The sequence below is a fragment of the Cynocephalus volans genome, chromosome 4 (genome assembly GCF_027409185.1).
Source record: "Cynocephalus volans isolate mCynVol1 chromosome 4, mCynVol1.pri, whole genome shotgun sequence".
Lineage (NCBI taxonomy): Eukaryota > Metazoa > Chordata > Mammalia > Dermoptera > Cynocephalidae > Cynocephalus > Cynocephalus volans.
Window position 1 is genome coordinate 109,638,392 of NC_084463.1, and position 144,179 is coordinate 109,782,570.

General features: G+C 40.3%; 1 protein-coding gene and 1 pseudogene across 5 annotated transcripts; both read right to left on the minus strand.

The window, feature by feature from the left end:
* Nucleotides 1–20,156: 20,156 nt before the first annotated feature.
* Nucleotides 20,157–119,626, minus strand: DENND5A (DENN domain containing 5A). Of its 5 annotated transcripts, none has more exons than XM_063092787.1 (23): nt 119,467–119,626; nt 80,502–80,573; nt 79,644–79,753; nt 77,233–77,890; nt 70,304–70,380; nt 54,918–55,235; nt 53,541–53,756; nt 52,718–52,952; nt 44,044–44,194; nt 43,273–43,366; nt 41,047–41,178; nt 38,546–38,698; nt 33,749–33,833; nt 32,136–32,220; nt 31,545–31,673; nt 27,319–27,440; nt 26,035–26,180; nt 25,276–25,394; nt 24,735–24,916; nt 24,103–24,185; nt 23,443–23,566; nt 22,650–22,818; nt 20,157–21,188 (listed from the first exon to the last, which is right to left on the minus strand). In XM_063092787.1, the coding sequence occupies exons 1-23, from the start codon at nt 119,579–119,581 to the stop codon at nt 21,005–21,007; spliced, it is 3,759 nt and encodes a 1,252-aa protein (XP_062948857.1). In that variant the 5' UTR covers nt 119,582–119,626; the 3' UTR covers nt 20,157–21,004. The 5 variants fall into 5 exon arrangements, with proteins under 5 accessions (XP_062948857.1, XP_062948855.1, XP_062948856.1 ...); XM_063092785.1 differs by having other exon boundaries at nt 70,304–70,491; XM_063092789.1 differs by having other exon boundaries at nt 21,109–21,188; nt 22,684–22,818; nt 70,304–70,491.
* On the minus strand, nt 85,350–87,329 carry LOC134375017 (large ribosomal subunit protein eL34-like; annotated as a pseudogene).
* Nucleotides 119,627–144,179: the final 24,553 nt, after the last annotated feature.

Here is a 144,179-nt window from a genome sequence, read left to right on the forward strand (position 1 = left end):
AGAGACTGGCTCAGAGGCAGGCAAAGAGAAGGTAAGCTGAAGAACCCCAGCTGTTTCCACTGCCACCACAAATGCCAGGAATCTCTGCCACAAGAGGGTCCCCCAGCACTCTCAGGCCCCAAACCCTGTGTGCAGAGCAGGTGGGAGTTTGTGCAGCTGCGTGTCCTCATAGTAGAAGCCCAGGTAAAGCAACCCCCAGCCTCCTGTCCTAAGTGGCTATGGCATAGTGCCATGTTGAAACTAAACCCACTGCCAGAGTGCGTCCTACCCTGGGAACCATTGAAAACTGACTGGAGCCTAGGCCAGACAGAAAGACCAAGACCACAGCATCTGAACCCACATGGCTCCCACTCTCTCCCTGGAGAATAGGCGTACCTGCTCGGTGGGGAAGCCACCAATAAGTGGCAGTCTACCACATTCATGTGCATCTGCCCTGCACAACTTGCTGGCCCACTGTGCCCACAGGTGCCCATGCCAGCCCAACAGCCAGTCCAGCAGTAGCTCTGCTTCCTCGTGTGGCCTTCTGTAGAGATGGTGTGCCCTGCTGCACCAGTGTACATATGCTTCCTGACTGATAGCAATCAGGCAGCAGTTTGCCTCCTCATGACGGGCCTCTACAGAGCTGCTGGTCCTGGATGCACCCTTATAGGCTTGCTCCAGGCTCAGCAGCTGATCTGGTGGCCCTTCACATAGCTCCTGGGCCCTCCTGAACTAGTGTACACTCACTTTCTGACAGCAATTGGGCAGCAGCTTTGCCTCCCCATGGCAGACCTCTATAGAGCTGCTTGGCCTGGCTACACCTTTGCAGGCTTGCTCCAGGCTCAACAGCTGATCTAGTGGTCCTTCAAAGATCTGCGAGGTCCTGCTGAGCCAGTGCACACCTACCCCTTGCCTGACAGTGGACCAGGCAGTAGTGTTGCCTCAACCTGGCAAGCCTCTATGGAGCTCCTGGGCCCTGATGCACCCTTGCAGGCCTGCTCCAGACCAGACAGCTGATCCAGCGGCCCTCCATGGAGCTTCCAGGCCCTGATGCACTGGTGCCAAGAATACTTTATCCAGCAAAGGTATCCTTCAGAAGCACAGGAGAAATAAAAACCTACCTGGATGAGCAAAAGTTGAGGGAATTCATCACTACCCAACCAGGCTTACAAGAAATGCTTAGGAGAGTGCTAGAACTGGAAATGAAAAACTAATTACTATCATAAAAACATGAAAAAGTACAAAACTCACTGGTAAAGGTAATTTCTTAATTCAAACTCAGAACATCCCAGCGAGGTAATGTAAATCCTTCAGTCCTCTAGTATGAATCCTCTAGTATGAGGTTAAAATGGTCAAAAAACAACAGCTATAATTAACATACTAATTAACATACTAAGAAGCATACAATAGATACAAATGTAAATTAAGGCAACAAAAATATAATTGGGTGGGAGGGTGTCTAGTATTTTCATGAGAACAAAGCTAAGTTGCTATCAGCTGAAAACAGTTTATTTTAACTACAAGACTATGTTAGCCCCAAGGTAACCATGAAAAAGAAATTACAACAGACACACAAATGAGAAAGAGGAAGAAAACAAAACTTAGCACCACAGAAAACCACCAACCCATAGAGGTAAATAACCAGAGAAAAAGAAAGGAACTAAAGATCTACAAGACAACCAGAAAACAATTAACAAAATGGTAGGAATAAGTTCTCACATATCAGTAATAACCTCAAACATAAATGGATTAAACTCTCCAATTAAAAGACGCAAGGTGGCTGGATGGATAAAATATAAGACCTAATGATATGCTGTCTACAAAAGACTCTACTAACTATTAAAGACAAACATAGACTGAAAGTGAAGGGCTGGAAAAAGATATTCCATGCAAACAGAAACCAAAAGCAAGTGGGAATAGCCATAGTTATATCAGGTAAAATAGATTTTAAATCAAAAACTGTAAAAAGAGACAAAGAAGGTCATTATATAATGATAAAGGAATCAATTCAACAAGAGGATATAACAATGGCTAATGTATATATTCAACCCTGAGTACCCAGATATATAAAGCAAACATTATTAGACCTAAGGGGAGAGATAGATTACAATTCAGTAATAGTAGGGAACTTTAACACTGAGCTTTCAACAACGGACTGATCATTTAGACAAAAAATAAACAGAAACATCTGAATTAAACTGCCCCATAGACCAAATGGACCTTACAGACATTTATAGACCATTCTATCCAACAGCTGTAGAATACACATTCTTCTAAACTGCACATGCAACATTCTCCAGGACAGGTCATATGTCCACAGGTCATTCTCCACAAAACAGGTCAATGCAAATTTTAAGAGATAAAGATCATATGAAGTATCTTTTCTGACAACAATGGTATAAAACTAGAAATCAACAGAAAAAAAATAACTTTGGAAACTTTACAAATACATGGAAATTAAACAACATGCTCCTAAACAACCAGTGGGTTAATGAGGAAATGAAAAGGGAAATAAAAAGTTCCTCAAGATAAACGAGAATGGAAACACATCACACTAAAATCTATGGGATATGGAAAAAGCAGTTCTAAGAGGAAAGTTTACAGCAATAAACATTTACATCAAAAAAGAAGAAAGACTTCTAATAAACAACCTAATGATGACCTAAAGGAAGAAGAAAAACTACAACAAATTAAAACTAAAATTGTCAGAAGAAAAGAAATAATAAAGCTCAGAGCAGAAATAAATGAAACAGAAACTAAAAAAACAATTGAAAATATTGGTGAAATAAATAGTTGTTTTTTTGAAAAGATAAACAAAATTGACAAATATTTAGCTAGACTAGCCAAGAAAATAAGAGAGAAGACTGAAATAAATAAAATCAGAAGTGAAAAAGGAGACATTACAACTGATACCACAGAAATATAGAGGATTGTAAGAGACTATTATGAACAACTATATGCGAATAAATTTGGTAACATAGAAGAAATGGACAAATTCCTGGACAGATACAATCCATCAAGATTAAATTATGAAGAAACAGAAAATCTTAACAGAACAATAACAAGTAAGGAAGTTGAATCAGCTCTGCAAAGTCTTCCATTAAAGAGCCCAGGACCTGATGGCTTCACTGCTGAATTCTACCAAACATTTAAGGAAGAACTAATACCAATTCCTTTCAGATTATCTCAAAAAATTTAGGAGGAGGGAATACTTTACAACTCATTTTATGAGGCCAGTACTACTCTGATTCCAAAACCAGGCAAGGATACAATAAATAAATTAATTAAATAAAATAAATTACAGGCCAATATCACTGATGAACATAGATGCAAAAATTTTCAACAAGATAGTAGCAAAGTGAATCCAACAACACATTTAAAAGATCATTCAGGCTGGCTGGTTAGCCTGAGTGTAGCCTTGTAACATCAAGATCAAGGGTTCAGATCCCTGTACTGACCAGCTGCCAAAAAAAAAAAAGATCATTCACATCATTCACTGTGACCAAGTGGGATTTATCCCAGGGATCCAAGATCCAAGGATGATTTCACATATGCAAAATCAGTAAATGTGATACATCACATTAACAGAAAGACAAAAAACATCATCATCTCAATTGATGCAGAAAAAGCATCTAACAAAATTCAACATTTCTTCATGATAAGAACTCTTAACAAACTAGGTATTGAAGGTATATACTGCAATACAATAAAGTCTGTATATAACAAACCCACAGGTAACATTGTATTGAATGTGGAAAAGCTGAAAGCTTTCCCTCTTAGATCAGTAACAAGTCAAGGATGCCCATTTTCACCACTTCTATTCAACATAGTACTGGAAGTCCTAGCCAGAGCAATTAGACAAGAGAAAGAAAGAAAAGGCATCCAAATTAGAAAGGAGGAAGTCAAATTGTCCCTGTTTGCATACAGCATGACCTTATACATTGAAAACACTAAAGACTCCTCCAAAAATTATGGGAATTAATAGATGAATTCAGTAAAGTGGCAGGATACAAAATTAACACACAAAAATCAATAGTGTTCCTATATGTCAATAATGAAATACCTGAAGAAGAAATCAAGAAAGTAATTCCGTTCACAACAGCTACCAAAAAATGAAATTTACTGGGAGTAAATGTAACCAAGGAGGTGAAAGAACTTTACAATGAAAGTTATAAAACAATGGTGAAAGAGATTGAACAAGACACAAGTAAGTGGAAAGATATCCCCTGTTCAAGGATTGGAAGAATTAATATCATCAAAAGGCCCCTATTATTCAATGCAATGTATACATTCGATGCAATTCCTATCAAAATACCAATGACATTCTTCACTGAAATAGGAAAAACAATCCTAAAATTCATATGGAACCAAAAAAGACCCCAAACAGCCAAAGACATCCTGAAAAAAAAAAGAACAAAGCTGGAGGCATCACATTACCTAACTTCAAATTATACTACAAAGCTATAGTAACCAAAACTGCATGGTACTGGCATAAAAACAGACAGAGAGACCAATGGGACAGAATAGAGAGCCCAGAAATAAATTCATCTACCTACAGCCAACCAATCTTTGACAAAGGTGCCAAGAATACATATTGGGGGAAAGACAGTCTCTTCAGTAAATGTGCTAGGAAGACTAGATATCCACATGCAGAAGAATGAGACTAGACCCCTATCTCTCACCATATACAAAAATCAACCCAAAATGGATTAAAGATTTGAATGTGAAACCCAAAATTATTAAACTACTAGAAGAAAAAAGGGGAAATGATCCACAACATCGGACTGGGCAAGAATTTTTAAAACAAGACTTCAAAAGCACAAGCAATAAAAGCAAAAATAGACAAGTAGGATTACATCAAACTAAAAAACTTTTGCATATCAAACAAAACTGTTGACAGAGTGAAGAGACAACATACAGAATGGGAGAAAATATTTGCAAACTATACATCTGACAAGGGGTTAATATCAAGAATATGTAAGGAACTCAAACAACTCAACAGCAAAAAACCAAATAACCCAGTAGAGAAATGAATGGGCAAAGGATCTTAACAGACATTTTGCAAAACAAGACATTTAAATGGCCAACAAGCATATGAAAAAATACTCAATATCACTAATCATCAGGAAAATGCAAATCAGAACAATAATAAGATACCCTCCACTCCAGTTAGAATAGACATTATCAAAGAGACAAAAGAAAACAAGTGTAGGTGAGGATGTGGAGAAAAGGGAATGCTTGCACACTGCTGGTGGGAGTGTAAACTAGTAAAGCCATTACAGAAAACAGTATGGAGTTTCCTCAAAAAATTAAAAATAGAACTATCATATGATCCAGCAATCCCATTACTGGGTATATAGCCAAAAGAAATGAAGTCAGTATGTCGAAGAGTAATCTGCACTCTCATGTTTATTGCAGCACAATTTACAATAGCCAAGATGTGGAATCAACCAGTATCCAACAATGGATGAATGGTAAGAAAATGTGGTACATATACACGATGGAATAGTATTCAGCCATGAAAAAGAATGAATCCTGTCATTTGTGGCGACATGGATGGACTTAGAGGTCATTATGTTAAGTGAAGTAAGCCAAGCTCAGAAACACAAATACCACATGATCTCACTCATACGAAGAATCTTAAAAAAAAAAAAAAAAAGTTGATATTATACAGACAGAGAGTAGAACAGTGGTCACCAGACACTGGGAGAGGAAGGGGAAAGGGAAAACAGGGAGAGGTTGGCCAACAAGTACAAAATTATAATTAGATAGAAGGAATAAGTTCTGATGTTCTATTGTACAGTAAGGTGACTATGGTTAACAGTTTTGTATATTACATAATACCTAGAGGAGTATCTTTCGAATGTTTTGCCACAAAGAAATGATAAATGCATGAGGTGATGATTACATTAACTACCGTGACCTGATCATTATACAACATATAGATGTACCAAAACATCAGATTGTACCCCATAAGCATGTGCAATTACAATGTGTCAGTTAAAATAAATAAATAAAATGCAAATTTAAACCACAACAGGAAACCACTGCACTCCCACCAGAATAGCTAAAAATAAAAAAAATCAATGATGCCAAGTGTGGTCTAAGAACAAGAAGAGCGATCATGTCATGCTGGTGGAAATGAAAATTGATAAAACCACTTTGGAAAAGAGTCTGACATATGCTATCTGAGGCACTTTCTCTCCTACGTATATTACACCCAGCAGAAATGTATGCATGTTTGCACAAAAGACCCCAAAGGAATGTTCTTAGCACTGTTATTTATAAAAACCCCAATACCCACCAACAGCAGAATGGATAAATATCCTTATATGACATGGTATATTTATGCTATTCTGCAATTAAAATGAACTTCAGCTACATTTTTTTTTAAAAAAAGATGAATCTCACAAAGTTAATGTTGAGCAAAAGACTACATACCATATGATTCCTTTTATAATGAGAATAGGCCAGTAGTTCTTAAAGTGTTGTCCTGGGCCAGCAGCATCAGCATCACCTGGAAACATGTTAGAAATGAAAATTCTTAGGCTCTACCCTAGATCTACCCAGTCAGAAGCTCTGTGGGTGAGTCTCAGAAATCTGTTTCAACAAATCTTCCAGTTGATTCTGATATACACTAAGGTTTGAAAACCAGTGGAAACAGCAAAATTAATATATGGTGGTAGAAGTTAGAATAGTGATTGTTAGGGGGTTGTAGGGGAGATGAGGGGTAGTGGAGGTCGGGGCATGAGAGGGTTGTAAGGTTCTAGCAATGTCCTCCTCCCTGGCTGGGATGGGAGATATGCAAGTGTTTTCAGCGTGTGACAATTCACTGAACTAGATATATACTTGTGACTTGTGCACTTTCCTGTTTATATGTTTCATTTTAAAAACCTAAAAACCTAGAAAAGAACTGGATGAGAAAACTGAAGAAATCTTCCAAAAACCAAGCCAAACACACACACACACACACACACACACACACACACACACACACACACAACAAAGAGATGGAAAAAATGAGTGAGTGATGAGGTCAAGAACATACAGTATCTCAATGTTTCAGAAAGAGAAAACAGAGAGAAAGAATAGTAGAACATCCAAGGAATAATTTAAGAAAATTTCCCAGACTAAAGCCCATGAATTTCCAAACAAACTAAAAGGGCCCGCAAGTGCCTGCAATGTACACATATCCCTAGACAAATTCCATCATCAGAAACAAAAAGATCCTACAAGCTTCCAAAAGGAAAAAACAGGTCTCATACCAAGGGCAAGACATTGGAATGGCTTTGGATTCCTCACTAGTGACGCCAGAAAGCTTGAAGCAAAGCATGTAAAATTGGGGGAAAGTATTTCCAACCTAGAAGTCTATATTTTTCTAAACTAGAAATCTGTAAGGACAAAATAACATTTTCATATATGCGAGATCTCGAAATAATTATATCCCACTACTTTCTGAGGATGTTACTGGAAGAAATGCTCCACTAAAACACGGAGTAAACTAAGAAAGAGGAAAGCATCAGATCCAGGAAAAAGAATATCCAATACAGGAGAGTGCAGTGACTGGAATCTCTATGTGCTGGGCTGTCCCAAAGCTCAAGATGACAGTGAAAAGACAGCCCGGGATGGCAGTGGGTGCCGGGCAGCTGCCAGTGTAGCTGGAGCAGGTCTGAGGGTTCAGGAGACACTTCTTTATGAAGACAGGAATGTGGAATGTCTGATGCAAAGTAATGTACTGATAGGCAATTTTGACAACGAGCCAAGAGTTTGGGGTTAAATTAGTGACTACCACAAGGAACTAAACACACGAACGTTGAAGGGACCGCTCCGAAGGGCCACTCTAGCTCCAGAACTGTGCAAGGCCTGCACAGTGGCCTGACTTCTCCCTCTCCCAGTCCTGTCTTCTTCCCCTCTGTCCACAGGTGTTGATCTAAGGGCACTGCCTAGTAAACATCCTGCTCACTAAACTCTACCTCAGACTTTGCTTTCCAGAAACCCCAAACTACAACACAAGACAACCCCAGAGAAAGAAAATCTGTGGAAGAAAGGACAATGAATCATATTTTACTCTACCGCACAGCTAGCAACGGCGCTTGCGTTGTCATAATAATGTAAACTCTACATACTGATCAACCAAAACTACCATATTATTTTTAAACAGGAGGTCGGGAGAATGGGAAGATATATATGTGTCTGAGGGTGAAGAAGGAAAGTGAGATAAAGCCTCAATTTCCATAGCAAGAAATCAGGAAGTATCTAAAGATGCTCAATCAACAAGTAACAATTCTAGCCAGTTATTTAGAGACAGGGTTAAATACCAAAATAATCAGCTAAAAAGGAGGTGAAAGTGGTCACCTCCGGCGAGGCAGAAAGAATGAGTAAGGGATTGCTATTTTTCATAGCAACTTTTATAGAATTGACTAAATGATGAGCATGTGCAACTTTCATAACAAGACAGCTAAAACCAAAACACGAAGCTCTGGCTGTGTGACCAGTGGGGTCAATTACGGCATCTCCACTCAGAATGCTACGCAGCCCCTAGAAATGACGCCACACACGAACAATTATGGAAATGGAAGGATGCTCACAATATGTTAAATGGAAAAAGCAGACTACGAAATGATGTGCACATTAAATCCCACTTTAAAAATTAGATATAGAAGTGTATGTGTGTATAGAAAAAAGTCTGAAGAAGATAAACCAAAATGTCTGAAGTTACTCTCTCTTCATGATGGGAGTGGAGGGATTTTTATTTCCTTCCATTTGTATATGTTTGTAGCCCATATGTCTGCCATTCTGTATCCCCAAATCTTCCAGCCTTGAAGGACTTCCCTTTCCTTTAACATTTGAGTGAGAATGGCTGAAATCTTCCCCCATGCACTGTGCCAATTCCAGTGCCCTCCCCCAACACTGCTGCGAATTTCCAGGTGCTTAGTGCTCATGTTCCCCACGATTTCCTCCTCCTGCTGTTCTCGATTTCCCTGGCATCCTGCTTTCCGCAGCTGTTCCCTTCTCTCTGTCCCTAGTTAACCCAAATGTGGAAACTTTTCCTTAATTTCCCCCAAAGAATGTCTTACACGAGGCACTGCTGAGGGGTCTACAGCTCTACATGGTACGTAGACAACTTAAAATCGACAGGAGCATCCCTGCTCCTACGTGTCCTGGCTGACTCTACTTCTGGGAGATTCTCACTGGACATTCTTCTCAGACCCTGCCTCTCACCAGAGAGGATGATGTCCTCACTTCTGCCCCAGGCCCCATTCTGAGTCCCCTGGGTTCTCACGTGCCAGCAAACTTCCAAATCCTTCGTTCTCTTAAGCAGAGTATAAGGTCTCCCTTGTGGAACCTGCTTTTTCCAGCAGGAAAATCTTGACCTTTCATACCCAAAAGATTATCAAGAAGCCTTTTAAAAGCCATCTCCTCCAACTTGAACAAGCAGCTGGAGTCAATTCTGTTTGTCTTCCCATCACACGCGTGATGACTGTGCATTTTCTACAGTGACCAGGCATTGCTTTTGTAATTCAATTATGTTCAGTGAGAGGCACTGTGGAAATCAGGAGTGGGCTGTTTAAGCAGCATCAGCGGTGGGCAAGTGTAAACATCAAGTCCTATGACCCCAGCAACTGCTTCGCACTGGGCGAAGGGAAGGATCACTAGGGCGGTATGAGGTATGGAGGCCAGGGCAGGCCCAGAGTTCCATGGGGCTGCTGAGCCCAGCGTGGGGCAGGCCAGCCACAGGACTCCAGGGAGATGCATGGCCTCGGCTGACCATGATGCTTTCCCCTGTCCACCCTATTGCTAGCACCTGCCCAGGCCTGGCACAGGTGCAGCCCCCACTCCCAGAAGCCTTCCCTGAGAGCCATCTCACTCACCAGCTCTATTATTTATCTGCTATGTGGCAAGTTAGTTGGCCTCCCAATGCCTCAGTTTCCCCACCTACAAAATCGGGATAATAATACTTGTAAGAATTGAACGAGTAATACTTGTAAAGTACTTGGAATGGTGCTAGGCTCAGAGCTGGTACTCTATCCATCATGTTAGTAATCTCACCATCATCATCATCCTGATTGTCTGTAGGGGTAGGGAACGTATTGCCTGCCTCCAGGGCCAGCACTAACCAAGGATGGAGAAGAAAATTAGGAGCCAAGACAGAAAGTAATGCATAGTTTGGTCCAGGGATGCTCTTGGCCCAGCTCTGGGGTCAAGAGGAGCCTCAGGATCTGGCCGAGAAATTCAAGCAATGGAAACCAAGCTCTAGGCAATTAATCCTACAGTTCCGAGGTTGCTGCAACTTTCCAGCCTGCACAGCTTGAGTTAAAGGTCAGACCCTATAATAAACCTGCTTTCGGAAGTAGAGATCACTGCAACCCCCGCTTAAGGGCCGGGGCAGAAGTGTTCAGGTCTTTCCCCACCCTGGAGGAAACAGCAGTCTTTATTATCAGGGTCAGCGAAAAGCAGTAGGAACCTCGATTTCCGGGGCTTCTTGTGAGTGTGCCAGCCAGCCCCACCTCCCTCAGATATAGTGTGAGAAAAGGAAGTTCATTAGTGTGAGAAAAAGGTGCACCCATAGGTGAGTGTGAACCCGTGAGCATGGAGCACACCATCCCACACATTTTAGCTTGATTAGAAACACAAGCCTATGTCATGAACTAAAGTGGAGACTATGTGCCCCTAAGACCTAGCAGACATTCTTAACAACTATTTTTCCTCACCCCATATCCAATCCATCACCAGATCCTGCCAGTCTTGCCTCTGAAGCAACTCTAGAATCCATTCTCTTCCCTCCAACCCCACCACCACCCCTAGTCCAAGCTGCGCTCCTCTCCCCTTTGGCCCCTAGCTGGGATGCTCAAATCCCTTCCTCAAAATGTAAGTCTGAACATGTCACCCACCTCCAGGAAACCTGTCCATGACTTCTCAGGCTCCAGTGGTAATGATAAAACTCCCTTAGGTGGTCTCCATGGTCCTGCACAGTTGGTTTCCAGAAGTAGCAGGTCCCTGAGTTTTCACAGGGTTTATCATCCACTTTCTGGAGCACACATGTCTTACCAAGGTCTCTGATAAACTAGCTACCTCTTGCCTATCCCACCCAATTACTATAATGTAATCCATGTAATGGATCTGTGGGATGTGTGATATTCTGTGGAATATCCAGACAGTCCATGTCTCCAGACTATGAGTGAAGGCAAGAGAGTTAACATGGCTCTGGGGAAGAACTGTAGATGAATATTGTTTTCTGTTGTACCTGAATGCCAACTGTTTCTCATCCTCTTGTTCCATTGGAATAAAGGAGAACACACGTGAAGTTTTTGGGTATGCAGCGGTCATGGTATGCCAGAATATCTCCTTCAGAGTAAAAGACAAATTGATGCCTCTTGCATCCTCTGCCACAAAGAAGGAAGCACAACACCTGGGAATTCTTCTTTGGTGACTCAGGAAGTTGCCAGCTCTGAGTGGGACCTAGAGCAGAAAAGGGCTCTCTGGAAAGTCCAGGCAGCAGCAAAGAGTCTGTTATTTGGACCATATGATCCAAGCAGACCCAACAGTGTTAGAAATGTCAGTGGTGGATAAAGACGTAATGTGGACTTCTTTGGAAGCCCCAGTGAAAAAAATCACAAAGCAGAGCCCTGGGATTCTGGAGCAAAGCCATGCCATCTGCAACACAGAATTATACACCTTTTGAGAAATAGCTCCTGGCATATGATTAGGCTCTGGTGTAGATGAAATGCTTGACCATCAAAGTGTCAATACATCTAGAAGTGCCCATTACAAACTGGGTTCTGTAAGACCTGCCAACCCATAAAATCAGGTGGGGCCAGGTAGTTCATTGTAAGATGAAAATGATAACCAAGCCTGGTTTACTGATGGGGCAGCTTGGTATGCAGGTGGAAGCCAAAAATGGACAGTGGCTGCATGACAGCCATATTCATAGGTTTCTTTGAAAGACAGTGGCAAGGGAAAATCTTCCCAATAAGCAGAGCTGCAAGTGGTGCACCTGCTTATGGAAGGAGAACTATACATAGGAGACCATATATACATCCCTGGGCAGTAGCCAATGATCTAGCTGGCTAGTCAGGAGCCTTTCTGAAGGAAAAGATCCAGCAGACTGGGGACAAGGAGATCTGGAATAGAGGCGTGAGGGTGGAAATTTAGGAGTAAACACCAGTATAGTTTGAATGTGTCCCTCAAAAGGTATGTGTTGGTGGGGACCTAAGGCATGGAGAAGGGGACCACACCGCCCTCCCTCAACCAGGCACACCACGCCAGTGTCTCGGAGCCTGCCCAAGGACCTGGGGCACGAAGAAGGGGACCGGACCCCTCTCCCACAACCAGGCACACCAAGCCAGCTCCTTGGGTCTTGCCCAGTGACCCGAGGCATGGAGAAGGGGACCGGCCACCCCTCCCACAACCAGGCACATGGTGCCAGCACCTTGGGGCCTGCCCAGGGACCAGAGGCATGGGGAAGGGGACCAAGCACACCCCACAACCAGGCACACCACCAGTGCCAAGGAGCATACTGAAAACAGCACCTCCACTTGGGTGGCCCACCGCAGCCACCACAATAACCCTGGCTGCTGCAAAAGTGGCTAGACGCCACAGCCACCATGCAGATGGTCCGCCAACCACTGGAGTGCATTCACACAAGAAAAGTCACCAGCAGAGACAAAGAAAAGAGGATGTCTCTCTCCACAAAGCCCACCTCAGAGTGACAGAAGAAGCATCTGCCCTATGATAATATTGGGGGACCTGATCACACCTCTCAGCATTGCACAGATCATCTAGGCAACAAATCAACAGAGTTACCATTATTCTTTCAGAATGAGAGAAGAAATTGAGGGTAATTAGAGGGGGGAGGGAATGGGAGAAGGGGAGAGGTTGGACAAGGGGCATAAAGAATAATTACGATTTGTAACAATATATATGCTAGTAATATTGATTTAATCAATATATCTCAATGTTCAACTCCCAAAATACGTATAATCGATTTTGATTCAATAAATAAAATTAATTTTTTTTAAAAAAAGGTATGTGTTGGGAACTTAATCCCCAATGCAACAGTATTGGGAGGTGGGGCCTAACAGGACATGTTTATAATCAGATTCATGCTGATTATAAAAGCGCTTGAGGTTGTGGGTTCAATCTCTCCCTCTCTCACACACTCTCTCATCATGTGATGCCTTCTGCCATGTTATGATGCAGCAAGAAGGCCCTCACCAAATGAGGCCCCCTCAATCTTGGACTGCCCAGCCTCCAAAACTATGGGCCAAATAAAACTTTTATGGTTTATATATTACCAAGTCTGTGGTATTCTGTTACATCAGTACAAAACAGACTAAGACAGGCACAAAATGTGAAGATTTTTGCATCTCACATTAATACCTACCAGAAAGCATTGAGCATAGAAGAGAACTGAACAACTGAGTAGATGAAATGACTCAGCCACTTCATCCTTGGCCATCCTGGAACTGGCACGATAGGCACAGGAATGGAATTGATCACGGTGGCAGAGATGAGGCTATGTGTGGCCCCGACAGCACAAACTCCCATGTACCAAAGCTGATCTGGCTACTACTGCCTTTGAATGTCTAATCTCCCAGTAGCAGAGACCAACACTGAGTCCCAGATATGATACTATTCCTTAAGGACACCAGACAGCCACTTGGTAGCAAGTCAACTATATCAGGCCCTTTTCACCCTGGAATGGCCAGCAGTTCATCCTCACAAGGATAGAGACATATTCTGGAAATAGGTTTGCCTTTTCTGCCCACAGAACGTCAGCCAGCACCAATATCCAGAAGCTTATAGAGTACCTGATCCACCAGTACAGAATTCTACCCAGCATAGCATCCAACCAGGGACCCACCTCACAGTGAAGGAGGTGAGGGAGTAGGTCCATGACAATAGGATCTACTGGTCATATATATACTGCACCATCCAGAAGCTGCCAACCTCAAAGAGCACTGAAATGGCCCACTGAAGCCACAGCTGAAGCACCAGCCTGGAGGCAGTAATCTGCAACGATGAGGTACCATCTTTCAGGATCCAGTATATGCATTAAATCAGAGACATTTATATGGTACTGTGTCCCCAACAGGAAGAACATATGAGTCCAGGAATCTAGGGACAGAAGCAGGAGTGGCCACACTTACCCACTGGGGAATGTTGTGCTTCCTGTCCCTGCAAGTCTGGGTTCTGCAGGGCTGGAAGTAATGGTCCCCACAGGGGGCATACTCTTGCCAGGAGACACACAATGACATCCTGTAGGCCCCACTGAACTACAAGCTCTGGTTGCCACCAGGGTACTTTGGACTCCATGTGTCTGAGGACCAGTAGACAAGAAAAGAGTTACCATCTTGGCAATAACTGAGCCTGAACAGCAGGAGGTAGAAGAGTAAAATACATGTGAAGCCAAAGTGATCCATTTGAGTAACTCTTGGCACTCCGTTACCCAATTGTGACTGTAAATGGACATGTGCAGCAATGCTGGTCGAGAAGGGTATGGTGACCAAGGGCTCAGACCTCTCAGGAATGAAGGTTGCGTCACATCACCAAGTAAGCCATCAAGTCCTGCTGAGGTGACAGCTCAGGGTGAGGGAATTTAGAAAAGGAGTGTAGGAGACTGAAGGTAAGTACCAACTGTGGTCCCAAGACTAACTTCACTAATGGGGACTGTAATTTGTCCCCCAAAGCTCCCTCTTCTAAGTTTCCCCTCAAGAAGCCACGGAGAGAAACATGAATGAGTTGCTCCCCAAATGTGTACAGAAAAGTGGTTCTGCGCAGCGCAAGGCCAGACTGTGTCGGCTGTGGAGCTGCGCCACTCAAGTCTCCTTCAAGAGAATCTGTTGAAGTTCTTGCGGGGAGAGGGGTGTCATAATTAACAGCAGCTTCCAGCTGCTTCCCCTGAATTTGGAAGCCACGCTTCCCCTGGGCTGCTCCTAGATGATGACTGAGCTCAACAGTGTGCCCAGTCCTGCCTGACTGGGACTCCTCTCACGGGCAGCGTTTGCTCAGGGACTCCCCATCAACTAGACTGAGATTTTTCTCAGAGTTGATTTGTGGTCTGAGGTTCTTCCTCTCCAATCTTTCCTTCCCTCTGTCTTCCCACAGGGGTGGACCTGCCTTATGATCTGAAGCCTCTTCCTGCAGACTCTTGCTCCCTCACCCTTTAGTCTTCACAGCTGTTTCCTCTGTCTTGGCACCTGCTTCTCAAAAAACCTAAGGTGACAAAAATAGTATATGATCTGTCATCTAGACAGAGTGCAACTGTAAAAAAATGGGGGTGGGGGAAGAGGAAGAATGAGGACAGCATATTAAAAAAAATGCTGCAAGTCTGGGTTCTGCAGGGCTGGAAGTAATGGTCCCCAAAGGGGGCATACTCTTGCCAGGAGACACACAATGACATCCTGTAGGCCCCACTGAACTACAAGCTCAATAGCCTTGGAAGTCTCTGGAAGCTTATGTCTTCCATGATCATAATTGGTGGCAGAAGTATTAGCATTGTTCTGAGACTGCTGTGTTTATAATGTGGGATAAAGCAAATGGCTAATTAGAGGATATTCTAATCCTACCAATCCCTCTGCCCTTGAAAGCCAGGATTCTCATGAAAAAGAGACACAGATGTAATATATAAGAAGTTAAGTAAAAACCCATAATCCTGAATTTGAATCAGAAATATCACTATAAAGCCATAAGGTACCATGCATATGTGTATATGTATGTTCACACACACACTTATGTATTTAACATAAAATACCTCGATATTTACTATGTATCATTAGATACATGTTTATCATAGATCTTTACTTCTAGATAAATATTTATATAGAATATATACAAATGTTATATCTAAATACAATCCAAGCTCTAATGAACAGATTTAGAAACAATGGCCTACCAGTAGCAATGAGCATCTCTAGTTCCTGATTATGGTTTTGCAATACCATTTCCTATTTAAGGAAACCAGGGCTTTGTGGAAAAAATGGATGATTCCAAGTCTAGAGCAGAAAATGTACAAGATGAGCATGGAACATCTTGAAACACTAGAAAGCAAAGAAAATATCAAAGACCACCAGGGTCATGTCAGAACAACTCAGGAGCCAACCTGAAGAAGCTCCCCATGGCCAAAGATGGGACAATAAATATAAAAATTGCAATGGAGTGAAACCTATCAAATAGTTAAACTTATGCGTTTTTAAAAATAGTCACCTTCTGAGGATAACAGAGAAACAGTTCATTATCTTAAAAGTTGGGTAAATAAAAGGAAAGAATTAATCACTTTTCTGTTTTTCCTACACAAACTCTACTGGGAAACCAAATAGTAGATGAGAGGAAGTGTCTCTTTATAAATTATTCCATCTAATAAATGAGAGCAAAATGATAGATTAGAATATTTCCATGTTGCAATCCCCAGTGAATTACTTGCTGGATGTAGGCATTGAGCCCCAGCGGCTGCTAACACCAGAAAAAGTGGGAACCAGACATTATGTGCCTCCTGATGGGTGAGCACACCACCACTCAGAGTCTTATCAAAGGGATCAAACCAGAGGCAAATTAAGTCTCTGGAGCCAGCTGCAGACTTGCAGGAAATGCAGAGGAAAAAGGAGCACATTGAACTGCACCACGGGCATGAAACTAGGAAAATCCAGGCTATGGGAAACTACAGATCAAACAGCCTAGGTTCTCCAACAAATTTTAAGGAAAAGAAATGGGTAGAGGGACCCTTTAGATTAAAAGAGACTTAAAGATGTAACAAGTTTTTAAAAAAGAACAGTAAGACTGTAGTGTATAGGAATGCATACTTGGGTGATAAAATAATAAAGAAACTTGAAGAAGTGATTACTAGAAAAGTCAACAAGTTGGAAGGAGGGAGCCAGCTGGGACTGGGATGGGGAAGCTGGGGAACACAGAAGACTCTGTCGGGGGGGTGCAGCCAGTGAAGTTCTGTTCTTGACCTGAGTGGCGCTTTCAAGGGTGCTCGCTTTATAGTAATTCACTGAGTTCATTTGCTCGAATGTTTATTTACCAGTCCTGAAATCTCAGTGTCTGGGAAGCATTGAACTAGAGCAGATGCAGAAGCCGAGGCAGGCAGGGCTGCTTGCTGGGGGAACCGAATGCACTGATTTACCCAGAGCTGCTGCAGAGGCCTGGCTGGGCCCTGCACAGAAGAATGCTGTTGACTCAGGCGTCCTTGAAATACTGAGCTACTGCACGTGTCTGTTCTCTTATATCACACATCATTCCAAAAAGGTTCTGCAGGATTATAAAACAAAACACAGTGGAAAGTGAGATATTCACAGCAGAACCAGCTGTTAGAAGGAGCAGAGACATAGACGGTCCCAGAAGAACCTGATTTAGAAAACATGTTCACACCCACCTTCTCAGCAATGCCTGCTGGAAAGAAGAGGTGTTGCTCCTCTGCCGCTTTGACTGTTCGAGGCCACCAATGCCCTCCATTGAAGCACAAAACTGAGATCTGGGTGCTATACTCCCCAAACAGAAGCACGATCCACTGGACAGTTGTATAAGTTAGACCCACCACCACACACAGCAAGGGTTGTTTAACTCTAACTGGCTTGAGCACTGGCTCAGGGAATCAGCACGTGAAAGCTGGAAGAAGGTACAGGAGGGGGACTCCCGGGTTACCTTAAATGATATCCCCCTACCCCCTGCTCCCCTGAGACATATGACCCCATCATGGGGCAAGTTGGTCAAAAGTGGTTGACCAGACCCTTTGATTACAAGCACGTTGACATGCTGTTGGTGACTTGCTCAGGCCACACTCTGAGCCGCACTGCATGTGAGACCTGTACTCACCACCATGGTGCACAGCCTTGCAGTTGTGCTCTGGACATGGATGTCCGTTTCTCGTGTCAATCAGACAAGGAGGGCCCAGAGTAGCAGTAACAGTCACAGGATGTAAATGTGTCCTAGGAATGCCACATACTGGTGACATGGCTCTGGTTTTCGTGCCTGCAGCATGTATTTTTTCATACAGTCAGTCGACATCTCCTGAGCACCTGTTCAAGCCTCTAGGATACCTGACAGCCCTTTCCTAGTCTCCCACCTTGTGGATGTGGGGCCCACAGACCTGCACCCCTCCCCAGCTCAGACCCAACTCCAGCCCTGGCCTTTCCAAGCTTGGTGGCCTGTAGGCACTGTCACACCTCCATGCCTTTGCTCATGCTGTTCTCATGCAATGACCATTCCTCTGACAACCCTCCACCCTGAGCAGAACTTGTCGTGGCTGATACCTCCCCTGGTGTCATACTCCCCAATACCACTTGCTGCACATTTTTGTAAACCAGGAACCTGGACAGGGCTTAACACAACAGGGTAATAACAACAGCTGACATTTATTGAGCACTTAATGCACACCTGACACTGTTCTAGGCACATAAAGAGATTCAATCCTCACAACAACCCTACGATGCAGTCATTTTTATCATTCCACTGCATAGATGAGAAAATTGAAGTTTAGGAAAGTTATGTAGCTTGCCCTAGGTCACAGCAGCGGAGCAAGGATTCACCCTAAGGACTTTAGCTCCATAGTCTGTAACCTTAACCACTGCCAGTGAATGCATTTATTCAACAGATACTCACTGGGTCCTACCATGTGCCAGATACTATTTAGTGAATAAAGCCGACCAAGCCCCACACTAATAAAACTTACACTTAAAATTAACAAATAATTAATATAACGTTTGTAAGTGTCAGGAAGGAAAATAAACCAAAATAAGGGGATAAAAAACGACTGTTGGTCTTTTACTGTGGTCAGGGTAGGTATCCCTAAGGACATCTGAGCAGAGACCTGAATCAAATAAGGGAGTAGTTGTCAATGGAAAAGCCACAGGCTTGGAGGAAGACTGTTCTGGTAACTGCAAACTTACTTATGGGCCATGTTTCCTTGAGCAAGTGACTAAACTTCTCTGAGCCTCAATTTTCTCACCTATATAAACCTGGGATACTCTACACTTGCCTTACAGAGTTGTGAGGAAAAGGGAGAGTTGTGTTTGTGAAGTACCTGGCCTAAGGTAAGCTCAGGCCTAGGCCTACAATGTACACATACACAGCTGAGTTCCATGCTGCCCTTCTTGTCTGTCCAGAAATCCCCTCCTGCTCCAGAGGCACTGCCTACCTCCTCTTTCCTTCCCTCCCCCATCTCCAAAACACTGAAGACAAAAGAACTGGCTTTCAGGTAGACAGCTGAAGTGCAGCCACCTCACGCCCCCTGCTGGCAAGATGCTGCGCTGAGGCTCTCAGGAGTCTCTGGTCCCTTTGCTCGGGTCTTCAAAAAGCCTTCCCTCACCACTTGTCAGACATGGGAGATGGAGATGGGCAAGAGACCCTCTCTGCCCTCTAGGAAGGAGCTCCAGGGGGTGGGCCAAATATGAAAACAGCATGACAACCCAGAGAGAAGGTGTCAGCATCTGAGAGCATAATGATAGAATGATTAACTCTGCCTAGGGGGATTCGGAAAGACACTGGAGTGGGTGACTCCTAAAGTAAACCTGGAACAATGAACAGCAAGTAGGCGAGGGGAAGGCACTTCAGGCAGAGGGAATAATACATGCAAAACCAGGGAAGCATAGAAGAGGACATTAATTGATTTGAGGTGCTTACTTGGTCATGCTACACTTCTGGAGCTTCCTGCCAAAGCAGCTTGGTTGAAGAATAAACATGAAGGAAGCTAGTTCCCAAGACCCTCATAAAGTTCTACCACCTGCCATCCCTGGAGAAGCAAACCCTTCTCTCAACAAAGAGTTATTTTCCCTAAGGGTAGACAGTGTCTCCTGTGTCCTGTGTTCCCACACCTGGCTCCCTTACCCTCTCAAAAAATGCCCCATCCTGTCTCAGTTGAGTGACAATCTTTGCAACCTTGGCCAGGTCTTTCCCCTCTGTACCTCAGTCTTCTCCTCTATGGAATGGGAAAATAACGCTTGTCTGCATCCCTCTCAAATAGCCACTTGAGTTAACAGCTATGAAAGCTCCTGGTGCTGCAGGGGGAAGCCAGGAGCCACCAGGACCTTGGAGCATCCTGGGTAGTCCACAACCCCAAGCCAGCTGGTGGACAGAGGAAACGCCACAGTCCCATCCTCTCCGGCAACCAAACTGCACCCTCCACAGCCCACCGCTCACAAACCCCCATAAAAGTCAGTGACCCATGCAGTTTTGTTTCAGGTGTTTTATTAAGTGGGCCATACTGTAGTTTGTTTCTAAGTTGCAAAACAACATAAATTTAACAATAATAACATAGCCAGTTAGACTGTGACAAGATTTTTCTTTCCTTAAAAAAAAAAAAAAATGCTTAAAATACACAATGGAGGGTTAAATAAATAAAACATTTTTTTTTTAAAAAAGAAAAAAGAAAAGAGAAAGAAAAACCTGTTAAAACATGCTTATGATTACTTCTGAGCATCTGTGTGCCAACAGGAAATGTGATTTTCGACACGATGACACGTCCCGGCATGTCTCCTTCCCGAATAATACTGACAAAAAAAGAAAAGATGTGGGACTGACTCATCAGTGCCTGCTTGGAGGCGCTACTAAATCCCTCTGATTGGAGCATGGGGCATCCCGCTCAGCACACCTGTGTGTGGCCCACGAAAGCCAAATATCCATAATAATGTTAATATAGAAAACATTAGTTTAAAAACGATGTGGAATGGCCTCATTAACGTGATGGGGGCGAGAAAGCGGAACTGCCCCCCACGCGGTGCCGCAGGCTCAGTCCAGGAGGCCTCAGCCTCCCAGCAGCGGCCACGGCGAGGGAGGGTGCCAGCTTCAAAATAAGCAGCACCAACCTCGCTCCCTCTCCCTATCACTCTTTCACATGAAAGTGTGTAAAAAGCAAATCAGCAAATAAACTCTAAAATAGATTATTTATTCCAAAAATCCTCTAGTTTTCTTTTTACAGTGAGTGTACAGCTCCTCTCCATCTCCTGCAAACTTGCTTCAGTCCCTTCGAGAAGAAGGGCCAAGCTGCAGGGTGAGAATCCTTAGTCCTGCACTGGCTGGTGTTGGGAGGTCAGATGTCGATGCCCTTGACGAGGGACGTCTCCAGCGTGATGTTGAACTCTTGCAGTGTCTGCAGCACGCGGATCAAGGAATTGACAAGTGTATGGTCTTTGATCAGTGCCACATCCTCATACATGTGTGCAGTGATGGGACAGTCCGCCAGCAGGGCAATCCAGTGGTGCAGGAGGTGGTCCCTGGCAGGGCAGGAGCGGTCCAGGCATTTCAGCGGGTTGAGGGAAAAGGAAGGACAGTCAGTGCAAAGCCAAGGGAGAAACCTTGAACTAAGCCTGAAAATAGAGAAGGTGGCAGCTCCTCATAGCTCCCCTTCCCCTCTGCAACAGGGCGTGGCAAAGGGGCTGGACAGGGCTTTAAAAAGCTGCCACTGGGAGCCACCCAGACCCAGGGACACAAAGCCAACCTGACCCAAACCAGCCCTGTCATCTGGCCCCAAGCCTGCTCCTCCTCCCCTGCCTCCCTCACCCTCCCTTGAAAACCCCGCCACCATCCAGACAGCAGGTTGCAGTCAGCACTACTTGCTCCATCTCAACAGCCAGTCTCTCCCAGAGCACCTCTCCTCCCCACAGCTACAGCACCAGCAATAATAAGCACTCACACTCACATGGCACTCAGCACGTGCCAGCACTGTTCTAAGAGATTTAATCTTCATGACAACCCTATTATATGAGGTAGGTACTATTATTATCCCCACTTTACAGACAAAGAAATTGAGGTACACAGAGGTTAAGATCACTCCTCCAAGATCACACAGCTAGTAAATGGCTGCCCTGAGATGTGAACCTTTGAATGTGGTTCTAGAGTCTGTTTTTAACCACTATGCTAACACCTTCCCTTATGTGGCCTCAATAAACTACTGCCTTAAGTTTACTTGGGTTTCATGCCCTCTCACCTGACCTACTGGAATAGCCTCTAACATTCTTGACCACTCTGATGCACACCATCCCACGATATATTAATATTGATTCAGTCCCCTGAAAAAACAATTTTGTCCTAATATGGAAGGAATCTTTCTCTGTCCTAGGTTCTCAAGGCCCCTATTCTCCTTTTCACTGTGTTTCCTATTACTGCCCTTCCCAGATTCTACCTGTTATTTCCTTCCATTAGAGGCTCACCTCAAATATCACCTCCTTCCTGAAGCTTTTTCCGATTTTTCTCCTCTACATTTCAGCATACCTTTTGAGTGCATACTTTGCATACTTCTTTTTTGGACTCTCACAACTTTCTCGCTTATACTGTATTTAATTAGGACAAGTGAATTTCTGTATGGCAGGGACCATGTTTTATTCAGCTCTCTTCCCACCACCTTCCATAATGCCTGGCACATTCAAATGTTTATTGAAGTAATGACCAGATATATTCTACTCCAAATTTCCCCAAAGGGGTGGTTTTGTTCCTTCCCATCAAAATGTGGCTCCTTCTCCCCCAGTTACACACATACTCTCATCCCACCCCCACAGATCCCCAACATATACATTTTACATGAAGGGAATTAAGGACCTCTACAAAGCCCTCTACGGTCCCATCCTGCCCACAGGCACCTGGTCATCAGCCATTTCCCAGCCCCTACACCACCCAAAGCCTCCAGCACCACGTCTGGGGCTGGCTGCTGTGCACTCTGGGCCCCGAGGCTGCAGTACCTGGCTCCCAAGCACACCAGCATCTGAAACTTGCCATCCTTGCCGATGTTCCGGGGAGTGTTGTTGATTGCAGTGACAAAACGGCAGAAGTTCCGGGCCCTTGTATGCCAGTTTTCCTCAGGGACCACTTCATTCTGCTCTAATGTCTCATAATAGGTTTGTGCTTTTTCTGTAAAGAGTAGAAAAGCTTGCCAGTGACAAAGGCTCTCGATACCAACCTGTCTCGGACTGTCCTGCAGGCCACCTGTCATCCAAGTTCATGCAGATAACTTAAGGAGAACAACATGAGTGTTTTGATGTCATTCGTCACATTTCAAAATAATCCTTATGTTCCCTATCCTTATCTCCTAAATTTATTTATGTGGCCCTTAATATAAAAATAGTCTTTTCCCTAGTCTGAAGATATAAGAAAACCCTGAGGATGGTTTCTTGCATGAAAATTCTCCAAGTGAGCACAACACAGGTCTTGGGCTCCAATACTCTCAACTGGCCTTTTAGATCTATAAAGAGAAAGTGTGAGGACTCAGGACAAAGCCCATACTAGATAATGACATATACATGTCTACAATATTTTTTGTCCAATTCTCAGGAGGTAAGGGTACATAGAAGGGGAAGGAGGACTCCTGTCATTTTCTTCAAGACAAACCAGGGCAAGCAAACAACAGATCTAAATTGAGAGTCACCTGATTTGGGCTCTGCCCCTCAGAGCCTAGGGGTCAGCAACCATGCTATGTTGGCAAGTCCCCTGTGTCTGTGCATGCTTTTCCCACCCTACCACCCTAACTCAACTCACCCAGGAAATCCCAAATGAAGACATTTTTGAAGAGCCGAGGAGATTTAAATCCATGCTGGAAAGCTTGTTCAAGGGCTGAGACAAGGCCGCACTCTCCACAAAGCAACAGCGTCAGACTGCCTCGCTAGGAAAGGAAGAAGGGGAAAGTGCCAGGCTTGTCTCGGCTGAGCTGCCTTCCCACCACCACATCCCCAGACCCACAGCTCAGAGCTGGGAGGGCAGCAAAAGACAAGGACCTTGTCTGTTCCCCTAGCACATGGCTCAGAGCAACTCTCAGTGAAGAGCTGTTGAATGAGTGGATGAATGAATAGATGATGGATCTGGGTCACACATAAGGAGATTCCCAACCAGGGGTACAAAGATAGTGTAGCCATTGTTCATCAGGGAGACCCAGGCAAAGGACAGAAATAGGCACTGTTCACTGGGTCCCAGGAATTCTGATGGATAATCAATGTGGAGGGAGAAACAGGGCAACCCAAGGCAAAAGCCCCCAGAAGAATGAGTCTGCTCCATTCCAAACTAGCTGAGGCACACACTCTACAAGACTCTGTGCTGTTCACAGTACATTGGCCTGGAAGAGCACAGCAAGATAACTGGAAAAATAAGATTACTCCCTCTTACTCAATATAAGGCCGTGGGTTGGAGAACAGGAAGGCTCACCTCTTTCTCAGGTTTATGGAAGTGCTTCACAATGCCATTGACTGCCTCCCCGATGGACTCCTGGATCTGCCCAGTGTTCAGCTCTGATAAAAATCAAGCAGACGTGCCTAACCAATCTCAGAAGCTAACAGTACTTAGCTGACTGAGCAGGAGACTGAGGACATAGGGAGCGCTAATGGGAGAGGCAAGGCAGCTGAACCTTGGGAAGCAGAGGCTCTTGCTCACTCAAATTTGCTGAGTTAGCTCTTCCCAAAAACTTGGGGAAAAAAGCAAAAGCTAATACCTTAGAGTTGTGTCTCTAAGAGATCTTGGTAAAGTTCATTTTCCATTTTACCCCAGAATTTTTGGTAACCAAAAGAGGGCCAAGACTTGGCTGTGAAGCCCAAAAACCAGAAAGGAGAAAGCCAGGAAACAGACCTCTCTCCTCTATAGGATCATGCACAAACAGTACAGAGCACCCAGGCTTAGCTACATGAGCTCTCCCCTCTCTTTCCAGGCAAACTAGGAGGATGCCGAATGCCTGAAATGGCTTTGTCAGCAGAGGTGGCTCTTAAGGCTGCTATCTGGGCTCCCTTGTCATCGGGCTCACAGAGATCTGCCCACACCCCAGGCCCACCCCTCCTCCCACTTACTGGGCTTGTTGTTGGGTGAGATGGTAACAAGCCTCCGGATGACGCTGGGGGATTGCTGCAGCGGCGGGGTCCGGCATGGCCTCTCGTCCACCTCAGGCTGGGACGTGAGCAGCTCCCCAACTAGGACCCGCTCCAGGCTTCCATCATCCATGCCCTTCCCTAACCACCGGCCACAAGGGAACCTGAAGGTCAGGCAATGGCCTGTCAGAGCTGCCAGCTCCTCCAGTGTCCTTTTCCTTGCTGCTCAGCAAGAGCTATCAACAAAGCCGATCCCTGGAGACAGCCTCTGAAACCAGGCTGGGGACTCACTTAAGGCCCTTTTTGTCCCACTGTGTATCATCAGAGAAGTCACCTGAGTGGCATGGGTGGCCTGGGACCTGTGCACAGCAATACCATACATCTTCACTTGGAAAACCCTCCTTCTATTTCAAGTTCACGAGGCAGAGCCAAACAGGAAGTTGCCTCAGCCTATCACAACCTCCAGTCCTCCAAGACAGTACCTTGCCCCACTATCTTAGGGCACAGCTGAGGGAACACTTACTTGTAGGTATGTCCTGTGATCTCATTCCTGACCATCACATACTCCACCAGCCACTTGGCATACAGCCCAGAGTTATCATGCCCAATCTGTACAGTAGTGAGCTTCCCCAAGTTCTGGCACTGTAAAAAAATAGAGAAGGTGGGGTACGTCAGGAAAACAGGAGAAAAGAGCAGCAATCCTCAGAGGCATGGATCTGACTGGCTGCCAGCAACCTGGCCCCTCAGCATCTGCAGGAACAGAGCTCATGGCTCCACCTACCACCAGGGCTGAGGGTACACTACTGTCTCATGAGCAACCTGTGGCTGAGAAAGATGCTGTTTCCTAGAGGAAGAACAGAGCCTGGGGCAGGAGGCTCTGGAAGTGGGTTCCAAGGTCTCTGGGAACACTTGGGGATTTCTCAACACACATGCAAAGAGAGCATGCAAGTCCAGACAGGTAACTGCCTTCCAGCCAGAGACTGTTAGGCAGGGCAGGCTCCCCCTCTCCTCAGGGTCAACCCTTGGCTCCAGCCTCTCAGATCACCTCAGGACAGGTCAGCTGTGCTGATGTATAACACTGTCCAAAGAAAGGCCCCCATAAAACCCTTCAAGCTAGCCAGTTAGCTCAGTTGGTTAGAGGGTTGTGCTGATAACACCAAGATCTGGGGTTCAATCTCTGTATCGGTTACCGAAAAAAAATTCCTTTCAGAAAACTCAAAGCAGCTGTTGCCAATTCAGATCCCCACAAAACCTAGGGTTGTGGCCCCCAAATAACACATACCTCAAAGGTCATCTCTAGCACATTCCTGGGTATCTGCAGGATCTGTGTCTCACCCAGTTCTCCCGAGATACAGATCCATGGGTTGGCGGTGAACATGGAGCCCCCCAGCTTCTTGCTTGGTACAATCAGAATGTGGTACGGGATCACTGTTTAGGGGAAGCCACAAAGGCATTGAGGGGATCAGGAATCCCTCCTATACCTGATGGGGCCCCGACCTGCCCCAGGCATGCTGGCATGATTGTGGCCCCTGATGTACTAGCCCCAGCAGAGCCCTGAAACAGCAGGGCCCCACGACCTAGCGTGTGGTTGGCTTAGAATATTAGCCCCCATCCCCCAATCTCACTCCTCCCAGTTTTACCAGCCAAACATCAACATCTAAGCCCATCTGTAGGCTCAGAGCTAAGAGAACCTACTCTTTAAACAATATCACCAACTCCTGACATTGTGATGAATTGCTTTTCAGAAGACTTTTCAATCTATCATCTCATGAACGCTAGTAACAATCATAACAATCTTAGGAGAGGCTGCAGGTATTGCAGTCCCTTTTCCAAGACACAGAAAGGTAAACAGTTTGCCTCAGGTCTTCTAAATTCCAGTCCAGTGCTACTTCTATTCAGCCCACAGCCCTAGTCTCTGAAAGAGAAAATAAGGTGTCAGATAGAAACAAGAATCCAGGCTGCTAAGTAACTGGCTAAAGAACCAGCCATGGGGGTCCACTCAGAGAATCCTGGCATCAAAGAAAGATGAGACTCAAGGGGCCTTAGACCATATTGAACCTCTCTTCCTCACTCTGCAAATAGGGAGACTGAGGCCCACAGCAGGAGTGAACTCTACTCACAGACACCAGTTAGGGCAGAGCCAGGCCCAGACTCAAACTTTTCTCTGCCATCTGGAGTTCTTTCTGTTACTTCAAGAAGAGCTTTTTTCCCTTTGGCCTGGTTTGAGACCTTCTGTATTGCCGAATGACCCTCTTAGGCCAAAACAAAAGGGAGGTTCTTGACAGATATGCAGAGAGGGAGGTGAACTGCACTAGCCTACCTACTCTACTCCACCTTTATCACCTTAAGCCAAAGAACTGAGTTTCCCAGCTCAGAATAAGAATAAGCAGCTTCAGAGAAAACACAACCTCCAACGAGGGCAAGTGGACCTCTCTCCCCACAGAAACAAAGGGCAAATAGAAAGTACAAGTGATAATCTTTCCTTAAAAGGGGGACAGTGAGTGAGCCTCAGACAGTTCACGAAGACTGCCTTGAGAAGGCCAGTGGGGAGCATGGGGCTACTCACGGATAGTTGTGAAGACATTGGTGAAGCAAAAGTAATCGACGGCATTGAAAGAGAGGAGGTGATAGAGGAACTGCTCCTTCTCGTCATCACAGCGCAGGAAGGCATAGCGCTTGTACAACTTTCTGTTGGAGAGGAGGCAACACATCAATCTCCCAAAAGGAGGGGAAAGAAGCTAGAATTATTCAGTTCTGCAAGGGGACATCTAAGGGCAGCATAAGGTGTCAAGCATCAAGTTTCCTAGGGTCACCCTATAAAGAAACAAAGAGAATCAAACACTACCTACGTCCAAGGGTTGATGACACTACAATGACAGTACCAGAGGCTGTGGAATCTCTTTTCCTAAACTGAGGGCTGGAATGAAAATCCATCAGCAATGACATGGGTCCTCTCAGGCTTCTAGTTAGGTTGTCACCCCAGTGCATGGTATGTGCGTAGCAATGGCAAGAGGTCTGTGATCACCATTCATTACCAGGCCTGGTCTTGAACCGTTATCAGATCTAAGAGCCATGAGTCTGTATGAATGTGGCTGTAAACCCAGGACAGCTTCAGAGGTTATGAAAGGCAGGCTTCTGTTCCTGCCTCTGATCCAGGTCACAGGCAAGGAAGTGCCATGCAGATCACCTCCTTGCCTCACTTCTCAAACTTTCTGCCTTCATCACCACTGCCTATTCATCAAAGGCCAACTGCTTTGCCTGACATTCCAGGCCCTGTGTGTTGCACAAAAATATCTTCCCAAATAGAGAGGACACCAAGAGCCAAATGTGCAGGCCCTAATCACAGAGAAATACACAGAGGACAAAAGAAGGCAACTGGCCTGGTTGCCCAGACTGCAATCACCATGGCCAGAGAGGTATGGGATTCAATAGATCTGTGAGGTCCTACCTATACAGGTTTATAAGGTATTTTCAATAGATCACTCACCAATTGAGGCCTATAATGTACAGGTGCTGGAGAGGGAAGCATTTGCCCTCAAATAACTAAGTGAATAAATCAGGTAAAGGCCATTGTGTAAGACTGCCCATAATGAGTTGCCAAATGAAAAGCTCTTTCTTATATTAAAGAGCCATAAGCTTCAATGGTCCTGGAGGCTTTCTAGAACAAGAGGGACCTGAAGGATAGCACAAATTTAGACAAGTGTTGTATAGGATGAAGGACAGATGTGGAAACCATTTTGGCTGGAGTTGAAGGTTCAGAGAAGTGATCAGTTAGCAATGAGGCTGAAAAGTTAGGCTAGAGTACAATGAAGGATGACCCTAAATTTCAGGCTAAAGAGTTTGTAATTTGCCTTGTAGGTAATGGGTATCTGCAAATGGCTGTAGAAAAGCTATCACCAACTGCAGGAAATTCAAATTTAGTGCAAGTGAGAGGTGAAAGGCAAATGAGGATTAAACTAAGGCAGTGCAGGAAACACGATAAGGAGTCAGGTGCGGCAGAGGCTACGGATTTGAAATCTGTATGTGGGAAGTAAAGCAGGGGTGGACTCTGAGAAGTCAAAACTGAGTCCAAATTTTGAATGTAGGTAAGGAGAAGTGGGGGAAGGATGTTCAGAGAGAACAGTAGAGACATTAACAAAAAAATCTGAGAAAAATGTAGTTATGGTGAAGTCTTCACTCTGTGAGTCTCTCTGCTTTTGTTCTCTCTGGGCTAAAAGTAAAATACCTCAATGGAAATAAATGCAGGACTGGAGCTCAGAAGAACCGTCAGAGACAGAGCTTAAGATGTGGGAGTCACCTGCTTAGAGGTGATGGAAGTCATGAGAATAGGTGAAGTCACCAAGTAAGAGAGAGCAAGTGAGACAGTGACAAAGAAAATGTGTGCATGCAGAGAACTCAAGACTATGGAAGCCAACATCCTGGAAAGAGTAAGGGGAGAAAGAGAACAGGATGCTACAGGGGCATGGCAGCCATACAAAGTGAGTTTCAAGGTAAAGGGGTCACTACACGGTATATCAGTCACTGCAAAGAGGTCAAAGAGAAAGAGTTTGGGTTCCCTATAAAGGAACTAACTAATTTCTTCCTTTAGAATTAATAGTTCAATGAGTCCCATGAATACAAGGCCCCTTACTTTGCCTCCACCATACCCCATCTCCAAGCTGCAAACAGTCACGAGGGCTAGCTGGAAATCCCAGAAATTCAGAAACATTCTATCACGATACACTTTCCCAAGCCTGTCTACCTACTCCTGTCTATGCACCTACGCAAACGTTCGTGTGCACTGGCTGAATGCCTATTAGGAGCTAGGCATTAAGAAAAGTACGCGATTCACGCCCTCAGTGAAAGCAAATTTTAATAAGCAGCAAGCAAATAGATAATGATAAGACAGCACAAATCAGTGGTAAAACAGGGATAAGCAAATACTGAACAAATGTTATGCATGCCTGGAAGAGGAATGGACCACTCCTCTGAGGAATCCAGGAAAAGACTGACCAAGAAAACTTCTGACTAAGCCCTGAAGGAGTTTACCAGGTAGAGAAGAAGACAGGGACTAGGGCCATGCAGAAGTACAGACAAGAAAGGGCCGAAGATATACTAAATAGGGTGAGGGGTATGGTGTGGTGGGAGCTCTAAGCATATTGGGGAGAAAGGTGAGAGAAGACAGGATGGAGGGATAAGTAGGTTTTGACAAAATGCCCCTTTCTCTCTCCCCATACTCCATCCAAAGAGCAATCTGTGGCAGCAAAACTCTCCCCATTTTCCACTCACTAGAATAGAACACGGGTCAGAATATCAGGTGAGAAGTCACTATGGACTGAGTAAATTCTGAGCTTATCTCCTCTAACAAGGCTACAGTTAGAAGAAACCTAGATTAGCTTCCTGACCAAGATCTGTTACCCGTTTACTACTGCTAGATCCTCAAGCTCATGCACCCTAGACCTCTCTGTGCCCTGGCCTTCATAAATTTCTTGTGCTTGTTCCCCTCTCGGCTGCCTCTCTGCCCTGTCCTCCTGCTGACTTGCAGCCTCTCCTGACAGACGACACCCGCAATGGCCCAAAAGAATGACTCCCGCCCTGTCAGGCCCTGGTGTAGAAAAATCTACAGTGACAGATTTTTCCAAGACACAGAACTGTCTTGTAGAATATGGTATGCAAACATTTGCCTTCTCAACTACAGCTTACATGTCCACTTTGTTGTCTTTTAGTTGTCCTCCCAATCTCCAATTTCATTCCTAAACCTTGTTGTTCCTTTAGAAATCAAGTTTAAGCTCTTTAAGAACTGCTGTTTCCTAATTTCTCAAGTGAGCTCTTTAACCTCTGAAGATTCTAAACCTGATTTCTTATTGTAGTTCACACCCACAATAAACAGTTTAAAAACTATATTTCACTTTGAATAAAATCAGTTCTGAGAGTTTAATCAATTGGCTTATAAAAAAAATTTCCCCAGGGTCTACTCCTCTGCTGTATCATCCATAGGGAAGTCACATAATAAAGGATACCATGAAATGATGCCTAAGAAAATCCTTAAGAAAAAAAAAAGCCCAACATGATTGGCAATGAAGAAAAAGCCAAACACAATTACATAAATGACAAGACAGAAAGGTGGTGGTCCAAGAGGCAGAGAAGGGGACAGCATTCCTCCCCCTCCTCCTCTAAGAGCTAGGGTTCAGAAAGAATGTAGGCGATAAAAAAATGAAGAGAAAAGAACTGTAGGTTTAGTGGCTCCTGGGAGTGCGAGGGCATTGGAATCTCTCCCCACCCTCTTTCTGGATGGAACATATGGAGGGAGAGGGCCTAGGAATGTTATCTACAAGCCCTCTAAGCTCTAGAGAGACTCAGGCAGGGTACAGAGAAAAAAAACAAGGAATTGGTTGCTTTGGGTTGGCCCTGGACTCAGGAGATAACAAAAGAGATAAGGGGATATCTCAGAAGTTTCCTTTTTAATTCCCCAATCCTTTGCTCCCCTGGACAAGAAACAAATAGAGGACATATCTTATGCCCAAGAGGTATACACGTCACCTGAATGCAGGAAGGAGAGGAGGACTCCATCCTTCTCAGCATCTCTTTAAGAAAGCTAGTTTGGGGTACGTAAATTGAGAAGATAGGGAGGATAGATATAGCAGAAGTATTCTTCTACAGATAAAGGGGGAGAAGAGGAAATACTGCAAAACCTTCACATGCAATTTGGGGTTAGCTGAATGCAGCAACATACTCCCTCTTCCCACACTGGGTTTCCAAGCCCTCCCTGCCATTCCTAGGAGCCTGGTTCTCCTCCAGGTGGAGCGGCCTTACTTGGTGAGCTCATGGTCTGAAAGAAGCTGCTTCAGATGTCTGGAAAGTAATTTTTTTTCCATTGACAGTCGCACCCATGCTCTGGCCTTCCCCACATCAGTCTTGATTTCCCCGATGTTCTGGATGTGCCTGAAGGGGAAATGAAAAAGGGAAGTGGAGGATGGGGTGGGAGATGAATTCACTGATACTACCTCCCCTGTAAAGCCAAAGAACGCATGGTGAGGCAGCCCTATCCCACTCTAGGAGAGCTCATCTCTCTTGTTCTCTAAATTCTGGGCTTCCATGTAGCTTTCCAGATAGGCTCACCATAATTTGGGGGAAAAGAAGACAGTCCAGGCCTCGAAAAGCCAGGCCAAATCTAAGCTCTTAAACCTTGAGAGACTCTCCTATGTTCCTTCATTCACCCTAGTATAGATCTCCAAAAATGCCAGGAAACCCAACTGTTTATACAGCTCTACAAATACATCATGAAGCACAAGATCAATAAAAAGGGCTTCTTGGTTAGCTGAGATTCTGTAACAGTCACTGAGATCCTAAGCAGCAAATGAAAACAGGATTTTAGTGGCTTATTACATGTGAACCCAGACTAACCTCATATCCTGAATCAGGGAGATCCTCAGGGGAGACATGACTGAGCTGGCATCAGACTTCCTCCGTTCTGAATCAAGAAGTATGCCTAGAACAAAAAAGTTGGTCATGTCCAAAGAGATCTAAATATCCAAATAGCTGACTACTCTTCTTTATTTCCAATCACAAATTTCTACAGGAAATAATTACACTGGCAACACTTTAATCAATCATTTCATAAAATTTATTAAGTTCCTACTAGAGTTCAGATTTTATACTTTTATGCATATAATCTCATTTAATTCTATAACAACTTATAAGGTAGCTAAGGAAAGTATCACAGTTTCCCCACTTAACTGAGGAGGAAACTGAAATTCAGAGAAATTAGCCGCTTTGCCCAGGTCACCAAGTGGCAAAGTTGGAACCAGAACACAGTTATCCTGGTTCCTAATCTATCAGTCTCAGCATAATCCATGGAAGCAGTGTTTCTACTTGAAGCTACTACTTATGTCCTGTCCTGGCTTCAAAATGGGCTACAAAAAGCCAAGGGAATGTGTAAGAATCTGTTCCAGAATGCTCGGGACCTCTCAGAAAAGAGAAGATACAATAACATTATATCCTCATGCCCAATGTTTAAAACTTAGTATTTTCATCACCAAGCTGTTGGAAATTTTTGGCTATAGTTTATCCCATAACTATAACTTCTGTAGCCTTCCTGAGAAGACTCTTTGCTCCCACATCCAGAAAGTAAGGCTACCTAGGGCACTCTTGTCCCTGGTTTTTAGCCAATTATCTCCCCACAGTCAGTACTAGTTGAGGTCAACTAGTTCGAAGGCAAAGAGTTAATGCCCACCTTTTTACCCCATTTAATTCATCTTTACCATTAGGATAAGATCATCCAAGAGAGGTAAAGAAATTTTCTGGTAGAAAGGGAAGAACAAAGGATGGCATAAAAAGGAGAGATGCGTCAAGAAGTAAAAGAAGGGAGACTCTTCGGGACACTGCAGAATGGTAGAAAGAACACCAGACCAGGAGACAAGAGGCCTGGCTCCTAATCTGGCCTTTTCCATTAATTCACTGTGTGACCTTAAATAAACTCAATTCTTCACTGGACCCCACCTTCCTCCTCTTATAAAAGAACGGGGCTAGACTAGATGATCTCTGGAGTCCCCACAAACTGACATTTTTATTAAATTAGAAACAGAAAGAAAGTGTAAGGGATCATTTATGCCAGGCCTTGACTTTGAAGAGTTCCAAGGAAGGAAACTAACAAACAGTTCTGTTGACTGATAGGACAGATAATCTCAATGCCGATGTCATAGAAATAAAACAAATGACTATGAAAACAGCTTGCTCCAAACACAGTACACCAGTACTGCAATAAAAGCCAAATTTATTCTAGGACTGGCCTCTCGCTGATATAAATTTTCTATCTCACTGATCAAAAGGGTATAAAAACACATAATGAAAGCAAACCCCATGGCTTTGGTATGCTCTGGTTCAGAGAGCCTGGTGGCTCAATATTTAAAAAGGAAAACACTCCAGAGCAAAGGCTTCATTGACCTGGAATAGTATGCTTCAGATGATCATGCAAATGGGGAATGGGAAAGTGGACAGATATGCAGAGATCATCTTACCTGAGGTACTGAAGCTTCCTGATGTGAGTTTTCTCTGCCGGTTTTCCTGGTAATGTATCAGATGGGACCACAAGGCTGATTTCCCCTGGAACCAATGCAAGAGAGAAACACCTATCGGTTTAGATTTCAAAGGCCAAAGCTTTGAGCATATAGATACAGGCTTTTGTTAAAAAGTATCTGTACTGTTTCTTGTCTCAATGCACACCTGGATGCAATGTATGCAAATATCCCTTTACTAAAATCCAGAAGAAATATAAAGAAAGAAAGGGAACAGTAAAAAGAAATGGTCCCCCACTGGGGATAGGAAGGAGATGCCAAAGACAGCCTGGGAAGGGACAAATGAATAAGACAGAAAAAAGCAAATAATCTATCAACCACTAAATGGTCTGTTGGTTGAAGGTCGGCTTGAACAGAGCATGATGGCTTTTACACAGAAGAGCAGATCCAGTCTATGAGATTCAATGATAGCTTCTAAATTTCCTAAAATACTTAAAGGCATTCCTGCCCTTAATGCAGCCTGGGGAGAATAAGTCATCACTGTGATGAGGATTTACTACTGAAGCCATAGATGAAGAAGCCTGCAGGAAGGTAGGCCAGTACTTAATTGCAAGGCTGAGATAAACTATAGTCATATAGTAGAACCTTGACATTTGGGAATTTAAGAGTTGCAGCTTAAACTATTTGAGACATGTAGTAATTTGCCATTTTACCAAGGCACAAATCTGAATAGCATTTGCAAGTCTGATGCAAGAGAGCAATTCAAATAGGTACTGAATGAGCCCAGCTGGCCACCCAGCAACTGCCTCGTCTCTTTCTAATCATCCTCCAGTACATCATGACACTTATTACATAACAAAAACTTTATTTCAGATTCATGGTAACTGTTCCTATGTAGTCGATATAATATAAATGTAGTATGTTTGGTTTAGTAGCAGGATTTATTATAATAATCTTATAAATAACTTTAGTACCATATCTGATAAAAGTAATAATAATGATAGATGCTACCATGCCTTGAGACTTGCTATGAACTAAGCACTATGTTAAATGTTTAAAATACAGTATTTTAATTAATAGTCCCAATAATCCTACAAGGTAGATACTCTATCCCCATTTTCTTTACAGAAGAGAAAACTAGGAATCGGCAAGGTTAAAGTAACTTGTAAAACATCACATCACTAGTAAGTAGAGTGTTGGGATTCAATCTAATGTCAGAACCATTGCTCTTAATAATTATACTTTACACACTGCTTCTGAAAAGATCATTTAACTTTTGAAGTTATGCTTTCTAAAGAAAATTTTGTGCTCTGGGATGAATATGAAGATTTAAGGTCTTAAGATTTATCCCATAAGAAGGGGAGGAGAGAGGAGAAGAGAGAGATAGGGAAAGGTTGGTTAACAGATACAAACTTACAGCTAGATAGAAGATAAGTTCTAGTGTTCTATAGTAGTGCTAGGGGACTATAATTAATAATAATTTATTACATATCTTCAAATGGCTAGAAGAGTTCAAATGTTCTCAACACATAGAAATGATAAATGTTTGCAGTGATGAATATGCTAATTACCCTGATTTGATCATTACACATTATATACATATATCGAAATATCACTCTGTACCCCATAAGTATGTACAATAACTATGTATCGATTAAAAAAGAAAAAAAAATATTTATTTCATGAGAATAGCAATGATCTATTTTCTTTCTATTCACCAACTTGATCTATTTTTGGGGGAAAAAATTAAACATTTGAATGGGGGGAATCCTCCTCTGCAGAAATAAACTTGCTGTCTATTTGGGTTTCTTACAAGATTTATGAAACTTAAAACCCAAAAATCTCAATGTAACTTAAAAAATACACAAATTAAAATTAGAAAACACTACTTTTATTCATCAAAATACCAAATATTTGAAAAAACTTAAATGTTTGACAACATTAGTGAGTGAGACTTGCAACCCCTAAACACTAGGGGTATATATGACTTCCTTACTAGGAAGTCATATTAATATAAAATATTTAGGAGACAATTCAAGAGCTTAGAATATTCATGTTCTTTGACTTAGTAATTTGGACTTCTAGAAGTCCATTCATCCATCCATTTATGAAACCATTAGAAAACAGACTCCTGAAAGGGCAGGGACTTTAACTTATTTGTCTCTATATCCCCAGCATCTAGGCAGACTAGGAAGGCAGCCTAATAGAACTTAACAGAACCATCTGGATGTGGCACACACTGAATACAGCTGGGCACCACAGAGACCTCACATGCAATGATGCTGAAGAGCCAAGATGAGCAAAACTAGGCCACCAGGCCAGAAGAAAGAAACCCCTGCTCACAGTGATTACAGCAGTGAGGAGAAAAAGCAAGGGCAAGAGCAGAGAGCAACAGCTGGGCTGCTGCATTTGAGTCTTCCTAGTTAGGAGACATGGACTACTCTTTTTTCCTCTTTTGCAAAGGGGCTGATTGGGACTGCAAAGTTCAATACAGCCTCACTACTCATTTAGGGGTATGGCCACACAACATACAGCACCAGATTCTCCAAGAATGTCATAAGCATGAAAGATAAGAAACAGCCCCCTTTCACATACCAGTCCCCAAATGGCAACAGCTACAAAAACAGTATGAAAAACCAAATTTCACCTCTCACTGCCAGAAAAACATACTAGAGATGGAAGCCCATCTCCTTGGACAATGTCACTGAAAGCCAAAGGCAGCAATAAAGATAACAGAGGTTCTTATGAAGTCTTGCCGCAGGCAGCCCTACAGGCAAGCAGTCAAGAGAAATAAGAAAATTTAGGAGGCCAGGAGCAAAAACTGCTGTTCTCTCTACTTTTTAAGCAGATAATATGGTTAGTTGCTCAGTAAGCAAACAGGCCTAGAGAAGCTAGGTACCTTGCTCAGTTTCATACAGCTATTAAGTGGGAATCATACTTCAAACCCAGTCCTATCTGATTTATAGTCTGAGCTCATAAACACTTACTATACCATCACCTGAAAATTAGTTAAGGGCATGGAAAAGATATGAGGTGAAAAAAAGCAAGTTACAAAACATTATGTACAGTATGATCCCATTTGGATTTTTTAAAAACAGCTTTGAGATATAATTCACATTACCAAAAAACCCACACTTTTAATGTATACTATCTTTTGTACCAAAAAAAAAAAAATTCTGGTTTTTAATATATTCACAGAGTTGTGTAACCATCACTACTATCTAATTTTAGAACATTTTTATCACCCCAAAAAGAAACCCCATATGCATTATCAGTCATGCCCCATTGCCCCCTTCCTCTAGCCTCTGGCAACCCTTAGTCTACTTTCCATCTATGGATTTGCCTATTCTGGGCATTTCATATAAATGAGCTAACACAGTATGTGGTCTTTTGTCTTTGGCTTCTTTCACTTAGTGTGTTTTCAAAGTTATCCACGTGTACCATGTGTACTTCATTCTCTTGATTGCTGGATAATATCCCACTGTATGGATATACCACATTTAGTTGATCTACTCACCAGCTAATAATGAATGCCTGAGTTGTTTCTACTTTTTGGCTATTATGAATAATGCTGCTGTGAAGATTTGTATACAAGTTTTTGTGTTGACATCATATGTTTTCACTTCTCCTGAGTACATATCTAGAAGTGGACTTGGCTGGGACATATGATAACTGTTGAACATTCTGAGGAACCTCTCGACTATTTTCCAAAGTGGCTGCACAATTTTACATTCCCAGCAGCAATGTATGAAGGTGCCAATTTATCCACATTTTTACTAACACTTTTTACTGTCTGTCTTTTTTATTTTAGCTATCCTAATGGATATGAAATGATATCTCATTATGGTTCTGTTAGATTTTTATTTTATTTTTTTGGAGGCTGGTCGGTACAGGGATTGAACTCTGGATCTTAGTATTATCAGCACCATGTTCTACCAATTGAGCTAATTGGCCAGCCCTCTGTTGGATTTTTAAATACACAGATGTATATGAATAGGCATATATGCACAGAAAAATGTTTTGAAGGATAGATATGGTAGAGTATTGCTATAACCATTAGAATGGAAATTCCAGAAGGCAGAGATCTTGGTCTGTTTTGTTCACTGAGGTAACTCAAGTGCCTACAACAGCGCTTGGTATACTGTAGGCCCTCAATAAATAAATAAATTGCTGGATACTAATATGTACTTTCTAATTTTCCCATGATAACACCGCTTTTCAAAATAGTTCAAATTCTTTTCAAATTTAAAAATACATAAAAATAGAAGTTGTCTATCTCCACCAGGTCAAAGTATAGTATTATGAAATAAGAAAATTCTCCAGGTATTAACCGGTAAAAATCAAACTCACTCAACTTCTTGAGGACTTCTCTCAAATCTTTAGATGGTTAAACCATCTGCATACAAAAGAGATGTCAATGACAAACCTTTTTCTACTAGGAATGTACAATTAGTGAAGGGCGCTTAGATCATGTTTGGTACTTCCTGAGCTCCAAGCTCTCTGTTCATCGACAGAAGAGGGCCAGCTGGTAAACAGGACCAGGTTGTCCGTCAGCTCTACTCCCAGGAAGGAAAACGCCACTTTTAAAAAGTCTGACAAACACATAGAATTAGGAAGCTTATTTTTAAGGAAAATAGTTTGGATCACATTTACTTATTTGTTCAGCTATTTCAAGTATCGCTTTAGGAGGACTATGCACATTCTTCAAAGCCAGCCAGCTGGACAAAAAGAGTGTGGGAACGCTAGTAAGTGAAAAATAAAGACAGTTTGCTCAGCAGGGAGAGGCTAGACATCCATTACCTGTTTCACTTGTAGCCCATGACTCCAGATCCTTTCCAGGAGGTCACAAAGGCTGGCGATCAAGGTGTTCTCTTCCACCCCTGTGATGTTCACCTCCCCGTGTCCTAGCTCCACAGCCTCTCGGCCCATCTTTTCCACCAGCATCCTCTTAGTCTACAAAGAATCAGTCAGTAGGATTAGGTAACCACAGTAAGCGGGATCACATGCAACTGGAGAGGGTTGTGGCAGCCTGCACACCACATCTGCTAGGCTGGAAGGGACAAGATGAATAAGCCCTAGAGACAAAGAATATATTTACACCCATATAAGTCAGGTTATGGGGGAGTATATGCTTTAAAAGCATATACTTCTTAGTTAAGAAAGAAAGTTTTTTAGTTAACTGAAGAAACATGTACTGTGTAATGATAGTCACAGTTTTTATTAAATACTATGTACCAGGCACTATACTTATTGCATTATCTCATTTAAGCCTCCTAAAAATTCTGAGATAACTATCATTTTCATTCCCAATTTACTGATGAGGAAATTGAGGCCAGAAAACTTAAGTAACTTGGCCAAAATCACACAGCAAAGTAGTAGATCTGACCTTTGAATCCAAATCTGCCTGAATCTTGAGTCCAAATTCTTAAGATTTAATTATGCTATAAATTTGTGACATTTAAAAAAATCTAAAAGGCAGGGGGAAAAATACCCCTAATCCTACCTTTCAAAAGCAACAACTCTTTAATATTTTGGCATATTTCTTTCCAGTGCTACTGTTTTTAATGTTTTTTATTGTGAAATATATATTTCATATATGCACTATTATACTATTACAACCAGCACCCACATTAAAAAATAAAATACAACCCATCTATACCTTTGAAGCACCCCATGTGCCCTTTTCCAACACCTTCCTACTCTAAAAGTGATCACTTACATAATGAAATTACAGAAATTCAAGGAAATGATTACCATCTATACTTGTATCCCTAAACAATAGTTTAGTTCTGCCTATATTCTTTCTTTTGTGATTTGCTTTTTCACTCAACTTCATTTTTGTGAAAGTCATCCATGTTGATAGGTATAACTGTTGTCTATTTCCATTATCATATAGCATTCCACGAATAAATATATCACAATTTATTTATTAATTCTCCACCATAATTTATTTATTAATTGTCCTACTGATTGGTCTTTGGGTTATTTCCATTTTGGGGCTGTTACAAAGAATGCTGCTGAAAAGTTCTTGTACTTATTTCCTGGGACATGCTGAAAAGTTTCTCTGGGGAATATACCCAAAAGAATTACTAGGTAATACTATGCTGTTTACCAAAGTGATCACACCAATTTATACTTCCAACAGTACAAGAGTTCCTATTGCTCTACATGCTGACCAATACTTTATGGTGTTAGAATTAAAGAAGTATAGTAATTAGTCTAAGATATACATTTTCCCACATAGTAACACGTATGAAATTGATAGTATTCTATAGTCATTGTTGGCCAGGCAGTGGAATAGGAAGTTGTCACCGCCTGGGCACGTACCTCAAAACTTGAGAATGATTGTCAGTGGCTTAGGAAAAAAATCCCAGAGACAATAGAGAAGCACTCTTTCAAGAAATGCAGATAATCAATGTTCTTGATGGCAGAAAAGAAAACATTGTATTGAAAATCACAGGTATCAATGACTCAAGTGATGTAACCAAAGTTTTTTTTAAACACCTGAATTTAAAATATCAATATTGATATACTAATCTAACTTTTAACAGTAATAATTTCCTCTGTAAAAGAAAGCATATTTTATTTCCTCCTATAAATGAGCACCACTTCATTCTATAAATGGGCACCACTTAGAAACTAAAAATGCAGGAAAATCTTTTTATTCCACTGATGAATAAACAGGATGTAGTAGAGACTGAGTTAGCTAAATGGCTCTAAAAATTGTGGTATGCTGACGACTCTTTTCATTAGAAAAGAAATTTAAATTCATAACTAAAACATTAAAAGTTAAGAATGACTATCTTTGTAGAATGGAAAAAAAATCCTAACAATCTAAGCTTAAACTGAATAACACACTTTGGCTTCGCACATAGTAGGCACTCAGTAAACTCCTGTTTCTAGACTTAAGAGATCACTGCCAACAGATTAGAGAGGCAAAAACATTTTCATATATTTAATACTAATCCATTGAAATCAGTGAAGACTAATCTGCTCAAGTAAGAGTGAAGACTAATCTGATTTCAAGTAATTTAAGATGTCTAAAATTAAAAACTACACTTATCAGTTTCAAAGAACATATATTAAGTTTATATCAAGCAAAGCATGCTTGCTCTCAATTAATGGTATGTTTTATTTAAAACAAATACACTTAATTCCAATTTAACAGGATCTTAAAATTAGTTTGATCCCATTATATTAACAGTATTTTTTAAAAGAAGGAGGAGTTGCCAGGCCCAAGCTGTTGTTTCACTCTTGCTGCCAAGGGAAATAGCACATATACAAAGGTGTCCACAGCTCACCTTGTTGCGGCATTCCTTCAACAGGCCTTCTACGAACTTCCAATTGGTTTGGGCAATCACTGATGGAGAAAGGTTGGATAGTTTGGGCTGGCGGATGGTGCTGCCCATATTCCTGGCTTCCTGGATGTACTTCTACATCAAACAGAAAAATCAAAGACCCTTTCTGTCCATGTACACAAATCATAGCTGACCAGTACTGATGGGTGCCTGAAGAGGGCACTATCACCCCACACTTTCCTACCTGACTATTTCTAGGCTCAGATGAATTTGGGAGCAGCAAGTTTAAAATGCAGTTCTTGTATTAAAAGGAAAACCTGAAATAATATAATTTGTTTTTGCTGATGTAAAGCACTCCATGCACACTATAATTACCTTTGATTTAAAAATACAACAGGCAAAAAAACACATGGCTATGGCAAACATAGCTCAGCGTGTAAACCCAATCAAATCTCAGAGTACCACTGAGAAAATCATTTTCCCCACCAAGCTGAGAGGAATTTAACTCCTCTGCCCACATCAAAGATATCTACCATATATCACAAAATATAACCTTGCTAAATTAGAAACTGGAAAATAAGATTGCACACTCAAAACAACAACTGCATTTCCTGTTTTCTACAATGTGCTGGTGATTCTCCAAATTTATGTTTGTTTTAACATAGAACCCACATCAATTCGGTAAACTGCATGCTGACATCCTCTCGATATCCCAGGTTCATGACCAACACTTTTACCCTAGACTTCTCCCTTCCCCCATATTTACTCCAGTAGCACAACTCTGTCCGTTCTGTCTTCTGGTCCCTTGACCTTCCCTACTATCAACCCCCAGGTTCAATCACTATCATTTGGACTGTTATGACCTGCCTCCTAACTTGTACCTCCCCCTCCAAGACATTCTGACCACAGCCTCCTCTACACAACACACACCAAGCTTTAGATCCTGCCATCTCCTCTACTTTCTCTCTAACAATCCTATCCTCCTCCAAGGCTTAAAGAAATGCTGGCTACTCCTCTGAATAGTCTTTTTAATGATTACCCCCAGGTAGAAGAGACCCCTTCTTTCTCTAATAATCAGTGATCAAACATTGGTTTGTCCTCTGAGGACAAGGCTACCTTCCTGTCATCTTTATATTTTAAAGTGCTTACCTCTGTGATTGTGACCAAAAAAATGTGCTCAGTAAACACTGCTGAAAATAGTAATGTGGAGGTAAGGTGGAAGACTCAGGGGAGACTTTTAAAATATACCAATGACCAACACTCTTTATGCCACCCTCACAAAAAAATCTAAGTACAACTGTATCCTGTAAATCAGCAGTTAAAAATCCATAACTGTATCATGCAATTTTAACTGATTCCTTTTAAAACAGCAAAGGCAAAGTATGTTATTTTCTTGTTCACTGAGGTGTGAGACACATGTGAAAACAGTATGCTTTATCAGGTTCTATCTGTGTAAGATGAAAATCGCAGGGTTATTTCTCAAAGAGAAGTTCCTGAAATAGGTTTCTGAAGGTAAAGCCCTACTTTCACAACTTCTCTGCCACTAAGTATGGTAGGGTCTCCAGCTTGAGGTTTATAACTAGCAACTTTACTAGAAACAAGTTACTGCAGAGCTAAGAAACTCAGCTTACAAGCTCTAAAGATTCAGGAGGTAAATTCAAGAATCCTCAGTCCCTAGGCACCTAATAATAACATTCCCCTCTTTTAGTCCTCTAAGAAAAAAAGTCAAGATTACCTGTTATAAATTAGGATACAGAAAAACAGTAAGGAAAAAGTACTCCCGTTTTTTGGATTCAGAGATTCACAGCGTTAACCCAACCTAATTCAGTTTTTCTTCTTCCTCACTCTAACAGAATTAACTTCTTTCCTACCAAACCGCACAAACAAAAAAGCCTCACCAATTTTAGAAGGATTTCTCCCAAGTTTCAGACTCTTATCTTCTGAGGTTCCTATCATACCCCCCAGGGAGTAAGTATCACACACAAGTGAGCATGGGGAGGACCTACCTGGTTAGTGGCTAGCTGCCGCTTGCAAAACATCCTACATCCTGATATGTCATAACCTAGGCTCAGTATAAGGTCTCAGAAACTAGACCAGTATTAACTCTTCGTTATGAGGGTTATTCTGGGACACTCAAATCAGACCAGAGACCAAGGAAATGAGAAAGAGAATAATAAATGAGAATGTAACATAACAGAGTCATTCCTTGTCATTCTTAAGGTATCTTACCTCTCTCTGGTCATTATCTAAACGGAGGTGTTCTGTGTGCTGCTTCTGCCGATCTTTCCGCCTCCACTGGGCAGGGGCATTCCTTTTCGTCCACCTCACAGAATCAAAGCAGACAATTAAGAACATTCCTCTAAAAAAGTAAGGTCAACTGACAGGAGAATACTTGAATGTCTAGGGGCCAATGCTGGGCACAGGAAATCATCAAGAAGTCACCCAGAGACAGCTCAGAGACCCTAAGGAAGAGCAACTTAAAGATCAGTGACTGGACAAGAGAGAGAGAACTCCCCAAGGAATAAACATATCTCTCTTCAAACATCTCGAAAACCTTCACATGCAGATCCAAAACTATACTCATTCAACTCTGTCTGGATGTTGACACTCATCTCCAAAAGTAACTATAGAAGAGCAATCCTGCTACGTTACCTACTTTTAGTTCAGGCTCCAGTCACTTCAACCACCACTTACTGAAGATACATGCTAACTATCTGTTGAATGGGATCCAGGCAGGAGATGATTTTAACCCATCTGCAGCCTGACTTTTTTGCACGTCCTGGGCATGTGGAGCTAATCCAACTTGCACAATTGACACAGGAACTGACAGTCTGTTACCTGTTTCCTTGTTCAATCACGTGAACAACCTAGATAGCCTGGGTCTTCTCTATTACAAAATTCCAGGGTTTTCTGGGGATACCAGCTCTGGCCCACATATTGGATGACCCTCTCAACTATGTGTAGGGAGTCAGATAGGGAAAATTCCTGGAGTTGACTCACTTGTTGCTGGCTGGTCCAGTGGAAAGTACATCAGACTGCAACTTAGGGAAAAAGCCTGGCTCATACTTCCCTTGTCCAATCTTCATGTCAAGTAAATGTGGATGAACTGCAGTATGGTCAATTTTTGCCAGACGTAGCTCAATTGCTTTCTCTGAATAAGAACAATACCAACAAAAAAAATCAAAAAATGAAAAATCAAGTGAAACATTTTTTATAAAGCTGGTTACATTTCCACTTCTAGACAAGATGGAGTAAAAGAGACTTATTTTTACCTTCCTGCCTGAAATAACAAGGAAAAAAAAAAGGCAAAATATATGAAACAATGAATTTCAAAGCACTGAAGATTGAGCAGTGAAGGACAGCAATCCCTGAGAAACAGGAGACAAATGAGGTAACCCCTACAACTGCCCCAGCTAACTGCTCCAGGCTATCACACAGGGAGAGCTAACCTAGGGAGAGTCTGATGGACTCCTGAGTTAAGGAGACCAAGGAGGCTAGAGTCAACAGGAAATAGTACCAGAGAGGACAGAGAACCCAGGAGATGTGCAGACGGTCCCCCTTACATATTCAGCAGGATCAGTTCATGCAAGTAAAGAAACTATTCAAGGCTGGAGAATCACCTCAAAGGATTAGAAGGAACCATACACAACATTAATATGGGCTGGGAACAGCACCTGTCCCCACTTGCCAGACTGGAAAACCTCATCATTCATGGGGTGTTTAGAACAGTACTCAGAAGGGTCTTGCCTCAGTCATGGAAAATAATTAGCTATAGACTAAAGGATTCTCTAGTCCTGTCAAACTAATCTTAAAAGTAAACCCCAAAAGAATCAAACTAATTCCAAGTAACTTAACTATATCCCAGAAGAAAGATCAAGAATATTTATAGGAATACAAATGTATCCAGAACTCAAAATGGTAAAAGTCACAGTGTCTGGCATCTAATCAAAGATTACCAGGCATGCAAAGAAGCCAGATAATATAACACATAACAACAAGAAAAAAATCAATCAATTAAAACTGATCCAGAACCAACACATGTTACAATAAGCAGACAATGATACTAACAGTTATTGGAGCTTTATTTAACTGTTTTATAACATTTGTTTAAAAATTAACTAGAGACATAGAAGATATAAAAAAACACTCAACTCAAACTTCTTCGAATAAAAGCTATAATATCTAAAATGAAAAATACAATAGATGAATTGGTAAATGACCATAAAATATGATTACTTTATGTAATGTTGAATATACTAATTATCCTGATTTGAGCATTATATATTGCACACAGGTGTTAATATTCAACACTGTATCCTGCAGATACGTACAATCAATGTTTCAAATGAAATATACACTGGATAGATTAAAAACAGAATAAACAATGCAAGAGAAAAGATAAGTGAGCTTGAAGCCATAGCAATAAAAATAGGCCCACAGAAATCACAGAGAGAAAAAAAAAGTTTTTTTAATCAGGAGTATCAGTGGACTCTGGGCCTACTTTAAGCAATCCCAGATATTACATATATTACAACATATAATCACACATATGTTTAACTGTAATCCCTGAGATAGGATGTGAAGAACAGAAAAATTACTAAAAGAAATACTAGCCAAAATGTTTCTAAATTTGATGTAACTAATAAATCCACAGATCTAAGTTCAATGAACTCCAAGCATAAGAATCATGAAAAAAACTATACCAAGGCATATCATAATCAAATTGCTCAAAATCAATATTAAAAAGAAAATCTTAAAAACAGCTAGAATAGCACACATTTTGTGTACAGAGGAACAAAAATAAGGGTGATGGCAGATACTTTTTCAGAAAACAATGCAAGTGAGAAGGCAATGGAGCAACATCTTTAAAGTAGTGAAAGAAAAAAGTGTCAACCTATATTCACTGAAAATATCTTTCAAAGACAAAGGCAAAGTACTTTTTTAGAATTACAAAAGCAAAAATATTCATCACCAGCAGAACTACACTACAAGAAATGTTAAAGGAAGTCCTTCGAGTAGCAGAAAAACGATAACAGATGGAAAGACAGATCTATACAAGAGAAAGAAGAACACCAGAAAAGGTAAGTACACAGGTAAATATTATTAGATTTTGTTCTTATTTAAATCTCTTTAAAAGGTAACTGACCATTTAAACAAAAATAACAATGTAGTGTGGAGTTTATAACACATGTAAAAGTAAAATAAATGACAAAATAGCATGTATATCAGAACAAAAATGGAAAAATAGTTTTGTAAGGTTCTTATATTATGTGGGAAGTAATATTATACCACTTGAAAGTAGACTGTGATAACTTAAATGTGCTATAAATCCTAAAGCAATCACTAGTAAACCAACAAAGTAGATAAAATGGAAGCATAAAAAATATTAAATCCACAAGAAGGCAGAAAGAGAGGGAAAAGGAACAAAGAACAGATGAGAAAAATAGAAAACAAATAGCAAGATGACAGTCTTAACCTAATGATATCAATAATCATATTAAATGTAAATGGTCTAAAGACCCCAATTAAAAGTTTAAAATTGTTGGGCCGGCCCGTGGCTCACTTGGCAGAGTGTGGTGCTGATAATGCCAAGGCCACAGGTTCGGATCCCTATATAGGGATTGCCGGTTGGCTCACTTGGGAGAGCAAGATGCTGACAACACCAAGTCAAGGGTTAAGATCCCCTTACTGGTCATTTTAAAAAAAAAAATTTTTTTTTTAATTGTCAAATTGGATAAAAATGCAAGACCCAATTATATGCTGCCTGCAATAAGTACACTTTAAATATAAAGACACAAATAGGTTATAAGTAAAGGAACGAAAAAGATAAACCATGCTAGCACTGTCAAAAGAAAGCTGAAATATATTAATATCAGATAAAGTAGATTTCATAGCAAAGAATATTACACCAAGAATAAAGAAGATTATTTCTTAATGATAAAAGGGCAAATAAAATTTTAAAATAGAAAATTAAAATTAAAAATTAAAAAGCAAAGAAAATGAAAAAAGGGTTAATTAATAAAGAAGGCAAAACAGTCCTAAACATTTATGTACCTGATAACAGAACTGAAAGGAGAAATAGACAAATCCACCATTATACTCAGAGATTTCAATACTCCTCTCTCAGTAACTGATAGAACAAGTAGACACAAAATCACTAAGGATATAGAAAACTTGAACACCATCATTCAACTCACCTGATATTAACATTGCATTAACAAAAGTACAAAAGGTATCTTTTTAAATGTACATGGGATATTTTCAAAGATATACCATATTCTAGGCCATAAAACAAGCCTCAATAAATTTAGAATAATTTGAGTCATACAAAGCATATCTTCTGACCACAATAATCAATAACAATACCTTAAAAGTAAATAACACATTTCTGAATAACCCATGGGTTCAAGAAGAAATCAAAAGGGAAATAAACTATTTCAAACTGAATGAAAGAGAAAACCCAGAATTGCAGAATTTGTGGAATGTCATTAACCATTACTTGGAAAAAGACTTATTAGCACTACACACCTATCTTAGAAGGGAAGAAAGGTTTCAAACTAATAACTTCAGCTTCTATCTTACCAAATTAGAAAAGAGAAGAGGAAGTTAAATCCAAAGTAAGTACAATAAAGGAAATAAAGACCAGAGTAAAATCAATGACAGAGCAAATAGGAAATTAATGAATCCAAAAACTGGATCTTTTAGAAGATCAGTAAAATTGATACGCTTCTAGTCAAACTAACCAAAATGAAATAAGAGAAGACAAATTACCAGTGTGAAGAATAAGAGAGGTGACAGTGCTACAGATTGTACAGATATTAATAAGAGAATATTATGAACAAGCTGACAACAAATTTGACAACAGATGAAATTAACAAATTCCTTGAAAGACACAAACTGCCAAACTCCATTCAAGAGGAAATGGATAACCTAAATAGCCCTGTATCTATTTTTAAAATTGAATCTGTAGATAAAAGCCTTCCCACAAAGAAAACTCCAGACCCAAGTGGCTTCACTGGTAAATCCTACCAAACAAAGCAATAACATCACTTACACAGCTCTTCTAGCAAACTAAAGAGGAGAGAACTTCCCAAATTATTCTATGAGGCCAACATCATCTTGATACCAAATCAAAGATATTACAAGAAAACTACAAACGAATATCCCCCATAAACACAGATACAAAAATTCTAAACAAAAATTTAGTAAATCGAATCCAACAGAATATAAAAGGGATAATACATCATGACTAAGTAGGGTTTACCTCAAGAATGGAAGATTGGCTTGCACATTCAAAAATCAATGTAATTTAGCATATTAACAAACTAAAACTAATTACCTCACTAGAGACAGAAAAAGCATTTGATGAAACCCAACATCCAATTCTGATAAAAACTCTCAGCAAACTAGTAACAAAAAGGAACCTCCCAAGAGATAAAGTGTATCTATATCTATGAAAAACCTATAGCTAACATAATACTTAATGGTGAATGCTTTCCTCCTAAAATCAGGAATAAGACAAGATGTCCACTCTCCCCACTTCTATTCAACATTGTACTAGAGGTTCTAGCCAGAGGAAGGAGAGGAAAGGAAAGAAAGGAAAGAAAGGAAAGAAGGAAGGAAGGAAGGAAGGGAGGGAAGGAGGGAGGGAGGGAGGGAGGAAGGAAGGAAGGAAGGAAAGGGAGGGAGGGAAGGAGTGGACTAATGGGTGCAAAACTATGCTACCTACCCTAGGTGAATCATTGTGCAGTATATGCATGTATTGAAACAATACACTGTATCCCACAAATATGCACAAGTAAATGTTAAAATAAAAAATAAATAGAAAAATAAAAATGGAACAAAGATTTGAATAGAGACTTCACCAGAGAAGATACATCAATGGCAAATAAACAGTTGAAAAAACGTTCAACATCATTAGTCATTAGAATCAAAGTCACAATAAGATACCACTTCACACCTATTAGAATGGCTAAAATTGGAAAGACTGCCCATACTAAGTGCTGACAATAATGTAGAGGAACAGGAACTCTCATAGGCTGCTAGTGGGAATGTAAAACAGCACAACTTTGGAAAACAGTTTGGCAGTTTCTTAAAAAATTTAACATACAGATACTATATGATCTGGTCATTCCACTCCTAGATATTTTACCCAAGGAAAAAGAAAACATGTACACAAAAATTTGTACACAAATGTGCATAGTCAAAATGCCTACCCAAAGGTAAATAGATAATCTGTGGTAACAATGGAATACTACTCAGCAAAAAAAAAGAACACAAATGAATCTCAAAATAATCATGCTGAGTAAAAGAAGCCAGACTAAAAAAAGAATACATACTGTATGTTTCTATTTATATCAAATTCTAGAAAAGGAAAAGTCTATGGTAACAGAAATTCTATCAGTGGTTGCCAGGGGACTGGAGGAGACAGTAGGGAGGGGACAGGATGGAGGTATTACAAAGCAGTATGAGAACATTTTTGATGGTGATTGGTATGTTCACTAATTCCTGATGTGAGTATATGTTCACAAATTCTTTTTTTTTTTTTTTTTTTAAAAGATGACCGGTAAGGGGATCTTAACCCTTGACTTGGTGTTGGCAGCACCACGCTCAGCCAGTGAGCGAACCGGCCATCCGTATATGGGATCCGAACCCGGGGCCTTGGTGTTATCAGCACCGCACTCTCCCGAGTGAGCCATGGGCCGGCCCACAAATTCTTGATTTGAGTATACACTGTTGGCTAATATATCCTCCGCCAGAAAAGTTAAATGGTGTTAAAGACTGAGATACACAAAATGACACCTGAGAAAGTTTCCCAGAAAACCCCCACCCAGAAAAATCCCCTAGCTGCCACGTCACCTTCCTGCATGTGCAATTTTGCCTGCCTATGAGAAAGTCCCAGCTCAGTTTAAACCCTGCTCGCTTCCCTCCCCTTCCTTCTTAGCCAATAGGAACAGTCCAGCTCAGCCTAACTGGATATAAAAGGCCCACCCCGACTCTCCCTGCTGCTGCTCCCACTTTCGAAAGGGCGGCCCGCTTGTTCATTTTGCCTGTCTAATACACTTTGGTTGAGTCCCTGTCTCCTGGTGTGTCTTATCTTGCGCTCGGGCCGGGGTTTTACCTTTCATATACACCAATTTAAAATTGGCAAACACTTTAAATAAATACATGCAGTTTATTGTGTGTCAATTATATGTCAAAAAATTTAAAGAGTAAAAACAAAAAAGTTGGTAACTCTCCTGGTATTTTCTACAGTCATGTAAAAACATCTCAACCTGCGGGCCTTACTGTGTGTCCTAAATCAAGTCACCTTCTCGTTGGGCCTCCCTCACTTTCCTCCACCCTTACTCTCAATTAATAGAAGTTATTAAATGTTCAAAATGTACCAGGCACTATTCGAGGCCTGTGGATAAAGTGGTGAACCAAAGGAACATCTTTATCTGTAAAATGAATGCGTGGGTAAAGTAGATTGCCATCAGGATCCCTTCTAATTCTAACATTTTAAAAGATCTCCAATAAGATCCCTTAAGTTATGTTATTACTATTTCCAATCAAACTGGTTCTAGAAGCTGAGAGATGTCTACGTGCAGGATGAGATGGCTGAACTACTAGAGATCTGAGGCCAGTGGGAAGAACCTTGCTGTAACATATTTGAAGTGCATATCTCTAGTGCATACCTAAGGGATATACCAATGGCAAAAACATTCCCATGACTCCTGGGAGCAGAGCATATAGTTGCCTGAAGGGTCTCTGTGACATCTATTTTTATGTAATGAGCCATACAAATGAGGGTTGGTTAACCCTTCCTTCCATATTCCAAACCTCACATTCTAAAAGTCCCAGGAGACTACATATTCTGGCCACAACTAAGACCAGAGTAATTGAAATCAGTATGCTGCGGTATTCAGTGTTCAACAGAAGGATTATAGATGGACTAAGAATTGATTGCCTCAACAGTTGTGCCTCGAGTGACTAGAGCCTCTGACTTTACAGCCTCTGGCTATAAGCATACTCCTCCCTTTACATTGTGTAACAATACACAAATACTGTCATTTTGAAATGCAGTGCAATAAGAAAAAGGTTGGGAAGTCCTGATTTAAATGATGGTTTGGAATATGGTTCTCTAAACTCACAGTCCTGTAAAAATCTCTATCAAGCTGCCCAGGTCCAAAGCTTTAGGCAGGGTTTAGGAATGTGAAGGCTAATGTGTTCCAGGAGGCAAGGATGACTGTGTTAGAGTAGTCCACTTGCAATGTGTCCTCAAGCCTTAGCCAAAAGGACTGTCATCTTAATGAAAGGTATGGAACAGGAACTGAAAGGTAAAGACAGAAGGCTAGAAAACATAAGGTCAATGAAGGCAGGGCTTTGTCCTAACTTAACAATTGTACCTTCAAAACCTAGAAAAATGCCTGACATGTTCATTCACTTGGCAAATATTTATTGAGCACTAACTACATGTTGGTCACATGGTAGGTTATTATAATATCTGGTAAACAAATGAACAAAGTATACAAAAAGGCTACAACAAGAAAGAAAACACACTACGTAATCTAACACTTCAGACTGAGACTATTCTTTAGCTAAACTGATCTAGATGGGCCTCTGAACAGAAAGGCCTTCAAAACAATCATTTGTGTGGCCAACAACTTTTAACACATATATGTTCTAGGCACAATGCTGGAAGATTGGAGTAAGAAAATAAGCACATACAGTCTCTGCCCTTAAGTTGTTCCCTAATAATTATAGCTCAAAAGAATAGATTTAGAGTGGAAGCAAGAACAAAGCACCACAGGAACACAAAGGAGGAATAAACTGAATCAGCCTGGGGCATCAGAGAAGGCTTCACAAAAGAGACATATTGGTTATGTTTTTGTGACACACACTGTCAACTACATACTCATAATTCATTCACCCCTTCTTTCTTGCTTAGAGAACCTCAGTTCTGTTGAAGGTAACATTACATCCAGTTCGATGTTCACGTTCACAATCTCCCTTGCACTTAAAGTTGGTCATGTAACATGATTCTCAGCTATGATACAATGGAAGATGTTGGAAATTTCTGAGAAAGTTTTTCCTTTCTGATAAAAGGGGGGAAATATAGTTGGCATCAAGCTTCCCCTCTTCATGCCTTGAATGTAAATATAAAAAGCCTCTTGAGGACTGGCTGGTTAGCTCAGTTGGTTTGAGCATGGTGCTGATAACTCTAAGGTCCCAGGTTCAATCCTGTACCGGCCAGCAAAAATAAATAAATAAATAAACAACCCCTTATAACCATGAGGCAACAACATGAATATAAAAGCCAAAATGCTAAGGATGGCTGAATAAAAAGATAGAATCTTGCTTTCTGATTACATTGTCGAGCAGCTGAGCCAATACCAGCAACCACCAATTCTGCACTTCTTGTTAACTTGACGGGGGGAAAAAAACCCTAATTGTTTAACTTACTGCTGATTAAGTTCTCTATTACTTGCAGTTGGACCCATTCCTAACTGAAATAGTATTAAAGGATGAGAAGAAGTTTGCCAGGCAAAAAAAAAACAAGGAAGTGCACTGCAGGCAATGGGAAAAACATGCACAGACAGAAACGGGGGAAAAGTCTGGCATGTTTAGGAACAGGGACATATTAGTGACATAATCCAAGAGGCTAGAATGTACAGCTCCAAGGAGCCCTTACCTGCTTCATCCACAGTAGTACATTTCTGGTACATTGATGTGCGAAGAGTAGGCGTCCGAACATTCAGCAGCCTGATCTTATCTACTCGGGAATCAAATACCCGGAGCACAGGGTCTTTATCATCATCATCATGACACATGATTTTGTTGTCAATGAAAGAAGCAAACATCTGGGTCTCCAGGAATCTTGACAGGAAGGGCAGATAGGGCTCAGGCTGATCCGACAGAAATGATGCCTGGTGGAAACAAAAGCAGTCATTGAAAGGGAAGAGGGAAGAAGGTATGTAAGCCTTGACCAGCCAAGGCAACTGACCCAAGGGATCTAGTAGGCTGATTCTCTGGAGCTTCCTAGGTATTTACAAAAAGCAAACTGCAAAATCCCTTCATTGCTTTTTTTTTTTTTGTCTTTTTCGTGACCGGCACTCAGCCAGTGAGTGTACCAGCCATACCTATATAGGATCCGAACCCGGGGCGGGAGCGTCGCCACACTCCCAGCGCCGCACTCTCCCGAGTGCGCCTCGGGCTCGGCCCGCCAAACTGTACTAAGGCAACCAATCTTCCCAGAATCCTGATGTTCAATCTACATTTGCATCTTTGCCTTAAGAGAGCCCTTTGGATGGAGGTAAATCAACTGACACTAATAATCACATCTATTCTTAAGCAACAAGACCTTCTATTTTATCAACATCAGCAGGACCATGAATTTGTCTCCAGAAACAAAGAATATAATATAATGAAAGAAAAATCCATTTTTAGTTACTTCTTCAAGGAGTAAACTGATAAATTCTCATTCCTCACCATCTACCCAGCAGGATTACACTCACTTTATCAAAGTTTTGCATCTGCTCCCTGTTGGTAAACCAGGATTCCTTATCCTGACTGGGCTGAATGACAAACACCTCGTAATCTGCAAACATCTGAGTAAAACGATTAGCAAAAACTTCCCGGATCTGAATATTTAGTTGGTAAATCCTGAGTTCTTCTTCATCACACTGCACTTTGAGATCCTTATTGCTGCTGGAGTCTTCACGCACTTCCAGCTACAAAAAAAGAAACAATTGAGAACACACTTTTTCCTTTTATCCCAAAGAAATGTAGATCTGATTTTTTCCAGTAATTTTTTAGCAGCAAATGGTGAAAACAGAAGAGGAAAAAATGGGAAAAAACAAAAAGAGGAAGGGATTCTGATGCAAAGAGGAGATAAAGAGTTCCACTTAAAGTTATCTAGCAATTCAATGAAAGTGGAAATAAGATCATTATGAGTAGAGAAAGATTCAGCCCCAGAGGAAAGGGTGGTAATTATCACAAGGGTAAGGGAGAAGGAGGGAATCTGGGAAGTCAATGAGAAGTAATAATGTAAAGCAACAAGGTCAGATTCTGGCTCTCTTCATCTCTTTGATTTTCTCCCCCATATCATTTTCCTTATCTTTCTTCCTCGGGATTCGCCTCTAAAAGAAGCCTTTTTAATCTCCCTAAATATTTCTCTGTGGTGATTTTTTTAAAAATATCTGACTAAATAAAGAAATATGAAATGTTTCACACTTCACCAAAAACATAGCCCAACAAAATTATTACACTGGCCCATTTGTTTACACGTACCTTACAAAGAAATTTAACAGTGAGAATGAGAAGGATGAAGAGATGGGTAAACAAGTACAGAAAGCTGACAGTCTCATCAAAGTCAGAAAATGAAAAGCTAAGTACACCCCTGGAGAGAGCCTAGATAGAATTCAAGAGAACTGGATTCTAGTCTCAGCTCAGCTACTTGCTGGTCATTTAATCTTAGGCAAAACACTTAGGCTCTCTAAACTTCCGTTTCTTTAGCTGTGAAACAGTTAACAATACCTGCTCCATGTGCCTTAGGTTGCTATGAAAATCACAAGGCAATGGATCTGAAAGAGGTCTTCAAAAGGATTACTATATCATCCCTCCAAGTCACTCTGCCATAGTGTTAACATAGCATGACAGTAGGCTCTCCTTGATGTCCAAGTAAGAAGCTGCCCAGATTTAGATTCAGGTAGCATTTACTAGGATGACACCTGCCAGAGCTGAATCCAGAGTCTCCCATTCAGAGCATTCTTTCACTGTTCATAAATATGCCTTGTCCTGAACTGGGTCTTTTCTCATCTCACACCTTACTTCACCAGGACAGCACTCTAGCACAGACCAAACTTGTCACAGACTTACATAGAGCATCTTACCTTTTCCAGGCTCACCCCAGTCCTCTTGACCAAGGCTTGCAGCCGGGCAATAGTTTCATTCTCCTTGAGGAGTTCATAGGAATGCAAAGGGGAGCCAGCAATGTTCCCATTCCTCTTGTCGGAGACAAGCTCAGAGGCCCGAAGCCTCTTCAGCTTGGAGGCACTCTCACTGCAATGAAGGTTCCCTTCAGGGGGGATGCCAAATGCCATGAGAATCTCAGAGACTTCCTGGACAAACTCCAACTTGTTGGGAAACTGAGGCAAGTCCTCTGGCAGCTCAATGAAGTGGTTGTCAATGTCCACAAAGCAGAGATTAGCCTGGAAGTCAAAACAGGACGAGGAATGTGAACAACTCCAGAGCATGAAGGAAGAAGTTTTAGAAAGGATAATGAACAAGAGAAGGAAAACACCTGAAATGCACAAATACAATATATGGTATAAAGAAGATGGGGCTCAGGTGTGGGACAGAACTGAGTTCTAATCTTCCCCTGCCACTTTCTAGTATGTAACCTTAGAAAAGTTACTTAACTTCTCTGATTCTATTCCCTCAGGTGTAAGATGGAGATAAAGAGATAAAAACATTTATGTTAGAGAGTGGTAAGGATTTTATGATGTCATAGATGTTAAGCATCTAACACAAAAGTCTCACATAGTAAATGCTCATTAAATGTTTGACAAATTCATGAATTCTACAGTCACTAAAGAACACTAGGAGCTAGAAAGTCTAGGTTCCAGATCTGACTCTGTCACTATCTCCCTGTATGACCCTGAGTGTAACATTATCCCTTTCTGAGCCTCAGTCCTGACAAGTAAGGTGGCTGATCCTGATGATTTCTGTGCTTCCTTCTCACTTTAAGATTGCTTCTGAACCAGCCAGCTGCCAAAAAAAAAAGATTGCTTCTGAGAAGATGTAGAAAGACAGCACTCTCATACACTGCTGATGGGGTGGGTACAACAGATTAACAAAGAACAAGTTGGCAATATCTAACTATCCCAAAACTGACACAGAGAAGTTAAATAACATGTCCAAGGTCACAGAGCTAATAAGTAGTAGAACTGAGATGTGAACTCAGCTAGCCTGACTTCAGCCATATCCTTAAGCTCTGAAAGAACCATCCACTCTTCTCTTCCTTAGAGGTGTTGCACATTTCTTGTTGAATTTAACTTAAATACTTCATAGTTCTCATCCCTGTTTAAATTTTCCTGCAGCTACAAATTGGAAAAGACTTTTATTTTTATATATTTATCTTATAACCACAAACCTGTTCTAGCCAAGATAACTGTCATTTCCTTCACTGCAGTAATTAAACACTTAAAGGTATGTCTGTTGCATTCACGTAATATGGATAATACCAACTATGTTATAGGTTTGTTTTAAGGATTATAAGACAATAAATGTCAAGGATTTAGCACAGTGCCAGGTACATAGTACATAAATATTAATTAACATTGTTATTGTCATTGTGGAATATAAAACTTGAATAAATATATATACAATATTACTGGATAGGAAAATTCTGTTATGAAAAATGCTGACAATCTCCAAATTTACTTGTAAATTTAATGTAAATATTTTCAAATCCCAGCAAGATTTTTTTTTTTTTTTTTTTGGAAGGACATATATACCTGATCAACTGATTCTGGATCTTGCCTAGAAGAATAAAAGAAAAAAACCAGCTAACAAAATTTTGAGGGGAGACCTGCCTCACTGGATTCTAAAATAAGCATAAAACAATAATCCACTGGGGAGCAATAATCAGCCACAATGTATATTGACAAAATAAAACTTAATAAAAAAAAATTAACAAAAAAAACCCCCCAATAATCCACTGGAAAAGAACAGTATTGAATAGGCCCATGTACTGTGGATGGACATTTATTATTCAATAAATGTTTTGGGGACAAATGACTGTCTGTTTAGAAATGTTAATATAATACTATACTCAAAAATAAAATTGAGATAAATTGAAGATTTAAATTTAAAAAATTAAGCCACTTCATGTTTTAAAAAAGAGTCCTTATTTTTTAGAGATATATACTGAACATATCTGGATGACATAATAATGCTGTGAGATCTGCTTCAAAATAATCCAGTAGGGGGAGTGGGGAGAGAGAGAATAAAGAAAGAAGAGTGGCCACGAGTTGATGATTGTTAAATAATGATGGGTGCTAGTTGCCTCATCCTTGCAGTATTTGATATTTTCCATAACAAAAGTAAAAAAATCATCCCACAAAAGTACTAAAAGAAAATATTAAAGATTACCATTCTATCTTAGGGTGGAGTTGGGCTTTCCAAGATTTCTACAAGGTTAGAAATCATAAAAGTAAATACTACCATAAAAATTTTTTAAATAAACTATCTAGGAAATAATAGCTGTCATATATAACATGTAAAAGGTTCATATCCAAAGAAATTATTAAGACAAAGATAATTCACACAACTTAAAAATGGAAATAGGATATGAAAGGAAAACAGAACAACTTTTGATTAATTAACTTCAAATATATGAAAAGAAGTTCAATTTCAATGGAACCAAAAAATGAAGGTAAAGTATTTTTCACCTACTGAACTGTCAAAGGCTTAAAAGATTTATAATGTCCAATGCTGACAAAGTTACTAGAAAACAAACACTTCATACATTGGTATTGCAAATGTAAACTGACAACTTTCTGGGAAATCTTAAAGACATTTTTTTTCCAGCCTACCCCCAAAATTAGGATATTACCAATACTTTTATCTACCTATGTGCTCCTCCCCAATCCCATCCCCCTAACCTACACATTCACACTCCCAGGTAATCACTACCCTGAATTTTGTTTATCCTTTTGCATTTTTAAAATTTATCACATATGTATGTATGCCTTTAAATTTTTGCATGGTTTTAAATTTTATATAAGTTTTTAAAATTTTATACAAGGATTATCATTTCGTAAGCACTCTTCTAGTACTAACTTTGCTCAATCAACATTAACTGTGATTCAGCCACGTTGCTGTGTGTAGCCATACTGAATTTCAGTTGTTTTCTGCTTATTGCATTTACATTATTATATATGTTTTCTTGGACACAAGAAAGATCTTATTTGGGGTATATCTTAGGAGTGAAACTGCTGTGTTGCAAGGTATGCAAATGTCCAACTTTATAAGATAATGGCTAGCTGTGTTCCAAAGTGGTTGCAACAATTTACATTTTTACCAGCAATCTAAAGTGATCCTACTAGGGCCGGCCCGTGGCTCACTCGGTAGAGTGCAGTGCTGATAACACCAAGGCCACGGGTTCGGATCCTATATAGGGATGGCCGGTTTGCTCACTGGCTGAGCATGGTGCTGACAACACCAAGCCAAGGGTTGAGATCCCCTTACCGGTCATCTTTTTTAAAAAAAAATAAATAGAAATAAATAAAAAAAAAATAAAGTGATCCTACTGATCCAAATCCCTTCCAAAACTTGGTATCACCACACTTCTTAAATTTTGCCAATGAAATGGGCATAAAATGGTATATTACTCCTCTTATCCATGGTTTTGTTTTCCATGGTTTTAGTTACCCACAGTACAGTACAAGATACTTTGAGAGACAGCGAGAGACCACATTCACATAACTTTTATTACAGCATATTGTTATAGTTGTTCTATTGTATTATTAGTTACTGTTGTAACTTACTGTGTGTAATTCATAAATTAAACTACATCATAGGTATGTATGTATAGGAAAAACATAATACATATATGGTTCGGTACTATCCATGGTTTCAGGCATCCACTGGGGGTCTTGGAACGTATCACCTCAGATAAGAGGGGTCTACCGCATTGTATGTGCACTTGATTTACACTTCCCTGATTGCTAGTGAAGTTAAGAAATGTGCATTTTTGGGGCCGAGCCCGTGGCGCACTAGGGAGAGTGCGGCACTGGGAGCACGGCGACGCTCCCGCTCGCTGCGGGTTCGGATCCCATACAGGAATGGCCGGTGCGAGCGCCGGTCACGAAAAATACAAAAAAATAAATAAATAAAATAAATTTTAAAAATCCACAATTTAAAAAAAAAAAAAAAAGAAAAAGAAATGTGCATTTTTGTGCAATGCCTGTTCATATGTCATTTTGCTACTGGATTTGGTAATCACCTTCTTACTGACTTGTAGGTGTTCTTTATATTCTCTTGATGCTAATTCTGTAGGTTATATGTGTTATACATATCTTCTCCTAGTTTTGTTTTTTGGGGGTTTGTTTGGATTCCAAGAACAAGGATAAAAGTTCACATTTAATATTCTTTTAGACCTCATAATATCTTGGTTTACATTCTTGCTATATCTTAGATTCTTATTTCATTATCTTGTTACTTTTTGAAAGGATGACTGATAACTGCATGATTACAAAGTTATTGCCACTTCCACTCTTTCTGTTCTGGGGATGTGTGGCAACATTACACTAGAAAAAGATCTGACACCCTTCTTCTCCTAGCTTTTAAGAAGTGATTTTCTTAATTTAGAAAATCAAATTCATCAATCTTTTATTTTATGGATAGTGCTTTCTGTATCTTGTTTACAAAATTTTTCCCTACCCAGAGGTCAGAAAGGTATTCGTTAATACTTTGTTCTAGATTAAACATGTGCTTTTGACATTTAAATTCTTAACCCACCTGGGCTGCCCCCTTGGCTCTCTCGGGAGAGTGTGGTGATAACACCAAGGCCACGGGTTCAGAGCCCATATAGATAGAGATGGCCAGTTAGCTCACTGGGTGAGCATGGTGCTGACAACACCAAGTCAAGGGTTAAGATCCCCTTACCAGTCATCTTTTTAAAAAATTAAAAATTTTTTTTTAAAATAAATAAATAAATAAATTCCTAGCCCATCTGAAGTTGGTTTTGTCATGGCATGAGGTAGGAATCTTTTTTTTTTTTCCCCTCCTATGGATAAATGATTTTTCCAGCTCCATTATATTAAAAAGTCTTTCCTTTGGTACTGTATTTCTATTGTAGAACAAACTATTAGTCCATTGATCTATCTGTTTATCCCTATGCCAATAAATCTCATATGCTCAGAGAAAAGGCAAGAGGATAACATGGTAACTTCAGCTTAATGTAACTATTCCACAAACTCTCAATCTATTAAAACTGCATGTTTAACAGGTCCATGAATGTCTTATTCAATAAACATTTGCTAAGTGCATAAGTTACTTCATCTACCAATCTATAACTAAAAAAGAGAGCTTTCCCATCTCGAAATTCAAAGAGTAGAAAAAATCACTTTAAATTTCACATTTTAGAGTTCCTCCACTAGATAACAACTTTGAGCCCTGCATAATTAAAGGGCCAATAAATGTTTAACACCTAAAAATAAGCTACTTTTCAGTTATACCTCTAAGATTTTAAAATTAAAAATGCTATCAGACCAAGCAATTTAAAAAGATATTAAAGACAGAACTAAATCATCTAGTCATGAAGATCACCTGTCTCATAAGCCATGTCCATACAGCTAACAGAATAAGGCACTGTGACCCAACAGAGACATACCTGGCAATCATTTACCCCCTCTGTTTTCCTCTCACTAGAAGAAAAAGAGCAGTTTTCCCAATAGGAAACATAGAGGCAACTAAAAATAACTATCCACTCAATAATGCTTGGTTGGGTTTTCTCCCACTACTGTGAACCAAATATAGAATGTCTGTGAAGAATTTTATAAACTCCTAATGCTGTGACCACATTTGTGGATACCCCTGACCAGTGGCAGCTAGAGGAGAGAAAGCAGCTCAGGCACATTTCAGAGATGATCTAGATTAAGATAAGATAGGAGCCTGTAAGTAGACACCACTAGTCATTCTTTTCAAAACTGAGCTGAAGTGGGCGGGGTCAGGAAGGCAAAGTGATAAGACCATTTCTAGGCTCATACAATAGCCTCATGCTATTTCCTCCCAGCATACAAGGGCTCTAGCAAACAGAACCAATTTAGAAACCTACCACAAACTCAGGCACTCTCAGCTGTGAAGAGGCCAACTCCTACATAACAGCTTTGGAGAGAAGTAGGAACCTGGAAGAGGTACTAAACCTTAAGTGATCGGTTTCCTTCTGTTAAGCTCCTGCCTTGTTGGGAGGGACCATAGGAAGACTTAGCCGCTCTGAGGTAGTGACCACATGGATCCCCCAAATCCCTAAAAGTCTCTTAAATCTTTTCCTGCGGGGGTCCCAATGCCCTTTCCCAAGCCTGAGTAACTAATACCAAATCACAGTCAGCCTCTCCCCCTAGTCTATCCTCTTGTTATTCAATGAAGGGGAGCTCAACACACAGATTACTGGGGAAAAGCTACTGAAGGAATGTTCTGAGAAAGGAGAAAAAAAGAAGAAAGAAGGGTCCAAGATAGAAAACAGTGACACCCTCTTCTTTAACCTAATATCCACTGCTTATTCCTTGGCATAGCTGTGGATGAAATGCCTTCTTCCTGGACTCAGACAATGAAGCCCAAAAGAGAAGCCTGGACAAAGGACGCCTCACAAGGCAGCTCAGTACTTGCACTTGCTCAGGGCCAGCTGAGCTCATGCATTGGTATAAAAAGCAACAAAAGGCTTTTTACAGATTTCCAATGCCCAAAGATGGGGCAGCAACTGATGAATTCTGATTTGGTGTGCTAGGGAATGTACACTCTCCGTCTCTCTGAAGAAAGTCTCTTATAAGCCAAGCCTGCCTCCACCTCACTACCTTGATGATGTCTCTCTGCACAGGTGAATTTTCTCAGTCCTGCCTCAAAGCTGCCTTCTAATAGTGCAAGGGTAACTTCAGAAAGTTCCTGAAAAATAGAATTTAAATATAATACAAATCTTTCCATGAACTTTTTGAAGTACCCTCATATGGTTTAAAGATACCACACAGCTTAAAGATGAAAGTAGTTATCTCTCGGTAGTAAAGGGTGAAAGTACTTATCTCTGGGCAGTAAAATTTGAGGTAATTTTTATTTTATTCTTTATGCTTTTGTGCATTTTTTTTTTAAATTAGAAATGTGTTCTATTTCTGAGATACCCCAAAGTTGTTTTTCAAAAATAACATCACTTTCCATTCACTATGTGTACCCCTCTGTTGGGAAAATAGAATAATTTAATCAGCCCCCCTCACCTTAGGCACGGTTGGGGGTGGTGCGGCACGTTCTTTGTAAGCAAACTGGGGGGTGGAGTTAGTGCACATGCGTGCACCACAACTTGGGTGGCGTTTTACTACCTCAGGCGTCCATGCCCCATGAGGCCATGCTCTTCAACCTACAGCTCCAAGTACCTTTTGGCCGGTTACCTAGCTCACGGACCTGCACGTGAGGGGTCTGGGGACCCAGGCTGGCGTGTGAAGGGTTTGTGACCCAGTCTGGAATGGGCTTGATGGGTCTGTGAGCTCCAGACCCAGCCCTTGCTCAACAATTGGCCCAGTTGGCAGGATTATGGGCAGGTAAAAGAGCTTGACAATTGGTGTAGTCTGCGACAGGATTCTGAGCAGGTACAGGAGCAAAAAACCCTTGAAAGGAGGAAATGTGGCTACGTGTGAATATGCTGTGCCCTATGCCCACTTCCCTGTTGACCGGGATCTGGTTGCTGTTCACTGTATTGCAAGGCAGCATAGACCAGGCACTACAACAGAAAACCCTTAGAGAGGGGGAGGAAATGTGGCTATCCTTGAGCATGTGGTGCCTGGTGGCTACTTTTCTGCTGACCAGAGCCTAGCTGCTGATCACTATGCTGCAAACTAATTGAGATTTGTGGCAGAAAGCAGAGTTGTTGGAAGCATGGATGAATGTTTTGGAGGACGACATGCAGCGACTGGCCACTCCTGCCCCTCACACCAGGGAAGATGACCAACCCAGCAGTGGGTTGGGGGAGACCGTGCATCTCCAAGCATGACCTGTTGTGCATGAGAAATTGAGACACAAGCAGTCTATGCGACCGGACAGACAACCAGTGGGCAATCCACAGGTGACCCAGTTCACCACCTATGTCCTGTATACCCAGGAACTGGTTGACTTGGGGAGACAGTTCAGGCAGAAACATGGGGAGACCCTGGCTGCTTGGCTGTTGTGGTTATGGGATCTAGGGGTGGATAGTGTGATGTGCTCTGGTGAGGAGATGGAGAAATTGGCCTCCATTACCATACACCCATCCCTGAGGCAGTGGTTGCAGAATAGCTGCAGATATGCACAAGGGTGAGATAATCACTCCTTGATGGACTGGGTGAATGCAGCTGCCCAAACCGCGTGGGCAAATGCTGGAGAACTGCTCAAGATTGTTAGTAAATGGAAAACATATGCTGAGTTGGTCCAAATCATTTGGGAGCTGGGGATGCAGCAGTCCATGTTTAATGTGAACACTCGTAGCCCGAACAATGAAAATTTTACAGGCAGCATGAGAGACACAGTGCAGCAAAATGTCCCATCAATGTCCTTTGGGTCAGTGATGGCCATGCTAGCCCCATACATTGGTCATCCTATACATGAGGTAATGCCCATGATAGCTATCTTGGGTGAAGTAGAGGATAGAAGACAAGCAAAAGGGGTCCAAAAGGTGGCTAAGACCAAACCCCCAAGAAATACTTGGGATTTTATCCTGAAGGGACCAAGAAAGATAGCAGTAAGCAGATGTGGCTTGATTTGCTTGCAGCAGGGGTTGATAACAAGAAAGTTGACCAGCAGCCAAATGCAGTCCTGTTTGCCTTGTGGCAGCAATTGTGCCCTGAACAGCATTTCATCAAACGTCTGGAAATAGGTAGCAAGGTACGCTCAGTGGACTTAAAAGATTTTTTGGTTGCTCCCGAGGAGGCAGATGAACTGTTCCATTTCGATTAGGGGGCAGGCCAAGGTACTCGTCTTTTGGGGGCAGGCAAGGACCAGAGCCTCATGTTGAATTGGCAATGTATTGTTCAAGGACAAATGTGCAGCATGTTTGGCACTGGTGGATACAGGTGTAGAATATAGCCTGATACATGGCAATCCAGGTAAGTTTCCAGGGGCCACAGTTTGGATAGATGGCTATAGGAGTACATATGACTGAAGTCAAAGCTGTGTCATTGCCATTGGGCATAGGAAGATTACCTCGTGTATATACTGTATATATATCTCCCATAGCTGAATACATCTTGGGTATGGATGTACTTTATGGTTTGCACCTGCAAACAACAGTTGGAGAGTTATGGCTACAAATACAAACAGTAAAGTCTGTGTTACAAGGATATGCTAAACATGACCCACAGGTGTTACCCAAGCCAAGATGTGTAGTTAATATAAAGCAGTATCGCCTACCAGGAGGACATGCAGAGATAAGTGCCACTATATTCAAATTAGAGAAAGTTGGCATTATTCATCTGGCTCATAGTCCATTTAATGCTCCAGTATGGCCAGTGAAAAAGCCTGATGGTACTTGGAGAATGACTGTAGACTATGGAGAACTGAACAAAGTACTGCCTTCTTTGCACGCAGCTGCGCCTTCGGTTCACAACTTGATGGATCAGCTGACGACTCAGCTGGGAACTTATCATTACGTACTGAACTTTGTAAATGCTTTTTTCTCTATTCCAATCTCGGCTGATAGCCAAGACAGTTCACCTTCACATGGGAAGGAAGACTGTGGACCTTTCAAGTATTGCCCCAAGGTTATCTGCATAACCCAACCATCTGTCATGGTTTGGTGGCTGGGGACCTAGCCAAGTGGACTAGGCCCAGCATGGGTTACAACGTTTTTACTACATTGATGACATGTTACTAACCTCTGATTCTCTTGCAGATTTAACTCAGGCAGCTCCAAAGCTAAGTCATTTGGAACAATGTGGGTGGGCCGTGAACATGGCCAAAGTGCAAGGACCTGGGCTGTCAGTCAAATTCCTGGGAGTGGTCTGGTCGGGTAAGACAGTCCCCCAGAAGCTATTATAGATAAGATACAGGCATACACTTGACCCACAACTGTAGCTCAGCTACAGACATATTTGGGAATTTTGGGGTATTGGAGAGCTTTTGTACCCCATATAGCCCAAATGGCACGCCCATTGTATGCATTAACAAACAAAGCAGCACTGTGTCAATGAGTCCTCTGTCCAAAATGTTGCAAACTGTGCTAGGCCCAGAGGTTGTGGAGGAAACTTTGGCACAACCCTTACTGATGGAGGTGGAGGCTACACCTTTCCATGAGGGACAGGGACCTATCACAGAGCAAGCTTGGTATACAGATGGCTCTAGCATGGGACCTTCAGCATGATGGACAGCTGTTGCTGAAAAATGAGCCTGGGCCATTAACCATCTGTACTGACAGCTGGGCTGTGTACAAAGGTTTAACCCTTTGGATCTCTACTTGGATGTATCAACAGTGGATGGTATGCCACCGACCCCTGTGGGGACAAGCCATGTGGCAAGAGTTATGGTAATTGGGGCATGAGAAAAAAGTAACTCTTTTCCATGTCAAAGGACACTTCCCCTTAGCCAGTCCAGGAAATGATGAAGCTGATGCCTTGGCTGAGATATGATGGCTGGAGAGAGCCCCAGCTACTGATGTAGCCCAGTGGTTACATTGACGAATGCTGCATGCTGGCAGTAAAATCATGTGGATGGTGGCTCAAAGATGGGTCCTTCCTATAAAATGGGAAGATGTAGTGAATGCCTGTCATGCTTGTCCAGTATGTGCTCAAGAGTCCACATCCCTGGTGGATGCCCCATACAGACGGGCAAATAACTTGAAGAAAGGTGTCCCTGACTCAATGGCAAGTGGACTTTGTCAGCCACTGCCAAGGTCAGAGAATTCCAGATACATCTTCACAGCTGTTGTTATTGCTACTGGTCTTGTTTGTATGGCCTTGCAAGGCAACAGACCAGGTAAACACTGTGCAGGCACTGAATAGCCTTACAGCCATGTATGGTCAGCCTATACTTATACAGTGATAATGGAACCCACTTTACTGGACATGGGGTTCATAGGTGGGCCACCCAGTCGTCCTTTCAGTGAAAGTTACATGTGCCATATCATCTCCAGGCAGCGGGAATGACTGAATGGTACAATGGCCTTTTAAAAAAGGGACTAAGGTTATCTACCCAACCCCCATCCCTGAAAGGGTGGACACAGCAATTATGGGCAACAGTCAGAATTCAAAATGAGAGACCCCACAAGGGCGGACCCTCTCCAGTGGAAGCTCTGTTGCCTAGGGCTGCAGCACCTATACAGCTGCAAATCACTACTAAAGATAACCTTTTGAAGCCAGGATATGGCAAGAATGGAAATATCCTCTTACCAGCCCCAACCTATTTGCACAGGGATAGACAGTACAATGGGAATGGCCTTGGAGAATAAAAGCCCCCCCCCCATATATGCTGGGTAGGTTTAATAGGGCCTTGGGGAAAAGGATTAGAGGAAGGCTTGCAAGTTTCACCTTGGGTGACAAGTACCTGGCCTCCTTGAGTAAAGGTAACATGGCCTGGAACAGATAAGTGCTCTATTCCAAAGTGCACATTTGTATTATGATTATGGCCAATCATGAGTTCCCCTATACTGTTATGTGTAGAACCTACAGATCCAACAGTGTTAGCAGATAAAGTATGGTATCATAAGCCAGGTAAGATACCTATTCCCGCAACCATCCTTTCTCAGGATGGCAAACTGGCATGTATCTTACCAGAGGGGCAAGAACTTCCCCTATTGGTACCAATAACTCTTCTGTCTTTTCACCTACAGCATTCTGTCTGCAGGCACTGCACCAGAGTCGTGTGATCAATGTATCAACCTACTGAATGTGCATTGAACTGCCCATCAGTATGACTACAGGATTCCATCATACCAATGGTGACTACGAACCAGACATATGCAGCTAAAGGACAGAACTATAAGCCTTAAGGTATATTGAATGGACAATAGGTTATGTAAATGTAAGGGTCATTTATCCTTGCGAAGGGAACATTGCAGAAGATTCTGAACACATAGATTGTATGGTGAGGGACCCTGAAGGGGTGGATTGTTGGGAAAATAGAATAATTTAATTAGGCCCCCTTGCCTTAGGTACAGTTTGGAGTGGTGAGGCACATTCTTTGTAAGCAAATGGGGGGGACAAAATTAGTGCACATGCACATCACCGCAACTTGGCTGGTGTTTTACTGCCTCAGGCATCCATGCTGTGCAAGGCCATGCTCTTCAACCTACAGCTCCAAGGACCTTCTGGCTGGTTACCTAACTCATAGACCTGCGTGTGAGGGGTCTGGGGACCCAGCCTGGCATGTGAGGGGTCTGGGGACCCAGCCTGGTATGTGTGGGGTCTGGGGACCCAGCCTGGTATGTGTGGGGTCTGGGGACCCAGCCTGGTGTGTGAAGGGTTTGTGACCCAGTCTGGAATGGGCTTGAGGGGTCTGTGAGCTCCAGACCCAAAACTAGCTTGACAATTGGCCCAGTTGGCAGGATTACAGGCAGGTAAAAGAGCTCTACACCCTCAAAGTACTTCATGCCTTTAGAAAGCCAGTTCTTTCCCCCCCAGTCTAAAGTTTTCCACAGGGACTATACTGACTCAGGATATGCCAGAGGTTATCTGCTAAAAATCAACATAGAAAATATCCAGCTATGTAACTGTCCCCACAAATGTGTGATCTTCAGAGGAAAAGTCTGAAGTGGGATTCTTAAAACTTTGAACTGCTTATGAAGCACAGACAGGTATTCTGCAGTCCCCTTGTCACCACTCCTTCCCAAGTAGACCACAGGGAGAGGCCATATAAGCAACATTGTAAATGTTGCAACCATGATGGGGAATACTGCAAAAGCAGAGGTTCCAGTGTAAGAAAATAATCTAAGTGATTCATTTTCAGAAATGACTTATCTGAGGGTGTTTTATTGAGATAGTAATTAATACTAGTCCCTACTGTTTTCTTCGAACAGATAAGGCTCTCCTTGAGATGGTAATTAGTTACTAACTCCCATTGTTTTCTTCATTCCCTGGTGTTAAGCAGGCCTTTTTCCGCAGGCGCATCCTGAGCCCCCAAACAAAGGTTCCTTGCATTGCAAGGGGGTAATAAATTTTAGCTGCTGGGAAGATTGTGCACCCTGAAGTACTCAGCCAATGAGGAATTGGGGGAAGGGACTTGTGCACTGCGGAATAAACTGCTTGCTACAGCCCTTTTCCGTGTTCCTGCACTTCAGACACCCGAACCTTATAAGGCCGTAATTAAAGTCTCCCTTCTCTGTACCTCTTGTCTCCGTGTCCATCCTTTGGCATTGGACGGGTGAGGGCATTTCTCACATCCAGTAACCCAGAAAGGAGAGTATTTTGGAGTTTCTTAACAACCCATGGTTTCTCACATAGTCCCGTTAAGAAAACTGCTGATCTCCCAGCAGCCTCTTCATACACCCACATACACGAAGCACACAGAGAGAAAAGAACTTGTCCCAAGTATACAGCAAGCTGAAATCAAAGATGAAAATAAAACTGAGAAACCTGGCTTCTTGCTTAGTGACCTACTTATTAGATTATGCATGGAGTATGCCTCTTTGGCCTTCCACATTCAACCACTTTTTGCTATTGTTCTTATTTTGACTTTACAAAATTATAATTAGATTGACTAGGAAGAGGTGTCAATACTAAATATACATTTGTTTAAAGCAAACAACAAAAAGCTACTCTTTTTTAACCAGTCTTGATATCTACTCTTCATGCATATTTATGGGTACAGTAGACAAGTACACACACACAAAAAACCCCAACTCAATGGTTTTTTCCATCGTTTAGATCTTTTCTTCCTGAATTAATCTTGTCGCACTCCAAAGAACACAAAGCTTTATAGAACCAAAGGAAAAAAAGAGATGGAAATGAAAGAAACTTACAAAGAAGGTATTTTGATTCTAGAACCAAAGGAGAGACAGAAAGAGCAAAAAGATGCATTTGACTATAACTTAAACATCACAGGTGTGGTCTAATTATCAGGGATGTTCATCAAGGATACTGCCCAGACATGCCCAATTACAAGAGTGCTGCCCAGATCCAATTCCAAGAGCATGCTGTCTTCTTTGGTAGTCCCCTTACTCATACTCCTCAGTTATATCCAAAAATTTCTCCCCTAAAAAAATTTTTGGTGGAGGGAGGAAACAATGAGTCATGTTGACACCAGTCCATGTATACTGCAAAGTCTTCTTCTCAGGTCTTTCTAATGACTAAGAAATTCAGAGGAAGAACGCCCTTCCCCCCAGCTAGTTTCATAACAATCAGAAAATGACATAAAAACATAGACCAGTTCTACTAGTAAGTCTAACAAAATGAAAAATAAAACAATCATATTTCTAATCTTGCTTTAAATCTGTTTTAGAACGAAGTAGAAAATATCTTTTTTTTTTTTTTAAGATGACCGGTAAGAGGATCTTAACCCTTGACTTGGTGTTGTCAGCACCACACTCTCCCAAGTGAGCCACGGGCTGGCCCTGAAAATATCATATTTTTAATCAATTCTTTTGGTATTTGAAAGAACAGGAAAGAGGAGCAAGCCATTCTCACAGGAAGAGAGGAGGAACACTTTCTCAAGGCCTTCCTTATCTTAAAAGTTTTCAAAACTGGCTCAGTACAACAAGAATCACTATGATCGGGTCAACTTTTACAAAACAACTGTGGCCTATAAAAGAAAACTACTGACTTAGTAATACATGTCTGACTACTAAAGTAGTGATGAAATTATATTATATGGGATTTGCTTAAAAGAATAGGGAGTGGGGCTGGCCAGTTAGCTAAGCTGGTTAAAGCTGGATAACACCAAGGTCAAGGATTCAGATCCCCTTACCAGCCAGCCATGGAAAAAAAAAAAAAAAAAGAATAGGTGGTGGAAAGTTTAGAAGTAAAATACAATTGTTGAAGCTGGGTATTGAGAACACAGGGATACTTTTGCACACTTTATTTAAAGTTTTACATAATAAAAAATTTTCTAATAAATATCTAAAAAATATGTAAAATACCGTGTTTGAAAAAATGTATATGAGGCCGGCCCATGGCTCACTTGGGAGAGTGTGGTGCTGATAACACCAAGGCCACGGGTTTGGATCCCTATATAGGGATGGCTGGTTAGCTCACTTGGGAGAGCGTGGTGCTGACAACACCAAGTCAAGGGTTAAGATCCCCTTACTGGCCATCTTTAAAAAAAAAAAAAAGAAACAAACAAAAAATGTATATGAAAAAGGCAATTCACAACACAGAGTATAAACAGAGGTTACAATGTATGTATGTCAGTGTCAGGTGATAAAGATGACAAATACCTCTGAATAATACCAAATTGAGCTTAAATTCATTGTTTTTATTTTTTTCCTGGAAAGTTATTCATGTTCCCCAAAATGAAAGAAAATAAACTTGGTGATACTATGTGGGCCCATCCCAAAGTCTTCCTCCCCAATTCTAGATGATGCCAGAGGTAGCAACATTTAAGCTCTCACCTCTTGAGGCAGCTCCAACTTTGACCGGTCATCCAGGCCATTGGAATGCAAGCCCATCAGGTATGGAACTGGAGCATCTAAGAAATGCAGGAGAGAAGCTGGGAGGATAGGGACATAGACATGCTGCCACTGGAAAGGAAACATGAGAGCTGTAATCGTCTCCGCCACAGTCATCAGTCTCTGGTAATCTAGGTTAAAAAAAAAAAAAGCACACACACAAACCGAAACAGTCAAAAATTAGGCACTTACTTTCCAAACAGTAAGTTAAAATCTTCATTACAATTTCTCATTTAGAAAGAATCAGGATAAACTTAAGGAAGGGTATGTTCTGTGTGATTACCTTATGGGTATTAGATAACCCAGTGACCCCAGTGGACCACAAGTTGAAATATACCTACATACACACACACAGGTCCCTACTAGTAATCAAATTTTAAATGGAAATACAATAAAAATAATAAATAGCATAAATAGCACCTTCCTCTAAATACTACCCCCAGAATGATAAGGAGATTCTCTTTAGTAGAAAGGGGTTGGGGGAACTAAAACAAACAAACAAAAAAAGGAACAGTGGTCTAGGTCTCCCTTCAACATGAAGCAAAAACTGGCTTAATTACCACTCAAGATAATTCTGCAGAGCATCCTGTAAGAAGGCTATGTGAGTTTTGCCTTCAAGATCAAGCATTAAAAAACACAGGCATGCAAAGGTTGGTTTTCCACACTAGCCAAGTCTGCCCTACACCTGGCAACCTTTCCTGAATGGAGACCGCACAAAAACATTATTTTAACATTTCAAGAAAAAGCTCCCCTAGAACTTGAAAGACCCAGAGGACTAACTTCAAAACTTTTGTTCTAGGTCAGATATCATAGCCTAGAAGGGAAGGCTTGTGCTCAGTGTTTAGCTTCTCTTCAGAATGTAATTTCTAGACCTGTGTGCGGGTTTTTTCGGTTTTTTGGTTTTTTGTTTTAAATGAGTAATAAACACACTGGCGAAGCCAATAAGATGCTAATACTGAAATTTAACAAATACTGCTCACAAACAGTGTGATGCTTTCAGGCATTAAAGGACAAAGCAGGAACATAAATTTTAATTTTCCTTCTGGAAAGGCTGATTTCAAATGAGTTGTCATAGGAGTTAAAATGGTTTTATGCACTAAAAACCTACCATACCACTTAAACACATCACAGCTTGGTTCATAAAGGAGTTATAAGTAATGAAAATGTGAAAGTTTGAATAAGAAGGGAGCAGAAGCTGGTATGTATTAACTAGGTGGAAGTTTAGCAAAGCATTCTACATTTGCTCAGTAATAAAACTTGAAAAGCTTCCTATCACCTTATTCCTGGCTAATCAAAGAGCATGACCTATAAATAACTTTTTTTTTACTAATGTGATAAATAGACATTTGGTCTTTGTCTCCAGTTCCTGGCACACAACTTCTAAAAACCTTGGAATTTTCCAGGTAATAAGTGTCTTTTGTATGCTAATGAGATGACTGGTGGCTGTGGCCCTGTGGATAGCTTTACAATGGGTACAGTTCACCAGAGAGGCCAAGGCATGATTAGAGGGTTGAAACTTTCAACCCCTACCCCGACCTCCTCAGGGCAGGGGAGAGAGGCTGGAGATTGAGTTAACCACCAATGAGCAATGGTTTCATCAATCATGCCTACCTAGTAATGAAGCCTCCGTGAAAAAAAAAAAAACAAAGGGGTTCAAAGAACTTCTGGGCTGGTGAACACATTGAGGTGCTGGAGGATAGAGCACCCGGAAAGGACATGGAGGCTGCACACCCCTCCCCTATACCCTGCCCGTACAATGCTTCCATTTGGCTGTTCCTGAGTTGTGTCCTTTATAATAAATAAGTAATAGTAAGTAAAGCACTTGCCTGAGTTTGGTGAACCATTTGTAAGAAAATAATCTAAGTGATTCACTTCCAGAAATAATTCAGGCCCAGCCCAAAAGCATTCTAGAAAATTTTCAAACATGAGGTGGGTACTATGGGAACCTGTCAACTCTATAGCCTGTCAGTCAGAAGTACAGATGACCTAGACTTGCAACTGCCTGAGGTGGAGGTAGTCTTGTGAGACTGAGCCCTTAACATTTGGGGTTTGTGCTAACTCTGGGGAGTTAATGTCAGAATTGAATTAAATTGTAGGACACCCAGCTTGTGTTCAGAGAGTTGGAGAATTGGTTGGTAGAAGGGAAAATCCACACATTTGGTGTCAGAAGTGTTGTGAGTATAAACACACCAGAACTAGTAATTCAAATAAATAGAAATTACTGACTTAAAAGTCATCTTTTAAAATATATCTAGTGCACTACAGGAATGTATATGTATCTTTGGGGAAAGTAATGCACTTGACAGATCAGTGATGTGACCAATCAGTGGGTAAAACTGAGCTCAGAAATTTGATTACCAATAATAAAAATAACAATACAACTGGTTTAGGAAAAGGACAAAGGAACATGAGCTTTTCACATTCACTAAAAATCTGCAGCAGACTCTGATAAGAGTTCAAGGAGAAACTATCTCATTTTTCATTGTGCCTTTTGTGGGGAGGAGCATCTGGTTGGTACAGGGATCTGAACCCATGAACTTAGTGTTATAAGGCTGCACTCTCACCAAGCATCATCATTCCCACATTAAAAACTATTCAGGGGGCTGGCTGGTTGGCTCAGTTGGTTAGAATGCAACCTTGTAACACCAAGGTCAAAGGTTCAGATGCCCATATTGGCCAGCTGCCAAAAAACCCCAAAAAAACTATTCAGTGAGGACTGCCACCCCATTGAAGGAAGGGAAAAAAATTCCCAAATCATAAAAAACACTCAAGTTAGATAATCTATATATTATTTCAGAAAAAGTATTTAGTCCCACATGAAGGTAATCAATAACTGATAATAAAAGTTAGACCACTGCAAGATCTACCTCAGTCTCTTCTGTGATGTCTCGATTCCATGAGGGCACCTGGACACCTCTGCTTGTTTACCTGATTTCTGCTGAAATCCTCCTGTTTTACTATTACTTTAACAATTACTACTAAGAAAAATTCTAATTATTTTCCAGATGAGACCTTAATTCTTACATCGTTCAGCTTTTTTTCTAGATATGAATGTCTGTAAATAATCCACTCAACAGCAATAATCTTTAGAATCTCAGACATCATAAGAACTTCCTTTAAAATTCAAAATTAAGATAAATCAAAAGAATGTAAAAGCGTGGGAGAACACCTTCAAATGATATTTACAGCCAAAGGTCTAGTCTTACTGTGCCCCGACACTTACTCTTAAAATACATATTTTGAATAAATGTTATGGAGAATAATTCCCCCCTTTTCAGTGTACCCACACCATTTCTAGATTTTTTTAAAAGGCAGGAAGTACCAGAAGCCTTTTTAATCACAGGAAAACCAAAGGCATCCTCCTTCCCTTACCCAAAGTCAATAAAGCAGGTGCTACTGCTCTATGTGGTTGGCATTCCTAACATGTCTGCTTAGGAACAATAACATCTCACAGCAGGCCAACAGATACTCTGAGTAAAGCTGTCCCTGAAATGCCATTGTCACGAAGCTTCCTGGTCACTGGAATGCGCTGTACAGTATATAGCTGCAGTATACGAGAACATCTGCTCTATAACCATAAAACAGGGCATGCTAGAGTCTGAATGAAAGAGTTTTCTCTGATTCATAAAAGGTTTTTCAATAATACAGAAATCTAGTTCTAGTTTTTCCCCTACTCTTCAGGATGAATCTAAACTAGTATCTAAAACTCAGACCACTTGCATCTTGTAGTGTGGATTGCCTCAGACTGAAAACTCTGAAGAATTCCTTGTGATGCATTTGAAATTGTGGCATTCTTAGAAACAAAATCTTTTTGGGATGAGAGACAATCCCCTATTTCAAGACTAAACTCTTTCCATTTATGTGGTTTGGTTTAACAAACACTAGAAATTTGAAATTTTACAGCCTTTCTGATCTGTGTGAATTATGGGTTTTCTTCCTCTACACTTTTAAATTTTACAAAAAGCAACATCCCACCTTGAAGGATGGCCTAATAAATAATGCCTCAGGAATCTAGCAATCTGTGGTACCCACACTAGGATGCTGATCTCCAAGTGCTGTAAGCAACAGCACAAAACCCATTTGTATACACTAGTACAAATGATAAAACCAGTACCTCCTTTGCCACTGCCAGTCTCTGTGCTCATCATTCCAAGATGGTGAAATCAATAAATAGGAAGCAGCTAAAGGTCAGCTGCATCCAAAGTGTTTCAGCCAATCAAAATCAACTGTTAGTTCCAGGGCTGTCTGGGTTCTCTCACAGATCCCATAACATTGTAATGAGCAATTACTTTTAACAAAAGAAGATAATGCAAAGCATACTGGGATTAAAACCACCAGTCTGAGTGTGAGAAGGGAGGAATCCACACATTTTTATGACGTGCCTGTGTGCAGAGAAAGACAATGGACTTGGGATCACTCCACAGATAAGCTTCCTCCCTAAACAAACGACAGGGCAGCTCCTGCATGTTAGAAACTGAATTAAAATTGTCCTTGCACACTCGCACACCTATGAAATTGGTATGAATAAGGATGTTTCTCATAATTCTCTGTTCTTGGGAAACAACCTAATCTGTATGTCCTGAAATTCCCAAGGTACATTATTCAGTGAAAGAAGCAAGGTGCAAAACAATGATTAGTATGCTCCCATTTGTTGTTTTCTAAAAGTATGTATGTTGTATATGCATGACTGGAAGGAAACAGTGGTAAACCCTCTGAAGGAGAACCAGGGGCCAGAGGTGGAAGTCTTATACTTCACTTTACACCCTTTTATAATGTTTTAAATTTCTACCATTTGAATGAAATGCTTTTTTTCAAGCTTTATTTTAGTATATCATACATATGTCATAAAGGGTAGGCCTAATTTAAAGAATATTAAAATTAACACATGTGTACTCAAAACCTAACATAAAAAACAGTGCTTTATTTTAAAATATTAGAGAGGGGAGAATTTTAAAAATTAAGAGATTACTTCTCAGGGGTAGGATTCTAGGTCAAAGAAAAAGGGAAACTGCCAACTTTCTCTGCACTGACTGTCCACACATAATTTATTTGTTTTTAAAAAACTATTATTTTCATTAGGGATACACAAGAAACGATCATTGAAAGCATATGTTGCTCCCACTCACTGAACTATATGCTTAGCAAGAGTCAGCTGCATTTGTTCCCAAATTTGTTGTGCTAGTTGAACTTATTACTGGATTATATAACAACCAAATATTATGTAAATGGTAAAATATGAGGGCAGAAAGAATAGTTGTTTCTCTGAAAATGAAATGCTTCAAAAAGACCTTTTCAATTATCCCATCAACTACCTTATTAGGCCACATCAGATAAAGAGCCTCTGTTCTGTACATAATTTTAAAACAACTAAAAACTTAGGCTATTTAAAAAAAAAAAACAAAAAAAAAACCGATGGCTGGTTAGCTCAGTTGGTTAGAGTGCAGCACGGTGTTATAACACCAAGGTCAGGGGTTCGGATCCCCATACCAGCCAGCTTCTAAAAAAAAAAAAAAAAATTATTTCTATATAGAACAAACAAATATTATCAAAAAGTAAACCTTATGACCTACACAAAGAAAACACTGCTTAAAACTGCCAGTTCAGTCATCCGAACGGTTATTCTTTTAGAGTTTTACAATTTAGCCTGCATTCCTTTTCCCTAAGTAACACTTCTTTTCTATTCAGGCTGCATCAATTGCAGTGATGTTGGCATGTTTTTGGCCAGAGAGATTTTCATCCACATAAGAATGATGTCTTTGAATCACAAATAAAAACTGCTTCAAGAAAACCAATCTAAATTGCTGAAAGCACTCTATTAATAAGGGAGTAACCTACATTTAATAAAAGGGAATCCACATACAATCTGGCTTCCTGTTAAGTTTCTAAAACCATCTCCTACTACATTTCTGCTCATTCACTCCATTCCACCCACCCAGCTTCCTCACTGTTTTTGAACACATAAAGCACATTCTTGTCTTATATCCTTTATATTTCCTGTGCCCTTTGCCTGGAATACTTTTCTTACAGATTTGAATAGGTCACTCAGAGAGGCCGAACCTAATCACCCTATTAAAAACTGGAACTTCTCTTCACCAAATACTATTCCTTTCCCTGTTTTATTTTTCTTCACAAACCTCATTAACTACCTTATTTATTTATTTAATCACCTCTATTTGCCCACCAAAATATAAGTTCCATGATAGTTTCTCTGTTTTGTCCACCAATATATCTCCAGCCCTTGAAACAATGCCTAGCACACAGTACACTCAATAATGTGTTGATTAATTTTTTTAAAATATGTACTGAATGAATTTTATATTACTTGTCTGGCTCATTTAATAAGCATCTGTTTCCTTCTGATCTGCTTTACTGTTTTGTCCAAATCTACTGCTTGAACTCAACCTCTCGTTTATAAAAACAATTCAGTTAAGCAAACAATAGAAAGAAGCAACACCTCCTCTTTTTCTCAAATGTATTTTCTCGATATATAAAGGAGCATTCTTTGTGCCTTGATTGTACTGTTAGGCTGAGGAAGGGGCAGAAATAACTGCAGAATAACAGGACAGAATTGATAGAATGTCAGCTGCTGGTGACCATCACCACCCACCCCTCTTTTCAGCTTCAGTCAGAAGGGACCTCAGGAGGCAGGGTTCCCCTCCCAGACTGGAGTGCCTAGACGAAGGCCACAAAGAAAATCAATCAGAAATGTTAGCCCTCTCATGTTCCATCAACTTGCCAACCACCACCTACTTGTAAAAGATCTGAGTTTTGCTCAAATTTTAATAGCCCTTTACAGTCCGCCCCACTGTGTCTGAATATGGAAAGAAGGGAGCCCCTATGTAGGCAGAGACCTCTAGTAAGCACTGACTTACGCTGTGAGTAGAGCAGGATTTGAAACTCCAGAAGAGCACAAGTAAAAAGCTGAAACACATTCTCCACCCCAAGCAGTTCAAAAACCTCTCTGACAGGAAAGTCAAATAGGGGAAGCTCGTTGGTACTTGGTCTCTGGCAAATTATTGGCCCATAGACACCAGAAAACTTCAAAGACCGGCCAGGAGGTGGGAGTGGCACCTCATAGAGTACGTTGTATATGTAGCTCTCAAGGGGCAGTGGAGGGGGCTGAGGTGAAGTGACTGCCTGGTGGAGTTGCTCCAACACATTCCGACATGCCTTCATGAAGGACATGGGCGTGATGAGGCAGATGCACTTAGAGACGTAGAGAGTGTCCCGGCTAATGTCATAGGAGTTGAAGCGCTGCAGTTTGGTCCCAGGAGTGCCTTCACCGTCCTCCATGCTACTCTGGTCTTGGCCATCAGCAGGGGGAGCATGTAGAACATCATATTCAGCATTGTGCATGTGGTAGAGGGTCTGCATTGCACTGCAGATCTGCTTGCTAGTCACCTCTTCATAAAACGTGAGGGCAAACCCAAATGTCCGAGAGCCATCCTCCCTTGTGATAATAAAAGCATGGAACTGAGGCTCCCTGGGATCAGCCTGGGTCTTGAATGCCAGCCCTTTCGGCATGCAGAGCTGCAAAAGACAAGGCAACAAACAGTGAGAACCCTCACTGCTGATCCTCTTTTCAGAACACCATCACTATTTATTTATTTATTTATTTGTTTGTTTGTTTGTTTGTTTGTTTATAGAGCGTTTACTATGCTGGGTATGTATCTGCCCTAAAGCTCTCCCATTCTAAAGCAAAACACACAAGTAAATAAAATTATAATGCCGTCATCAGGGCTATAAAGAAGTAAATACAAAGTACTAGGGAACACAGAACAGACAACTTGGCCTTGGAATATCAGAAAAAGCTTCAGAAATGTGATTATGCTAGATTTCATCAGGTAGAAAAGGGAAAGAAGGGTATTTCAGGGACAGGAAGAAAATGCACAAAGATATGGAGATAAAAGAAAGCCTGGAGAATTTAGGAACTGGTAGGTGGTTAACCATAACAGCATGAGACAGAGTAAGATATGTATTAGATGATGCTAGAAATATATCTAAAAACCAGAGAGATGCAAATCCATACCTAAAACTGAACTTTATTATTACATAGTTTTAGACTCTACCAGATCACAAAATTCCATCATCAATAAAACCTTCTCTTTTCACATCAAAAAGGGTGCTCATTTCATATAAAACAAGGAGATGATATAATCAGGATAAAGATGTAATTTTTTTCACTTTAACTCAGGTGAGTTATATAAACTTGGATAGCTAATCAAACTGACCTGAATCAATTAGTCCCCACTTCCTAGTTTTACACAATTCTGGCTATACAAACAGCCTGGTTTAACAAATATAAGAACCTACATTATGTTATATCCGTTAGCCTTGAACTTGACTTCCCAAAGTCTAAGTATTTCTAGGATATAGCACATTACAATGAAAGAAGCACTGGACTAGGAATCATAAAACTTAATGCTAAGACTCATCTGTGAAATGATGATAATACGATTTGGTTTACTCTGCCTATTTCACAGGATTACTCTGTGCATCAAACAAGATCATTCTCTAAAAACCATACAGTGCTATTAAAAATGTAACAGAGGCAGTACAAAGATGTGGTTAAGAGCAGAGGTCTGGAGCCAGACCTATAGCATTTAAACTCCGGCTTGACTGTTAGTCATGTGACCTTGAACCCATTACTTAACCTCTCTGGATCTCAGTGTCCTCGTCTATAAATTATGCACTTGTGTGTGTGTGTGTGTGTGTGTGTGTGTATGTGTGTACTTAATATTACTTACATAAGAGGTATTGCAAGGATTAAATGAGTTACTTCATGTAAAATGCTTACTGGAGTGCCTAGCACAAGGTGAATATTCAATAAAGTTTAGCTTATTCACAGTAGTATTCTTCTACATAAGATTTTTAAATGCTGTCTTATCTAAAATTATGATGATACAAAAATACCCATTTCTGCCATATTACTCAGGTATATACAATGCAGAATGAGAGAAAACTTTTTAAAACATCACTCACCATGTAACCTCAATGCAATAAGCAATCAATCACTCAATACCACAAAATAAGTTCACTGGCCCAGTACTACATACTCATATCTGTCTGACACAATAGAAACACATTGTGACTTTTAGCATATTTGATATATTCGGAATATTTTATATATTGACCAAAATGTAGAATTATGAACAACATACATTAAATCCCTTCTTCAAAAGTTATTTGTGTTTGGTGAGACTTGGCATCCCAGCCAAGATACACAATCCTACTATAAATTACTCTATAAGTTATCTCACACTTGTAGCTAATAAATACTAACCATTCCCACTGCATCTTGGTCAAAGGGATTCCATTCTACATTCTCAGGATATCGTGCAAGGACCTTAGACTTGAATGTTCTTCTCAATGGTGTCTGCTCAAAATTTTCTCCTGTAAGAAAAAGAATGAGGCAAATCATCTCCACAAAGTTAAATCACAGTGTTATGAATATCTAAGCTTAGGAGTCCAGCAAAGTACAGAAATGAAGGCAAGAGGGTTAGTATGCCAACCATCTAAGAATAGGAAAGGCAATAAAGTTATTAGGTCAGTAAAGAAGCTGAAAAAGTGTAGCATGGTTAATACTGGACACCACTAGCTGTCTTTGTTTTTTCTTCAAAATGAAATTATCACTACAAATCCAACAGTTAATTTTCTTGGGAGAAAGAAGAGAAAGCACAAGTAATGTAAAGGATTGTATCCATCTCTTATTCCACATTTAATTTGTTTAAAGTCAACTGAAAACATCATAGAAGCATAAATTATTTTAAGTTCAGAATAAACTGTGCATTTCTATGATCTCTGAAAAATACAGCGACTAAAAGATATAAGAAAACAGATTAAAGGCTAAATCTAATGAGCTATTTTGTCAATTCAGAATAATTTTAAATTTCTGGAATTCTCCTTTGTATCCCCCTTCTCCCTCCTAAAAACCACTAAAGTACATTGAAATCGGAACATTTAAACAAAGAGAGAAAGAACCAAAGAACCTACCACCTAGAGGGATACAAATCTGAAAAACCTACTGGTCAAAAAAGGCCCAAGAAAGTTAGAAGATCAAAGGGTACAAAATGCCACTGGAGAGACATATATTTAAGAACCACCAGAAAGCTTTGAGTGTTCTCAATTTTGTTGTTTTTACCTTCAGTTGTACTTGAAATGAAAGGACTGGCACCATTCCTGGCTTTAGAAGCCTGTATGTACTGGCATAATGCTATATGATAAATGAAATAACAGAATATTACAATAAAGCAGTGTTAGTCAACTTTTTGACCATGACTCCAGTACAGAATACATTTTACATCATGAAGCAATAAACATACACATGTGTACATATAAATTTATCTAAAACAAAAATTTCACGAAATACTTACCCTTACTATATGAGGGGGTCTTCAAAAAGTTTATGGAAAGATTTGTATTATTGTTTAATCCCATTTTTCCATGAACTTTTTGATGTACCCTCATATATCATCATGCCTGCTCATATTTGCTATTCTATACCATTAAAACAAAAAATGCTGATTGCAGACCTATTAATGGTCACAATCCATAGTTTGAAAAACATTACAATAAGTTATAATAGAATGAAGAGCTCAACCAATATCAAGTTACTATAAAGTCACTAGAGCTTTATCCAAATATTGCCCCAATATAACAACCACAATTATTTGAAGTTGATACAACAAACAAACAGAAAGGACATTGTTGGGGGGGAGGGGGGGAGGGAGAAGGGAGGGAGATTTTGGTGATGGGGAGCATTAATCAGCTACAATGTATATCGACAAAATAAAATTTAAAAAAATAAAAAATAAAAAAAATAAAAAAATAAAAAATAAATAAAACTGGCATTGCACAACAAAAAAAAAAAAAAAATATTGCCCCAAATATTGCTTTTCCTAAGGGGTTAGGGGGAGGGAGACAAATTAAATGCACCTAATAGTTAAAACAAATAAATGTAGTAGCTGTCACAGAAAAATAAATGAGAAACATGATCAAGGATAACTCAATTGAATTCTATATCTGTTTACTGAGTATTCACGTTATGTAAGAGACTCAGGTACAGTGGGGGATAGAGATAAACCAGACAAAGCACCTACCCTCCAAGATCTTAATGCCAAATATACAGAAAAAAGAATATACACAAATAACCATTTCAAAGGGAGGTTATTATCTGGGAGGCCTATGTGGTCTAACCATTCAGAGTGCACTTGCAAACGATCCTGTTCTTGTGCTCTAGTTGATAGAATAAATTCTGTTCCAACTATGGTTTTTCTAAGTTGATTTGAGACCCAAAGGAGCTGGTGATTATTAAGGAAGGTGCATTTTTCACCATCACAGGATGAGATACTCCTACAGTCAGGAAGTCCTTCACCCTAAATCATCCCAGAGGTACCTCAAAAGTTTCTAAAAAAGAAAAAGTTTATAATAATAAGCCACCTGTTCCAGAAACAAATAATAATTCCAGTCAGAAATGTACTGCTTTTATAACTAAAATCTCTCCTCCATTTTCTCTGAGGTTTTGTCCATCTTCCGAAACAGCAGCCTACTTAATCATAATTTTCAACTTCTGACAAGATGCAACCTTCTTCCTCTTTGTAAAGCAAGTATCACAATTTCAGTTCCCCTCATTTCTTGATCCCTTCTTGCAAACTTATTCTTCTGAAGCTTTCTTTTCAAGCAAATTTCATCTCTCAAAATACATTCGGTAATCTTCGCTAAAGAAGATTGGCAAAATAAGGAGGCAGCTGGCAATGGCTGCTCTAATAAAGGCCTATGGCTTACGTAGAGCTAGTCTCGGAGCGCTGGGTAACACCTGCAAAGAGCCAACCCTGGCAAGCCTGCCCTCACTGTACAAAGTAATTAAGCAGCAAGCAGCTGACATAATGAGCTTGACTACAGTCTGAAATTCTCAAGAACATATTTGTAAATTGCACTCAGTTCTAAGAGAAGATAACTATTTCTTCCTCCTAAGCTTCTTCACTTTTCATTGTCAGTTTGCTCATTTCTTCCTAATTAGGCTAGAAAATCCCCTCAGTAAAAACCATGAAATATCTGAACATACACACAAATCAGGGCAGTTACCACTGTCCTATATGAAAGCCTTTGGAGAAAGATGTTTTCCTAAGCTGGCTATAAGGTGTCCCCCAAAACATGACGAACATTCAGAGGATGGAATAGGGGACTGTTTAAGGGGAGAATTTTAAACAACCTGTGAAATGAAGAATGGAGCCAGAAGTGAGCATGACAAGCTGATCAAGTGTGGCCAAACAGCAGGGAGAGGCTGTGAGTCACAGGAGAAGTGGTCATTACAGCCTCTGTCCCCACCATTACCTCTCCCGTTCTGCCCCTTCTTAAACAAGCTGAGGGAAGAAAAGTCAGACTTTTCTTTAAATAAGACTGGACTAGTAGCAGGAGCAGAATAGTTTCACTGCAAGGGGAAAGGAGGTATATAGAGGAAAGAGGGCCCTGAGAATGAATCATATTTATTTTGGCCACACAACAAAGAGTATCAGAAAGGTAATAGAAGAAGGGGGTTCCCAAATCTAAAATCTTTTTATTGAAACAATTCAATCTTTCATCATTTACTGAAGTCTGAGTTTTAAGAATAAGCAGTAAGAAAACTCATGCCTCAGAAACACCTACATAGATCCACCTCCTGAAACCTTTGTATCACAGGTACCTTAAACCCTCAATTATTTAGACCTTTGGAAATTCAAACAATATTAGGAATATGATATCACAACAACTGCACTACTGTCTTAAAAATAACAACTAATTCTTTGTCCAAAACATATAGAGTATGCAAACATAAGCAGGTCTGGATATAAGAACTAAAGCCCATTTCTAACAGCAACTTAAAAATTAGTCAACTAGATCTTGGTCTATCTTTGTGAACATGCCTCTAGGAAAGTACACTTCAGATAAATCGTAACAGATTTTTTTTAAAGCCTGCATGCCTTACAAGGACTTCTAACGGGTTCTTCGTTTATCTGTTCTGCTTTGAACAAGCCAGAAACAACTGACATTTGTATTGCTATTAGCCTGCTGTTACTAACTTGTTTTGAATAACCCTAAATGGGGCATGCTTATGCTGGGAAGCTTCAAAAGAACCTCTGAATTCTCTAAAATGGCTGATAAAATTTTGCATGAAAATATGTACATTTTTCTGAGGAGAGAACCAGAATTTTCATCAGATTCTCAAAGGGTTCCATGACCCCAAAAAGTTAGAAACCACAGCTCCCAATGTTTCTCCTAATTTGGGTAGGAAACATTTGACCACTTACAAATTAACCTAATTTGGGGCTGGGGTGGGAGGGTGGCTGACCAGTTCAAGCAATCAAACCCTGGACCTTGGTGTTATCAGCACCATACTCTAACCACCTAACTAGCCCACATTTTTCCCCCTGAGTTTTAAAAAAGATTTTTTTTTATTTACAAATTAACATAAATGGACAGGTTTTCATATAGGCTAAAACATACACACTACTAAATAATTGCTTTCCAAGTTGATGCTGACTTAAGTTAGGACATTATTTTCTCCTTTCCTATCATGAGAAGCCTGTGTTGATTAGATACAAAATTCTCTCTTTTTAAACATACACACAGGTGAGCAAGTTAAAAAAAAAAAGATCAGATCTTCAAAACTTCTACCTGAAGTGATCTGAGAGGTCTCATCAGAAATTTTTTGCCAAAATCTCAAAGTTGCACATTTATGGTAAATGTATTACATCTGTGGGAGATAATGATAGTTTTGAAATGGTGAAGGCAGATATGAAAAGGTATATCCCAAACAGTTACCTGAGAGAGATCCATGTGATAAAACCTCAACCTACTTTATGTTGAACTACTCCAGAACACAGTGCTATCTTAGACTTAAGCAAAATAAAATAACCATCATTTCTTAGGAAACTGTTTCCGGGAGATATCTGTTGTATCTACATCCTGGATTAGATATACCAAATTAAAAAATGCATTTCAATTTCTAAACCTATCAGTAATCAAAGTTGAGATACACTTAACAAGCTTTACATAAAATTTGAAGTGTTTAAAAAAAAAGGAGAAAAGAGCATTTTTATATCTGGCCCCTGGAGGAGATGGGAAGGATAATATAAATATTTGTAAAACGACAACTGAAAAAATTGATTTTGTCAACAGAATAATTTATATGTACTTGATAGAGGTTCTATTTCCAGTCATGGCAAAGTAGTTCCTATCACATCAACTTTCCTGCAGACAACTATGAACTCAAGACAAAATATAAAAAAAAAACTACTTAAAGGTACTAAAGAATGAAAAGCAGGCAGATTCTGAAGGAGGAAGGAGGATCAACACTTCAAAGAGAGTAATGAAACTGAGTGAGTTTCCCCTTTTTATGGCTTCTGGTCAGGCAATCCCAATCTTTGCCATGAGAGGTGGCTAAAAGTCACATTAATACCCACAGTCTAAAAAGCCTGAAGAACCAGAGGACAAACTTTAAGGCAACAACAGTGGCTAGGAAATGAAGCATGGAAACTCCAGAGAGAACCAGAGAAAGGTAGCCCCCAAATCTATATAAACTATGTCTACCACCGTGGCTGATCCCTGAATCATGCATGCATGCAGCAGACCCCAAACAGCCAAATTAGAGCTAAAGAAACTGAACTGAGATTTAATCTGCCACTCATTGCAGGTAAACAGTAAACAAAACAAACAAAAAAACAATGCTCTTTGGAGGGAGGTAACAGAATCCAGAGTCTCTACAACATATTACACCCAATGTCAAGGTCCCAACACAAAATTGCTTGGCATATAAAGATACAAAAACATGACCCATTCTCAAGAGAAGAGTCAATCAAGAGACCAATTGAGTTGACCCAAGTATTGGAATTAGCAGACAAGGACTTTAAAACAGCTATAATTGTAACAAATGAAAAATAGATCTCAACAGAGAAACAGACACTATAATTCAGTGGAAGGGCTTAACAGCAGATTAGAGATGACAGCAGAGTTAGTGAACCTAAAAAGAGAACAACAAAACTTATCCACTCAGAAGAACACAGAGAAAAAAATATTAAAGAGAAAGGATAGTGGGGGAGAGGACCTCAGATTTCTGTGGGGCAGTAAGCCTAACACACAAATAATTGGAGTTCCAGAAGGAAAGTAGAGAGAATGGAAAACGATATTTGGAGAAAAAATGATCAGAAATTTCCCAAATCTGGTAATGTACAAATTCAAGAATCTCAGTGGACCCCAAGCAGGATAAATACCAAGAAAATAATACATAGGCCAATCACACTCAAATTGTTGGAAATGAAAGATAAGAAACAATGCAAGCCAGAAGACAAGGAACAACATCATACAAGCACTGAAAGAAAAAAAAACAAAAAACCTGTCAACCAAGAATAGTACAAACAGAAAATATATTCTTCTAAAATAAAGGCAAAATAAAAACATTTTCAGGTAAAACAACACTAAGAAAATTCATTGCCAGCAGACCTGTACTAAAACAGTGAGAAAGCCCAGTCCCAATAGGTTACATATCATGTGGTTCCATTTATATTAACATTCTTGAAATGACAAAATTATAGAAATGGAGAAAAGATTAGTGGTTGCCAGAGGTCAGGGATAGTGGGGGGTAAGGGGAAGTTGGGAGACTGCAGGGAAGGAAGGGAGGTGAGTGTGACTATAAAAGGTCAACACCAAGAATCCCTGTGGTGATGGAACTGTTCTATATCTTAACTACATCAATGTCAATATCTGGGTTCTGACAGTATACTATAGTTTTACAAGATGTTACCATTGAGGGAAACTGGGTAACGTGCACAAGGTATCTCTCTGTATTATCTCTTACAATTGCAAATAAATCTACAATTATCTGAAATAAAAAAAAATTTTTAAGTAAATTTTTCTAATTAAAAAAATTTTTTTAATGTTTTGAACAACCTGTCAGAGTTTTAAAACAGAGGATGCAGGCAATAAATTTCAAGCATTCAAAGCTATACCACGAATAAACCTCTTTGAAGGCTGTTGGACTCTCTCTCTTTTCTGGCCCAAGACAAGTGTTACATGGACTACCCCAGCTCACCACATCAACACCAATCAATAAGGTCTATTCCACATTATGTGAAGAAAGAATTATGAAATTCTTTTCCTCTGGTGGATACGATCATGTTAATATGCCATACTTCACATACTAACATTCTGGAATGTCCCAGAATTGATTCTGTTGGTGACCATGGTCACCAATCCAGTGCCACTCATTCTATAATCAATTTACTTCCAGCACTAAAAGATGTCACTGTAGCTTTCCTGTTACAAACACTTCTGAAACAGACTGCCTACCACCACAATATTGCTACCAATTCACATTTCTATTTTTGATGCAAGGTGAAGAACCAGCTTGTTTTGTCTTCAACTCACTTGCTGCTGCAGCATTTCAATTCTCCCTATCTTCCTGATAATTTCTGAACCTCTGTTCAAATCAAAGCACATCTCCTGTCATCTTTGACTGATGGGGCACAGTGTAGGAAGAGAAAGGAATGCAAGTTCTAATTAAATGAGAATTAACCTTGCTATTACTTTTAGATGACTACTATTTTTTTCTTTTTTTATTCCTCAGAAAAGCTTCATTTTTTAATTTAGTTTTCTGACTCTGCGCTTGTGCCTTCAACACTTTCAAACTGATTTTCTGCTCCTCAATAAGGAAAGCATGCTTGATCCTGTCATGGAAAAATTCAGCACACATGGAGCCACCATAGGCCCTGCTGACATGTTTTTTCATTTTAGACAACCTCATAAGAACTTTAGGTCACACAGCCTGAATCCCCCGAAGTCTGCTTGGACACGTGCCACATGCAGATTTTGTTGCTTTCCCAACCCTCTTGGTATAAAGGTAAATTATTATATTACCAGGGGTTCGGGACAGTCTAGTTTTGTTAGAGGCTGTATTGTAGGAAAGCCTACGACAGTGTGTCAGAAGCTGGACCATTCTGAGTGCCTCTAGATGCCATCCCCAGAAGAAGTAGATGACTACTTCATTACTACCAGCACTTTTTAATTAGAGACACCTTATACACACACACACTCACACACGCACGTGCATGCGCATACACACTCATCATAAGGACTGCAGGGTTTTAGAAGTTATCGATCTCCTTCATGTCTTCTCTATGTGAAACTGAGGTAAATTTACAACTTGGCCCACGTCATCAGCTGACTATGGTGCTCAGGAGTCAGACATTCACAAACAGGTATCCAGAATGCAGGCAGTGAACTGCCCCCTACCCTGGACAGGCCACAAAGGCCTCTTCTAAAGCACTAACCCAGGAAATCTGCTCACCAGCCTTTTCAATAGAAAACCAAGGGAAATCATCTGTGACTCCAGCATTTTTCCCTTAAAGCAGACTTGCTCACTTCTTTCTCAACATATTGTCTTTGTCAGAAAACTTTAGGTTTACATATACAGCTATTACTTTTATTGATGTTTTGCCTCCTGCTTAGCATCTTTCAGGCACCACACCTAATCCAACTCACGTACCCGGTATTTCCAACATGGCTGAACTTCTCTTGCAACCAGTTTTAACACAGAGACTGGGATTTGAGAACCTATCTAGACAGGACTGCTCCTAACCACAGCTAGGACAGAACTTTGATAGCAAAAACAATCATTTCTGTCAACTCTGCCAGCCTTTTAGACCAGTCGAATGCCCTGTAGGATACACATCTGTTGGGGTAACATCTCAAACTTAGATAATTTGCTCTGTTTACTGGATGATACAACAAGCGGTCAAACTCATGGTCATTTAGGCCAGTCTAAGGAACCCAATCCTGTGTTCTTTTCTAATTAATAAATTAGTTGGGTAGGTACACACTCTTCTGAATACAGTGCGAGCTCCCAGAAGCTATACATCTACACAGGCACTTTTCTCTAAGAGCTAGCCCCTCCAGAAAACTGGGTTTAGGTAAAACCACTTACTTCTCTAACTAAGAACTGGCAGAGGCCAAATCTGAACAATGGTTCCCATGCTCTCCTCAATACCAAATTTTAAAATAATCAGCCTACGTTAAGTCTGAGTGACTAGCCTAGAAGGTAGGAGACTGGTTAAGGTCCTACCTTGGCTACTTACTGATTGCACGACGGGAAACAATTTACTAAGTCTCATGAATCTCACTTTCCTCACCTGAAAGATTAAGCAGATGACTAACTAGTTGCTGATCTGTAAAGGTTTTTCCATGACTGTTGGGCCTAGAGCCTCCCAGAATGGAAATCTCACCATTTAAATATTTTTTTGTTTGGTTGGTTTTGGTTTTTTCGGCTGCTGGCCAGAAGAGGGATCTGAACCCCTGACCTTGGTGTTATAACACCATGCTCTCATGAACTGAGCTAACCTGCCGGCCCCGAAGGTTTAAGTTTTTGCTTGTATTTGGTGGCAGGCCGGTATGGAGATCCAAAGGAAATCCTACCTTCTAAACTTTCAGTGAGAACTGAAGACAAGCATTAGTTCTCTCTCCCTCTGCTGCCTCTTGCCTCTCTCCAAAATTCCACTCATTGGCTGAAACAATGGGGGGCGGGGGGAGTGGCATAATCTCACAGAATGAGAGTGAATGTAGTAACAACAAAATTTTAGAAGCTGAAAAGAGAATGGATGGGTGGTTACTGACAGTAAACTTGAGAAACCTAAGATACAACATAACCTCCAAAAAACTCAGGAACTTGTAGCATCAGGCACTTATAAAAGTAGGGATAAAGATGGAGCTAAAAACAGACAGGTTGGTTGAAAGCCCATTTAAGAATAAGCAGGTATCAGCTGGTGAATGGATAAATGAAATGTTGTATAACCATACAATGGAACATTTTTAAGCCATAAAAAGAAATGAAGTACTGTTACATGCTATATCACAGACGAACCTTGAAAATATGCTAAGTGAATGAAGCCAGATACAGAAGACCACATAGTATATGATTCCATTTATACGAAATGTCCAGAATAGGCATATCTATAGAGACAGAAAGTAGTTGCCAGGGGCTAAGAGAAGGGGAGAATTGGGACTAACTCCTAATAGATATGCAGATTCTGTTTGGGATGATGAAAATGTTCTGGAACTAGATAGTAATGATGGTTGCAGAACACAGTGAATATACTAACAACCCACAGAAGTATACACTTTAAAATTTAAATTTATGTTATGCGAATTACATCTCAATTTTAAAAAAAACAACAAGCTGGACCCCACCCCATTCCCATACCCTTCCCATTCCATGTGGCCTCCTCCATTCCAGAAGAAAACTGAAGTTTATTCTTTACAAAGGATAAATAAAAGAATGGGTAACTATACTTGGGATCACAGTTGAGGTATCAAGCAGCAACAGCTGGGAAACCATAGACACAGCTGAGAGCAAGGGTATCATTCTAAAAATAGGGAAATAAGAGAAACTTTACATGCTGAAGACCCCCAGTGCTCTTCCACTATTTAGTTCTCATAACCGGCAGCTAGGACTATGCCATCAAGGCATAGATTTGGAGGAGCATTTTCTGTGAGTCTAACCAGGCCAAGAAAAAAGACCTAGACATACTGATGGTACAGGGAAGAAACTATGCAACCATACCATTCTACAGTGAACATCTGTCACCAAACCCACCTATATATACAGAGCTTCCGGTCAGCTTCTTGGTGCATTATTCTCAAATGTAAACAGACATCAGAGATGATGAAACATTTGTGAAAAGACTCTAAGATGAAAAAAAGACCCCTTGCCAAAATAATTAATTAAAAAAAAAATAAAAGCAACCTTGAGGAAACAAATTATGCAGAAGAAAATACTTCTGAAAACACTATTGTAGGGCCTAGAAGCAACACTACCCCAGTAACAATGAGCACAACCAGCACAGATCTTAGTTTCTAATACCATTCTCCAATAAAAAGAACCAGGGCTCCTTAGAAAAATGGCTGGTTCTACAGCCAGAGCAGGAATCATACAAGATGAGCCTGGAGTATCTTGCAGTGCCAGAAAGTAAAGAAGAGCTAAAAAACAAACCCCTCAATGATGTGGGTACATCAAAGGGACACAAGAGCCAACTGAAAGATCTCCCAATGGCCAAAGCCAGAACAATTTGAATAACAAACTAAGGAGTTGAATTATAACCCAAAGTGTAAAATAAATATCCATGAGTCCATACTAACATAGTTTATTACATAAATAAATAGGTAGATAGAAGAAAGACAAATCTCCCATGCAGAATTCCAAATAATTCATGTAGACACTCTGCTCTCACAGAAGTGGGGTATAACTTCCCACTCCTTAAATGTAAGGCTGTGCATAGTGACTTCCTTCCAAAGAGCACAATATGGAAAGGAGGAAAAAAGAGTAATTTTACATTGGAGAAACCTGACAAACACTACCAGGGTTATCAAGATTAACATCAACAGTGATAAGTCATGTTGATAGTATGTATCCTTGATATCATGAGAAGGGCACTTTACTTCTTGTGGCCCTCCTCCCGAAAAAGCCATAACCCCAGTCTAATCATGAGAAAAACATCACACATATCCCACTGTAGGACATTTCTACAAAATACCTAACCAATACTCTTCAGAACTTGAAAAGTCATCAAAAAACAAAGAAAGTCTGAGAAACTGTCATAGCTAAAAAGGGTCTAAGGCAACACGACAACTAAATGTAATGTATTCTAGATGCGATTCTAGAACAGAAAAATATTAGGCAAAACAGACATATGAAAAAATGCTCAACATCACTCAGCATCCGGGAAATGCAAATCAAAACCACACTGAGATACCATCTAACCCCAGTTAGGATGGCTAAAATCCAAAAGACTCTGAACGATAAATGCTGGCGAGGTTGTGGAGAAAAAGGAACTCTCATACATTGTTGGTGGGACTGCAAAATGGTGCAGCCTCTATGGAAAATCGTATGGAGGTTCCTCAAACAATTGCAGATAGATCTACCATATGACCCAGCTATCCCACTGCTGGGAATATACCCAGAGGAATGGAAATCATCAAGTCGAAGGTATACCTGTTCCCCAATGTTCATTGCAGCACTCTTTACAATAGCCAAGAGTTGGAACCAGCCCAAATGTCCATCATCGGATGAGTGGATACGGAAAATGTGGCACATCTACACAATGGAATACTACTCAGCTATAAAAACGAATGAAATACTGCCATTTGCAACAACATGGATGGACCTTGAGAGAATTATATTAAGTGAAACGAGTCAGGCACAGAAAGAGAAATACCACATGTTCTCACTTATTGGTGGGAGCTAAAAATTAATATATAAATTCACACACACACACACACACACACAAAAAAAAAAAACCGGGGGAGGGGGGGAAGAAGATATAACAACCATAATTACTTGAAGTTGATACGACAAGCAAAGAGAAAGGACATTGTTGGGAGGGAGGGAGGAGAGGGAGGAGGGAGGGAGGTTTTGGTAAGGGGCAACAATAATCAACCACAATGTATATCGACAAAATAAAAGTTAAAAAAAAAAGAAAAGAAAAATATTAGGCAAAAACTAGGAAAACCTATATAAAGTATGAACTTTAGTTAACAATATTGGTTCACTAATTGTGGCAAACGTACCATACTATGTAAGATGTTATTATTAGGGGAAACTGGGTGTAGGATACATGGGAACTCTCTGTACTATTTGCAACTTTTCTGTAAACTTAGAATAAAAATAAAATAAAAAATGTATTTAAAAAGTTTAAAAAATCATATCCTATTAAAAGAAAATATCCAGAATAAGCAAATCTATAGAAGACAGAAACTAGATTTGTGGTTTCCTGGGGTGAGGGGATACAGAATGACTGCTAATGGGTACAAGGTTTGTTTTTGGACTGATGAACATATTCTAAAATTATGTTATGATGTGATTGCACAACTCTGTAAATACACTAAAACACATTGAACTGTACACTTTAAACAAGTGAACTTTATGGTATGAAATTATATCTCAATAAAGTTGTTTAAAAAACAAAAAGACAACAATGTAAGAAATTTGGCATGCTAGTAAAATATAGTCTCGCACTGTCAGAACATGTGTCATTTCCAATAAAGTATCTTTTCCCACACAAAAAAATTACTATCATAAATATCCTCAGAGATAAAAGAAAATACTGTATACGTTAAACAAGAAGAGGATGTTATTTTAAAAGAACATTCAGAAAATAAAAACAAACCAGTGGAAATTAAAACAGTGTTAGAAGAATAACTCAAAAGAAGAGTGAAAAATTGATTTGAGGAAATATCAAATATCACCTAAGTAAAGCAAAAAGAAATATTAGAAAAAAATATTTAAAAATTAGAGAGAGTCAGTCCTGGAGGCCTAAGATCCAAATAATAGTATTCCATAAACAGAACAAAGAAAAAAAAAAAAAAAAAAGGGAAGAAAATTACCCATAAAATAATTCAACAAAACTGCCCAGAAATGAAAGGCATGAATTTTCAAATTGAAAGTGCTCCCCAGAGATCTAGCACAATAAATGAAAACAGATCCACACCAAGACATATCACACTGAAATTTCAGAATGCCAGGACAAAGAATATTCTGGAATTTTTAAGAAAGAAAGAAGTAATTACAAAGCACAGAGAATCTGCATAGAACTGGATGTCTCAACAGCAACATTGGAAGCTAGAAGACAATGGAGCAGTCTTCAAAATTCTGAGAAAAAATTATTTCCAACTAGAATTCTATAGTCAGCCAAATTATCAATAAAGTAAATAAAAGAAAGACATTTTCAGACACTTAATCTCAAAAAATGTATTTTCTATGCATCCTTTCTGAGGAGGAATGTGCTCTGCCAAAACTAGAATTAACTAAGGAAAACATATAAGACGTATATGGAAAGCAGGAAATTGGATCCATCACAAGAGAGTGACAAAGGCTAACTCCAAGACAGAGTAATATCCCAAGATGTCCAAGATATCCTGAAGAGAGAAAGAGATTGTTTTTCTTTTTCTTTTTTTTTTAATTTGTGATTTATGATCTACTTACCTCAAAAAAATAAGGCGACATATAAGAAAAATCATACCAAAAAAATTTAAAAACTGAAAGCAGGACAAAGAGCATTAAAAGAAGCAAAGAAATAAATGTGCTTAAGCTCCTATGACATAACTTTTTATAAACTGCAAAAAATGATAGTTTGCTTACAATGTATAATATTTAAAAATAATTCAACATAGAAAAATTATGGATAGAAATACACAAAATATTAAACGTTGTTATGGGAGGGAGAAGATATAACAACCACAATTACTTGAAGTTGATACGACAAGCAAACAGAAAGGACATTGTTGCGGGGGAGGGAGGAGACGGAGGAGGGAGGGAGGTTTTGGTAAGGGGCAACAATAATCAACCACAATGTATATCGACAAAATAAAATTAAAAATAAATAAATAAATAAATAAACATTGTTATATTACTTTTGGAAGGTGGAAGTATGGATGATCGTTATTTTTTTCTTTATACTTTTCTGTACTTTCTGAATTTCCTATAATGAGCATCTATAATCCCTATGATAAAGAGATTATACTAAAAAAATTCTCTTGAGCTGGTAAAGAAGAAATTTTTAAAAATAGGACTTAAGCAGAACTGAGGTTACCAGAGATGGGAAAGTTGGAAGGGGAGGCAGGGTTAGCAAGAAATTGGTAAAGGGCCACAAAAAATTATTACATTGTGTAATGCTGAATATACTAACTATCCTGATTTGAGCATCATATATTGCACACAGGTATTGATATTCAACACGGTACCCCACAGATATGTACAATCATTTTAATTACAAAATAAAATAAAATAAAAATAAACAAACTAGGATTTAGGACACTAAATTCCTAATTTTATACTCCAACAACTTGGTTAACTTAACGTTATCAAAGTGTGTTGGGGCTCAGGACACACCACCCCAAAATATGACTATAGGTGACCAGATATGTCACCCCAAAATATACTACTTAGGCATATTTCCAGCTGCTTATCTTGAGAAACTGCAGACACAAGAGTAGCTCTGAAAAGCTGCCGTTATGTAATGGAAATTTACATCTATAAAGGAAATTTACAGTAGTAAAAGTATCTGTATTGAGAAGAGAGCTGCTTGTAGACAACTTTTAACTTTTATCACCTGACAAGACTTTTTATCTGCATAATCTTTATTCACCATACATTTCCTCCCCTCACCCACCCATAACTTGTCGCCACCACCTCCTAGAAGTCCCAAACCCCTATTTCTTTCTGTAGCTCAGGATGCTATAAAAGCTACAATCATCTGGCCCTTCTTCGAGTCTCATGTTTTGTGGGACTCCTGTGCATATGCATGTAATTAAAATGGTTTCTCTCTTGTTGATCTGTCTTATGTCGATTTAAGTTGTAGCCCAGCCAAAGAACCTAGGAAGGTGGAAAGGAAGCCATTTTTCCCATTCCTACAAATAGAAGAATGCAGACTATAAAATATAACTCTTCCTACTTATTAGAATACTAGAAGACTACCATGTTATGTATTCCCATTAAATCACAGAAACATGTATATGAAATAGTTACACAACATTAACAGAATATTTGAAAACTTAAATGAACAAAACTTTAAATTCAACTCAAAGCCAAAACAACTGTAGGAGTTCCAACTCATCAGCTTCAAAGGGACTTGCACACCTATGAGTATATTATTCACTGAGAACAAAAAGAAAAACTCTCATCATTCCCTATCCTGTTACTAAAAATCTTTCCTGGGAAGAGAAAGTATATAAAATTCATAACTCAATACTTCCTTATAATAGAAAATCTACCAAGATTCTGGATTTAGTTTCCAAGTTCAGTCTAATCTCCCTTCTCCAAATACTACAAATGAGTAAAGCAAGGTCCCCTCACAAATAAAAATGCAAGATAACAATTACTTCCTTCCCAGACTTCTCCTCACCCAGTGCCCCCTTTCTCTATGTTTTGCTAAGATTGCCAAAGAGAAAAATACAGACTCTTCCCTGATCCTCAGAGACCTCACTGTCAGAGCCTTCCATGTATCTACCTTAAGTCTTAGAAAATTAAAAGTACTCCTCAAAAGGTCAACATGGCACTTCATGAACCCAAACTTCCCATAATTACTTACACATTTCCTCTCTTTGTATTACATGGAACGAGGGACGTTGCCTACAAGAAACACACACACACACACACACACACACACACATACATACATATGTATACACACACACACACACACCACCTGAAATCCATTGAAAACACTTTCGCATACATTATTTCATTTAAGCTTCACCACAATCCTGAGAGGGATTTTACAGATAAAGAAACTCACCTAGTGAATATGAAGCAAAAGGAGATTAGAAACCCCTCTCTAGGTATCCCATCTAATGTTTTATTCACCTTAGAACTTCAGAATTTAGAGCAGTCAAGAAGCAAAATTTTGGTGTAAGGAAAACTCTAAGAGTAAGTAAGCTTCATCAGAAGGCCAAATAAAAAGCCATAAGACCTCAGTTCAAATTCTCTCTCGTGATACAGAGCAGTATCTTTAACCACAGGTCATAAGAGGGTTCCTCCCTAACTAGGGCAACCTAAAACCTCCTGGATCCTTTCACTGTATCAAGCACCATCAATCTCCACCTGCCTTACCCTCCAGCAGTTAGCAGGATAAAGACGGCCCTCAGAGCCTTCCCACGATGCTAGAATGATAAAAACCAAAGAGAGTTAATAAATGAGATTAAAATGGTGACCCAACCTGCCAGTAAGTGAGCTTAGTAAGAGAAATGTAGACATGAGGCTAAGGCCTTCTACCAGTCCTTGGAAGAAAACCAAAACTAAAGCCACCACTGTTGCCAACACTTTAATTGTAAAGCTACAGGTTCTTAAAAAGAGCCCAAGAGAGTAAATGTATTGTCAATTCTTTCTCTCTACCTGCTCAATGTCCAGTGTCTTCTACATCTCTACATCTCTCATGATCTCTTGTCTGGACAGACTCTGAAAATGAATCGGTTCCATTTAAGTGAACAACCCTACACACACTGTTCCTCCTTTCCTGGAAAATCATTAGGTCTGCTAAATGCTAAACAGGGAACCCCAGCAGAATGACTAATGGGGTAGCAATTTTCCTGCAACTGAGTTATTTATAGAGGCAACAGTGGCAGCTGATAGTCTTTCCAGCTTTTACAGTCTCCTCCCCCACTATTCTTTTTTTCGTACAGTCTATCCGTTATATCTTTGTTTCATTTATTCCCCCAACTAACTCTTTAAACCTAGCTCCCAATTACTATCTTCTGAATGGCATATGCTCTAGCCAAATAGGATGACTCATATTGTCTAAACATGCCCCATGGTTTCCTGATCATCCACCTTCTACTCATCCTTGTTCACACTGTCCTTGTCTCCGTCCTTCCCATCTTTCAAGACCTTTTTCAAATACCATCTTTATTATGCATTTTCCCTAATCCTTGCCAACATGTATGACAGCTCTCCCTACCTAGTATCACATACTGTCTAACAGAACTGAATGGCAGTATTGCACTAAACTGTGATTTCACTGAAAGGCAAGATTTACATTTAATTCATTTTGGTCCTTCCACCTCTATTTCCAATGAAAAAACAGAACCAAATTTATTCTTTTTTCCTAACAGGGCTCAAAACGTTGTATGAGAGTCAGATAATTAAACATTGAAAAGGTCCCAACCAACAAAGACAGGCCTTTGAAAGAAGTTCAACCAATCTGGAATGACATCATAAAAGTTATTTAAAAAAAAAAAAAAAAATCCATACCCCTTGATTTGCTAAATACACTAAAATACCACCCAAAAGGCACTAGAAAAGAAAAAAAAAAAAAAAGAGCACCCACTGAAAAAGCATCCAAGTAGCACCAAAAAAAAAAAAAAAGAAAGAAAAGCAATTTCTCATAGAGGTATTTACAGTTTCAAGAATGCCTAATGCTTAATGCAAGTGCCTAGAGGACAGCTGGTACATCGAGGCAATGGAATACAGTCTAATTAAAGCAACATACATAGGAAAAGAAGGAAGACCAAAAACATTAATTAGAATACAACTTCTGTGTTAAGTCTAGATACAAACAAGGCCAGTCAAAAATTTTAACACCAATGGCTCCCATCTACAGGCCCATAAATGAAATACTACTGACAGTGGCATCATTTTTAATATTTCAAAAAGCTACATTGAAATGTATGTGAAAATCTTATACAAGCTAACTAAAACATCAGATTTCTTTGCCTTTAGCTGGAAGTACATTAACCCCACGTGTGCTTCTAGTTATTGCAAGGCAATGAGAAGTTATAATTGTCAATAATGTCTTTGACCAATCAAGAAATTTTAAAAATCCTATTATAATTTTATAAATGCAGAGGTTTTTTAAGAGAACATGAGCCTTTTTCTAACTTTTTATTATAAAAAGTACAAGGAATTGCCATGGATCCATCAGCCAGCTTTAACAATACATGTCCAATCTTGCTTTATCTGCACACCCCATACTAGATTATTTTAAAGCAAATCCAGACATTATTTTATCTATATTTTAGCACGTGTCTCTAAAGAATCGGACCTCTTTTTTACACAATCACAATGCTTTGTTATACCTGGAAAAGTCTGACCAAAAAAATCCTAATGCCAAATATCTAGCGAGTGTTCAACTTTCCTTGACTGTCTCAGAAACGGTTTGGGTTTTTTTTGGCAGGGGGGTGGGGTGGCTGGACAGTACAGGGATCAGAACCCTTGACCTTGCTGTTACCAACACCATGTTGTAACCAACTGAGCTAACCAGCCAGCCCCTGTCTCATAAATGTTTGAAACTAGCTTTTAAGTCACTAAGTGGACCTAAAGGAAAATACTGTATAATGGCCTTTAATGGTAAAAAAAGAATTTTATGTTTTGAGGAATTTTTTTAATACAAAGTTAAGAGTATGAAGAGGACAAAAAGGCAATTTTTCTGTATAAATAAACCACAGACATTAGAGAAACTTCAGGTCTAGCATAAGATCACAGAAAAGGGAAGAACAGAGCCAGACACAATTTTCAAAATATTTAACAATCAGTGCAGTGTGAGCCCCAACCAGTCAAGAGTAACTGCAGGCCATAAACATGGTACATAGGCTGGATATCAACCCTGAATAGTCCCCTTAGGAACAAGCAGAGAGGCCTCAGGAACCTGCTTCTCATACTGAAATTCAATCTTGCCTGCAGTGGAACAATACATTACAACCATATCAATTACAATCAAAGTTACCACAAGGTCTTGATAAACATATTTTCTACTTGCCACAGCTATTAACTGCTGGATCACCCTAGCTGCAACTGATCATCCTAGCACTTATCATTTGAACAAGCAAAGAAAGAATCCTCTTTCAAGCAAATAGCATGATAAAGTAGAAAGAGTTCTTGATTGCAGCATGACCTAGAATATAGACTGCCTGTTTCTAAAAGTTAAAACTGTAATATTGAACACTGATAAATGCGAATGTTAATACCCTTCAATCTACTGCTTGTAGGTCAGAGCTTTTCTGATAAGTTCTTTAGCTAGCTAAAGAATGTAAAAGAGTCCTATGTGACTGTTATTTAGAATCCTTTCATAAACAGAGGGCATGCCCTGACCATTTTTAAATAAACCTAAAACAATTTATCTAAAAGAAGGGAAGGAGAAGTCTTGAAGGAAGTGAGAAAGCCTGGGTTCTGGTCTGGTTTACTAAAATCAAGCCTTATGCAAATCACTTTCTTCCTGGGTTCCAGTTTCTCCACCTGCATATAACCCACCTGTCAACATCCCCACCTCCCACCATCCCCTTCTCCTTCTTTACACAGAATCTGTACTGACTCTGACTCACTTGTAGTTCCCCAAATAGGACATTCTTTTTCATGCCTTCATTCTTGGGTAGATGCTATTGTCTGCCTAGAATAATCTTCATACCCTTCTTTAATACCCTGATTAGCCAATCTACATTTATTCAAATGAGTGATATCAAAATCCACAGTATTCCAACAATGTAGCCATTTTCCCATATTCAAATTCTTCTGCAACTCCCCGGATGGAGCTACCATCAGAACAATTTACTGGTCATAAAACAAATCTGCTCCTTTGAATGTAGTTCGTATGACATGATTTTCAGTTCCTTCACCACCCTTAGTTCCTAGAACTGAATTCTACTCTAGGTGTAGTCTAACTAACACTATTTAAGACAGGACTATCCATGCCCTCTTTTTTGACAATATTGACACTAATTAATGCAAACTAAAATCCCAATTTTTGGCAACTAAACCACACTTTTGCCATAAATCAAACTTGCAGCTAACTAGAAGTCTTACATTTTTTAAGAAATGTTGTTATTAAGTCACATCTTTCTATACTTCTACATCTGCATCACCTGTTTTCATCAGACAGCTCAAATTTCTCTTATCCCCAAGTATATCCTGATTGTTCCTGTCAAAATATTCCCGAATCCAAAAATGGTTGCTGATAGTATTACCCCTGTTCTACCAGTGTACTAACCTTAATGAAGAAAATGTGGTTAGTATGACCTAACATATTCTTAGTGTGCCCTTGATGGCTCTTAATAATCACAGTTTCTTCTTCCAAACCCTCATACTATATCCTTAATAAGCTGTTCTAGATTTTGACTAGGAATATATCAAGCTCTTACCTCTTCCCAGTCTTAAAAGTGTCTTCTTGTGGTAATTCTATGATTCCTTAAAGGTTAATGATAGTGACTGAATGAATGATCTCATACAATTCTTCAGAACCCTGGGGTATAATTTGCCCAGTCAGGAGATTTTAATTCATTTACAGCAATCAAATGCTCCTGTACAAGGGTACTTCAAAAAATTCATGGAAATATTTGTATTATCTTTCAATTTTATTTTTCTGGAAACTTTTTGAACTACCCTGGTATAAATGGCTAATGATCTGTTTAACTCTCCTCTTACCAATTCAGTTCTACCTTTTCCAATCTACAGGTAATTTACCTTGACAACAGGGGGAAAAAAATTTCTGGGGCTATTCAGAATTCGAGATATTTTTTTCAAATGTGGTTACTTGGGATTTCACATTTAGAATATCACCCAGCATAATATACCCTTCTTGAAGAAATATTTAGCACAATAAAAGTTTCTTTTTTTCCTTAGGTTTTTCTAAACAAATCCATAAAGTTGTTAGAGGAAGCAGAGATGCTAACTATAACACAGTTCTTACCAAAGCAGCAAAAACCAGAGTAGCCAATCTATTATAAAATGAGCTAAAAAAGAATTTTGAAAATGAACACAATTCTGCTACCATAGAAAAAAAGAAAATGTGCCAAATCAAAAATTTTAATTCTCCCTCAAAGTGAAAACTTCCCTACAATTCATCAACATATCAACTCACAAATATTTACCAAATGTGCAAGACATTTAATCAAAACAATTCACCCAAAACCTCACATCATACTCACACCCTCTCAATAAACCCAAGCTATAAAAGTAACCACAGAGTGATATTTTCTCCACTCAGCCACCATGGGATTTACAAAGATCTTATCTACCCCACATCAGACATTTTGCTACAGTACTACATTATTTCATATTCAAGCAATTAACCCATCATTTTTGACTGGTTAAGCTATGTACACAACTCTATACTAAGTGCTATAGAGACATATAAATTTATAATTAAAAACCAATCCCTCCTGGAATTCATAAACACATTTTGGGAAACTTGTACCTCCTTCTCTAGGCAAAGAGCCTCTCAAATCTGAAGGGGCTTCACATCCAGATGAAGCTAAGAAAGTACCGCAGTATATACTGTGGTATATATACTACAATAGAAGAAACAGGCTTTATAGACAGGCAAATTCAAATTCAAACACTAGTTCCATGTTTGGTTGGATTTTTAAGTAACTTGCCCAAGGTCTTTGAGATAAATGCATATTTGGTCTCTGTCCCTGGTTTCTGGTACAAAGCTCCCAAAACCCCTGGAATCTCCCAAGTGATAGTATCTTTTGTATGCTAAGAAGATGACTAGTGACCAGGCCACTGGATAGCTTCAGGACAAGAGCTGGTCATCAGAAAGACCAACGATGATTAGAGGATTGGAACTTTCAGCTCCCCACAACCACCTAAAAAGAAGGGAGAGGAGCTGAAAATTGAGTTAATCACCAATGAGCAATGATTTCATCAATCATGCCTACGTAGAAATGAAAACTACATTTCAGAACCCTAAACGAGAATTCAAAGAGCTTCTGGGCTGGTGAACACGTGTGGTTCTAGAGGGTCACACTCAGAGAGGGCACGGAGGCTCCCCATACCTCGCCCTATGCATATCTTCCATTTGACTGTTCCTGAGTTGTATCCTTTATAATAAATGGGTAATAGTAAGTAAACTACCTTCCTGAATTCTGTGGGCCATTCTGGCAAATTATCAAACCTGAGGAAGACGTTGTGGAAATCCCTGATTTATAGCCAGTTGGTCAGAAGTTCAGGCAGAAACCCGGGACTTGCAAATGGCACCTGAAGTGGGGGTCAGTCTGTGGGACTGATCCCTAGCCTGTGGAGTCTGTGCTAACTCCAAGTAGTTAGTGTCAGAATTGAATCAAATTGGGGGGAGGGGCGGTGAAGAGAGGCCTCAATTGTAGGACATCCAGTCGGTGTCTGAAAAGTTGGAGAATTGGTTGCAGGGGTAGGAGAGAACCCACACATTTGGTGTCAGAAGTGTCATGTACAGTATTGGGGCTCAGAAAAACAATATCCCAAAATATGGCACTTTGACATACTGAGTACTTTGATTTGAAGGAGATTGGAAGGCCCCAGAAGCAGACTCAGAAGCAAAGTTTCTCTAATCTTCTCCTGCCCTCCTGTCTCTCATCTCTCTTTCTCCCAAGAAGTAAGTCATAGAAACCAGAATTCCCCTTCCCGAAGGAGACTCATAGAAACTAGAACTCCTTTCTCCCAAAGCAAGTCATAAAACATAGAAAGTTCACTCTCTTCTTTCTCCCTGAAGACCTTCATTCCAGAAGGGTCCTTCCATACACCTGGGAGAAAGGAATGCTACACCGAGAGGCCAAGAAGAATCTGAACAGATAGGCATTGCTGGGTTTCTCTACCTCAGACTATTTACCATTAGATCACACCCTTTCTGTCCAATCACATTTCTACACTTCATCAAACCTGAGCATAAAAACAGAAAGTTTTCCCTGGGCCTCTGGGTCTTCGTTTCTGAAGGCTCCCATATCATACAAAACTTTGATTAAATACATTTGTTATGCTTTTCTCTTGTTAACCTTTCTTTTGTTATAGGAGTGTCAACTGTGAACTTCATGATAGGTGAGGAAAGGTATCACATCTTTCAACTCCTACAATAGAAACACCAAAAGAATTTTTCTTCTATAAATCTTAGTTTCTTCATCTGTAATGTAGGGATAACTATACCTACCTCATCAGCCTACTGAGAAGAATGAGTGAAGGGACATAATTGTATGGAACACAAGAGCTACTCAACAAACATTATCAGTTCTTTTCCTCCCAACAAGACTTCCATACATGCAAGAGTCATCTCTAAATACTTAGCCATCAAAACTAAGACACAACAATGTCCTGGAAGTTATCAAATGCTTCCCAAGAAGGAAACCTCTACTGCACCAGTTACAACATAAGTATACGGTATATTTCTGCTTCACAGAATGTGTACCAAAGCAGAGCCCATGGCAGCACACACGGCTATACCAAGAACACTTGACATATCCCCAAATCCGAATTTCAAACCACAGCTTATAAGAGACCACCCAGCAGCCTCTTGTTCCCCACAGTACATGAGATTTAATAATCTGGGAATTCCCTGTTAGGTTACCCTCAACAACAGAAGAGAGAGTTTCCTTTACCCCATAAGATCTTTTATAGTAATAAATTCTTTTTTTTTTTTAACACAGGTTCTGAACCACTAACATTTTACCAACTGATCCTCTATCAAAGCACAAAGACTAGCATTTGTTTTACAAAATGTGCATTAAAAGCTTTTATTGGTCATATCAAAGCCTTGTTGTACTTCAGGCCCAGCTGTGAGAACAATGGTAATGTATCTCTTTCACTTTGTTGAATGCTGAAAAATAGCCCAGAAAAAAAAAAGGCTGGAAAGGTTTTTTTCAGGCAGTACAGAGTAGTGTTACAGCATAGCATTTAAAAGGGTTAGCTCTGGGATTGCAGATCTAATTATGAAAGGTAAGACAATAAAGAAGAAAACACAGAACATCTTCATGACCATGCAATACAAAGACACTAAATGCACTAAACATAAAAAGAGAAAACTGATAAATTGAACTATATCAAAATGTAAAACTTTTGTTCCTTGAAAGTCACCATTAACAGAATGAAAAGGAAATGCACAGATTACAAAAAGATACTTGTAATACATATAACTGACAAAAGCTCATATCTCGAACATATAAAGAACTACATTAAATCAATTTTTAAAAGACCATGTGAAAGAAAAATAGCAAAAGATCTGAATAGATACTTTTAAAAAGGGAATATACATATGTCTGGTAAATTTCTGAATGGTGCTCAATTTCACTAGTCATCCAGAAAATGCAAATACCACTACCTAACCACCAGAAGAGCTAAAATGAAAAGGAAAGAAAATGCCAAGTGTTGGTGAGGATAGAGAGCAACCTACACTCTCATGTACTGCAGGTGGGAATGTAAATCAGTACAACCACTGTAGAAAACTGTATGGCAGATCCTACTAAAGTTGAACATATGCATACCTATGACCTAGCAATTCCACTCCTAAGTATGTATCCAACAAACCAAAAGGCATGTTCACAAAAAGACATGTACAGGAATATGCATAACATATCACCACTGTAATACTCAAAATCTGGAAACTACCCATGAGCCTATCTGTGGAGTATACCAATATTTATAAAGCAAATATATTTCACAGGGCCTAGTTTCTTTTAATTTCAGGTTTAGCTTAATTTCTTAAAAGTACATATAAAATGTTGACTTTACAGGGGACAGAAAACTTTCCTCAGGCTAGTCTCTGTTGTAAGATAAAGAATTGCAGCATAGCAAGGTTGCTAGCTCAAAGGACAGACAGGTTACTGATTGATATGTAAAGATACTGGGAAATTGCTGTAAGAAGAGAATGCTTGCTAAGATCAAGCTTTTGTTGGTGGATCAACTTAATTTCTTGAAAATTGCATTATGGAATGTCACCTTGCTTGTCTTACTGAATGTTACCAGCTTCTATTGTTAAACTTGTTAAATTATACTTAGTAAAAACCCCACCTATGTTCTCTTCCTGTAACTTCCTGGTCTGGAGAATAAATGCAGGAAGAGAAACCCAATTTGGGGTTAATTTCCCAAATGGAAAGAATGCCTCTCTCTTGAGGGTTCTGGGAGATTATCCCCTTTTCGGGACTTCTCACTGCTCAGAAGAGATGGGCTTTGAGTAATCTTTGGTGGCTCCGTCACCCTGGGGAAAGGGGTGACAAATCCCTGGGAAGCAAAGCAACACCTATCAACTGTAGAACTGAGAGATAAATTGTGGTAAAATAACACAATGAAAAACTATACAGCAGTGAGAATGAATGGTCTAAAACTACATACAACAATACGAATGAATCTCTCAAACACAATGTTGTACAAAAGAATCTAGACACAAAAGAGCACAGTGTATGATTACGTTTATATAAAGTTCAAAGACAGGAAAAACTGATCTTTGCTGTTATAAGTCAAAATGCCATTGGTGAGTGGGAGGGCAAATTGTGACTGGAAGATGCATAAGAAAAGGAAGGATTCTGGGATGCTAGCAACATCGGTATACCAATTTGTGAAAATATATCATGATATACACTTCGATATGTGCACTTTACTGTAAATACATTTATTTCAATCTTTTTAACTTAAAAAAAAAGAGCTGGGCCGGCCCCGTGGCGCACTTGGGAGAGTGCAGCACTTGGGAGCGCAGCGGCGCTCCCGCCACGGGTTCGGATCCTATATAGGAATGGCCGGTGCACTCACTGGCTGAGCGCGGTGCGGGCGAAACCACACCAAGGGTTGCGATCCCCTTACTGGTCACAAAAAGACAAAAAAAAAAAAAAAAAAAAAGAGCAAACTCTGAATTCTGACAGATCTGAGTTTGAATCCCAGTCTTTTCTCATATTAGCTGTGTAAACTTATGCAAGATACTTAACTGTGTTGTGCTTCAGTTTCCTCATCTACAAAATGGGAATAATAATAGAATTCCCCTTGTGTGGTTGCTAACAAGCCCAAATTAGATAATATATGTAGTACTATTACTCTGTCACTACTTCCCATCAATGTCAAAATTATATAGAAAGTTAAGTGGTGCGAAGAATAAAGATGTTAGTAATAGCAAACATTTAACAGACACTGTGTGTCAGGGACTGTTCCAAGCCATTTAATGTATTAACTCATTTAATCCTTATGACAACTCTATGAGATAGATTCTATTTCCACTTTAAAGATTAAGAAACTGGACCAGAGAGAGATAGATTGCCCAAGGTCACACAAACAGTAAAAGGAGCTGGGTTTCAATCCCAGGTGACAGATATGACCTCAGTTTTAAAAGGAAAAAGGGGGGAGGGAGGTGCTGGGTGGTTGGCTCAGGTGGTTAAAGCGCAGTTTTATACTGTATTGTAAAAAACAAAAAACAAAAAAAATAGTCACCTAAGAGTTAAGGGACCCTAAATTCAAGTCTCAGCTCTGGCACTAACCAGCTGTAAGAACTCAGACACATTACTCAGAACCCTCCCAGCCACACTTTTGTGTGGAGTATACTAACATTTATAGAGCAAATATATTTCACAGGGCCTAGTTTCCAAAGCCCTGTAGTTTCAGATGTAACCTAACTTTTTAAAATTACATATAGAAATGTTAACCTTGCAAATGACAGGACACTTTCTCCAGGCTAAAGTCTCTGTTGAAGATAAAGAATTGTAACACAGCAAAATTGCTGGCTCTAAAGGACAGACATCCTTGAGAGCAGGTTAACCTACTGATTGATATGTTAAGAAAGTTGCTTTATTGTCATGTTAAAATACTGAGGAAACTGCTGTAGGAAAACACAGTATTTGCTAAGAACAAGCTTTTGTTGGTGGATCAACTTAACCTTTTGCAAATTGCATTACGGAATGTCACTTTGTTATTTCACTGATGTTACCAGCTTCTACTCTTAAACTATACTTAGATATAACTCCACCTATGTTCCTTTTCTGTAACTTTCTGGTTTGGAGAATAAATACTGAGACAAAACCCCAGGTCAGGGTTAATTTCCCAAAGAAGGAATGCCTCTCTCTTGAGGGTTCCAGGAAATTAACCCCTTCGGGTCTCACTGCTCAGAAGAAATGGGCTTTGAGTAATCCTTTTTGCATCTCCGTCATCCCATGTGAGGCAAAGCAACACTTTCGTCCTCTGTAAAATGGGAGGTTTGGAAACTCTAAGCAGCTCTTGCTTCTCATCTACGAGACCTATGTTGCCTATTTTAAAAGAATACAGCATAACTACAATACCTAGACATGATGACAATGACAACAGTCTCTGACTTTTTCCAATTTCACTGTGCTAAAGAAGTACTTTTTATCATAGATAATAATGTTCTATCCTAACAGAAGTTTGATTTTTGTCTGAGTTAAATGCTTCTGTCAAATAAAATTAGACCTAAGTAATTTTTATCTATCCAAAAATCCTATGACATCTCTGAATACTAAGTGTAGTAACAGTACAAATCATTGGAGGTATTAGCCTCCTTTCTCCTTAACCACTCCTAGACTCTCCCTTTTACTCCTCTCTACTGCTTGCTCCCACCCAAAGAAATTTGTGACCCACCCTTTAGACCTTCTGTGGTCGGGTGAATGGTGGCCCCAAAAAAGATATGTCCACATTTTAATCCCCAGAACCTGTGAATGTTATCGTATTTGGGAAAAGGATCTTATAGACATAATCAGGATCTTAAGATGAGATCATTCTGGATTAGCTGGGTAGACCCAAAATCCAATGACAAGTATCCCTATAAGACAGACATACAGAGGAGAAGACACACAAAGGTGAAAGCAATGTGAAGACAGAAGCAGAGATTGGAGTGATATAGCCAAAAGCCAAGGAATGGTAACATGACAGCCACCAGAAGGTAGAAGAGGCAAAGAATTACTCTCCCCAAGAGCCTCTGAGGGCATGTGGCCTGCTCACACCTTTAGTTTGGACTTCTGGCCTATGGAACAGTGAGAAATAAATTACTGTTGCTTTAAGCCACCCAGTCTGCAGTAATTTGTTCAGGCAGACATAGGAAACTAATATACCCTCTAAACCACAATCCTTAACCACCCCGCTCTGTAGTAAACTCACCAGCTACCTAAGCAAAAGAGATCCATAACTATCCTTCAAAAGCATCCCAACTTCAATCTTCCCAACTGACCCCCCAAAACAAATTAACAAGAGAAATTATAACAAGCATACACAGACAATTCCTAATACAAATACTAAAGTATTAGTAAATAGCTTCTTTTAAAATCTACCTTAGCAGTACATTGTTATAATTGTTCTACTTTATTATTGTTGTTATAATTGTTCTATTTTATTATTTATTATTGTTAATCTCTTGCTGTGCTTAATTTATAAATTAAAATTTATCATAGGTAAGTATGTAGGGTTGGGTACTATCTGCAGTTTCAGGCATCTACTGGGGGTCTTTGAATGTATCTCCGATGGATAAGGGGGGAAAACTATATAAAAATATATTAAGCTATACACTTAGGAGTTTGTGCACTACATTATGTTTAAATTATACTGCAATAAAAATTTTGAAAAACTAAAAGGAACTACATAAAAACATCAAAATGCCTACACAGCTTAATTCTGGATAGAGAAATTATGAGTGACTTACTTGTATATCCTTCTGTAATTTCCAAATTCTCTATAAGAAATAAGTATTTTAAAACTCAACATTTTATTTTTAAATAAAGAAAAATACCATTCCTTACTTGGATGATCTTCATAGTTTTTTCCAACCCTCACAGTCTATAATTTATGTATAGGCCCATGAGTGTTTCTGCATATATTAAATGAATACTGAATTAATCAATGAATAAACCAGAGAGACTATATTTTTGTTCACGGTCACACCCAGAGCTAAGCCCTCTATAGTAAATTTTGCAAGAAATAAACTGCAAAGCTAAAGAACAGTACTCTTTTCCTCTCTTGAATCCCAACAACACACCATTATCTATTCCTCTCTTAAGAAACTGATCCTTTTCTACCTTGTCTCACAGCACACCTGTCCTTCTCTTCCCCAGCACTCAGAACAGAAGGCACTCTCTACCAGCCTTCTCACCTAAAAGAAGGCTCACAAAATGGGTTATTGGAGGAAAGTAGGAATTAGGGTGTTGAATGATTCCTGATAGGCAACTAACCATGATGAAATCACAAAATCTCAAGTAGAAAAATACATCTTGCCAGATGGATGTGGTATGAGATATTTTAGCAACCAGCTAATAATGCAATATATAAATTTAGGCAGTCCAAAATTTAGAACAGTTCTTTCATGTGAATAGTTGTCTCAGCAGGGATTCTAAAGCCAAAACTCTACAGTTATTCAGGTACTGTCCTTAAACCTAGACCAAGACTAAGGGTTTGCAACTGTGTAGGTGTGTGACTTTAAAATTCTTACAGTAGCCAAAACGGTGGTTCTCAAACTTGGGGGCAGGGGAGTGGGGCAGGCTGGCCCGTTCAGGGATCAAACTCCAGACCCTAGTGTTATCAGCACCACACTCTAACCAACTAGCCAACTTCTCAAACTTTAGTATGCACCAGGGGGTCAGCTGGCTTGTTAAAATACAGGTTTCTAGGCCCCACCCCCAGAGTTTGTGATACAGTAGGTAAAGGGTAGGGCCTGAAATTTACATTTCTAACAAATCCTCAGATCATGCTGAGTCTACTAGTCCAGAGACCATATGTTGAATACCAGTGGCCTACGAGGCTCTACATCATCTTTCCCCTACACTCCCTCTCCTCACCTCTCTAATCTCATCTCTACCACTTCTCCCCCTCACTCATCTCTTCTAATACATAAAGCATACTCCTAGCTTAAGGCCTTTGCATAGGCTATTCTCTCTGCCTGAAATACTTTTCTCCACATATACACATGGCTCACTCCTTTGACTCAAAATTTTTCTTCAAATTGTCTCAATGAGGCCTACCTTGATCATCCTATTTAAAAGTACATCCATCTGCACCCTGTCCTAACATTCCTGATCCCACTTACCCTGCCTTACTTTTTCCATAGTCCTTTTCACTTCCTAACATATATATTAGTTATTTATTATGTTAATTTTTAACGTCTGTCTCCCTCCACTAAATATAAAACTCAACAAAGGCAGTTTAACTCATTGACGTGTCTCAAGTGCATAAAACAGTAACGAGCAAATAACTGAAATTCAGTAAATAACAGCTGAATGAGGAAATGAGAAAACAAAGAGAACTAATTTTGAGGTCTTCTGGACAATCACTGCCTATAAGACTCTCACTATCAATTATAAACATACCTTCATTATTATTTATCACACTGCATTACAGTTATTGGTTTATATGCCTGACTCCTCAGATGATTATGAGCTGTTCAAGGACAGTGACTGTGTCTCACACATCCTTGCAAACAAGTACCCATCTCTAAGTTAGTCTTACAATAACACAAAGGTATATAGCAGAGGACTTCAGAGATGGAGAACAGACTTCCAGTTCTTGCTGTGTGATCTCAGCACATTATTTAAATTCTCTGCACTTTAGTTTCCTAATCTGCAACATGGGGATAATGCCATCTGGTACCTGGCATTGAACTGTATTAAATAAACAATATTAACTTAATTATCATCTATCAATAAAGGAGTGGAGTGCTACTCTAGCCTCACTCTCTTGTCTCCCTATTACCCATAGTATACTTGTGAGGAGAATGGTTAGCTGAGGCTGGCACAAAAGTGGACAGAACAAAACTAACTGGTCCTTATGAAAACCAACTCAATAACCACAGTAAATGCACCACACTCATAACCAACTGAGATAAAGAGCCAAAAGAGCTAGGTCAGCAGTCCAACAATCCACAAAACACTAAACATTCTTCTAGTAGATAAAGTTGCAAATGCACCACTTCCCATACAACAGAAATATAGGGGGCAAAATGTGTTTCACACAGATTTTGTGAAAGAATAGGAGCTGGGGGAGGAGGGACAGATATTAGAACAAGTATTTAGAAAAAAAAGGGATTAAACACTATTTGAACATACAGACCCTCAGAGTTCAGCAAAACTGGAAGTCAGTTTAGCAGATGATATCTCAAGATATTTGTGATATTTCTGCTATGGTTTGAATGTATCCCTTCCAAAATTCACGTATTGCCAATGTGATAGTATTAAGAGGTGGGGCCTTCAAGAGGTGATTAGGCTATGAGAGCTGCCCCCTTCAGAATGGTATTAAGGGCCTTATAAAAAGGCTTCACACAGCGCTCGGCTAGCTTGCCCTTCTGCCTTCTACCATGTGAGGATGCAGTGAAAACGCCTTCACCAGACCAGATGCTTGTACCTCCATCTATCTTGGACTTCCCAGCCTCCAGAACTGTGAGAAATAAATTTCTGTTCTTTACAAATTACCCAGTCTGTGGTATTCAGTTATAGCACACGAACTAAGATAATTTCCAAAGGATATTTTCCCCAAGAAGAGTTTGTGATCCTGAGTCAATAGAACCGGTTAAATCAAAACTAGATTCACTAAATATATATTTTTAAAAATATATATATATATATGTATGTCCCTGTGAGCTATTACAAAATTTAATATGTAAATTATAAAATAATCAGAGTGCAATACAAAATGCCTCCACCATCACCATCTTAATTCTATGTCTGACTGGCCCTTGGCTTTTTGAGTATGGAAATACAATCAGTTCTTGCTCTTCCTCTCTTCCACAGAGCCCCACATGTTTTACTTACTCAGCACTTAGGAAAGCTGTGGAAGTTTGGCTTACTAACTTCCAAAAAGTTAAGTACTTTACCTTACATAGTAGATTGAATTATGCTCCCCACAAAACTCATTGAAGCTTGAATTGTGTCTCCCAAGTTTTATGTATTAGAAACTTGGTCCCCACTATGACTGTTTAGAGGGTGGGAAATCCTATTATGGTAATTGAAGGTGGAGCCTTGAAGAGGTGATTGGATTGTAGGATCATGCAGTAGTGAACGGATTAAAAATGGTGGTCAGGGGGATGGTTCTGAGGGCTTTAAATGAGGACAGTTTCTCTCTCTCTCTTTCCCTCTCTCTCTCTCTGCTTCCATCATCTTGCAATGTGAGACCCCTGGGTTGCTACTGCCACCACCAGATGGACTTTGGACTTCCCAGCCTCAGAAACTGTAAGCAATAAATGTCATTTTTCTTTATAAATCACCCAGTTTCAGGTATTTTGTTATAAGCAACAAAAATGGACTAATACACCCTATATCAGAAAAAAAAAACATGGTCACATACAATTCTTTGAAAATCTGAATAGGCAGCCTGTATCTTTTCATAATTAATACAACAAATCTTCATCAAGCACCTACTATATAAAACACTGTCATCTAGCAGTGCGTGGCTAAGAAATTTGCCTACCTGACTCTGGGACAAGATAAGTTTATAACATAGTTTTATAATGTTTGAATTTTTATAAAGACCTATGGCTTTTATAATCAGAAAAAAAAATTATGAATGTTTTTAATGGTCACTGTTAAATAAAGACTCTGGGAAAAATAAGAAAAGAGACATCTAACTTACCCAAAATAAAATACCTGGTTTTCTTCAACAATATAACAACAGATCCTAAAATTAACACATATCTTCATAACTGGCTACAATATTGCTAGAGAGCTATTATTCTAAAACTACAAAAACAAAGAAAGAAAAGAGCATCAGAGATAATACACTTCAGAAAAGAAGCAAGTCCTGTGATATTTCTGAAAGGTAATTCTAATGTATTATAACAAAAATGTGTGTAATTTGCTATACATTGGGTTTATCCACTTATTGTCTTATAAATCGTGGCCTGTGACTATTATTTCTAAGTCATTTCCTCCTCTGTCTTCATACTTTTGAAAATCCAAAAAATTTCTTGGTTGCTTTCCATATCCCTCCATTATAAACAATATGATTAATAGGAAGTCGCAGTCAGCCCCCAAACTACAATCACAAAAGATGCAAACTGCAGTCTACACTGAGGGATCTCTGAGGTTAGAAAATGCAAATCATTTTTTTTTCTTCAAAGAAAACAGACCTCAGGCAAAAACCATAAAACATCTGGTAACAGACAAAAAAAAAAAAGAGAGAGAGAGCTTCTTAGAAGCAAAGCCCTAGTAATTATTTGGTCTAAGAAAAACATTTCCAGCACTGTCAAAGATTGGGGAGAAAGGAAAAACAACAACCAGCCGTGACTACAATTCAGAAAACAAGTGACCTGCCTTCTCCCCTGACACAGCTCCTCTGCTGCAATGTTGGTTGGGAACTTAACCACAAAGAGGCCACACCACAACTCTGCTATTCAGTGATTAAGCCATTGCCTCAATTGCCCCACATCTATAACACACACCAAAAAAACTCATCAATGATGAGAAAGCAGAATCCAGAAGACCTGGATTCTAACAGTTCTTTCTAACTTGCTAGGTGACATTGTACAAAAAAATTTTATTTCAGTAGGGCTGAAAAAATTAAAAATGGTTTAAAAGTACATTGCAAAACTATAAAGTCATTTACAAATATTAATGTCAAAATTGGTAGCTCGACTATCTCTGATTTCTATTTCTGACATTTTTTGATTCTGTGACCAATATAAACAAATGCACACTTATATTATGTTTTGCCAGCTGGGAATAGTTTAGAAATCAAGGAATCCTACAATAACAGAAAAATGAAGCTGAATGAGAGGAACCTCCAGACATTCTCACTTGCTCAGGCCTCAACACTCCATGAAAGCATTTGGGCCTAACCCAGCTAGTTCACTTCATTCAGTAGACCACAGGTGGCCTAGCAAAATTTTGACCTGACTTAGCAATCACACTAACAGCAGCAGCAATAAAACAACTAACCTGGTTCTCTTTAACAGGAAACTGAGAAATCCCATGGATGAAAACCAAGCAAATATCCAAAGTATAAACTTTGAGAAATGCAATGGTCTAAACTATACCTGTTCCCATCTTATTTCTTGGAATTGCACTGATTCCCTGGGAGCATACTGAAAAGAGCTTGAGATCTGGCACACACTCTTGTTTTCTGCCATGACAGGACCCTGCCACTCACAGACTCTCCCCAGCATTCTATGTACTTCAAACTAAGATCAGCAATTGCAGAACATCTGGAACATGAGCATTTGACTAATATCTGCAACACTTAATAACTTAAAATCTGGCAATGACAGCCTGTGTTTAATCATTGAATTCCACAAACCAGCTTCTGAAAGTCAAGCCTTTCTCTTTCTCATTGGATCCTATGCCATATCATAGCAGGAACCTAAAACATAAAGTTCCTTCATGTGTACCCAGGTTCCCTCACATGTACCCAGGTTCCTGAGAGACCTCCAAGACCACCTGACAGTAATTCAACTCCAGGGATAGCAACAGGAATTGGGGAGCTGAGCCACACCCAAGTACACCTTCCACAAGAGTTAGCCAAAAAACAAGGTTATAAAAGAATATAGGACTGGAAAAGGGTGTTGCCAAAGGAGCCCTTAGGCAAAGAAAACTTTATTTTTACTCTAGGAAGGAAGGAAGGGCTGAGCAGAATCTATGAGAATTTGGTTTAAGTATCAAACACTGTGACTCAGGATTTCCCCCTAAGAAGAGAAGAGTAGGGCCCCAATGTCATTAAAGTAAAATCCACTTATTTTCAATGTGATCCTCCCTACCTGTGTGAGTCAAGCAGAATTCTGTTATGTTCTAAGAATACAGTCTCATCAACTAAACTTGGCATAGATTTTAAACTTCCTTGGGATGCTCTGTAATTGTTTTCTGTGTGTTGGTCTCTTTTCCTGACTTCTTACTTGTTCTGCCTTAAAAAACACATGACCTAACTTAGGAAATCTCCCCCTACTACAGCAGCCTTGACTTCTGGCAGTATGCACAGATGCCTGAAGTTAAGCCATCAGGATTTGAGTTTTGCTGCAGCTAGGAATTTGGGTTTCAGAACAAGAGATGCCTTTACGAAATGACCATGAGCTAATCTGCCCAGAATTGACCAGACAGTTAGATAAAGATAAAAATTAAGTTTAGTTCCAGTTTGAAACTGGCTATCAAATTTTTTATAGCTGCTTCATCTCTGGGGAGGAATAGCCTTTTTTTTCTTTTAAATAAGATATCCTTCTTAGCCATAGGGATATGCAAATCAAAACTATGAGATATCACTTCACACCTACTAGGATGGCTATAATCAAAAAGACAGATAGTTAAGGGTTGGTGAAGATACAGACAAAGTGGAACCCTGGTGCACAGCTGTAGACTGGTGCAGCTATTTTGGAAAACAAACTGGCCAACAGTCCCTCAAATGATTAAGCACAGAGTCACCATATGACCTAGCAATTTCATTCCGATGTATACAGCCAAGAGAAATGCAAACATATATCCACGCAAAAACATGTACACAAATGTTCATAGCAGCATTATTCATAATAATCAAAAAATGGAAACAACCCAAATGTCCATCCACTAATGGATAAATAAAACATGGTATGTTCATACCATGGAATAGCATTCAGGCATAAAAAGGAAAGACGTACTGATACATGCTACAACATGGATGAATCTTGAAAACATTATGCTAAGTGAAAAAGGCCAGTAATAAAAGATCACATATTATATGATTCTATTTATACAAAATGTCCAAAACAGGCAAATCTATAGAGATAGAACGTAGACGAGTGGTTGCCTAGGGCTGGGGTATAGGAGGTTGGGAAAAAATGGGGAGTAACTATTAACGGGTGCAGGTTTTGGAGGGAGAGATAAATATATTCTAAAACTGACTGTAGTGATGATTGTATAACTCTATGAATATACTAAAAATCACTGAATTGTACACTTTAAATAGGTGAATTGTATGGTATGTGAATTACATCTCAATAAAATTGAGCACACATGTAAGTGATAAAGCAAATAGAGCAAAATGTTGAACAATCATTGAATTTGGCTAAAGGATGTACTGGAGTTCTTTGTTCTATTCATGTTAATGTTCTAAGTGTGAAATTATATCAAAAGGTACAGCTAAAAAAAAAATCCCTAATGATAATCATACACAGTATTCTTTCTTAACATGAAAAAGAAACCTAGACTAGAAAAAACTGCCATAATTCTGCTCCTGCCCCTTAAGAAAGATATCTTACTTGTCCCCCTTTACTCATCAGATTATTGCAAAGCATGCAAAACATCACTCAAGTAACAGAAAAGAAGAATGAAATGCAGCAAGGGAGATAAATATTCTCCAACTTTCTCAGGGCCTCAGTTTCCTTATCTGTAAAACCAGAAGGTTATACAATCTTCAAGGGTGCATCCATGTTTGACATTCCAAGATTCTGAAGTTGTAATTTCATTGCTCAACACAGTTAAGAAGTACGATCTGACTACTCCTCCTGCTTTCTTGGAAAGTCAGTACTTTTTCTCTTCTAAGGGTGACGTTAAGAGACTATTTCAGCATATTGTCAGTGTTCTAAGTAAATCTGTACAGGACACTGGCCAGTCTCCCATCTATCCTTATCCCCAGACCCTTCTCTTCAATTCTCGGTAAGGCCGTCTGCACAGAGCCTGGGAAAATTGGAGTAATGGATGAAAGAACCTAGGGTACATACATCTCAATGCTGGGTGTGCAGGTCAGTTCAGAAGAACTTATAGATTCCAAGGTAAGAAACAGGTTAGGGGCTGGTGGGTTGGCTCAGTTGTTTAGAACATGGTGTTATAATACCAAGGTCAAGGATTCAGATCCCTGTACAGGCCAGCGCCAAAAAAAAAGAAAAGAAACAAGCCACAAGCATTCTGGAACCTTAACTCTCAAGCAGAGATAGAGAAAGTAAACTCAGGAATCCGGCCTTCTCCAGCAGTCACCTAGTGATGACCATAAGAAGAAACAGGGAAAAAAAGAGAAGAAACGAGGAAAATGAAGATCCTAAGGGCATCCACCCATCAAAGAGGTGGAAAGAGGAACTGTACTCTACTACCATCTGCCTTCCCTCTTAGGATGGGCTAAAAATAATGGAAAACATAAATCAGAAGCAATTCTTCCAGATTTGCTTATCTAACTGACAAGCTCAAAAAGCCAACAAGCAGATACCATTTCCCAAAGTTGGCTAGATTTGTGCTTCACCCATAGGTTATCTTCCTCTCCTTCCAACCCAAGGTACTTCCTCAACAAAAGAGAAAACAAAATTAATTTTCACACCTTCCTCAGTTCCTTGCACAACAAACAGTTACATGACTTGCCTAAATGTTTGAGTCTGCAAGAAAGGGGAAGAAGTGACAGGGAGAAACTCCTATAAAATCAGTGACCTGTGTCTATTCAACACAACAAGCTCTATGCTTGTTGCAGGGAGGAACTGAGCCTTCTCCACAAAACAAGAAGGAACACTGAGCATCTTTAATTTGCCTGTTCTGGGTCCTCTTATTAAGAGTTTAAAAGCTACCTGAGGTATATCACTCAATTTCATTGGAGAGAACATATACTCTTCAGTACTCCCTAGAGAACCTGGGGGAAATTCACAATTTCCTGTAGTTTCACTGACTATGACCTCATCAGTTTGGGAGCTATAAGGCAGGCTGCAAGGAGAAAATACACCCTGGAGAGCCTCAGCATGGACACACATAGAGTTATTTGTATTCTGTTTTGTTTTATTCAAAGATTCCCTCCAGATAGTCTAGATTCCCCCTATTAACCCACCAGAAGCGGTAGAAAAAATAATTCCTCAATCAGTGTCTATCCTAATAAAAGCCACTTACTGGATAAATGGTCTTAGTATTCCACTACTGCAACCACATTTAAAAAGACAGAAAGAATCTTTCCTTACACAGTTTATACAACTAATCCCCCTTTCTTTATTCTCCCAATAAGCTTTCACAGGGATATAATTTCAGCTTGCTGAAAAGCTAAATAATTAACAGGTATTCATTAAAAGAGAATAAAATCTCCCTTTCAATGAAACGTTGAAAGACTTTTTTAAAACATCTACTCGATGAGATGCTTTTCATTTACATTCTGTTTTTTATAGATGAAGACCCTGGCAGGGTTATCTAACTTGCTCCCAGTCACAGAGATAATCAATAGCAGAGCAAAACTCATGCTCTCACTAACAGTAACTTCCCAGCTTTATTCTTATGTTTTATCATTCACAAACTGTTCTATTCATTTTCTAAAGCCAAGTATCTATACAATTTAACAAACACTCAAAAGCACAGAATAAAAATAATACTAGTTTATTCTACCACCTAAAAGATTCTTTTATCAAAAAGAACTGTTATTTTTAATCTTTCTCAACATGTTAGTGTTTTCTAAAGGCCACCAGCCAGGCCAATGAAATGCAGTTTAGTGTCATGACAAGAGCACTAGACCTCTTAAGAGTCAAAAAATTAGCAGGACGTAGGCCCTACTGTCCTTCCTCTGCCTCATTTTCCTCTCTGAGGTCCCTTCCAGCAGCAAAACCTTGACCTAAATTCCAACAACTACATCACAAAGTCACAAACGTAATACCTATGAAACAGATGAAAAATTAACATCTATATTATAAGAATCTGAAGACCTAAGAAAGTGAACCTCAAACAATAAAGCTACACCAACAAAAGGCCTAATATAAATTATACTACTGTTCATGATTTTTTTCTCCACCTGCTAATTAACTTGAGGAAATAGCATTTTTTCCCTGGCATTCTTAATGAATCAACTTACCATTTTTTTTAAAGACAGTTAATTTTTATCATTTAAAGTGTGCACCTAATTTTTTTTCGTAAGAAACACTGGAATTTTTCTGGTGACCAAGAAAAGAAAAACAAAAAACACTTGTACTGTCATCTCTGAAGCAAAGTAAAATTAGTCAACAGGATAATCACTTTCAGGAGAGAAACTTTACAGTGAACACATCATGATAGAAAAGTGGAAAGGAGTTTCCCTCATCAAATCAGATGACATAACCTTAAAGTATAACACAACAAACCTCCACCCACTTGAATCCCGCTAACTGGACACTCCAGACAAAAACTTTTTCAAAACTATTGCAATTCAAAGGCTCCAACGAGGTGCGATGGAACTCACGGGGATTTTATAATTCTGACATCCTTCTGCAATGAGTGCCAAATCTGGTCAGGTCTCCCTCTTTACTCCCCCACCACTTCCCCTTTGAAAGATAACTTGAGAAGCATGACAACACAACCCCGCCTATCCAACGAGGATGCTGCCCTTTTATTCACAAATGACTCTGCCCTAACAAAGGACATAAATTACTTTTCATAAAAGGCATAGCCCCGGGGTACAAGCCCTCTCTAATGCCAAGGGAGTTCCCACCCTTCTTGGTGCGGCCCAAGTTCGCTTTACTACTTCATGTCCCATCCAGATGGGCAGAGCTGCAATCTGTAGGAAAATCCAGGGGGCCCAGCCCAGGGTTGGGTTATAACGGTTTTGAGGAACTGATATCACAGGCTTCTTGGGAAGTGGCCAGATAAACTCACCAAGTTTTTGTTTTGCCTTTTTTTTTTTTTTTTTTTTTAAGTCTGGGTGGAACTTACTTTCACTAGGACGTGGGATGCCTTCTTCCCTATCTAATGGGTGTTGGAGGACAAGCTTCCCTTTATTTTATAAAGTCACTCAACCCACACCAGACAGAACGCACAACCCTTCCCTCTTGCCGACGACAAGGCCACAGCGCAGGGGGCCGGAGGGCTGAACCTCTCACGGCTCAGAGCCCCTCATCCCGTTTCCCCTCCTCCAGCCCAACGTCCCCTCGCCCGCGCCCGTCCCGAGTCCTCCCGACCGACCCCCGCCGACTCCCGGGACAAAGCGGGGGTAGTGGGAGGTGTCCTCGGAGGTCGCTGGCCTCGGCGGGCGCGGAGAAGCAGCCCCGGGCAGGGCGGGCACTCACCCGACAGCTCGTCTGGCTCCAGCCCGGTCTCGGTGTCCAGCCCGCAGATGACAAAGTAGTCGGCGAAGCGACTGGGCGCCGAGCCCCCTCCGCCGCCGCCGCCGCCGCCGCTCATGGCGCCGGGGCCGAGACCGGCCGGGCCGTGCGGAGCGGCGCTGAGCCCCCGCACCCGGGCGCCCGCCGGCCCTCAGGCCGCCCCTCCCGCCGCCGCCGCCGCCGCTACCGCGGCTCCGGCCGCCGCCCCCGGCCCTGGCCCGGTCCCCGCGGCCGCCGCGGCTGCCGTAACAGGGCGGGGGGGTACCGGGCCGCCCCGCGCCGCATCGTGGACGCCTTCCCCTCCGCGCCGCCGCCGCCGCTGCTGCCAGCAGAGAACGCCGCGGCCCTAGTGAGCCTGGAGAAGGGCGGACAGCGCTGGGGAGCGCCCCCACCCCCCGCGGTTCCCCCCCCCCCCCGCCGCGCCTGCGCAGGCGCCGTCGGGAGGGGGCGGGCGCCTCGCGGAAAGGATGACGTGATGCTCTTCTGGCCCGGCGGGCTGCAGCTTAGCAGGCGGTCGCCGCAGCGCGGCCGGTGACTGCCTGGTGGCCCGCAACCCCCCCACCCCCGGGACTGCGACTCCTTTTGGGAAGGCTACGGAGATGCGGGAAGAGTGGGCGCATCCCTCAGAGCCGGGACACTGGCTTATGCTGTGTCTACCAACCCAGTAGAGATCCGGAGATCTCCCCCTTAGCCTGGCCCTGTCACCGGGATAGGGTCACAGGACTGAGCTCGGAAGCCCACCCAATCCTATCTACAATGTCGGCCTAGACCCCAGACAGGGCCTTCTCCCTGCCCCCGTTCTTTGGCGTACGTACCCGACCTTTTCCCCAATAGAGCTGAGGATGCCCCCTCTTTTGACGTGGGTGGATCAGCCCGTTTTGTATTTCCCTTTATTTTACAGATGGGGAAACTGAGGCTCGGGAAGACGCAAGGACTTACCCAAGGTTACACTGAGTCTAAGAGACAAAGCTTGGACTAGAATCCTGGGCTCGTGGTCAGCTCCCTGCTCCCCGCTCCCCAAGCCAAGTCTTTTCCTATGCACCCCTCTTCTCCCCTTTTCTCTCTGGAAGTCTCCAGAGGCCCCTGCCACTTGGGAGCTCCCCTTCCTCTTCATGCTGTTAGAATTCTCAGATCCATCCCTGAGCCGGTCTTCCTGTGACTTTTAATGGAAGTGATGAGGCAGAAGAAAGCTTACCTCCTGGTCCTTGTCCTAGGACCCTCCAATTTCTTTTCCCACAGACTTTAGGCAAATGTGTCTTTATTGGAAACTAGAGATCAGAGGCCAAAAAGGCAATATGTAGTATAGTGGTTACTAATATGGACTCTAAAAACAATGTTCAGATTTGAATTCTGAGTTTACATTTACTGTGTGGTCTTGGCCAAATTACTGAATCTCTAGGTGCCAGCAGTCATGGTCTTTGTGAAGATTACATAAGATAAATGCAAGTATAGGTAAAGCAATGCGAAAGCACTTGGAACCTAGAAGGCACTCTGTAAATATTTAGACGATTATTGTTCCAGAAAGAGGTGTGCTCAAGGTTTGCTCTGCCTAAAAGGCAGCCAGGTTCCCCAAGGGCTGAGCCTGTGTCTCTCCTGGGTTCTCTCCCAGGCACTTCTCTCAAGTATTGGTTCTCTTAGGGAGGGTGGCCTTGAGGTCATAGCCAGTGTTGCTTGGAACCATAGCACCTGCTCCTCCCTGTATCTAAACTGCCTGAACTGGTGGGAGAAAAGTGAGGAGGAGAAAGTACCTTCGCAAAGCCCATTTATGGTGATCCCCCACCCGATCCTGCATGCTGGGGACACAGAGACAGTAGAGGGGCATCAGAGAACTAAATTGCTAGAGTACAGAAAGGGGGCATCTCTCCAAATTGGGTAATGGTCAGGAAAGGCTTCCAGAAGGAGGTATACTCTGACCTGAGTTGTGGAGGATCAACAGGAATTTCTCAGGTAAAAAGGGGAGGGAAAGATGTTTCAGGCAGCATGTGCTACAACAGGAAGTGACATAAAATGTCAGGCATAAAATGTTCAGGCAACAGCAAGTAATTCATTTAGATAGGAAACAGAGAGTTAAAAGTGGGTGAAACTAGGGAGGGAGGTGAGGGACAGAGCAAAAAATGCCAGGCTGAGGAATTTATCCTGTAAGGCATGTGGGTGGGAAAGGGGTGAGGTAAATTAAAGGAATTTAAGCCAAGGAATGACAAGATCTGACCCACATCTTAGAATGATCACTCCGGCAGTGATGTAGAAGAAGGGACTTGAAAAAGGAATAAATGTCCTCAGCTTAAAAATCCAGAAACTTTTGATCCAATGTGTCCAGGGTAATCAGGTGCTAGAAGATTCCTCACACTGACCCAACTCAAAAAACACAAGTTAAAAACAAAAGCATAACTGTATTAATTTGTCCTGGGAAATGTAAGTGCTCAGAAGCCCAGAATACTCAACTGCAAAGTGATCTCCATACCAATAGGAAATATGTTTGACAGAGTGATTGCTTCTTATAGAGTCAGAGAAAATATAGAACTGGATGCTCTAATCCCCACTCCAGCTCTTACTAGCTGTGTAAGCTGAGGGAGCTCAGTTAACCTCTCTGGATTGAGAATAGTCATCCTAAACCCTCAGAGGAATGCATTGAAGATTTATAAATAAGAAACTAATGATAAAAGGAAATATAAATATCTGGGACAAAATAAACTCTTAATAACTGGCAACTTGTGGCACCCATTTCAGCATGAAAGACATAAGAGAGCAAGTAGGCATCTCAGGGAATATAATTCCAGGAAAGAGCAGAATCAGAATCCTCAGTGGGGTGCAAACTCCTACTGTGACTGCTCAGGTTCTCTATGATCCAGGCTCACCTACCCATCCTATCATTCTTCCAGGACCCTCCCTTCACATTGCCAGGTATACTAGTTCAGTTCTCTTCCTTATAACAAAAATACTTGGAACTGGGTAATTTGTAAGAAAAAAAAATTTATTGCCTACAGTTTCAGAGGCTGGGAAGTCCAAAGTCTAGGGACTACATCTGGTGACCATCTTCCTAGGTGGTGACACGGGGTATTACATTGTAGATGACTGAAGCAGAGAGAGAGAGAGAGACTTTCATTTGCTCTCCTTTTAATGCCCTCAGAACCATGCCCATGACCACCATTATTAATCCATTCATTAGGGCATGGTCCATGATAGGATTTCCTACTCTCAACAGTTACAATGGGAATCAAGTTTCTAATACATAAAACTTGAGGGACACAATTCAATCCATATCATTCCACCCTGGACCCCAAAGTCTATGTCCTTCTCACAGGTAAATATATTCATTCCATTCCTCAGTCTTAACTTTTTTCAACTCAAAAGTTCAAAGTTCAAAGTCCCATCTCTGAAATCAAAACAAGTTATCTACTTCCAAGATACAATGGTGGGACAAACATAGGGTACATATTCCCATTCAAAAATGGAGAAATAAGCCAAAAGAAAGGGGCAACACGTCCCAAACAAGTGCAAAATCCAGCAAGACAGGCGTTAAATCTTACATCTGGTGAATTATATACCTTGACTCCATATTTGACATCTTCTGCCTGATGGTATGGGGGTTGAGTTCCCAAGATCTCAGGCAGCTGAGTTTCTATGGTTTTCCTGGTCTGAGACCATGCTTTAGCTCTCACAGGCTAGCATTGCACGCTAATAGCTCCACAACTCTGGGGTCTCCATGGCAGTCCCACTCCCACAGCTCCATTAGGCACGGCCTTGGTGAGGCTTTTCTGCTGCAACTCCAACCCTACATTTCCTCTTGCATCGCCCTAGATTTCCTCTTGACTTGTAGCTTTCAAAGCTGCAGATACAACCTCCAAGATCTCTGAAATGCTTCAAGGCCTTTATCTTATTCTCTACCACATGGCCAGGCTACTGTAAACTTTCCAACTCGACACTTTGCTTCCCTTTCTTCTGTACTAATTTGCTTAGCAAACAATCGCTGGGCTACACCCTTGCTTTCATGGCCAGGCTGAAAGTTTTCTAACTTTTTGCCCTCTGCTTTCTTTTGAATTATAAATTCTGGCTTTACATCATGCCTTTTCTGCCATAACTCAGCATAGGCTGTTGCAAGTAGTCATGCGACTTGCTGAATGCCTTGCTGCTTAGGAATTTTTTCCACCAAATTCCCTAGTTCAGCACCTTGAAGTTCCACATTCCACAAAACCTTTGGGCATGAACAGAACGCAGCCAAGTTCCTTGTCAGTTCATAGCAAGGATGATCTTTGCCCCAGTTTCCAATAAACTCCTTTTTTTAATTTACCTGAGACCTCCTTAGGATGGTCTTTACAGTCCATATTTCTGAGAGCATTCTGGTCACCACCATTTAACCAGTCTGTACGAAGCACCAAGCTTTCCCTAGTCTTTTTATCTTCTGAGTCCTCCTAACTCCTCCTGTAAGACTGGCCCGAAAGCGTGAATCTTACTTGTTGGGAAGGCTCATCTCGCAAAGACCAGGAGACAGAGATAGCTGCAATCAAGCAAGAGGTTTTTGTATTTCCAGCATGCTGAGGTTGCTCTGTCTTCAGGACAGAAACGGCCCCAAGCTCTTAACACGAGCATTTTTTATACAGTTTGGTAGGCAGACTTTGGCAACAGGATGAGTTGTATACAGCTTATTGGTCACCTGAGGTGACTTTTAAATTCATTGGTGGCTTTCAGTGGGGTGGTACACAGACGAGGAACTGGGGAATTGCCCAGCAGCCCACCCCTTGTGTGGTTAGGCCCTTCCCGGAACTGGGTGAACTTTGGGCGGTTTGGGAAAGTCCCACCCGCAGGGGCTTGTAAAACCTTGCACAAGCTAATTACAGAAGCAGAAAAGCTAGTCAGTTAATATTCAAGGGTGGGGGAAGGGGTTCAGTTCCACATTTGCCCCTTTTTCTTGTGGGTATTTCAATCATGAAATACTGATTCCTGTTGTTTTAATTCCTGATATTGTTGCCGTAACATTATAATTTGAACAGTACTAACACATTCTCTAACAAAAGCTAGCAAGCAATTTAAAATGCAGGGACCGAAAGTTAGAAGCAATATTAAAATAATTAGTGGTCCTAACAGGGTTGACGTGAGGGTCGTGAGCCAGGGGGGAGGAGTTGAACCATGATGCAAACCAGCCCTGATTTTGTTTTTTTGTTTGTTTGTTTGTTTTTTGTTTTTGGCTAGGCCTTCCCTGATTTTGGCCATGGAGTTTTTTTTTTTTTTTTTTTTTTGCTTGTTTGTTTGTTTGTTTTCTTTTTCTCTTCTAAGGATCCGAACCCGTGGCCTTGGTGTTATCAGCACCGCACTCTACCGAGTGAGCCATGGGCCGGCCCTGGCCATGGAGTATTTAATTACCCCTGAGTGATCAATGTAAAAACAACATTTTTCTTTTAGTGCAGCACAGAGCCCCCCTTCCAGCGGGATTCCAGAGATTGGGAGTGGTGTCCCCTTACATAGACTGTGTCCCCAACCTGGAACTGGTGGGAAACTTCGGGGGTCCCAGGTTCACAGGTGGCCGCCAGCTGCATCTAGACTTCCTTCTGCACCGCTTGCAGTCCTTTTAACCTGGCATATAAGTCACTGTTACTGTGGCAAGTGGGTTCAAAGGCGTCCCCCAGTAAAGTCAAGGGGGCAGGGGTACCACAGAGAATTTCAAAGGGGGTCAGGTTGAACCGGGAGGGGGTGTTCCTAGCTCTAAACAGGGCCACGGGAAGGAGCACTACCCAGCCCACGCCAGTCTCCATGGTTAATTTAGTCAGGGTCTCTTTTAGAGTTCTGTTCATCCTTTCTACCTGTCCTGAACTCTGGGGTCTGTAGATACAATGTAATTTCCAATCGACACCTAGGTATGTGGGCACTCCCTGGCTTACCTTGGCAACGAAGGCGGGCCCATTGTCAGACGTAATTACCTTGGGTACCCCGAAGTGTGGGAAGATTTCTTCCAGGATTTTGTTGACCACGACGGTGGCTGTTTCCTGCTTTGTTGGGAATGCTTTTACCCATCCAGAGAGGGTGTCTACAAAAACTAGGAGATACTTGTAACCATATTTACCTGGCTTGATCTCTGTAAAGTCTACTTCTCAATATACCCCAGGTCTGTCTCCCCTAAGTCTCCTGCCAGGTCCCGCCATATTTTTGCAGACATTTACTTTTTTGACAAGGTACACAGCTTTTAACTATCTGCTCTACTAATTGTTTTAGCCCTATGATATGATATTTTGTTCTTAGGGCAGTTTGGACCAATTTGTTTACTCCCAGATGAGTCCATTGGTGCATTTGTTTGATCATGGCACATGCTTGTTCTTGTGGCAAGATAGGCTTGCCTGACACTGCATGTCAGCACCCTTTTTCCTGATTGAAGTGGTTATTAGAGTTCCTTGAGATCTCTGCTACGTCTTCAGCAGAGTACTTAAACTTGGGCCCCTTCAGCTCTGGTATGTCAACGAGCAGAAGAGAAATGGACCTGTGGGCTACCGCCCTTGCCTCAGAATTGGCTAAGTTGTTTCCCCTGGCGATGGGGGAATCCCCTTTCTGGTGGCCCGGGCAGTGTATAATACTCACTTTTAGCGGTCGGTGAAGGGCCTCTAGCAGGGCTATGATCTCTGCCTTGTTTTTGATTTCTTTTCCTCCAGAGGTTAGCAGACCCTGCTGTTGATAGATAGCACCGTGCACATGGGCAGTGGCAAAGGCATACCTGCTGTCCATATAAATGTTGATTCTTTTGGCCTCTCTTAGTTCAAGGGCTTTCGTGAGGGTGATGAGTTCTGCCTTCTGGGCGGACGTTCCTGCAGGTAAGGTCTGTGCCCATATCAGGTTCTGGCCATCTACTATAGCGGCTCCTGCCTTTCGTACTCCTTCCTCCAGGAAACTGCTGTCGTCAGTAAACCAGTTGGCTTCGGCGTCCATCAGAGGCTGATCTGGCAAGTCTTTCCGCCATCCATGTGTCTCAGCAAGCACTTGTTGGCAGTCATGGATAGGCAAACAATTAGTATTCATCTTCCAGCCTGAGAGTTAGTATCTGGAGAGGCTTTCCTTGTTGGTTTAACACCTGAGGTCCCTCGGGGTCAAAATGAATTTGAGCACCCATTTTGGTGAGGAGGTCTCTTCCCAGTAGTGGGTAGGGGCACTCAGGAATGACAATGAATGAGTGGGATACCCGGCCCACACCTAGGTCTACCATTCTTTGGGTAGTCCATGAGTACTGTCTGTTCCCTAGTTTCCCTAACTACAGTGGCCAGAATTTTATGAAGATTTCATTTTTTTTTTTTGCTTTTCTCTTTTTATTTTTTTAGCCTCCTGCTCTTTCTGCTTTTTCTCTTCTTTTTTCTCTTCTGACTCTCTATTATGATAAACCTTTTCAGCCACCTGCACTAACTCCCTCAATGACTTATCTTGTAACCCTTCAAGCTTCTGCAGTTTCTTCCTGATGTCCCTACTAGACTGGTCAATAAAAGCAACTGTTACTGTAGCTTTGCGCTTTTCACTATTAGGGTCATACGGGGTACACTGACGGAATGCCTCCATTAGTCTCTCCAGAAATGCTGACGGAGACTCATTGGGCCCCTGGATTACCTCTCTTACCTTGGTTAAATTGGTGGGGTGTTTTGCTGCCCCTTAGAGACCTGCCATTAGAGCCTGGCGATAGACCTTCAGGTGCTCCCTACCTTCTGCCAAGTTAAAATCCCAGTTAGGTCTGGTCAACGGGAATCCTGCATCTATGACATCAGGGAGGAGGGTAGGTAGCCCATCGTCTCCTGGAACGTTCTTTCGAGCCTCCAGGAGGATCCGTTGTTTCTCCTCGGTGGTGAACAGGACCTGGAGGAGCTGCTAACAGTCATCCCAGGTGGGCTGATGAGTATAAAAGACAGACTCCAAGAGAGAAATTAGGCCTTGTGGCTCATTAAAGCACTTGTGGTAAAGGGAACATAGACCATAAAGGGTTCTTGGGCACTGGGGCCTGGCGTAAGGGCAAAGGGGGGGGCAGGAGATGTGAGCTACGAGGGGTCCATGTTTGTGAGTCAGGTACAAGGTCTTGCCGAGGCCTCATCTGGTTTCTGTTTTCATCTTCGCTGTTATCTCAGGACCCTGCAAGATTTTGATTTGTGCCAGTGTACTTGGCTAGTGCCCAAGGTCAGCTTCCAGTCGTTTGGCCTTGATCATTTCTCAAAATTCTACAAGACTCAAAGAAAGAACTGTTAGCTTTGCAAAGTACTAATTAGCTTCTCAGCCTTGTTTTTTTACTTAGTAAGTGGGATAAGAAAGTCAGGGGATGGGAAGCAAGAGTAAAGAGAAAAAAAAAACCTGTCCTTTAAAAAATCCTCCCTGCCCCGACAGCCCAGGCTGCTTTAGACCCCAAAATGGCTTCAGTCCTGCCCACTCCAACAATTCCTCATTGTCAATAGTTCTTTCCACTTTTATGGAATGGGCCACCGGCTCATCTGATTGCTTCAAGCTGTTTTCAGGGCGCAGTAGGGGTTAATGTGGAATGGAACTATTTGACATGATGGAGGACATAGTTCTTGTTACCCAGCTGGAGTGGCACAGAGGATCACCGGCATTTGTTTATCTATTGTCTTAACAGTTGATTCACAACAGGTGGCTTACTCAGAGTTAGCAAGCTATACATTAATTGGTACATCAAGAATTTTAAGAACTTACATGAATCCTTTGTTTAGGAACAGGATGTCTCATCCAAGTCATGAGTCTCTTCCTTCAAGTTTATGAAACTTTAGAGAACTGCTTGTGTAGACAAGACATCATTTCCCCTTTTTCGATCAAAACACTCCTCGTGGAAGCATTGAAGATTAATTTTCTGATTGAAAAAGTTTTACTTTTCTTTGTATGGATGCCTCAGTGCTGGGAAGACTTATTCCCAGGTAGACATGTTATTTTGTAATTAACCTTTTAAATTGTATACTGCTATATAAAGAGAGCAAATTTTCATTATATTTATTTAAATAGCCATATTACCATAAAAATCAGAAGGATACTCACAAATAGTTTTTAAATTTTGGAGGAATCAAAGAGGAAAAAGGCAAATACTTTTATCTTTGTTTATAAAGTACATTTTACCAAATTGCTGTAAGTTATAGATAGCTTAGAGAAAAAGTTTCCTTAAAACAAAACATTTAAGTAAAGAACAAATAATGCAAGTTACAAAACATTTTTATCAGTTACTTAACTTTGTATACTTAATTTTTGCTTTACTTGATCTTAATTAGTAGTTCTATAAACTCATCAGATTTCTTACTAGAGTTTTGAAAACCTTTTATTTTGTCCATTGTTCTCAAAGTTATTTGACACTTGTGTTTAAGAGTACTTGTTAGAGTCTTTTGCAATTTTACTAAGCATCTGGTCAATATTTTAAGAAAATCTTGTTCTAATATAGGGGAAATTTAGTTCTATATCAGTGTTTTCTTAATATTAAGTTTAGTCTTTAGAAAAACTTAACTAATTGCCTTTTAATTATAGTCATTTTAATCATACACAAAATTCTTTCATAAATTCGCTGTTCACAAACCACTTTTTACCACTTTATTACCACTTACTCGGACCTTCGATGACATGCTCTAGATTTTTCATTTGTCCTATACTTCCCACTTCCTAAATAACCAGTCATTTTGCTCTAGGACAAAAGTTCTCTACACAAGATGCTTTTTCACAATGAAGTATCCTCTTTTCTTTTCAGCCCTCCTAACCTCAACTACATCTCTATGTCCACAGCTTTCTTTATATCGCCTCTTTTCCTGCATACTGATTTCCTTTTTCACCAACAATACTAAATTAGCCTCATTTATCTAAAAATCCCATGATCAAAGATCATTCTGTTTTAGGCTGGGCTTATAACTTTAACCTTAAAACCTCTAGCAAAGACAAATGTAATCCTGTTTGACCAGTAAACCCAAGCAGATAATTCCGAAAACATTTCTCATAGCAGTGTGATTTTCAAAAAGCCTTTTTACCCCCCCCTTTTTTTTTTCAGTTTTAGTTTAATGTTTACATTTAGCTAGAACTAGCTGAGTTGTATAAGAAAAACAGAATCTCCAAGTGGCCTTGATTCTTCTAACAGGTTTTTCTTTATCTTGGCTGAAATGTCATAGACAGTGAGTTTTTCTTATAACACTTGCAGAACTCTGTGCACAGATAGACAAATTTTGTCCAGAGACTTAGCTAATTACAGTGCTCGGTTTTTCAAGCTTGCCAGGAGAAACTGAGAAAAAATAATTTCTTTTAGTCATCAGGTCTTTAATGACCAAAAGGCACAAACTTAGTTACTCAAACACAGACAGACAAATTATTAGCCCTGGCCTTCACGTCAGTCCAGTAATTCAGAGTCAGATTTAAAGGGGTAGAGACAGTCTGCCCCATGTCGCCCCAGAAAGTCATCAGTCCCAACACACACGCAACCAGACAAACAAAAACCAAAACACTGACGTGCCCCTGCCACGGGCGCCACAACCTGATTATCAGAGAACTCAGGAGGGGTCTCCTTCCTAGAGATCTCCCATGGAGCCGAACCTGTTCATCTCCAACAGAGGAATCTGGAGCGTCCTCCAGGATTCCTGTGGCCACGAACTGCCGGTACATCTACCTGCCACTATGACCACTACAGACTGGTGACTCCATCCCGGAGCCACCGAGAAGCCGACACCAGACTGATGACTCCATCCTGGAGCCACCGAAAAGCCAAAACCAGATTTCAGTAGACAACAAAGACACAAAGACGGGACAGACAGACAACCGCAGTACCTGCTCGAGTGACCCTCCATTCTTTAGTCTCTGGACCCAGAGAGAGAGAGCCGCTTCCGGGCCAACACACCAAAATGTAAGACTGGCCCGAAAGCGCGAATCTTACTTGTTGGGAAGGCTCATCTCGCAAAGACCAGGAGACAGAGATCGCTGCAATCAAGCAAGAGGTTTTTGTATTTCCAGCATGCTGGGGTCGCTCCGTCTTCAGGACAGAAACAGCCCCGAGCTCTTAACACAAGCACTTTTTATACAGTTTGGTAAGCAGACTTTGGCAACAGGATGAGTTGTATACAGCTTATTGGTCACCTGAGGTGACTTTTAAATTCATTGGTGGCTTTCAGTGGGGTGGTACACAGACGAGGAACTGGGGAATTGCCCAGCAGCCCACCCCTTGTGTGGTTAGGCCCTTCCCGGAACTGGGTGAACTTTGGGCGGTTTGGGAAAGTCCCACCCACAGGGGCTTGTAAAACCTTGCACAAGCTAATTACAGAAGCAGAAAAGCTAGTCAGTTAATATTCAAGGGTAGGGGAAGGGGTTCAGGTCCACACTCCAACCTTTGCCCATTACCTAGTTCCAAAGCCACTTCCACATTTTTTTTTTTATAATCAACACCCCACTTCTCTGGTACCAATTTTCTGTATTAGTCCGTTTCTGTTGCTTATAACAAAAATACTTGGAACTGGGTAATTTGTAAGAAAAAAAATTTATTGCTTATAGTTTCAGGGGCTAGGAACTCCAAAGTCTAGGGATACATCTGGTGAGCATCTTCTTTGGTGGTAACACAGGGTATCACATTGTGAGATGGCGGAAGCAAAGAGAGAGAGACTCTCACATGCTCTCCTTTTAAAGCCTTCAGAACTACACCCATGACCGCCATTATTAACCCATTCATTAGTGCATGGTACTCTTCAAGGCCCCAGTTTCCAATTACCATGATAGATTTCCCACCCTCAACAGAAACAATGGGGATCAAGCTTCTAATGTATAAAACTTGAGGGACACAATTCAGTCCACATCCTCAGGCAAGCCTTACTTCTCACTGTTTTCCAAGCAGCCACCTTGCTTAGGACCAAAGTGCCCAGGACCCATCTCCACTTCAAAATTTGGAAAGCTCAGAGTGAATCAACTTATTTGTGGCTCCTCCTCTGCACCTTCCTTACCATCCCATTTTCTCTGATTTGTGTCAGCAAACATATACAAACCTTTCTCCCTGGACCTTAGTCTGATAACAACCTAGCAGTTCAGGCCTTAGATTGGAACTCTGATGCCCCAAGTTAGACCTGTACCTCCTAAAGGGAAGAAGAGCTACATGGGTGGGTCCAAAAATCCTTGAGCCAATTGCTTCTCTCACTAAAAAAAAAAAAAAAAAAAAAAAAAAAAAAAAAAAAACCTCAGAAAACAGGAACTTCCCCACCTTTTTCTTCCAGACTGTGCCTGCCCTTGGCCCAAGGGAAAAAGCAGTGGTGGGGCCCTGTGCTAGGCAGATGTGAAGATCTCACCTGGCCTGACACATCATAGAGACAAGGAGGCTGTACATTCTGATCTTGGCTCCAGGTAAAAGAAAGGTCAAGAGAGGATAAAGCCTAGGCCCGGTGCCAGGCTAATACTAGATTAATTACTGTCCTTTACCTGCTGACTCTGCTCAGGGCCCAGCTCTAGCCTCACATCTTCTAAGAGTCCTCCACTGGAGATGCCTAGCGCCCTCTCCATCTCAATGCACAGGGCTCTGACCCCAGCCACTCAGTTCTCTTCCCCAAACTCAGTCAATTTTAACAATGCCTCGTTAATCCTCCCAGAGATAGTCTGTACCTATACTAGCAGGGATGCTTCCTCCAGCAAGACTTGGGTTGGCCTGATTCCCCACAGGCAAGAACCTACCTACTCCCCAGCTCACAGTACAACATTCAAGAAAGATCAGCCAATGAGCCCAGTTGCTCAAACCCTTGCTCAATGAAGAGTTTAGCATGCACAAACTGAAATGAATCCCACTGATCGTACAGAAAATGTAAGCTTCACAAATATGGGCTTTCTCAAGACTAGAAACACCAATACAGTTAGGTAAGCAGTGAGACACCCACAGCCATCTCTGATCTGTGGCTACAGAAGGAATCACAGACACTTCACTTTCCCATGCTCATCTATCCCACTAGCCCCCAACACCTTGCTCATAACCAGCATCAGGCTCCTCATGTCTCTCAATGACACAACCTCCCTAAATCAGTTGAAAATTAGAAATTATCCTTCAGCTACCATAACCCACAACAAAGCAGCCCCAAAGAAGAGTCAGCCTCAGGCTACATCTGATACCAACGCATGAGGAAGTATGAAGTTGAGCAACAGGAAGAGCAAATTGCTGATAATGTCCCCAAGTTATGCAACTTTCCCAGAAGTAGTGCATGTAGGGGTCGGCTGGTTAGCTCAGTTGGTTAGAGTGTGGTGCTGCTGATAACATCAAGATTCAGGGTTCAAACCCTGTACCTGCCAGCTGCCAAAAAGAAAAAAGAAAACAGAAGTAGTGCCTGTGGGTATTTATTTATATGTCTGTTCGAGCTTATTTCTATGTGAATGAACATTTGTATATAGGGGTGATCATGTATATGAATGTGCTTATATATATTAGGGATATGTGTATTTGCACGTGTAAATAATTGTCTGTGTGTATTTTGCGTAAGTGTGTGTGTGTATCGGAGGAGACTGAGGCAGGGCAAGGTGGCTGGACCAGGGAAGCAGAGGAGTGCCTCTGGCTCTCCAAGTCCAGGAGTGACTCAGCTGGTGCACTCTTCAGCCCCCTGCCCCCTTCCTTGTGTCCCCTAGATTGAGAGCCTTTTGAGAGTCTGGGTGGATGGCCTTTTATGCGCTGCACCCAGCCCTCTCCCTTGGACTGTGAACACAGTATCCTCATTATTCCCGTCAGCTTGAGGTCCAAGTGCTTCCTGGGAAAGGCCAAATGGTCTAGTGAGTGGAAGTGAAAGGCCCCTGGACCAAATCCCAAAAGGAAGATATATTTAGCTGTGGCGGAGCTCTCACAGATTTTAGAGGGTGATGGAATTATTATATGTGTATCTTGATTATGGTGGTAGTTACACAATTGTTTATGTTTGTCAAAACTGACAGAACTGTACTCTAAATAGGGTGAATTTTACCATATGTAAATGTACCTTAATAAAAAATGGAAAAATATCTATACAAGTGATGATTGAATATTTTAGTACTCTTTCCTGCTGACTATAAACAAAAACATACATAATCAGACTGTCAGTTTTCTAGGTTGTATCAATCTACCTTTGATAATGACAGACAGAAAAAAATACAATCATTATATAGAAAAAAATTGATAATGTTTAATATCAAATGATTAAATTTATAATAAAGAATTTGATAGAATTAAAACAGCACAAGACTTTTAACATATCAAGAATTAACTGTAATTAAAATAAACTGAATTTCTAAGGTTCAAAACGTTATGTTCTAGATTGTATTTGGCGAACACTTTATCTATAATCATACATAAGGAGATGCTCTACTTTCAAGAGTACTACACGGTTTAACATACTCTGTGGAAAAAGAAGGGATGTCATTGGGTTACTAGTAAGTGTGGAGCTTACCAAAAAAAAAAATAATAATAATAATTGCTGTTAAATGTAATATATTTACAGTATCCAACAATCTTTGGGCATATATATATATATATTTTTTTTTGGCAGCTGTTCGGTTCTGGGATCCAATTCGACAAAGGTGAATGAGACTTTTTTTCCTATGAGTTTGAATAAAGGTTCATGAAATTTAAAAAGAAGAGAAGGAAAAGGAAGAAAGAAGCAGCTGTCCACTGTTGGAGAATGATAAAGAGCCTGGATCAGGAGCCAAGATACCCAAGTTAGAATCTTAACTCTGCAATTTACTCAGACGATGTGACCTCGGGCAGGTAGGTCCCATGCCCTCTCAAGTCTCTAGATAGGGGTACCTTCTATGAGAAGGGCCTGGCCATGAGCAGTGGTTCCTAATATCTCCATCACTGAGAACCATTTTATTGCTTTCCCATCCCAGGGACCCTATGGTTAGAAAGATGTTGTCTCTGAAAACAAATTGCATTTATTTTATTTTATTTTTTTTAAAAAAGATGACTGGTAAGGGGATCTTAACCCTTGACTTGGGGTTGTCAGCACCACACTCAGCCAGTGAGCGAACCGGCCATCCGTATATGGGATCCGAACCTGGGGCCTTGGTGTTATGAGCACCGCACTCTCCCGAGTGAGCCATGGGCCGGCCCCAAATTGCATTTATAAATTAGTTAGTTTCCCCACTACTACAAGATACATTATTTGATTCTCAGACCTTTTAATTAGCACAAGATATGTGGACCACAAGAGTTAATAGAATTTCAGTCAAAAACAAAAAATAAATGATTTTTCATTGGCCTATACAGGCTTCTTCTAGATAAAAAGATTATTCCCATGTAGTAGGCTTTGTCAAATATTAGAACTGGCCAGAAGTCCCCACCATGACCATCTTCATGGGCTGCAAGGGGCAAGGCAGTATAAAGTGAGGAACTACTAGTTTTGATTCCCAACTGACCACCTCCGAGGCTGGGATTCAGGAGTGTGGCTGGGCCACCCCTGGGCCTGCCACCTCAACTCCTGCCTGCTACCCTCTAGGTTTGCTAAGTTCAAATTGTCTGTTATCAGCATCTGTGCCCCTGGTTCCCAGGAACCCTGAGGGTGACAGGCAGGGCTGCTGCTCACATTTGTACAGATTGTACCACGAGACACCATTCATTATAGTCATTATTAGTTTATATGGTAATTATGACAGTTTTCCAACAGATGGCAGTAAAGTACCTTAAGAAAAAGGAATCTTTTTCTATTCACCCAGTCACCATCTGAGTTAACTGTGGTATATTCTCCACATTGCCTAGGATAGTGCTGATGAACAGCAGGATGCGGGAAGCCCAGAACTACTAGAAAGTCAACATCATTGCTCTCTCTCATCACATGGCTTCCTTTGGTGCCTCTGCTTCACACTTCTCCCTCACCTTCCAGGATTCACACATCTGTTTACGAGCGCTCTATATTGGAGACAGTGAGTTGGCACTCAATATCTGTTCCCATCTCTTTCTATTTTGCCTGGTGTTGGCTTCATGGTGTTCCACCTATGCACAGGGCCATGCGCTTGGTTTAATGCTCTTCTGTTGCTGTCTTAAAATTCTAAATAATTTTATCTCTGAATTTGTGTTTTGTAAGTAAAATCTGATGGACCAAAGGAGCATGCACATAGCAGAGGCTGTATGAGCAGTATGCATGTCTGCCGTCCCTTGCTGCCTCATTCCTGTACAGCATTTGCAATACTCTATGAGCAGAGAATTCTGGTGAGTCTGCAATGCATGGGAGTTCAGAGAGACTCAAAGCCAGTACAAGATAAGCATGTTATGTCTATAACTGCATAATTTACAATTATATTTACAATTTTTAATTTTCCTTTACTTAGAATGTTAAATAGAAAATAAAAACACCATGACAAGAGAGAGACTGTGGAAGAAAGGAAAAATCTTTATATTTTAGTACCTTTACTGCCACTTTTCGCCCTGCTTTTTGAACAAGGGGTCTGCATTTTCTTTTTGCAATGGACCCTGCACATTATTTAGCTGGCCCTGATCATTCTTTTCTGTACAACAGAGGCTCTAAATCTACAGACTCTTAAAAACTAGGTTCCACAAATTACAAGCACTTGCTGGAGATTTGAATGGAAAAGATAAATAGAGGCCATTTTCCTGCTATTTTTGGCAGTGTTCCACAGGCAGGTAGGGTTCTAAAGACACCAAAGTCCATCTTCAGCCTTGTGGGAAACATGATAGACTGCTGTGGCAAGGGTAGCAACCAGGCTTTTTCTTTCAGGGCCCAAGAAGCAGCAATGGTTGTTGTGGTAACTTAGATTCTATCCTTCTGAGCACTGGATCACAGCTACAGTGGTAAGTTTTTGAACACAATTACTGTAGTCTGGAGTTTTCTAGGAGTCATTCTCAGATTTTCAGCCTAAAGTCTGCTCCTCCAAACTTCCCAATGGTTTTTGTAAATACCTAAATTTTCCTTTATAAGTCCTTTTCTGCATAGCATACCTGGAACACTGTGACTGGAAACCAACTCCAAAAGGTCACACATTATAATGGACTGTCCCTCTACTGTACCACTGTAAATAATGATGAAACTAAGCTAAAACATTTGGTCAACTTAGACAAATACATCACACACCTGTAAGTATGTATTTATTCATTAAAACTTTCTTCATTTAAAACAAATGAACAAATCTAGAGTCATTTCTTTGACTACACTGATTTGAGCCATGATCGTCCCAACTCAGATCTTCAACCTCATGTTCAGAGATTTTTCAGCAGCACTTCTCTTTTTCCAAAGTAGGAAGTTGAAAACTGAGCTCTACCCTGTTCTAAACCTTCCTCTTAAACTTCAGATCTAGCCTTTCACCACTAAATAGGAAAGTTCCAGGCCCAAATTCTCCTCTCTGAAGTTGCTGTGCAACTGACCATCCCAGTCCCCCCAGTGCCCCTCATCCCCGGTCTCTTTACCCTTCCTTGTTTTCAATCAATACCAGTTGGTGGGGACCTCATTAACCTTCTCTCTCATCAGCAAAGTTCCTGTGCTAAAATTGCTCATTGTTAGTTGGAAGAGGCAGAAGAGTACATCAAATCTAATACTATTGAGAACTTTCTGTTCCTTTAACAGCTGTACAAAAATTCCTCATGGGTGAGGCCACCTTGTGGTGTAAGGGTGAAATTCCAAAGATTGCGTTTTAAGATGGTAGGTTCTTTTAACTGACAGGCCGTTTGTTTGTATCCAGCAACCCCGCTAAAATCTCATTTTAATTTGTTTTGTTTATTCTGCTGGGTCTTTTTTTTTTTTTTTAATAGATGGTTAAAATGTTAGTTTTCTCTTTCTCTTCAAATCTTTACACCTCACATTTCTTTCTCTTTCCTTATAACATTGGCTAAGACCTTCAGTACTGTAATCATGACAGCAGGAATCCTTATTGAGTTTCCAACTGTAAAGAACATCTAAAGTTCTCCATTAAGAATGACATTTGCTGTAGGCTTTGGTGAACAATATATCAAATTGAAGAAATTCCCCTCTATTACTGACTTGCTACAATTTTTATTATGTATTGTTATACCTCCTTTCCCCGTGTAACGGATACAAAGAAAAGAATTACGTGAATTCTCAAGCACTATGTATGCATCGAGGCCTGGACGGACTGCACATCAATAATTTCTTCATTATGAGGGGCAAAACTGAATGTGTCACCCACCTCCAAAGTTAGACTCTGCCTTTTATTGTAAAGACAAGGAAGTTTTACAAGAAAATTCAGTTGATTTAACCATTACAAAGACACAAGGATATCGGCAGAATTATGGCTAACAAATGGAAAACTAGTAACATCATTGAAATAAGCAAAGTGACATTCCATAATGCAGTTTGCAAAAGGTTAAGTCAATCCACCAACAAAAGTTCGTTCTTAGCAAATACTGTTTTCCTGCAGCAGTTTCCTCAGCATTTTATATAACAATTGATAGGTTAACCAAGGACATCTGTCCTTGAGCCAGCAACTTCGCTGTGTTACAATTTTATATTCACAACAGAGACTTTAGCCTGAGGAAAGTTTCCTGTCTTTTGCAAGGTTAACATTTCTATATGTAATTCCAAAAGGTTAAGCTAAACCTGAGACTACAGGGCTTTGGAAAATAGGCCCTGTGAAATACATTTGCTTTATAGTATACTCCACAATGTATAGGTGTTGAACTTATCAAAAGTTTTCCTGAACCTATTGAGATAATATTTTTCTTAATGTGGTGAATTACACTAATAAATTTTCTGTTAAACCATCCCTATGGTCTTGGTATAAACTCTGCTTACTCTTAATTTTTTTTTTTAAATATAAGAATTAGATTCAGATATATAATACTTTGGGATTTTGGCATCCATGTTCATAAGTGAAATGAGTCCATAATTTTTTTTTACTGTGTTATTCTCATCAAATTTTGGAATTAAAATTACATTGGCCTCATACAATGAACTGGATGACTCTTGCTCTCTTTCTACTCTCTGGAAAAATTCGTATAAGATAGGAATAAACTGTTTCTTGAACATTTGTTAGAACTTGTCTGAAAAAAAGAAAAACAAGAAAAAAAAAAAAAGAAAGAAACATAAAATAAAAATAACTTACCTGAAAAATATCTAGGCCTGGGGCTTTGAGGGGGGGCTGGGTGCCTGATTACCTTTGCAATTTCTTTAATGCATTTTGGTCTATATAAGTTTTCTGGTTTTTCCTCTACCAGTTGTACCATTGTTTATTTTTAACGCTGCTTTTTTTTCCCCACTAGGAATTTCTCCATTTCATCTAGGTTTTCCAATATACATATAATTCAATAATCTTTAAAAAGTTCTCTTGGGCATGTAGCCATCTTCCTTCTTCCGTCTGCATTTTATTTATTTGCACATTTTCTCTTTTTGGCTTGATCAGTTTGCCAAATGTGTAAAACTTAATCTTTTCAAAGTACTGACTTTTGTTCATTTTTTCTATTGTTTCTTTTGTTCTTTATGTCCTTAATTTCAACTCTTGTTTTTTATCTTAATTTTTCTTGTTTTTTGTTTTTGGGCTTTGATTTGTTGCTCTATTTCTGATTATTTGCATTGAATATTTACACTATCTGTTTTGTTTTATTTTTAACTAAACGTTTTATTTTGAGATAATTGTAGATTATATGTAGTTGTAAGAAATAATACAGAGAAATCCCATGTACCCTTTTCCCAGTTTCCCCCAGTGGTAACATCTTGCAAAGCTATAATACAATATCACCACCAAGATATTGACATTGATACAGACAAGATGCTGAGCAGTTCCATCTCCATTAGGCTCTCTTTTATAGCCAAAACCATTTTTGTCCTGCAGTCACCCCTTCTTTAAACCCTGGTAACCATTAACATGTTCTCCATGCCTATAATGTTGTCACTTTTACGATGTTATATAAATGGAACCACACAGTATGTAACCTACTGTGATCAAGCTTTTCTCACTCAGCATAACTGTCTGGAGATTCATACAGGTCGTTGTATGAATCAATAGTTCATGTCTTTTTATTGCTGAGCAGTATTCCACGGTATGAATGTACCACAGTTTAACAACTCACTCACTGAAGGACATCTGGGTTGTTTCCAGTTTTGTGCTATTACAAATTAAGCTTCCATAAATGGAGATATTGGATCACCCATTCATACCTTGCTGGTTAGAATGTTCAATGGTACAGCCAGTCTGGAAAACAGTTTGGCAGTTTCTTTAAATAGCTAAACATACAAATACCAATGACTCAGAAGTTGAACTCCTGGGTATTAGCAAAATAAAGACGATGCACACACAAAAACCTGTTTATGAATCCCAAATTTTAACATATGGGATATTTATTATCATTCAATTCCAAGTATTTAATATCTTTTATGGTTTCCTTTACTAGACAAATTGGATTTTAAGCTATCTTTTTGTTATTAATTTCTTATTATACTGCAATATAAATCTGAGAACATAGCCTGAGATTGAGCCTTTAATTTATTGAGGCTTCCTTTGTGGTCTATTTTTGTAAAGATTCTGTGTGTGTTTAGAAAGAGTCAAGAAAATACTTTTTGGGGGTGCATAATTCTACATATATATAAAATGTATATGCTTTAGTTTATTAATTTTACTGTTCATATATTAAATATTTCAATATTAAATATTTGCTTATTTTTGTCTGCTTGATTTATCAGTTTCTGAGATATGCTAAAATCTCCAACTGCAATTGATTTATCTATTTCCCCCATCTGACAGTTGTTGCTTTTTATGTTTTGAAGCTGTGTTTTTAATGCATATATGTTTATAATCATTGCATCTTCTACTCTATTCTTCCTTTTTCTAGTATATAATTGTAAAGCTACTCGACCACGACTACGCCAGTTGTGGTGCTCCAGCTAGGCAACCACGCCAGTTGTCTGGCTCTTTTACCTGCCAGTAATCCTGTACCAACTGGGCTGATTGTTGAGCTAGGGCTGGGTCTGGAGCTCCCAGACCCGTCAAGCCCATTCACAGAATGGGTCACAAACCCTTCATACACCAGGCTCGGTCACCAGACCCCTTCACACAGGTCTATGAGCTAGGTAACCAGCCCAAAGGTCCTTGGAGCCACAGGTGGGAAAGCATGGCTGTGCGGTGCCAATGCCCAAAGCTGACATCCACCCGCCTGCTTCACTCAAACTCCTCTCTCTTTCTCTCTTTCTCTCTCTCTCTCTCTTTTTTTAAAAATTTTATTATGTCGATATACATTGTGACTGATTATTGTTGCCCATCACCAAAACCTCCTTCCCTCCTCCCTCCCCCCCGCCCCCCCAACAATGTCCTTTCTGTTTGCTTGTTGTATCAAATTCAAGTAATTGTGCTTGTTATATCTTCTTTGCCTCCCCCGGTTTTTTTTTTTTGTGTGTGTGTGTGTGTGTGTGTGTGTGTGTGTGTGTGTGTGTGTGTGTGTGTGAATTATATATTAATTTTTAGCTCCCACCAATAAGTGAGAACATGTGGTATTTCTCTTTCTGTGCCTGACTTGTTTCACTTAATATAATTCTCTCAAAGTCCATCCATGTTGTTGCAAATGGCAGTATTTCATTCTTTTTTATAGCTGAGTAGTATTCCATTGTGTAGATGTGCCACATTTTCCGTATCCACTCATCCGATGATGGACATTTGGGCTGGTTCCAACTCTTGGCTATTGTAAAGAGTGCTGCGGTGAACATTGGGGAACAGGTATACCTTCGACTTGATAATTTCCATTCCTCTGGGTATATTCCCAACAGTGGGATAGCTGGGTCGTACGGTAGATCTATCTGCAATTGTTTGAGGAACCTCCATACGATTTTCCATAGAGGCTGCACCATTTTGCAGTCTCACCAACAATGTATGAGAGTTCCTTTTTCTCCGCAACCTCGCCAGCATTTATCGTTCAGAGTCTTTTGGATTTTAGCCATCCTAACTGGGGTTAGATGGTATCTCAGTGTGGTTTTGATTTGCATTTCCCGGATGCTGAGTGATGTTGAGCATTTTTTCATATGTCTGTTGGCCATTTGGATATCTTCCTTAGAGAAATGCCTACTTAGCTCTTTTGCCCATTTTTTAATTGGGTTGCTTGTTTTCTTCTTGTAAAGTTGTTTGTGTTCCTTATATATTCTGGATATTAATCCTTTGTCAGATGTATATTTTGCAAATATTTTCTCCCACTCTATTGGTTGTCTTTTAACTCTGTTAATTGTTTCTTTTGCTGTGCAGAAGCTTTTTAGTTTGATATAATCCCATTTGTTTATTTTTCCTTTGGTTGCCCGTGCTTTTGGGGTCGTATTCATGAAGTCTGTGTCCAGTCCTATTTCCTGAAGTGTTTCTCCTATGTTTTCTTTAAGAAGTTTTATTGTTTCAGGGTGTATATTTAAATCCTTAATCCATTTTGAGTTGATTTTAGTATACAGTGAGAGGTATGGATCTAGTTTCATTCTCCTGCATATGGATATCCAGTTATCCCAGCACCATTTGCTGAAGAGGCCGTCCCTTCCCCAGTGAATAGGCTTGGTGCCTTTGTCAAAGATCAGATGGCAGTAAGTGTGTGGGTTGATTTCTGGATTCTCTATTCTATTCCATTGGTCAGTGTGTCTGTTTTTATGCCAGTACCATACTGTTTTGGTTATTATAGCTTTGTAGTATAGCTTAAAGTCAGGTAGTGTTATGCCTCCAGCTTTATTTTTTTTGCTCAGCATTGCTTTGGCTATGCGTGGTCTTTTATTGTTCCATATAAATGTCTGGATAGTTTTTTCCATTTCTGAGAAAAATGTCTTTGGAATTTTGATGGGGATTGCATTGAATTTGTATCTCACTTTGGGTAGTATGGACATTTTCACTATGTTGATTCTTCCAATCCAAGAGCATGGGATATCTTTCCATCTTCTTGTATCCTCTCTAATTTCTCTCAGCAGTGATTTGTAGTTCTCATTATAGAGATTTTTCACCTCCTTGGTTAACTCAATTCCTAAGTATTTTATTTTTTTGGTGGCTATTGTAAATGGGCAGGCTTTCTTGATTTCTCGTTCTGCATGTTCACCATTGGAGAAAAGAAATGCTACTGATTTTTGTGTGTTGATTTTGTATCCTGCTACTGTGCTGAAGTCATTTATCAATTCCAACAGTTTTTTTGTAGAGGTTTTAGGCTGTTCGATATATAGGATCATGTCATCTGCAAACAGGGACAGTTTGACTTCATCTTTTCCAATCTGGATGCCCTTTATTTCCTTCTCTTCTCTGATTGCTCTGGCTAGTACTTCCAACACTATGTTGAATGGGAGTGGTGAGAGTGGGCATCCTTGTCTAGTTCCTGTTCTTAAAGGAAAAGCTTTCAGCTTTTGCCCATTCAGGATGATATTGGCAGTGGATTTGTCATATATGGCTTTAATTATGTTGAGATACTTTCCCTCTATACCTAACTTATAGAGGGTCTTTGTCATGAATGAGTGCTGAACTTTATCAAATGCTTTTTCAGCATCTATAGAGATGATCATATGGTCCTTGTGTTTGAGTTTATTAACATGGTGTATCACATTTATTGGTTTGCGTATGTTGAACCAACCTTGCATCCCTGGGATGAATCCCACTTGATCGTGGTGAATAATTTTACGTATGTGTTGCTGTATTCTGTTTGCTAGTATTTTAGTGAGGATTTTTGCATCTATATTCATCAAGGATATCGGCCTGTAGTTTTCTTTTTGGGTTATATCTTTACCTGGTTTTGGTGTCAGGATGATGTTTGTTTCATAGAATGACTTTGGGAGATTTGGGTCTGTTTCAATCTTTTGGAATAGTTTGTAAAGAATCGGTGTCAATTCCTCTTTGAATGTTTGGTAAAATTCTGCTGTGAATCCATCTGGTCCTGGGCTTTTCTTTGTTGGGAGCTTTCTGATAACAGCTTCAATCTCCTTTATTGTTATTGGTCTGTTCAAATTTTCTACGTCTTCATGGTTCAGTTTTGGGAGCTTGTGTGTGTCCAGAAATTTATCCATTGCCTCCAGATTTTCAAATTTATTGGCGTATAGTTGTTTATAGTAGTCTCGAATGATTCCTTGTATTTCAGATGAATCAGTTGCAATATCGCCTTTTTCATTTCTAATTTTTGTTATTTGAGTCTTCTCTCTTCTTTTTTTTGTTCGCCATGCTAATGGTTTGTCAATTTTATTTATGTTTTCAAAAAACCAACTTTTTGATTCATTGATCTTTTGAATTGTTTTTTGGGTTTCAATTTCATTCAGTTCTGCTCTGATCTTAATGATTTCTTTCCGTCTGCTAACTTTAGGTTTGGATTGTTCTTGTTTTTCTAGTTCTTTAAGGTGAAGTGTTAGGTTGTTCACTTGCCATCTTTCCATTCTTCTGAAGTGAGCGTTTAATGCAATAAATTTTCCCCTCAATACTGGTTTTGCAGTATCCCACAGGTTTTGGTATGATGTATCATTGTTTTCATTAGTTTCAATAAATTTTTTGATTTCCTGCTTGATTTCTTCTTGGACCCATATGTCATTAAGTAGAATGCTGTTTAATTTCCATGTGTTTGTATGGTTTCCAGAGTTTCGTTTGTTATTAATTTCTAGTTTTAATCCATTGTGGTCTGAGAAGATACATGGGATAATTCCAATTTTTTTGAATTTATTGAGACTTGATTTGTGACCAGTTATGTGATCTATCCTGGAGAATGATCCATGTGCTGATGAGAAGAATGAATATTCTGAGGTTGTTGGGTGGAATGTTCTGTAGATATCTGCCAATTCCAATTGGTCTAGAGTCTTGTTTAGATCTTGTGTTTCTCTACTGATTCT

Coding starts and splice junctions, on each gene's coding strand:
- DENND5A (XM_063092785.1), bottom strand. CDS start 119,581: ATGAGCGGCGGCGGCGGCGGCGGCGGAGGGGGCTCGGCGCCCAGTCGC. Junction 55,236..70,303: donor AGTTGGAGCTGCCTCAAGAG/GTGAGAGCTTAA, acceptor TTTGACTTCCAG/GCTAATCTCTGCTTTGTGGA. Junction 33,834..38,545: donor ATGGGCTACAAGTGAAACAG/GTAATGGATGTC, acceptor CATTGGTTCCAG/GGGAAATCAGCCTTGTGGTC.